The sequence below is a fragment of the Zingiber officinale genome, chromosome 1A (assembly GCF_018446385.1).
Source record: "Zingiber officinale cultivar Zhangliang chromosome 1A, Zo_v1.1, whole genome shotgun sequence".
Lineage (NCBI taxonomy): Eukaryota > Viridiplantae > Streptophyta > Magnoliopsida > Zingiberales > Zingiberaceae > Zingiber > Zingiber officinale.
Window position 1 is genome coordinate 153,113,553 of NC_055987.1, and position 107,709 is coordinate 153,221,261.

At 38.6% G+C, this 107,709-nt stretch overlaps 8 protein-coding genes across 20 annotated transcripts; 2 read left to right on the plus strand and 6 right to left on the minus strand.

The window, feature by feature from the left end:
- Positions 1 to 7,549: 7,549 nt before the first annotated feature.
- Positions 7,550 to 11,417, minus strand: LOC122011343 (beta-galactosidase 11-like). Its single transcript, XM_042567730.1, has 18 exons — positions 11,307 to 11,417; positions 11,111 to 11,223; positions 10,970 to 11,036; positions 10,798 to 10,890; positions 10,591 to 10,731; positions 10,414 to 10,508; positions 10,226 to 10,331; positions 10,060 to 10,144; positions 9,859 to 9,977; positions 9,574 to 9,741; positions 9,280 to 9,455; positions 9,077 to 9,186; positions 8,835 to 8,944; positions 8,637 to 8,744; positions 8,451 to 8,552; positions 8,243 to 8,388; positions 7,821 to 8,148; positions 7,550 to 7,733 (listed from the first exon to the last, which is right to left on the minus strand). Exons 1-18 carry the CDS (start codon positions 11,400 to 11,402, stop codon positions 7,578 to 7,580), a joined length of 2,319 nt encoding a protein of 772 aa, XP_042423664.1. The 5' UTR covers positions 11,403 to 11,417; the 3' UTR covers positions 7,550 to 7,577.
- Positions 11,418 to 37,127: 25,710 nt separating this feature from the next.
- LOC122038026 lies at positions 37,128 to 39,410 on the plus strand. Its single transcript, XM_042597568.1, has 2 exons — positions 37,128 to 37,350; positions 38,712 to 39,410. Exons 1-2 carry the CDS (start codon positions 37,281 to 37,283, stop codon positions 39,266 to 39,268), a joined length of 627 nt encoding a protein of 208 aa, XP_042453502.1. The 5' UTR covers positions 37,128 to 37,280; the 3' UTR covers positions 39,269 to 39,410.
- A 159-nt stretch (positions 39,411 to 39,569) lies between these two features.
- LOC122038025 (stress-related protein-like) lies at positions 39,570 to 40,954 on the minus strand. 2 transcript variants are annotated; one of them, XM_042597565.1, is made up of 3 exons: positions 40,795 to 40,954; positions 40,481 to 40,711; positions 39,570 to 40,072 (listed from the first exon to the last, which is right to left on the minus strand). In XM_042597565.1, exons 1-3 carry the CDS (start codon positions 40,840 to 40,842, stop codon positions 39,692 to 39,694), a joined length of 660 nt encoding a protein of 219 aa, XP_042453499.1. In that variant the 5' UTR covers positions 40,843 to 40,954; the 3' UTR covers positions 39,570 to 39,691. The 2 variants fall into 2 exon arrangements, with proteins under 2 accessions (XP_042453499.1, XP_042453500.1); XM_042597566.1 differs by having other exon boundaries at positions 40,481 to 40,705; positions 40,795 to 40,950.
- A 10,699-nt stretch (positions 40,955 to 51,653) lies between these two features.
- Positions 51,654 to 60,745, minus strand: LOC122038027 (mitochondrial substrate carrier family protein ucpB-like). Of its 3 annotated transcripts, XM_042597569.1 has the most exons (10): positions 60,532 to 60,739; positions 60,048 to 60,339; positions 58,602 to 58,718; positions 57,319 to 57,380; positions 56,984 to 57,220; positions 56,732 to 56,899; positions 56,529 to 56,578; positions 56,308 to 56,440; positions 55,941 to 55,978; positions 51,654 to 52,036 (listed from the first exon to the last, which is right to left on the minus strand). In XM_042597569.1, the coding sequence occupies exons 3-10, from the start codon at positions 58,714 to 58,716 to the stop codon at positions 51,937 to 51,939; spliced, it is 903 nt and encodes a 300-aa protein (XP_042453503.1). In that variant the 5' UTR covers positions 58,717 to 58,718; positions 60,048 to 60,339; positions 60,532 to 60,739; the 3' UTR covers positions 51,654 to 51,936. The 3 variants fall into 3 exon arrangements, 2 of the variants coding, with proteins under 2 accessions (XP_042453503.1, XP_042453504.1); XM_042597570.1 differs by lacking the exons at positions 60,048 to 60,339; positions 60,532 to 60,739 and adding an exon at positions 58,905 to 59,053; XR_006127785.1 differs by having other exon boundaries at positions 51,936 to 52,036; positions 56,513 to 56,578; positions 60,048 to 60,745.
- A 1,510-nt stretch (positions 60,746 to 62,255) lies between these two features.
- LOC122038028 (porphobilinogen deaminase, chloroplastic-like) lies at positions 62,256 to 76,299 on the minus strand. Of its 6 annotated transcripts, none has more exons than XR_006127787.1 (6): positions 75,839 to 76,299; positions 75,274 to 75,684; positions 74,189 to 74,235; positions 62,817 to 63,556; positions 62,610 to 62,716; positions 62,256 to 62,524 (listed from the first exon to the last, which is right to left on the minus strand). XR_006127787.1 is itself a non-coding variant. In XM_042597573.1 (6 exons), exons 3-6 carry the CDS (start codon positions 74,192 to 74,194, stop codon positions 62,414 to 62,416), a joined length of 402 nt encoding a protein of 133 aa, XP_042453507.1. In that variant the 5' UTR covers positions 74,195 to 74,235; positions 75,274 to 75,692; positions 75,839 to 76,290; the 3' UTR covers positions 62,256 to 62,413. The 6 variants fall into 6 exon arrangements, 3 of the variants coding, with proteins under 3 accessions (XP_042453507.1, XP_042453506.1, XP_042453505.1); XM_042597573.1 differs by having other exon boundaries at positions 62,817 to 62,994; positions 75,274 to 75,692; positions 75,839 to 76,290; XR_006127786.1 differs by lacking the exon at positions 74,189 to 74,235 and having other exon boundaries at positions 62,817 to 62,994; positions 75,274 to 75,692; positions 75,839 to 76,293.
- A 953-nt stretch (positions 76,300 to 77,252) lies between these two features.
- LOC122038030 (protein NOI4-like) lies at positions 77,253 to 79,990 on the minus strand. The gene is made up of 3 exons (XM_042597574.1): positions 79,844 to 79,990; positions 77,560 to 77,754; positions 77,253 to 77,466 (listed from the first exon to the last, which is right to left on the minus strand). The coding sequence occupies exons 1-3, from the start codon at positions 79,850 to 79,852 to the stop codon at positions 77,443 to 77,445; spliced, it is 228 nt and encodes a 75-aa protein (XP_042453508.1). The 5' UTR covers positions 79,853 to 79,990; the 3' UTR covers positions 77,253 to 77,442.
- Positions 79,991 to 81,866: 1,876 nt separating this feature from the next.
- Positions 81,867 to 84,775, plus strand: LOC122038032 (protein DELETION OF SUV3 SUPPRESSOR 1(I)-like). The gene is made up of 2 exons (XM_042597580.1): positions 81,867 to 82,065; positions 84,453 to 84,775. The coding sequence occupies exons 1-2, from the start codon at positions 81,972 to 81,974 to the stop codon at positions 84,584 to 84,586; spliced, it is 228 nt and encodes a 75-aa protein (XP_042453514.1). The 5' UTR covers positions 81,867 to 81,971; the 3' UTR covers positions 84,587 to 84,775.
- Positions 84,776 to 84,885: 110 nt separating this feature from the next.
- LOC122038031 (transcription factor ILR3-like) lies at positions 84,886 to 90,805 on the minus strand. Of its 5 annotated transcripts, XR_006127789.1 has the most exons (6): positions 90,559 to 90,783; positions 89,871 to 89,927; positions 88,846 to 88,893; positions 88,668 to 88,745; positions 88,401 to 88,563; positions 84,886 to 85,734 (listed from the first exon to the last, which is right to left on the minus strand). XR_006127789.1 is itself a non-coding variant. In XM_042597575.1 (5 exons), exons 1-5 carry the CDS (start codon positions 90,693 to 90,695, stop codon positions 85,076 to 85,078), a joined length of 714 nt encoding a protein of 237 aa, XP_042453509.1. In that variant the 5' UTR covers positions 90,696 to 90,805; the 3' UTR covers positions 84,982 to 85,075. The 5 variants fall into 5 exon arrangements, 4 of the variants coding, with proteins under 4 accessions (XP_042453509.1, XP_042453511.1, XP_042453510.1 ...); XM_042597575.1 differs by lacking the exon at positions 89,871 to 89,927 and having other exon boundaries at positions 84,982 to 85,348; positions 88,668 to 88,751; positions 88,837 to 88,893; positions 90,559 to 90,805; XM_042597577.1 differs by lacking the exon at positions 89,871 to 89,927 and having other exon boundaries at positions 84,982 to 85,348; positions 90,559 to 90,804.
- Between the last annotated feature and the right edge of the window lie 16,904 nt (positions 90,806 to 107,709).

Below are 107,709 nucleotides of genomic sequence, written 5' to 3' on the forward strand. Positions count from 1 at the left end.
GCAAAGATAGCAATTTCAAGTATTGAAATTAACAACAAAGTTTACTGACAATAAAGGATTAGCAGTTGTTCGTCAATTGTTAGGGCAGCGTTTAGACGTCGTCAAATCATCTCGGAGCAGCACACAAGAGAGTAGAACTTGTTCAATGTTAGTTATTTGAAGTGCTAGTCGAGGCTCCTTTTTATAGTAGAGTTGAGTATGATTCAGATCCACTGATCTCGGGATCAAGTTTGACTCGAAGCTTATTGATCGGCTGATCTAGCTGTTCAATCGACTGAACCTACTGAACCCGCCCTGCTTTTCGTCCAGTTACCGCTTTGGACGAGTCTTCGTTCGGTTGACCAATCCTGCCATTCGGTTGACCAATCCTGCTTTCCTCGCTGACTTATCAAGGCCGCAAACTTTAACCTGTAAAATGTTAGTTTTATGCAAAACAGAGTTGAAGAAATAAGCAAATAGTATACAATGTAACTTTGACAATCTTCGGACTGTTCAGTTCTGACTTTCGGATTTTTCAAAAATTGTAGGTCGAATCGATGTCTACTGTTCACTCTTCAGGAAATGCGTCATCACCTACTTCTCTCAGGAGAAATTACCTTTTGTCAGACCAGTCCTCTAAACTATTTGGACTTTTGCTTAGCGTCTAAGACTCTAGGACTTTCTGCTGAATGTTCGCTCCATGACCCGTCCAGACTTCCACCTAGTGTCTGCAACCCCCAGGATTTTCACTTAGAGTTCGACTCTAGGATTTCACCCAAAGTCCTCGACCCGCCAAGACTTCGTCTAATCCCTCAGACTATAATTTCATTGCTTAACCGCAGCGAGGACTTTCCACAACCTAGGGGTTACCTCCCTTAGGGTTTTCCACCTGCCTAGAATTCACTAAGACTTTTGTCTAAGAACCCTTAGGACTTTCTTGCAAGCTCATTCACACTTATTAGATAACAAGACATCTTAACTTTTGAACCCTTTGTCATAATCAAAACTTAGGTTCGATTGTCTGGTACTTTCTGCACCAACAATCTCCCCCTTTTTTTATTATGACAATTTGATTCAAAATTTAAATAAACCATATAGCAATATATAACAAAAAATGCAACACATAGGGAAAAAAATGCAACATTTAGCAAGTGTTAAGAGATTCATAAAGAAAAGAATTAACTTATTAACTCCGTTTTAACCTCTTAACTCTCTTTCCCCCTTAACTTTTGAATATTCTCTTCCTCTTTGACATATATATCAAAAATAATTTAGGAAGGATTATACATTTAATTTCAAAATCTAATATTTTAGCTTTTCAAGTATTTTGAAAAATACTTTGTCTTTAAACAAAACTCTTCTTTTTGAGATAGTAGAATTTTTATCTTGAAAGACTTTGAAAAAGGAGAGTGAAAAAAAATAATTCAAATAAGGAGTTTAACATAGCTAAAAACTTGTGGAAAAAGCTTTTGAACAATACTTATGATTTTCAGAAGAAACTTGACTAAAAATATAGTTTTGAAAATTAGTTTTTTAAAAATTTACAACCTTTAATTTAATTTAACAAGAAACTTAGCCTTTTTTTAAAGCCTTGAAAGAAATTTTTTAAAAATTTTTTAAAGGATACCTAAAGGTTTTGAGAAAGAACTTAATTTTTTCTTTAAAAAGAACTTTGTCAAGTACTTAGCCTTTTGAAAAAAATTATAAAAACTTAGTTAAAAATACTTTTTTAAAAACTTATTTTTCCAGATATTTAAACTCTCTTTTTCAAAAATATTTAAGGTTATTTTTCAAAAATAGTTAAACCAAAAACTTAACTTCATTTTGAAAAATACTTTAACATTTGAAACTAACTTAACTCCCTTTTTCTCCCCCTTGATTAATGCCAAAAAAATTAGGTAACTTATTTATGTTTGGGAATCCTAGAGTCCAAGCATAAAAAAAAATTAAGAACATATTTAAAATAATCAATTATTTTACCGATTTTCCATCTCACCCTTTCTAAGTTGTTAAATATGTTAAGCTTAAAAGTTTGTGTGAGATAGAGTTAGATATATTTTAAGTTGATTTCAAATTTTGAGAATTATTAAGCCTGAATTTAAAAATATTTAAGATTGAATTTATAAAAATTATTTTGAGTTTGAGTTTCAAAATAATTAAGTTTGAATTTTTTTAGAATATTTGTGTTTTGAGTAATTAAATTTTAAAACTTTTAATTAATATTTGAAAACAATTAAGGTTTTAAAAAATTAACATTTGAAAGTCAATAAAATTTTAAAATTAATTATTATTTGAAATTCATTTCTAATTTAAAAATTAATTAACATATAAAAATAATTAAATTTGAATAATTAAATTTGAAAAATAATTGAGTTTAAAGAATAATTGAATTTGAAGATTAATAAAAATTTAAAATTAATTAAAGTTTTAAAATTAATTAATTAAAAATTTAAAATTAGTTAATATTTTGAAATTAATTAAGATTTTGAAATTGATTGGTTTGAATTAGGTTCTACTAATTCTCAATTTAAACCTAAATTCATCTCACCTTTCTAGATTTTCAATCAGGGGACCTTATGAGTTTTGTGAGATAGTTAATTTAATCTTTAATTTAAATTCAAATCTAAGGATTGATTTATATTTGAGTTAGACTAAGATTTGGCAATTAGTCAATTAAATATTTATTTCAATAATTGACTTCCAGGCTGTGACGAGGCACTAGACTTTCTTGAATATTAAAACAACAACCACTTCTAGGCAAACCCTTTTAAAGAAATTAAATATTTAATTTTTTTTTAGAATCCTTGGTCTAACTAAATAAGTGTCTACTAAGCCTAAGTCTTTATCTATCCATTCTAAATTAAGCAATTAGTAATCATGAATGACATTTATCAGCATACACATGGTCATGGTAATTATGTATGGATCAACCCAGCCAAGCAATTATTGGTTAATTTTAGGTTACAAGTTTGAGTTAACTTTTTAAGTTGAGTTTTAAGATAAAGTTATTAATTTATGGTTTATTGATTAGTTTCATAATTAAAAGGTACTTTATTATAACTTGGTTTGTAGAGTTTAAGTTTTACCTTAGACTTGTAACCCAAGTCTAAATTTTGTGAATTGGTTAAGTTATTAATAATCTTTTCTAATTTATCAATTTTATCTTTTAAAATATTATTTTTTTACTAATTTTCTGGAAGTTAATTTTTTATTTTTATTAAATAATTTTGAGTTATACTTATTTAGATTTGAATCAACTTCATTCATTGCATTATTAGCATGCATATCTAATTTTTGATAGAAATCTAAACTAGAACAATCAGGATTAGTTAGAGTACCGACATGTGTTGCAAAAATTAAATTTTCATATAATGTAAATTTACTACTCTTGATTTCTCCCCCTAGATTCTTGGGTCTTCTTTCTGGGCATTGACTTTTGTAGTGACCCATCCGTTTGCACTTAAAGCATTTAATGTGCTCTTTCCCTTTCCGGACTCCTGGCATCGATTTCTCCTTCTCCTCCGGTTGTGCTGTACGAATCTTACGAGTAGGGCACTGATTTATATGGTGTCCTCTCTCCCTACACTTAAAATAAATTATGTGGAATTTAAAATTTAAATTTATAATTTTACCTTTAGATCCATGATAGGATTCTCCCCCTTGGCTGTTGCCATCTTGAATTCAGACTCAGATTCAGCTATATTTTCGTTGGCCACTAGTGCTATAAAATCGGTCTGACCCGATTTTTCTTAGTCTGATTCAAAGTTTGACTCTGGGGATTCATACTCAGATTCGAATTCAGGTTGGACTTGGTCTTCAGGTTTTGATGAAATCTCATAAAGCTCAATCCATTTTTTCTAAAGCTCCTTAGCGTTGTTGAACTTTCCAACCCGATCAAGCTCTTTATTTGTTAGTCCACATAAGAGAGTACATGTCGCTTTTGCATAACTTTGATATTTCTATTTGTTTGTGCATCCCACTTGTCATAGGCGATGGGCATACCATCTTTGGTGAGGAGTACGAATCCGATCTGGATTATAATCCATGTCTCAACTTGGGTCTTTAGTTGAAACTCCATCTAATCTTTCTAGTACCTGAAATCCTCGCAGTAGAAGAGGGGGGGAGAATCTCGCACACACAAAAATAATGAAACTTGTTCCAAGACTTAGTCTTCGATTAGTAGTGCGGTAGAAAAATAAAATAAGAGTATTTCACTAATTTTGAGAAAAATTAATAAAATAATAATAATAATAAATTATAAAAAAAATTATGACAAATTTGGTTAAATGCTATATTTCATCAACTTTGACTAATGATGAAAAATTGAAAATGGTTTTTTTTCAAAAAAAAATAGAGGGGAAAAAACGAAAGGTATAGAAAAATGATATACAATTTTTTTTTAAAAAAAAAAAACCCCCTGCTCGATTGATGGTTTCACCAATTCAAAGTGGCATCGCTCTAATACCAATTGTAGGATCAATGCGCGCTAGAGGGGAGGAATAGCGCTCATGGCTATTTTGCCTTTCTTTTCGGAAAGCACAGAATGAAACACAATGGAAGATAAAAACACAATCGCAACCACAAGTAGGATTTACTTGATTCGGAGCCTGTGATAACTCCTACTCAAAGGCCTGCGATCGTTGATCGCTTTCATTGGACAATCACTATAAGCTTGAGAATTCTTTATAGAGATAACAATTACAAGTATTGAAATTAATAACAAAGTTTACCGACAATAAAGGATTAGCAGTTGTTTGTCGATTGTCGGAGCATCATTTGGACGTCGTCGAATCGTTTCGCAACAATGCATAAGAGAGTAAAAGTTGTTCAGTTTCAGTTATTCGAAGTGTTGGTCGAGGGTCCTTTTTATAGTAGAGTCGAGTCTGATCCAGATCCACTAATCTCAGGATCAGGTTTGACTCGAAGCTTATTGGTCGACCGATCCAGCTGTTCAATCAACCAAACCTGCTGAACTCGCTTGGCTTTCAGTCCAGCTGCTGCTTCGGATGAGTTTTCGTTCGGTTGACTGATCCCACCGTTCGATCGACCAATCATGCTTTTCCTGTTGGCTTATCTGGTCCGATCAACCTGGTCTGATTGAGTCAACGCCTATCCATTGTTCGATCGACTAAACCTGAGGTTTGATCGACTGATCCCTTAGTCGAAACTTAGCTGGAAGCTTATCTGATCTCCAGGGTTCAGTCGACCGATCAAGGTCGCAAACTTCAATCTGCAAAATGTTAGTTTCCTGCAAAACAGAGTTAGAGAAATAGACAAATAGTATAAAATGTAACTTTGACAGTTCTCGGACTGTCTGATTCTGACTTTCAGATTTTTCGAAAATCTTAGGTCAAACAGACGTCTACTTTTCCCTCTTCGGGGAACACGTCCTCATCTATTTCTCTCAGGAGAAATTACTTTTTGTCAGATCGATCCTCTAAACCGTCTGGACTTTTGTTTAGCGTCTGAGACTCCAAAACTTTTTGCTGAACGTCCACCCCATAACCTGTCCAGACTTCCATCTGGTGTCTGCGATCTCCAAGATTTTCACCTAGAGTCCTTGACTCTAGGATTTCACCCAAAGTTCTCGACCCGTCAATACTTCGCATTGTCCCCCTGACTAGGACTTTGTTACCTAATCGCAGCTAGGACTTTCCACAACTAGGGTTACCTCCCTCTAGGATTTTCCACCTGCCTAGAATCTACTAGGACTTTTGCTTAAGAACTCTTAAGACTTTCTTACAAACTCATTTACACTTATTAGATAATAAGATATCTTACCTTTTGAACTCTTTACCATAATTAAAATTTATATTCAATCGTCTGATACTTCCTGTACCAATAACATCAATAACTAAGATATGATACTAGTTGTTACGGACGAAAACTATTTTATTATATTTTTAGAAATCAATAAATGGTTGGCTTTATATAGGCCTTAGATTGAATTTTTTAAAAAAAATCCATTTTAATAACGTGGTGCAAGTCAAACTAAATCCTAATTAATAGGATTTATTGTAGTTGGCAATTTCAACTATTATCCCAACAAGAAGCATTGCTCAATCAAAAAAGTGCACGTCACTAATAGATCAATTAAGTGAATCAGAGTTAGTTGATTCCAAAACAAAGATTTGGTGGCTATTGGATAAACGGTTCTATCCAAGTGTGCATTCTTATGATCCAGGAAATAAGAAGTATGATTCTTTTTTGATGTTAGAGATTATATAGATTACCGATTTTGAAAATAAGGTAAATGTGAGGATCTAGATATCTTTTTACTATTTTTTAGTAATTTTTAGATTTTTTTTTTAGTATTTAGTGTATTTATGGTGTTTTTGGTATTTTTATTTTTATTTTTATAATTTTTGATAATTTTTATCTTTTTTATATTTTTAAATTTTGTTTCGTTTAACAATTTTAGGATTATGAGTATTTTTTCTTTTTATTAGGATTCTTTTCCATTCTTTAGAAATAGAAATTATTACTATTTTTTTTTCTTTTCTTTACAAGATTGAAATTGAGATTTATATATTAGTATTTATTTTCTTTTTTTACAATATTAGAGTTGATATCTATATATTGGAATTTCCTTTTTTTAAGTCTTAGATTTATAGTTTATATAAGAGTTATGTTTAGTTGTTTTAAAATAATCCTCTATTAATAATAAAACTTTTTTTTTTTAGTAAAATCTAGAGAACAATGATTTTCTCTTTGTTTTTTTATAGGTTCTCTTCTTGCTTTATTTTCAATTATCTTTGCTCGTTGGCTCGTAGGATAATCACTACTTTGCCTAGCGTTAAAGCCTAACAACTACTAGTATTTTTTTTTTGGATTTAGTATTGGATGATTTTCCTCCTGTGCTACTACCTGATATTACTTTAAACTAACGAGTTCTTTTAAACTCGGGATGATTGATACAGGAGGATTTATTGATTTTTTTATTATTTTTAATAAATTATTAATAATTTTTTATAATTTTTGAATTTTTTTAATATTTTAGATATTTTTTTGATAATTTCTATCTTTTATATGTTTAGATTGAGTCTGTTTAGATATTTTAGGATTACGAGTATGTTAATAATTTTTTTTTCCTTTACAAATTAAGAATTTGGGTCTTAGGATTTTTTTTATTTATTTTTAAAGTTTGGAGTTTATATAAATAATTGTTTGAGTTGATATATGAGAGAGTTTTTGATTTAATAATAATTTTTTTGACAATGCCATTTTTTTTTAATTTCTAGATATTTCTTTTCGAATCAAAAGATTATAGAAAATTATTTCTGATATTCATACGCAAATAAAAGCATTCGATAACTCCTAGGATAATCATTATCCCATACGAGTCACATGATTAAATGTAAACGTTTCAGAACTTAAGATAATTCTATGTCTGTTTTAACAATTTTGTTGTGCGATAAATGGTCCACTGATCACACTCTTCCGACCAAAAGAAAAATGAATTCGATTACTGATACAACCAAAATAGGAGAAACCAATTATTACAAAATTTCTAAAATTTTCAGACAAAAGTTGGAAAAAAAACAATTCTAATTTTAATTTGAAGCAAAAACAAATACGAACGATCTTAAAAGGACAACTCATTGAGCCTTGGCAGCAGCGTGGCCGTGCCTCTGGCCACCTCTGGCGCACTTAGCGTGGACTGCAAGCGTGCCGGTTGACCCCGGACATGAGGCGTCCACCGAGTAGGCGGCAGCAGACACAGGCAAAACGCACGACGGTTTCCCCAAGCAGGCCTACACATGACATGACGACGGAATCAGTCTGATAATTCATCCAACAGCCAAAAACAAAATGCATGCCAGTACTCAAACGAACTGTACCTGCTCGACCACATTTTTGACGTTGGGCGAGTGGCAGTTACCGACCGTGAAGTTGCCGCAGATGCCACTGGGGTTTCCAAAGCTGGCAAAGACGATGGAACGGATGACCATCTTCTCCCTGCACTTCAAGTGAGCCTCTGGCTTGTTGCTGTTCTCCCCCGACGACGACCACGAATCCACCGGTGGGGGGTAGTTCTGGGAAACCAAAGTGCAAATGTTGTCTCTCTTCACTACCGTGATCTTGATGTCCTCCGGCTTCCCGCCCTGCTCCTCCAACACCACCATGAGGTTGTTTTGCGGCTTTAAGAAAGCCCGGGGAATGTGATACCTTGCATATCAACGAACGACAGAGTCACACAAGGCCGCATGTTTTGAAATTAAACAACGACAATAACAACCAAACAGATTAGATGTTTGCTAACATTGATTGAGAAGGTGTTCCGAGAGGGCTAAGGTAGTTAACCCAATAACGACCGATGCATTGGCCGTTGATCCACACCAAGCCTTTGCCCATAGAGCTCATGTCCAAAGAGACTGGGTCATTTCCAGAGGGACCATCAAAGTATTTCTGAAAGGGTTGTATCATGAGAGATTGATTATTTGAAAAGAAAAAGGGTACACTAAATTTACCTTGTACCAAGTGATTGGAATATCACTCGTAGCTTCTACCCACTTGACGCCATTCATTTTTTCTTCTTGGAAAATACCCAATTTCTCTCCGGTTAATCCCACCTGACAAACAAACAACTCACAACACAATCATTTTTTTAAAAAAAAAATGAATTGTTTAAGATTGTTAATGTGTGAATTAATCACCTGGTGCTTCCACATGCTCTGTGACAAGTCCAGAGTGCCGGCGTTGAGGCCTTGGATGGTGACAGTATGCAGGCCAGCAACTCTGTGTTCCAGGTAGGGTCCACTATCCTACAACGCATGTATTGCATGAATATTGAAGAATAAATAAGGAATTTATTTATTATTAGACGAGAGTAGTCAATTAAGAACATAATTTACCGGCATTCCCACTGTTAATCCCAAGATTGCGATGCGGTTGCCTCCGGGCCTCAAACTGATTTGCTTTTTGAAGACAAAACTCTTCTCAATTTTTGTTCCATGAGCAGATCCTGGAAACATTTGTGTTCAGTTTATCATCATTAAGTGATCTCTCTTTAATCAGTCACGCATCATGATGATTTGAAAGAAATAAACACTTTCTAGTCATAATTCTTAAAACCTTTGAAGTAAGAAGATCTTACCCATGTATTCTCCATTGACGAAGGTGTGTATGACATGGCCAAGACATGAAACTTGGATCACGGGATGAATGTCATGTCGGAAAGGCATGTCCTTATCGTCTAGCAAGAAGCTGCACTTGGGGGAACACAAGAAACAATTGTTACATCAGTTTAGCTTGACTTACATATCTTCAAATGTATATATATGTTTAAGACGAAATTACCTTGTTGTGTACCAAAGATAATCTGTGGTGTCCTTGGTCATGTTATACAGTTCCAAGGGCCCCTGAGATTTGATACCCTTAGCAGTAGGTATCGGTTCTTGGTACATCTCCCACTTCTTGTTGTTATTAGCATCCTTTGACAAATCAAATGTCCTGGCATTGTGCTGAGAGTTAATCTGCAGAAGCAGACAAAAGAGACAAAATCATCGGTCAAGCACGATGTTAAACAGCAAAGTCCTTGATGGTAGTCTGCCTCGAGTTGTTCCTTAGTTTATGATTTCACAGCCAAATTACCCGCTGATTGTTGTACACCACAGTCTTGCAATCTGGGAGGATGCTGATGGAGTGGCGAGGGAGGAAGTAATCGACACCCCTAAACTTCAAAGTTCCATCAAACTTTGTGTTGGTGTTTGTGAGGAAGGCGACACAAACTTTGTTCTCTGGTATCTCATACAACCTAGCCTGCCAAATCCAAGAGCTGATGATGTTACTTGAACATGTTTTTCTTTTCTTTTCGACAAAGCAATTCAAAGGTTAGCAAATTATCATCACAGAGCTGATGATGTTACTTAATTTTACCTCAAGGTCAGGGCTAAACTTCTGCAAAGAGTAAGTTCCCCCAAGCAACCCTTTACTGCATAGCTTCAGTGCGGCATGCAAGTCCCTCAGATGGCCCCATTTAGGCTCCTTCTGCAGGCCTGCATTGCCACAAAACCATAAAAGATCCATTTCATCCTGATCAGAAAACCTCAGAGTAGAATCTAAGATCCAACTGATTACCATATTCATCGAGAGGGCCTTCATCATAGTATCTAGTCATCACAAAAGATGCTCCTGTCCTCCCAAAATTAGTTCCTCCATGATACTAAACGAAAAACACAGCTGAATTGTGTGAGATTTAACAATCTTAATGCAACATCAACAAGCCATATGTCCGAGTGCATACCATGTAGTAGTTAACCAGTGAGCCATTCTTCGAGAAGAAGCGTGCCACCGAGTACGCGAGATCCTCTGCTGCTCTCTGAGAAGGTGGATCACCAAACACTCTATACCTGGATTGCCCGAAAAGGATAAAAAAAGACTGAATTTTTCTTAATGAACTGAAAGGGCTAATTCATGCAGATGTTAACTCACTGAGCAGTCCAGTTCTCCGTCCAAAGAGAAGGCTTGGTGGGACTGTTCGGCCCCATAAAAGTGTCTCCGCAGTTCCTTCCATTGCACGAATTGATCTAAAAAAGTTCCTCATTAATGAGATTCGTATTGAAAATCTCGAGCAAAATTAGAAGAAATCATCATCATCATCATCATTACCACTGAGCCGGGAGCATCGTTCTGCTTGCACATCACCCACGGAACGCCCACCTGGAGGCCGACGGCCATCTCGGCGGCCCACTTTATGTAGTCGACGGAGCCGGGGAAGGCTCGTGCTATGTTGTTGTACTCATTCTCGATCTGTCGGGTCACCGAATTAGTTGAACAACACCGAGAAAGCAGTTTGAAGACTGAATTAATTACTACCTGAGCAAGAACGATGGGACCTCCTTGAGAGGCAAATAACTTCTCGTCCTTCAGTTTTTGCACGGCCATCTTTACAAATCTCTCCATGTGTGTCTGCAACATAGACACTCATATTTTTATTTAACCTGTTTTCCACGATCGATGAGATTGAGAAGAAATGATAATTAATCACCTTGAAGGGTTCATTATCTGTCCTGAAGGTGATGTCAGGAACCTCCCTGAGCCAGTAGGGGAGCCCTCTGCGTGCAATAAGACAAATTAGACAATAATTTGATCATGAAAATTTAATAAAATTTGGCTATAATTAGTTTACCCATGATTCCATTCCCCTTGGACGAATGGCCCAAACCTCACTGTGACATACAACCCTGCAGATTGCACCAGCTTGATAAATTTGATCAAGTCACAATTACCCTCGTAATTAAACTGCTCCAGTCGAAGAAGACAAGCAATTAAAATCACATTGATTATCAATAAATAGCTAGTTAGAATGCAAATTAAATAATTACCTGGCCATACACAGGCTCATGGGCGTTCCAGAAGACATATGTCTCGATCATATTTAATCCTCCCTCCTTAGCCTTCGCGATGAGATCGTGCCACATCTAATAATAACACTACCCATTAATAAAGACTGGATAATGATAATCTAAAGTAATTAACACTAAGAATGGTAGCAAATTAAACCTGTGGTGTGCTTCGAGGATAATGAATTGATCCAGAGAAAAATAATTCTCTTTTTCCATCGATGAGTAAAGAACGACCATCATAAGTAACTTCTCCCTTTGAACTATTCGCGATGCTCGCGAGAAATATGAGAAAGAAAGCGATGAAAGCTTGAGATGGTTTAGCCTTAGATGAGACGAGCATGGCTCTTAGAGCTACTATTGTATGCATGGAGGAGATATGTGAACTAATTAAGATTGCCTTTTTTTCTTAAAGTCGAAACGAATTGACCATTTTAAAGAGAAAGAATAAAAGAGGAAGGTCAAAGCGCGATTACTTTCTTTCAATGACCGTGAAGGAAGGTGAGAGAAATAAGAGTAGCCGTTTACTTGTCACATTAACATTCATTTGAAGTTGGTTCAAGAATAATAAATTTAATAAAAAAAAGAATGATAAATTTAATTTCTCTACTTATTTATTTGTGATTTATAGATGTGAAGCATAATTTATAGTTGCTTAAAGTAAAGAATTAACTTCACTAGACATTATAGTTTTTTTGATTTGATCATCAATTGATTAGTTTTTTTTTGACATATTATATTATTTAAATGTTTAGAATAATGCTTATTTATATCAAAACGACATATAAATAACAGAGAAATGAAACACACAATTAAAATATTTGAGTAATTATGATTAATTTATGCTAATGATATTTAATTTATGAGAGTTTTATAAACTTAAAATGGTGTTAATGCAATATTATTTTTTTCAACCATAAATATTTTATTTCAACATTAATTTAAGGTAGATCCGCTATCTTAACGCCACCTTAGTGTCGGCCCCACAGATATAGAAAGAGGTAAATACAAATATACAAGACGCATAATATATAGGATAAATCCCGGATCGTTAGTTCTTGAGAATCAATCTCCGACCATTACATTAGAAATGTCATGCGTCCACTATCCCTGTGGGCATATTTAGACACTTTAAAGAATACATATATACTTGTTCCATATTAGATAAAACAAATCGAGCCCATTTATAGTAGTACATTAGACCTAAAATGATCAGTGTCCAAATGGAGCCCACAAGGGAACCCTTGGTTAGACCTGACCATGGCTTGGAATCGACGGTTCAAAACTGTTAGTTCAACAGTTCCTGATAGATTGACTCTTAACCTTAATTAACCGCCCAAGATCGTTACGATTCACAATTCGAAACTGTCGGTTCACGGTTCAGTTCATGATTCGTCACAGTTTGCCATAGTTCAAGATTATTATATTAAAAAATTTTAAATTTATTTTAAAAAAGGCTTACACATATTTAAATTGTCTACGTATCTCCTTAAAGTTTAGGGGAATTAAAGCTCACGTAGTTCTTTTACATTAGGAAGTGGTGTTGTTACTTACTTCCAATTCCCGTTTTTCTTATATTCATTTCTTCAATATCAAAATCTTCAATTTCGTCATTTGAAAGTTGCATTCCTTGAATTTTTTTCTTGGTTCTGGTCCAATCATTGAGTAATGCTTAGTAGTCCAATAAGTCGGAAGACAAAATTCATCGTTGTTCATCTAATATGTTGTCTTCGACATTGAGCATTGGCTCCATAGCAATAGTTGATACTAAACAAGCTAAATTTATTTGGTGATCAAGAAGAGGACATGAAAGCTTTAAATCTTATGTGATCATCACATTAGGATATCAAAATTTTTACTATCTGTTTAATTAAAATAAAATAAAAAAAATCATAAAATAATTCTCAAGTTAAATTTGAGGATCCTCGTGGACATTTTGTCCGTTTTTTAAATAAAAGTTATGTTTTTGTAAGTTTTAAATTACTACTAATAGTTTATTGTATTTTAGAAATAGTAGTTTATATTTCATATTTTACATAATATTAATTATAAATATTCTATGAATAAATTTTAACATTATATATAATATTAAATAGATCAAGAGAAGAAGAATTTTAAATGAAATTAAAATGTCATAATATAAAGTTAATATTTCTTGTAAAATTTCTAATTCAAATTTAGGATCTAAAGCAAATGCAATTAGAAAAAGTTTAGGAATAACATCCAAAAAAATTTTCTATTTAGTTTTCATATCTAATATGTAAGAAGATAGTTATTAATATATTCATTTAAAACAATAATATACTTGAAAAATTCTCTAAAACTAAATTAGCAGTGGATCATAAACACTAGAAAGTTATTCGGTTGTATCATTAAATACTTTTAAAATTTTACAAATTTTACTACAAATATTTCATTATTGTGAAAATAAATATATTAGTATTAATATTTTATGTAAAACAAATGAACATAATAATTTTTATATTGAAATGAATCTTATAATAATTGATATATTATGTTGAATTTTAATGTGTTGGTACATCATGTAGAAATATTTTAGATCTCATTTCATTAGTTTTACAAAATTTACCTCATTATTTCATTATATATAAACATGACAATAAATAAGAAATTGTAGTTCTAATTGATTTAATATGATTTTCTAAAATTTTCAATTCATCACAAAACATGACATACACAATGAATATAAAAAAATAAACTTCCAATAATAGGTTAATAAATAAATTTTAGATCTTGGCGGTATTAGAACTAACATTATCTAATGATATTGAAAATATTTTATAAGTTAATCCATATTCTTCTAAAATTAAACATAATAATTGTGTAATATTATGAACAGTATGTGATTTATCAAAAACTTTATAAGCCAACAATTTTTAGAAGTTCCAAGAGTTATCGATCCAATGGCAAGTCATGCATTATAAAAAAAGCAACAAATAGCGATGGAATTAGCGATGACCGTTAACATTTCTTTGCTAAATAGCGACAGAATATTAATGTTTGTCTCTATCAACGATGAAATACAAAATCACCGTCACTAACTCATCCCCAAGCTCGGAGGCACCTCCAACAGTTTGAGGTGCCTCCCCGCAGGTCAAAGGTGCCTCCCCTCAGCAAATTTGACGTAGCAATCTTCCAAAGCTCATATCTTTTGACTTCAAACTTAGAATCATGCTATGTCAATTGTCATACGTGTAGAATTCGAAGATCTACAACATAGAGTTAGAAAAATATATGCATGAATAGTTTATATATTAATTAGATCATGTCTTTCCATGACTAGGATCTAGTCTTGATCTCAACTTAGACTTCCAATATGGATTTAAGTTGGACTAGCGCCTACTATCCCAACCAGAACTAATCCTCACTGGATCTCTCTCTTCTAGTGACTTATCTCACTTACCATTAATAGTCACTTGACTTGCCTTTTGATCCACCAGGTCTTCCTGCCAGTTGTCACATCCGCAGACTCAACTGGACTTCAGCCAGCTGTCAGGTTTCGCAGACCCAACTGGAGTTCCTACCAAATATTAGGTCACTCCTTAACCTATCTTGATTTCATGTCAGTTATCAAGTTCTCAGACCTAACTAGGCTTCAGTCTGGTGTCAGGTCCATTAGACCTGTCAATTCCTATACACTTGGTAAAAGCATCAGATCACACAATAACTGACTGTAACCTTTTGTCATATATTAAAATCTAATTATTAGTGCAATAATCTCTTACTTTTTGATGTAATGACAATTTGAGTTAAAGTTAGAAAAATAAATACAAATAAGCATTAAGCATAAAAAGCATGATTACTTAGGTTAACTTTTCTAACCTAAGCATGATTAAGTAAGTTTTCTAACCTAACCCACTATTCTCCTCCTTTAGCATACATCAAAAAATTGCAAGGTATAAATGACAAGGAGTATGTAATCAACAATAATTTTGAAAACAAGTAGAACAAGATATGCTAAAAGTATTTGTTTCCAAAATGTTTGACAGAAGAATATTCCTTTTTAAACTTTGTTTTTCAAAACATGTAAAGGGATTTTGAAAATTATTTCAAAGAGTTTCAAATGGTTATCAAACATATATAGCTTTTAGATATTTGAGATCATTTCATAACATATATGTTCAACTAAATAGATATTAAAAAATAATGAATTTTCAAATGATTTTGCAAGTGATTTTTAGAGGAGTCCTATTAATTTGCAAATCAGTATTTTCTAAGTAGAAAAATTTGCAAACAAATTTGAAGCATATTTTTCACAAATTGGAGATAAACCTAGTTTTTCAAATAAAAAGTTTCAATAGTTTTTGAAAACCAATCTTTTAAAATAGGTTTTGACATATATTTTCAAACAGGTTGTTCAAATAAGTTTTAAAAAGATTCAGATAAATATTTTTGAGTAAGACTATCTTGAGAAATTTTTCAAACAAAATTTTCAAGAAAGAAATTTTAAACAAATTTTTAAAACCAAGTAAGAAATAATCTTTTTTAAATAATTATCCCTCCCTCTTAAGTTCACACTCCCCCTTAATTTGATAATAAGATTTGGATTAATAACTTGCTCAACATATTTTTAAAGTACTACCTCCCCCTTAATCTAACACTTACTGGTTACCCTTGTTAGTCATCTTTACTTAAGTGTTTAGAGGACTAGTGTGTCGCGTTTTGGTTGCTTGCTCTGTGATGATTTGTAGCAAATAGTCTTCACAACAAGCTCACAATACTAACAATAGGATTTACTTGGTGTCTACCTCAAGAAGAGGTGACTAATCTAAGGATCCACGTCACGCGACACACGCTCCACTAATCAAAACACTTCTTCTCTGTAACTACCGAAAGGTGGAGAAACCTTGTACAAACTCTCAATACAAGAAGAAAGAAAAGGGAAGCAAATACAAGTAAATTTTACAAGATTTACAACATGAAACTCTAACCCTAGCTTCTTCTTCTTATGTGGAACGCCTCTTAATCTTGGAAGTGCAACAACACTTTGCTCCAAGAAAGCTTCAAGAACTGGCGTGAATCTCTACGAGTGATCGCTGGAAGTGGAGTGGAAGAACTGCGAAGAAAGACGCTCGCCAACGGCTTTATCCTGTGCAACAGTCGCCTCCCAATCAATCAGCTGATCGATTGGGGAGGCTGAATTGATCAGTTGATCGATTCAGCATTCTTCTGTGCTCTTTGGAAAATGCCTGAATCGATCGACTAATCGATTCAGGTTTTCTCACGATCGCGCGAGAAAAACTAGCCCCCAATCGATCGACCAATCGATTGGAGGTGCCCAATTGATCGGTCGATCGATTGGGAAGCGTTCTGTGCCTATGAAAAAGGCTCCCAATCGATCGACCGATCGATTGGGTCGCTGCTTGTCATAGCATAATGTCAATCGATCGGCTGATCGATTGAACCACTATTTAATCAATTGGTTAATCTATTGGTCTCCCCTTTGTTGGAGTATATACTGAAAGCCTAAGCTTTGTAAACATTCATTATGAATAAAGAATCACATTTGGTCTAATTATCTACATTTGTTTGTAGTTGTTCATTTAATTTATATTGTAGATTACATAGTATGTGGTGTCACATACAGAAGATGATGTTATCAGTACCTTATAAATTATAAACAGTAGCTCACGACCAGAATGGAAAGGAACAAACCATTAGAAGGTCGTAGTGTAATTAGGTATTAGTTTATCTTGACTATATAATTACACTAGTACACTCAGAGTGTATTGAGTAGGACCATTTGAGGTCGTTCCTTTTATACTGACTTTATAAAGGAACAAAGACCTCAGTTATTATGGAAGTGTGTGCTCTTAATCCTAATATAATAACAAGCACATATGTTTGATATTTATTTCTTTAATTTATCAATGGGTGAGATTTAGTTCGATGAATCAATAAACCCGATAAATTGGGAAATGGTATCACTCATAGTGTGTGTTGTTGATTATAGAAGGAAACCGTGTCCTAGTGATACTAGGTTGATAATGTCCTCAAGAGGAGCTCATAAAGATTGTCATGTTAAACCCCGCAGTGGACTTAGTCCGACATGATAATAAGGTTGAGTGGTACTACTCTTGGACTTAGATATTAATTAAATGAGTTGTCGGTAACTCACTTAATTAGTGGACATTCGATATCTTAAAAACAGGGAGACTAACACACTCATAATAAGAAGGAGCCCAAAATGTAATTTGGGATTGGTGCGGTAGTTCAATGATAGTTCTCTAGTGGAATGAATTATCATTGATAAAATTAAGTTGTGTGTTGGGCACGGGATGCTTAATTTTATCGGAGACCAAAACCAATTCCTCCTCTCGGTCCCTATCGTAGCCTCTTATTTATAGAGTACTATACCCACATATACCCACCTTCTATACCCACCTAAAGGGGCCGGCCAAGCTAGCTTGGGAACCAAGCTAGGGCCGCCTAAGCTTGAGTTTAAGGTGGCCGAGCTTGAACCCAAGCTAGTAGGGCCGGCCATAATTAATTAAAAAGAAAATTTAATTTTAATGTTTATTATTATGTGGAAGATTTAATTTAAAGAGAATTAAAATTAAAATATCTCTCTTGTAAAAGATTTACAAAGATTAAAGAAAGAGATTAGATCTCTTTCCTTATTTATAGATTGGAGAGATGTTTTATTTTCTCTTTAAATTATTCACATGTTAATAAAATTAAAATTATAGATATTTCCTTTTATTAACCATGAAGAGATTTTAAAGAGAAATTTTATTTTTAAAATTTCCGGAAACAAATAAGGAAAGTTTTAATTGTTGATTGAAACTTGTCCAATTTGCTTCCTATTGATTTGGCCGGCCATCATTGTTTAATTGGGGAAATATTATTTTATTTTTCTCAATTAAATCATGTCAAGGAAATTAAGGAAAATTTATTGTAATTAAATTTCCTAATTTACCTAGGCCAAGGAATATAAAAGAAGGGGTGAGGGTGCCTTCACAAGACACAACATCTATTATTCCTCTCCTCTTTTATTCCTTGGTGTGGGCGGCCATCATCTCCTTCTCTGCCTCTTGTGGTGGGCGGACCTCTCCCTCGCCCTTGGAGTTCTTGTGGTGGGCGGATACTACTCGGAGAAGAAGAAGAAGAAGGAGAGAAAGCTAGCATCTCTTGGAGCTTGGTTAGTATTTTGGTTTTCTCCTTGGTAAAGCTTTTCTTTGTGGCCGAACCTTGCTTGGAGGAGAAGAAGGTGGTTGGTGGTTTCTCATCTTGGAAGATCGTTGCCCACACAACGTCCGAGGTTAGAAGTGGAATACGGTAGAAGATCAAGCGGTTTTTCTACAAGGTATAACTAGTAATTTCTATTTCCGCATCATGCTAGTTATTCATGGAAATAATACCAAATACAAGAGGCTTACGTTCTAGTATTTCGAATATGTTTTTTCGAAGTTGTGTTCTTTTGTTTCTTTCTTTTCCTTGTGATTTGATTGTTCTCTTTGGTTAACCTAAAGTTATTTTAGGAAATTAAATATTAGCTTTCTATTAAAGGTTTTGTCTAGTCGGTGGTGGTTGCTCCCATATCCAAGAAGGCCATGTGCCTCGCCACGTCAGTACTGGGAACCTTTTATGGAAATTAATATTTAATGGAATTAATAACTTAAGGAGACTTGGGTCGAACGTGTTAAGTTCCGCAGGAGATCCAAGTCAAAACCTAAAAGAACAAATAGATTAAGTTTTGGATCAAACGTGTTAAGTTCCGCATGCGATCCAAAATTTAATTTAAAAGAACACATGGTAGCTAGGAAAAGGTTCAGACCTTTGTACAAAATTTTTGTACAGTGGAACCTATAGGTTTTCCGAGTAGCAACCAACACCCTTGACTTGCCTAAACCAAGTCTAGGGTCCCTAAATCTAACATCCAGTCAACTGTGACCTGTTGGAACCTCATGCCTAGCATTCGGTCAACCTTGACCTGCTAGGACTCCTTCACCAAGTGTCTAGTCAATCTTTTTGATCCACTTGGATTATTCTCTTCGTGCCAAGTGTCCGGTCAACCTTAACACACTTGGACTTACCGTCTCGTGCCAAGTGTCCGGTCCTCCATGACCCACTTAAACTTCCACTAGATTTTTGATCACTCTTGACCCATTTGGATTTTCTCGTATCAAGGATTCGGTCAATCCTTTGACCTACTTGGACTTCCTAACACCAGGTGTCCGGTCAACCTCGACTCACCTAGATTTCCACGTGCTTGGCTTCACTCACCAGGACTTACCATCTGCCTGGCTTCACTCACCAGGCCTTTCACCTAGCTTCACTCACTAGAATTTTCACTTGGCTTCACTCACCAGGATTTTCCTCTGCTTGGCTTCACTCACCAGGACTTTCCATCTGCCTACCTTTACTCACCAGGACTTTCACCTAACTTTACTCACTAGGATTTTCACCTGACTTCACTTACCAAAATTTTCTTCTACCTGACTTCACTCACCAGGACTTCCAACGCATAACATCCAGTTAGGACTTTCCCAGTCAAGTATCCAGTCAGTCTTGACCTACTTGACTCTTCTTCACACCAATCTGGTCAAATCCTGACCCAAGGGATCAGACAATTGCACATGTAATCTCCATGTATTATACTCAGGCTTGAGTCAACTCAAGCTTAGTCAACTTGGTCAACTTTAACGCAGGGGATATTGCACCAACATAGTGTTGGGAATACTTATTTTCAAAAAAGTAATATTATTTGAAAACTATAAGTTATTGTACTTAATCAATCATAAATTAATTTCATTTAATATCATTTTTGGCTTAACTTGATTAAGTCTAGTTTAAGTTTTAATTAGACTTAACTTTAATGATAATTAAATTATTAATTAAAGATAAATTAAGTTAAATTAGGATTAATAAAGTTGAAGTTAATATTATTTTAGAGTTAATGAGGCTACAAGTATGATTAAGCTAAGGTTTATTAAAGATTGGTTAAATTGTGTTAAACGTTTAATTCATTTAAATTAAGATTAAGTTAAGTTTAAGTAAAAGTTTAATTAAGTTAAATTTTAATTATTTTATAATTTAAGGGTAATTCAATTGAGATCAGATCTCTTGGTACATTAAAAAGTGAACCAAGGGATAGTCCACTGCTAATTACGATCGGATCGTAATTGTGATCCAACCATAATTGGTTGTGATCCCTTCACGGGTTCATTGTCCCGATCGACCAAGGCAAAGTAAAGTCGAGTGGCGTTGGTTCAGGGGTTTCTCAACGGTTAATGGGCCGCGCATAGTCCGATCGGGCATTAAAGCACCAACTGTCCAATCAATCAGACTTGCAACCTCCTTCGACTAGACTTGAAGAGGAGGCTTGTAATGCAGCAATAAGGAAGAGCCTACCTAGCACGAGTCAATTGCTACGTGATAGGTCAAAGCCAAGGTGGTCAACGCCAGGGCTTAAGCAAGGCTCGGTCATGCTCGAGTAGGAAACAATTCATCGACCAATCGGAAGGATTATTGTCCGGTCAACCATATGAGTGAACCAGTTACTGGTCAACCAGGGCGGCAAGAGAGCAAGTTGAGCGAGCCAGGAGCTCGAGTCGAGCGAGCCATCCGTCCGGCTCGAGGTATGTCGTTGGCATTATACACCTTGATCCGGTGGTAAGAGCCCGGGACCCCCTAACGAAGGGTCAATGCCACGTGGAGGTCAAAGGGCCAGGTGGTCCGTCGAAGAAGGGTGAGCCGACCGGACGCATGAAAAAAGGGCAGGCCAATCGGCCTGCCCGTAAACGTTTGATAGTGAAAGACACCCTGACAGGGGTCGGGGTTCCGACGCTCAATGAAATAGTAAATAATGACCGAGCGGAAGGCCTAAGAGAAGGCAGGACATAATGGGCGCTCCGGCCGGCCGGCGCAGGGAATTAAAGCCGTCCGGACGACGCTCTTCGCTTTGGCCGTCCGGACGGACATCCCGGTCGGGCGGTGGATGAGGGATAGGAACATCTTCTAACAGCCGTCAAGTCCTATGGCTAGGTCATACTCTAAGTCCGACAACAAGGTGTTCTGTTGTCCCATCGGAGACGTGATTGAACTGTAGCAGTATGATGTCAGGTAAGCTCTCTGACAGGTACATACCGAGGTATGGGCTGCGGACACGTATGCGCCTCAGTGGACGTGCATTAGTTCTTTCACCGCTCTATATAAAGAGCCTCTTACTTCGCCGGAGGTACGCATTCTACAAGCTTTGGAGCCACCTTTTTGCTGTCCGCTTACCTGACTTGAGCGTCGGAGGGTCGCCGCCGGGAACCCCTTCCCGGCCCGAGTTCTGTGCAGGTTCGCCGAAGATTCGTGCGACTAGACGGAGGCCTACACCCTCGACTAGGAGCGCGCCACGTGCCCAGCGTCCTTTGGTTCGGCGATTCGGACAGGATCAATTTGGCGCCGTCTGTGGGAACGCTCCTGCATCCGAACGGGAACAATGGACGAGGCTGGACGACAACACATGGTGACGCTTTCGAATGAGGAACTCGACGCTCTGATCGAGATGAGGGCCGCCAAGCTCGTGGAGCAAAAACAGAAAGCCACAGCCGAGCGGCTGGAGCAACAAGCAACATCAGCGTCTGGTGGCCGAGCGGAAGCACCACCAGCGACAGTACCATTCCATCGGGCTCTCTTCCTCACTCCTGAAGCTGTAGCAACTAATCGAGAGCGGGGATCATCTTCGGATGAAATACCAAGACGAGACAACAGAAAAGGGAAAGCCCCCCGAGCGGACGCCTCTCCCGAGCGGATCAATCGCCAATTTTCGGAGGTCATTCTACAAGACCCTCTGCCCAAGCACTACGTGCCTCCGACGATCGGCGAGTACAATGGGACAACCGACCCGGATGATCATCTGGGTAAGTTCGATAACACAGCCACTCTCCATCAATACACAGATGGAGTAAAGTGCCGAGTTTTTCTCACCACTCTCTCGGGATCGGCTCAACGGTGGTTCCGGAGGCTGCCGGACGGATCCATCACAAGCTTCAAGGACTTCCGAACGGCCTTCCTCCATCATTTTGCAAGCAGTCGGCGCTATCAAAAAACGAGCGTGAGCCTGTTCGCCATCAAGCAAGAAGCCCGTGAATCGCTTCGAGCTTACATCCAGCGGTTCAACCAAGTGGCGATGGACATTCCAACGGCCACCTCGGAAACCATGATGAATGCCTTCACACAAGGCCTAGTGGATGGGGATTTCTTCCGATCGCTCATCCGAAAGCCGCCCCGAGACTATGATCACATGCTACACCGGGCGAACGAATACATCAACGTGGAAGAAGCGCAAGCGGCAAGGAAAAAGGAAACGCCAGCCGAGCGGGCTCCTCCGGCCGAGCGGAAACCACACGCCACACATCAGCCGCCCAGAGGACCAAGAGCCGAAGCAATCCGATCCCCCCATACCAGGCCCCACGTACAAGAGGTAGCCGCCGCCCGGCCCAAGCCAAAGAAGAAATGGACCCCGATGTTCTGCTCCTTCCACCGGACGGATACGCACAACACAAGGGATTGCCGAAGTCTTCCCTTCGTGGCTCATCCTGTGCCCCGGAATGCCGGACGACGGTCTCCCGCAGTCGACAAGCGACAGAGAACTCATGAAGCCGATCGGACGCGAGCTGGTAGGCCACAGCAACAAACTCCCGATCGGCGTCGTTCTCCAAGGCAGGAGAATCGCCGAGCGTCCAGAGAACGGTCCCGACCGTCCGCTCGGGAAGAGGAAAATAGAAGCAATATTTCCCGAGGCGAGATCAACGTTATTGCTGGCGGGCCAACCGGAGGAGACTCCAACCGAGCTAGAAAGGCAAGCGTCCGGCAGCTCCAGATTCATGCGGTCGGTTGTAGCCGAGAACGAGCATAAGGGCCCGAAATTAGTTTCGGGCCCAAGGACTTGGAAGGAGTTGAAGTACCCCACGACGATGCTCTGCTCATCAAAGCGGTAATAGCCAATTACACTATTCACCGCGTATTTGTTGACACAGGGAGCTCAGTCAACATCATATTCAAGAAGGCGTTCGATCAGCTGCAAATTGATCGAGCCGAGTGCCATGACAACCCCGCCTCACGGGTTTAATGAAGTTCAGGTCGGACGATTCGATGGCTACCTCGGGAGAAGAGCCAGAGGACAAGAACAACAAACTCGTGGTGGTCGACTCTCCTCTTCCTACAATGTCATTTTGGGATGACCGGCGCTCCGAGCGGTCGTCTCAACCTTCCATCGGAGGATCAAGTTCCCGTGGAGGACAAAGTGGGAGAAGCACGAGGAGATCAACTAGCAGCTCGGCGATGCTACATCGAGATGGTCCGAGAAGAAGCCGGAAGGCGCCCGGATCGAGGTAAATGCCATCACCGAAAAGCCACCCTCTTTAGTTTATGAAGAAAAGAGGAAGTGCAGATTCACCCAACCCGATCGGAGGCCACAACCTTTATAGCGTCCGATCTGGAAGAGAAGCGAAAGAAGAATTGATCTAATGCCTCAAGAAATCATGATGTCTTCGTCTGTCGACACATGAGCTGCCCGGAATTTGCCGAGCGTAGCATGAGTTGCATGTCCGACCGGACGCTCGACGAAGCAAAGAAAAGAGATTTCATCAATAGAATGACATGGAGAAGCTCGAGGCCGGCCATATCTGCGAGGTGCAGTTCAGCTGGTTGGCTAACGTTGTATTAGTCTCCAACCGGGCAACAAGTGGAGAGTGTGCATAGATTTTCGGGATCTCAACAAAGCTTGCAGAAGATCTTGCAGCAGCAAGAGGTGGACTCTACGGTCGGCTGCGAATTAATTTGTATGCTCGACGCCTACCAGGGCTATCACTAAGTGTCGCTCGCCCGAGAAGATCAGGAAAAAGTCAGCTTCGTGACGGCCGACGACACTTATTGCTATAATGTGATGCCGTTCAGATTGAAGAATGCGGGGGCCACATATCAGCGCCTGATGAATAAAGTATTCAGAGAGCAGATCGGGCGGAATCTAGAAGTTTATGTGGACGACATTCTCATAAAGTCCGTCCGAGCGGCCGATCTCTTCAATGACATGGAGGAAACCTTCCGAACGCTGCGCAAATATGGAGTCAAGCTAAATCCCCAGAAGTGCCTGTTCGGAGCAAAAGGAGGGCGCTTTCTGGGGTACATAGTGACCGAGCGGGAAATCGAAGCAAATCCCAGCAAGGTGAAAGCTCTACAAGATATGCCGTCTCCAAGAAATACACCGCTCTGTCCAGGTTCATCTCCAAAACCGCCGACCGGAGCCTCCCGTTTTTCAAGATCTTGCGCAAGGCTACAAAATTTCACTGGGACTAAGAATGCGACCGGGCGTTCGAAGATTTAAAGGCATACCTGAACTCTCTCTCGGTATTGGCCAAGCCGACTGCGGGCGAGCCACTGTACGTGTACTTGTCTTCAACCGAGCATGCAATCGGCTCGGCTTTAGTGAGGGCGAGTGGAGAAGGGCCTGTGTATTTCCTCAGTCGCATTTTAAAAGATGCTGAATCTCGCTACACTGGTCTCGAAAAGCTAGCCTTCGCTCTAGTCCTCGCAGCTCGGCGCCTTCGTCCATACTTTCTGGCGCATACCATCATTGTCAAAACCAATAGTCCGCTCGGGCACGTATTGCTAAACCCAGAGGCATCCGGACGGCTCATCAAATGGACGACGAAGTTAAGTGAATTTGATATCCAATACCAGCCCCGCTCGGCGATCAAAGCGAAATCCTTGGCCGATTTTGTGACTGAGGTGCAGAGGACAGAGCCGGAAGCTATGTGGAGAATATATGTGGATGGGTCGTCCACTCGGCTCGGAAGCGGGATTGGAATATTGTTACTCTCCCCTCAAGAAGAGAAGATGCATTTATCCGTCCGGCTGGATTATAAAGCTACCAACAATAAAGCAGAGTATGAGGCCCTCCAGGCTGCTCGGCATGTGGGAGCCGGTCGGGTAACACTTCACTCGGATTCGCAGTTGGCCGCTCAGCTGGTACCTTCGAAATCAATAGTGCTCGGCTCAAGCTCTACGCTGAAGCCTTGAGAAGCTCAAAGCTGATTTTAGAGAAGTTATTGTCCGGAAGATACCCCGAGCGGAAAATCAGCCGATGAGTTAGCCAAACTCGCGAGCTTAATAACGCCGGTCGACATTCAATTGTTGGTGGCGCACGTCGACCGGATGGAAGGCCTCAAATTTCCAAGCGACTGGCGGACACCCATCATAGAGTTCCTCCGCTCGGGAGCCACACCTTCCGATCGGAACGAAGCCCAGCTGTTAAGAAGGAGGGCCGGTCGGTTCACACTCATCGGCGATTAGCTTTACAAAAAGGCTTTCTCTCGCCCGTTGTTGAAATGCGTGAGCTCGGAGGACTCGGCTTACATCCTACAAGAAGTACATCAAGGGTCGTGCGGAGGGCATCCGGGCGGACGATCGTTGGCCAAGAAGATCCTCTTGGCCGGGTACTTTTGGCCGACTTTACAAGCAGACGCCGCTCGGACCGTGTCGACGTGCCTTTCATGTCAGAAGTACCATAACTTCAACCACCGACCGACAGAGGAAATGAAGGCATCTACAGTCTCGTGTTCGTTCGACCAGTGGGGAATAGATATCGTTGGTCCATTTCCTATAGCGACCGGACAGCGAAAATTTCTACTAGTGGCGGTAGATTATTTTTCCAAGTGGGTGGAGGTCGAGACGCTAGCCAGGATCACCGAACAGATGGTCAAAAAGTTTATATGGCAACACATCATTTGTCGGTTCGGCATCCCTCGCCGACTGATTTCCGACAACGGACGACAATTCACAGGGAAGGTGCTGGAGGATTGGTGCAAGAGCTACGGTATCGAGCAACACTTCACGTCCGTGGCTTATCCCCAAAGCAACGGTCAAGCCGAAGTAGCCAATCAGGAAATTCTTCGTATTCTGCGCGCTCGGCTCGACCATTTGGGAGGAAGTTGGCCGGATGAAGTGCCGGCCGTCTTGTGGGCCATCCGGACGACTCCGAAGGAAGGGACGGGTGTCACACCATTCCATTTGGTGTATGGTGGCGAGGCAGTTATTCCGGTTGAAGTCGGCATCGAGTCCGTCCGGATTCAGAGTTATGATGATGGCAACGCCGAACGGAGGAACATGGAGCTGGATTTGGTCGACGAGGAGCGAGCCAAGGCCTCCGTTCGGCTGATGGCTTACCGGCAGCGGATGAAGCAAAATTACAACCGCCGTGTAATCCCCAGATCATTCCAGGTCGGCGATCTTGTCTAGAAGAAAGTCAAGCCGGTCGGCGACGTCGGCAAACTAGAAGCTCCTTGGGCGGGTCCTTTCAAGGTTATTGAAAAACTCCGTTCGGGCGCTTACTACTTGGAGGATGAAGACGGGCGGCAGCTGGATCGACCGTGGAGTGCAAATCATCTCCAGCCTTATCGAGCGGGGTGAAAGGTGCACGAATGTAAATCATTTTTGTATATGTTAGTCGCCCGTGTCCTTGTAATGCAGGAATCAAAATTAATTCAAAGGATGGCCCATGGGTCCGCCGATCGGCAGTATTAAAATTAGCCTTGAAGGCCGTCGAGCTCCGACGTTAAATATCGAGAGACGAGCCGGCGTCTATAAACGTCCGAGCGGAAGACCGTCGAGCTCCGACGTTAAATATCGAGAGACGAGCCGGCGTCTATAAACGTCCGAGCGGAAGACCGTCGAGCTCCGACGTTAAATATCGAGAGACGAGCCGGCGTCTATAAACGTCCGAGCGGAAGGCCGTCGAGCTCCGACGTTAAATATCGAGAGACGAGCCGGCGTCTATAAACGTCCGAGCGGAAGGCCGTCGAGCTCCGACGTTAAATATCGAGAGACGAGCCGGCGTCTATAAACGTCCGAGCGGAAGGCCGTCGAGCTCCGACGTTAAATATCGAGACGAGCCGGCGTCTATAAGCCGGCGGAAGACCGTCGAGCTCCGACGCGTTAAATATCGAGAGACGAGCCGATGTCTATAAGCGTCCGGCGGAAGGCCGAGCTCCGGCGTTAAATATCGAGAGACGAGCCGGCGTCTATAAACGCGCCGGCGGAAGACCGTCGAGCTCCGACGTTAAATATCGAGAGCGGAGCGTCTATAAGCGTCCGAGCGGAAGGCCGCCGAGCTCCGACCTTAAATATCGAGAGACGAGCCGCTTATAAACGTCCGAGCGGAAGGCCGCGAGCTCCGACGTTAAATATCGAGACGAGCCGGCGTCTAAACGCTCGAGCGGAAGACCGCCGAGCTCAGGCGTTAAATATCGAGACGAGCCGACGTCTATAAACGCCCGAGCGGAAGGCCGTCGAGCTCCGACGTTAAATATCGAGAGACGAGCCGGTGTCTATAAACGTCCGAGTGGAAGACCGTCGAGCTCCGACGTTAAATATCGAGAAACGATCCGGCGTCTATAAACGTCCGAGCGGAAGGCCGTCGAGCTCCGACGTTAAATATCGAGAGACGAGCCGGCGTCTATAAACGTCCGAGCGGAAGGCCGTCGAGCTCCGATGTTAAATATCGAGAGACGAGCCGGCGTCTATAAACGTCCGAGCGGAAGACCGTCGAGCTCCGACGTTAAATATCGAGAGACGAGCCGGCGTCTATAAACGTCCGAGCGGATAGCCATTCACATGACACGATCAACGACAGCCTGGTCGTTAAGACCCACATACGGCTGAGCGGCTCGCTTATCCAATGTGTACGGAAAACCCCCTTGGGGGTAAGGCTCTAGGGGTAAGGCATAGAGCAAAAGTTGGTCAATAGAAGTTAAAAGATATTAGCGTGTAAACGCCGAGCGGCTTCGATAGAACGCCGAGCGGCTGCTCAGTCGCGTGATAAAAGACATTAAAAATAATCGACTTGTCGGGTAGAGCTTGGTGCCGAGCGTGGTGCCGAGCGGAAGAGTTTTAAAGAACACTTCAGTCGTGACGAGAGAAAAATTTCTTGCCAAAACAGAAGTTGAAGGAACAGAAGAGATTATCTATTATACACTGGGTGAACCAAAAATGTTGGGCCGAACGGCTGGAATACAAAAAAGTTCATACACAGAAAAAACGCTTATCACGCGTCAAAGTCAAAAAGAGTGTCGGGGATGGCGCCCATCACGGTCGCGAGGTCCTCGGGGGGGATGGCCAGCTCGGCGGGCAGGTGGCCCTTGGTCTTCAGGTAATCCACCGCCGCCTTGATCGCTTCTTCAAAAGTGAGGGATATCTTGTCGGTAAACTTCTCTCCGAAATCTTCCAAGCGGAGATACGCCTTCCTCACTTCGTCAGAACGGGCCGACTCCCCCTCTTGATATTCTTTGAGCGCGGCATGGGCAGCGTCGCTGGCGGCTTGGAGATCCTTCAAGTCTCCATCAAATCTTTGGAGATCGGCCGAGCGGCTCTCCTTCTCGGTAGCCAGCAGAGCATCCAGATCCTTGATGCGTTGCTCCAGCCCTCGGATCTCCACCTTCATCCGATCCATATCCTCGATGGCCTGGAGCTTCCGGGTGGTCGCCGTCTTGATCTTCTTATCTCGTTGCTTGATCATCGCCTCAAGCCGGACGACCTTGCTCGCCAGATCGGAAGTCCTTTTCCGTTCAGCTTCCAGTGATTTTTTGGCCTTCTCCAGAGCGGCCGTCGATTGTTGATTGTCCCCGGCGGCTTTAAGTTTTCTCAGTTCATCCTCCAGCTCGGCCAACCGATTGCTAATGGCAATATGCTCCACCCAGTTCTACGAGCAAAGGGGAATAGGTTAACAACTTAATTCAATTACACGAATAAAGAAGAAGAGCATACCCCGGTGACCTGTTGGAGGTTGCTGTCGCCGAGCTGCCCGGGAGTCATCGCTTTTATGCGCGCCGAGCGTCCTCCCAAGCTTTTGCAAGAGGGCCCGTCAAGGTAATCTGCTGCTCGGGGACCACTGGCCGATCAGCAGCAGCCATGTATGCCTCTGAGGGGAGGCGCAGAACGGTCTTAATTAAATTCGAGCCGCTCGGCTCGCTCTGAGAGGCATCGGCCTTACCGGTGGACGAGGAGGGAAGGTCGCCCAAACGCCTGATACGGCGCAGAGTTCTAGAAGGGCTGGATGGCGGCACCTTAGAGCTGGCCCTCGGAGAGCCATGTGGGGTCGGAGTACTCTCGAGGGAAACCGTCCCGGACAACATCAGAGCATCCGCGCCCCGCTTGGGCGGTGGCTCATCAAGTGGAGTAGAGGCAGACGCAGAGTCCGGTCGGCGGCGCTTCCGAGTGACTAGAGGAACATCGTCGGCCGAGCGGCCCTCCACCTCGGTTTGAGTAGGAGGTTCTGTGTCGCCCGCTACCTCCTCGTGGAAGGTAGTAACTGCCACAGCTTCAGGGGCATTCTGAGTCCCCTCACTTGCTTCGCCGGTCGGATCAGTTAGATCAAGGCCCCGCTCGGCGACCTCTTTGTTCGTCACCGCCTCAATCTGAGCGGCTTTCAACTTGAGCTTTTCAGTCGCCTTGGCGCGCCACATGACTTCAGCTGCAGAAGCAAAAAATAAATCAGCTAGAACAAAACAAACGAGAAGATAAGGGAACTTACTCATACTGCAGGGCAGATCGGCTGGGGTAGAGGACAAGCCAAATATATGCATTACTCCCGGAAGGAGCAGCTTGTCAATATGATAACGCTGACCAACCAGCCGTTCGGCTGCATGAAGGTAGGCTGCGTCGCCTCTAAACTTGCCGAGCTCCGGTTGCGCCGGCATCGCCGTCTGCCACTTGGTACGAAAAGTCGGCCGTTCGGGAAAACACATATAGAAAAAATGCTCATTCCAATGTTTGTTGGAGCTCGGCATGCCGTTAAAGAGGAAGAAACCTATCCTAGATTGAAAAACAAAAGTTCCCCACTCGGCCTGCTTGGGATAGTAGAAGTAGTGGAAAATTTTTGGGTCTAAGGGGATGTCGTTCAGTTTGAACAAAACTATTACTCCGCTCAGCAGCCTAATAGAGTTGGGAACTACCTGGCCGAGCGGAATGCAGAAGTAATTGCAGACTTGCAGGAAAAATTCATGGGGTGGGAAGCGTAGTCTGGCCAGAAATTGGTCTCGGAAAAAAAGAACTGTGCCGATCGGCGGTTCATGAGGCCGATCGGCTGGTGTGGCTAATACTATTTGGTGGTCGGAAGGAATGTCGTAAGTCCGAGTGAGACGCAACGCGTCCTCCTCGTCAAAACGACTTTCCATGGTCGGATACCAAAGACCCGGAGCACCACCGGTTGACTGCGAAGTACTAGTCATGATCGAAAGACAGGAATGCGGGACAAAAGGGGAAGGTTCAAGCAAGGAATGGAGGAAAACCGACTGAAGGAAACGATTAACAGCAAGAAGAAAACGTTGGGAACGAGAAAGAGGGTCTTACGAGCAAGAAAGATGATCGACGGGGGCCTGGGGTTGCCGAAGAGTTGAGGGGCGAGGTCGCCGGAGAAAAAAAACGGGCAGAGGAGCGCCGGAGGAGGAGGAAGCAACAATGCGGCGGAAACGGAGTCGTGGGCTTTATATCGCTGCCCGAGAGCAACCTCCACCGTCCGATCCAGGTCGTTGATAACGAGGTCATCATCCAGCCGTTCATTTCAAACGGCGGCTGTCCCATCGGAAGTGACGCCACCGTCATACGCTTACAAACGCACGATCGCCACGTGTCAGCGGGATATTGGTCGCATTTAATGAGCTCCCCTTACCGTGCGCAGCGCACGTGATGGGTAGTAGGGGAGAGCATCGGACAATGGATTCCAAGAAAACACAAGGCATGGGCAAGATACCGCCGAACGGATGAGCATCCTTATGCCTGGCCGAGCGGCCCAATGCAACAATCATTGCTCAGTCAGATCGGCAGTCCAGTCAGTCGGACTTCGCCTCCTTCGACTAGACTCGAGGGGGAGGCAAGTGATCCGGTGGTAAGAGCCCGGGACCCCCTAACGAGGGGTCAATGCCACGTGGAGGTCAAAGGGCCAGGTGGTCTGTCGAAGAAGGGTGAGCCGACCGGACGCATGAAAAAAGGGCAGGCCGATCGGCCTGCCCGTAAACGTTTGATAGTGAAAGACGCCCTGACAGGGGGTCGGGGTTCCGACGCTCAATGAAATAGTAAATAATGACCGAGCGGAAGGCCTAAGAGAAGACAGGACATAATGGGCGCTCCGGCCGACCGGCGCAGGGAATTAAAGCCATCCGGACGACGCTCTTCGCTTCGGCCGTCCGGACGGACATCCCGGCCGGGCGGTGGATGAGGGATAGGAACATCTTCTGACAGCCGTCAAGTCCTATGACTAGGCCATACTCTAAGTCTGACAACAAGGTGTTCTGTTGTCCCATCGGAGACGTGATTGAACTGTAGCAGTATGGTGTCAGGTAAGCTCTCTGACAAGTACATACCGAGGTATGGGTTGCGGATACGTATACGCCTCGGTGGGCGTGCATTAGTTCTTTCACCGCTCTATATAAAGAGCCTCTTACTTCGTCGAAGGTACGCATTCTATAAGCTTTGGAGCCACCTTTTTGTTGTCCGCTTACCTGACTTGAGCGTCGGAGGGTCGCCGCCGGGAACCCCTTCCCGGCCCGACTTCTGTGCAGGTTCGCCGGAGATTCGTGCGACCAGACGGAGGCCTACACCCTCGATTAGGAGCGCGCCACGTGCCCAGCGTCCTTTGGTTCGGCGATTCGGACAGGATCACACCTAATGAAGCGATACAATAATAAAAAAGGGAAAAAAAAAGATAATTAATAGGGGAAGGAGAAGACAAAAGAGAGCACTCAATCTATCATTAAATAAGAAGCGGTCAAGACAAAGATGTCTTCCATCAGTAATTAATATCATTAAATCAGGGAAGATGAAGGGTCACCGAGAAAGGTATAAAAGAGTATGCCAGGTACGAAGAAAGGCAAGATAGATCTCTGTCTCTAATGCTTTCACTCTTTTCTTCTTCTGTTTCTGACTTGAGCATCGGAGAGACAACACTAGATACCCTTTCCCTGGTTTTGGTTTTTATTTTGCAGAAAAGAGCAAGGTCTTCATCCCGTTAGTGAAACTGCCACCTCCTCGCTTTCCATTTCGCGCCTTCGGATATGATCAACTGTAATGAAGAAGGACACATCAAGGAGGACTGCTCAAAAATGCAGAAGAAGGACAACAAGAAGGGACCAAGTACAACAAAGCACAAAACCCTGAAGGCGACTTTGGATGAGTCATCATTAGAATCTGATCTGGAGGAGTATGCTGGACTTGCACTGATGGCAAGTCACCAGGAGGAGGAGAGCATAGATGAAGGGGGAGGCTCCTCAAAAGAAAGTTGCAGCGAGGAGGAAGAAATAGACTTCAGAGCGGATCTGGTAAGTGAGGTATGTGTACTACCGCCTGACCAGTTATACTCATGTATTAAATCTATGACTAGATCACTATGTAAGCTAAAATCAAAAAATAATAACTTAAAAAGAGAAGTTCTTGAATTAAAAATAATCTTAGCAAAAACTTGCCCAATAGAAATGCATGATAAGTTAAAGGAAGAAAATGAAACATTGAATGACCAAATTAAAAAATCTAGAAATTCCGTATGTCTTAATTAAGATGTCTAGAAAAATTATAGAAGTCTAAATTTGTATATTGAATATCATAAGGGATAAATTAGAAAAACATTATAAAAATATGTTCCAAAGAAATTTCTTATTAACCCTATAGGTAAAAATTTATTTTGGGTCTCAAAATCTTCTTTAGAATAAATAAAGGATTATGTATGTTTAAAAATATTAATTTACAAAACCAAAATTCGTATGCTTACGGTTAATAATTATTTTTGAAAAAAAATTTTGTTACTAGAGTAGAAAATCTCTTAGTATTAAATTTTTCATAATTTTCTTCAAATAAGATATTTTTTTTATTAAAAAACATAATTTAAAACTTAAAATTTTTTGGATAAGTATTTTGAAAAACCTAAGTTTTAAGAAAATTACAGTTATATTTTGAATACATAGAAAAATCAACCTGATTTTTGGACTAATAAAACTATTTTTAAAATATTTATTTTTGAAAAGAATCATAACTAATCAAAACATTTTTTTCATATAATCTTTCTATTAGAAATTCTTATTCAAATTTTTCTACTGATAGAATCATTGAATTTCTATTTGAAAATATATTTTTATAAATTTTTGATAAATAATGATTTTTTATATATTATTTACCAAAAATTTTATTTTTAAATCTTAAAAATCTTGAAACTTTATGTATGAAACTTTTAATTTTTTTTTTAACTGTGCATTCTTTTATCAATATTTGTAAAATATTTGAGTATTTATTTTAATGAATTTTTAAAATTTTACTTACAAAACCTATGTTTTTGTGTAAAATGATTTGTTTGTACTAAAATACTTGTAAATTTTTCTTGAAAATTTTTCTATTGAACCTTAAGACAAATTTTTAAAATTTAAACTCATTTTTTTTACAAATGTGGTTATTAAATTGTGGAAATTCAGATTTTTTTTATAAAAATTGAAATATGTTTCCTTACCCTTAGAAAAGTTTCAAATTCTTTATCTAACTTTATTTTTCCCAACTTTATTTTTAATGTGATCAAAAGGGGAGAATGAGAGTTGAGAGCTTAAGTCTAGGGGGAGATTATATTTGTACTTTTGTAGCTTGCAAAAGTTACAGTTTTAACTATGATTTTAACTATGACTTTTCTCTAACTCTAACTCGGGTTGATGCACATCAAAAATGGAAAGATTGTTAGTACCCTGAGGTAGTTTTGATATAGTCAATTGAGTTAAGTTAGGTCCTATGTATATTTAATGTCTTATGTCTAAGTGTGCAAGAACTTAGGAGCACTGGAAGTCGAGCGAAAGACACAACTAGTGAGAAGAACGACATAAAAGAGAGTCGACGATCTCGGTACATGCAAGGGACGAGGTGCTGTGGAAGAGTACACTAGTAGACAAGATGAAAGCGCGCGATATTTCTGAGGGACAAAAAGCTGGAGCGGAATCTTGCTCAAGCAGAAGGCCGGAAGATGGGTCCGGGTGAGCGGCCAATTCCGGATGTACGAAATCACTCAGGCAATCGGAGTAACGGAAAAGCAAACGGAGTGTTGTGGAGCTACTGGAGGCACCCTCAACAGCATTGAAGGCACCCTCGCGCCTTTTTTGTGGAAGGCGCCTTTAATCCCTTAAAGGCGCTTTCGCACCTTTGTGGAAGACACCTTTAAACCTTTAAAGGTGCCTTCGACTGGGCAACCGTTAGTGAAGATAGAGTTTATTTTCGCACAGATAAAATTTGTCACGCTGGAGGCACCTTCAAGCCTATTGAAGGCGCTTTCCAACCTCGGATAGAATTTTTTAGGGGCTGTAAAAAGACCCCTAGAATTAGGAAATATTCAATAATTCAAGTATTCACTTCCTAGTAACTTTCTGAGCATTTAATGAGTGTAAGAGGCTTCTCCGCCTTCACCAAAGGAGATCTTTAGTGCTTTCTTTTATCTTAGATTAACAACCACGTAGGTTGTAACTAGGGTTGTAAACAAGCCGAGCCGAGCCGAACTTAAAATGAACCAAGCTTTTGAAATGAGTATTCAAGCTTGGCTTGGTTTATTTTTTATAAGCTTGAGCTTGTTTGAAACTTGGCTTAAGGTTGGTTCATTTAGATGTTATCAAGCTCTCAATTCAAGCTTGGCTTGAGCTTGGCTTGAGCTTGGTTCGAGCTTGATTCATTTAGATGTTATCAAGCTCTCAATTCAAGCTTGTTTGATTGTTTGAAATTTTTAGTTGTTTGATTGATTATTGAACTTGATAATTTAAATTTATTTATTTATTTTATTTTATTGTTTATTTAGTATATTGAAAAGAGTTTTATTAATGAATATGGTTCGTGAACATTGTTCATGAACGTTGTTCACGAACATTGTTCATGAACGTTGTTCATGAACATTAATGAGCTAAACACATATGTGTTCAAGCTTGTTTGTTTAGCTTAACAAGATGTTCAAGCTTGTTTGTTTAATTAATTTTATATATATTGAACGAATATAAACAAGCTCTTACCAAGCCGAACACCAAGCTTGTTCACGAACGCTTGGTTCATTTACATCCCTAGTTGTAACCAAGTAACTTTCTTTACCTCTTTATTTTATTAGTTGTTAAATTTCTTTAAGTTAATTGTGCTACTAATCTTGTTTAAAAGATCGAGAAAGATCCATTTTAAATTTACAAGTAATTCACCCCTCTTGCCAGCCGCACAGGTCCTAACAATAATCACTCCAAATATCATAACATAAAGAAACTTTATTATTTAATTTATTAAATTCATCAATTAAATTATTTTTTCCTTATTTTACTAATTTTTAAATTGTACGAGGAAATATAATCTTAGGAACATGTTTAACACATGGATTAAAAGATTTTTTTACAAAAATCTTCAAATACATTTAGATCCAAAACTAAAAGAAAAATATTCTACGAAAATAAATTCAGCTAATAATTCTATAATTTATTATCAGAATATAAAATAAATTATAATCAGTACTACTTCTAGTTGAAGAAAATCTAGATTATTTGATTGAGAATGGTCAAATTCATATTCCATCAGATACTTCATTTCTACGTATCGTTTCAATGATCGATAACCGCCACTGTTTTGGAATTTGTATGAAGCATTTCAATGTTTACATTTTGCATGCAATTCTTTTGATGAAAAAGTGACATTCTCAAAATATTTAGTGAAAATAGAAGATTTTAAAGGAGAAATTTCCTGAACCTTAGAAGTAATTGCATTAGAAAATACAGAATTGAGAATGAAAGTAGAGAAAAATGTGTGTGGAAATAATGAAATAAACTCTCTATTTATAGAGTTTGGATAGTAACGGACATTAAATCATAGTCATTGATAAAAAAATGATCAAATGATTTTAACTATTGAAAAAAAAATCCATAAAATCATCCCCACTCCCCCATGGCAAACTGGCGATTTCAACACAAACATAAAAAAAAATAAAAATCTTGGAATTAGCCGTTCATCGATATTTGGCGGCCTGGAACCAATTGAGCCAGTTATGGTTCGGCCCAGTGACCTAGGTCAATAAGGAATCGACCCGTTGACTCAATTATGACCAGGGTCAGGTGCAAGCAGAACTCGATCTGAGGTCAGGTCTACCTTGGGTGCCTCAATTTTTTCTCTCTCTTTATTTTAGAGAATTGAGATAATGGTTAATTTTCTAAGAATTTTTTAATGAATCATGATTTTTTATTTTAAATTATAATTTTATTATGTTAAAGACATTATATCATCTCCAACCCACAACATCATATTTAATATAATTTTTATACCAAAATAATATAATTTGAGCATTAAATACTAATTCAACTTCAACTCACTCACACCATATCACACTAAAAAAGAATATTCTTTAGGATGTTATATTTTTCTTATTTATAATTTAATTATAATTAAAATATATTAAATAAATTAAAAATAATAATTTTAATAAAGTAAATATTTTCAAAAATGTATAATAAAATAAAAATATGCTACTAAATACACTTAATTTAAATTTATAATAAATAATTAATATTTCTATAAGTAAAATAAAGAAAATAATAATTATAAATTAATTATATTTGATTTTATTAATTATATAATAATATAATAAGATTAAAAATAAAAACCCTCTCCACACCAAATATAGTGTGGGAATAGTACAATACTAACTTGGTGCATGGATCGGAGAGGTGAATGTCAACCTAATTAATTAACCATTAATTAATTAATTTTGTTTGCCTTGACGTCATCACATTTGGATCGTCTTCTTCTCGTTCATCCTGCCAATTGCGGAGACCCAAAAGTCTCCTCATCTTTCTGCCGATGGGAAAAATTCGTTGGAAAATCATTCGTGCTCGCACTGCGTCCGTCCTCCAAATCGTCGCCGATCAAGGGAGACAAGATTGGAATTAGGGTTTGAACTCACTGCTGGTGAAGATAATGAACCTCCAAAAGAGCCGAGTTCGGCTCCTTCTCATTGTTGTCGGTTTAATAGCGCTCAGCATGACAGGTTCGCTTTCATTCGATCCCTTCTTTACCAATTTCTCTCGTTTGTCAGTTCCTCCCCACATAATCGTTGTTTAATCTACAAATCGGACGGCTTTTGTCGATCCCGTTTGGGTTGTCTCGCTTTGGTTTGATTCGGTCATCTCGCTTTGGAGATGATGGATTCTTAACCTAATTTGGCATGGCCAAAGACTTTGTTTCTGGAGCTGTGATTGACGACGTGTTTATGATTTGGGTTTCCAGAAGCTGAAAAAAAATGGAGTACCGGGGCGTTGAACAGAGGGTAGGAGGGGATCACTGAGGAGGGAAGAGCAATTAGGTAAGGCAAGGGAAATCATGAATGACGTTTTTTGGATTTCTTGGTTATTCCTTCCTTTTCCAACCTTACCGACCGTTGAAAGAACACTTTTGTTTTGCCTCCTCTGCCACTCAATGTATTTGGCTACTATACCTATTCAAGATGCTTGCTCAAATTTTGGAAGGGGAGGAATATATTTTGTATCTTGAAGGATGCTAACCAAAGCATTAGAGTAAGAAATTGAGTCTGTAAGTTGTTGGCTAATTGGCAATGAACACACTATTCTAGTGACTAAGTGATTATATATTGATACTTCGGATGAACTTGGGCCCCTAGGTTAAGGGCTTCTTTCTTTAATTGGCACGGTAGGCATTTGATTATGGAGACAACTTTTGAACAATTCAAACCCATTGCACTTATTACCTTTTGAATTAAGATACTGATATTGAAGTATTTCCTTCAAACTTCTGGTGATGAAAACAGCCAATGGATTTGTGCATTGTCAAATTATATCGTTTTGATTTCGCTGGTTATCCTTGTTCTCTTATTAATCGGTGTACACTACACTTGGTATCGTATGATTTTACCTAGGGTTGAAAATTAATGAAAACTTACAGCCCGATTTGTTGTAATGATAAAGATTTTACACGCCAAGAATGGTGTGTGGCGTGCTTGAAAATTCAATTTAGCTGCATGCATAGATAGCTATTGAATAAGATAGCTAATGGAAAATATCAATGAAAGGATTTATTACATACATATCGTTTGATAGACAAGTTTAAGAGTCACTAGAATGAATATTTTGTAAATATATCGATGCAATAAACCGATGTCTGATAATCGTGATACTATTGATGGAGCATTTAGGAAGATAATATTGAACAGAAGCCTAGATTGTGTATGTTCTTTATATAATACTGTGCTAGTTGATTAGAGTGTGTAATTCCAACAATGACAGAGAAAAGAAGAGATGAGAGGTTCAAATATGCTGAACCTATTATTCAATAAGAAGTAGATGAGTGTATTTTCTTTATTTCTTATGGCATCTTGTGTGGGCTTCCTTGCAGCTGAGAAATTTAGGGAATTTGTCGGCGAAGAAATTGCATCCAAAAGTGGGAAGTTCACATTCTTGAACTGTTTCGATATGGGTTCTGGAAGTCTCGCCTGCGTGGCCAAAGAGGGAGTTAAGCTTTACGTATACAACATCAGAAATGCACATGTGGAAAGGGCGAGGGAGCAAGCAACTCAGATAACTCTGACTGAGGCAGTCACAGGGGGGCTGCGTGCCGGTGTGGCCGCCAAGCAAGCACAGAAGGCAGGAAAAAAAGCAGCAAAGGAGGCATCCAGGAAGGCCGAGCGTATTACAGGTCCAATCATATCATCTGGGTGGGATTTATTTGAAGCCATATACTTTGGCGGAACCATGACGGAAGGATTCCTCAGAGGGACCGGCACTCTGATTGGGACCTATGCAGGAGGCTTCCATGGAGAGCAAAGACTCGGAAGATTTGGATACCTGATGGGAAGTCAAATAGGTAGTTGGGTTGGTGGAAGGATAGGCTTGATGCTGTATGATATTGTCTATGGTCTCGACTACTTGATTAATTTTGCCCGACCAGACTAAGGGAGCTTACCTTTCTGTGCTACTGGGGATTCTGGATCTGAAAAACTCTTTTTCTCTGTGATTTGTTTGTTGGCCCTCTTGATAATCACCAGAGATGTGATGTAATACAAATGTTTGAGATTTATGTTTTTTGGACTTAAAATGCTTGTTATGAGTTACTCGATAATAAAGATAATCCGTGTGTGTGTAAAAGAGAGAGAGCCACGATAAGTTATCAATAGCTTGTACGTAGAAGATATGCCATTAATAGTTATTTACCCCAGTTAAAGCCATAGTTAGACATAGAGTTGATACCATCAGAGACAACGTAACGAAACCCACATTTAAAAACAAGACCAGGAAAAAGAGAGAGAGACAGAGAGAAACAAGCCTTTTTTTTTTAATGGAAAGGACGCGGTGACGGGCAGTTCAACCGTGATGATGTCACTGCGCAACGGCATCTCCAGAGAAGACGCGGATGATACGCTCCGTTGGAACGAGGGGGAGATAGGCGGAGAAGGCGTAACCCTTCTCGGAGGAGTAAGAGACGCCTTGGTTGTACTTCTCGGTGAGTTGGGCAGCGGCGGGGAGGACGGCGTGGGCCGCCTGCGAGACAAGGGGCAGGCGGTTCAGCAACCGCCAGAGTGAGACTGCGATTTGCTCCGCAGCCGGCTCGTACTTGGTGTACACGGAGCGAGCGAGACCTGTCGCAGAATTTACTAGGCCGGTGCGCTGGACCTCGCCAGCGGCCGACCGGGCCACTGCTGAAGCTTCCTTGAACGAAGGGGGAATGCGGTGGTCCAACTTTTCAACCGATTCTCCAACCTACACAAGAAAGAGAGAACAATTTTATTGACTTCACAATATCTTGACTGTAGTTTTCTTGAATGTAGTTCAAATTTTGCTACAATGATATCTACTTGTCTTTGATCAAATACAGTAAATTTACATCTTCAGTTAGCGATCTCTCGAACTTTGCAATGAAAAGCAAGCAAAAGAGATTCATCAGTTTCAGAAAAGTGATACAGAAAATTTAAATAATTAAGGTTTAACCAGATTACTTCTCAAGATGTTAATAAAACTATTAACGAATAACATTTTAGCAACCAGAAATATAAAACAATCTAGATCGAAACCGAAGTAGAGTTGCCAGCCATGGATGCCGAATGCAGAACAAGAGTGAGAGAGAGAGAGAGAGAGAGATCGTAAATGGAGAAAAAAATAATGAATAACCTTTTGATCAACGAACTTGAGGAGATCGAAAGGGACGTCATGAAACTTGTCGTAAACAGGTCCAACAACCGCTTTCACTGTGCTCTCGACAGTCTGCACACCAGGCTTCAGAGGCCCCGAGCTCTCTTTGGCGAAAGCATAGACCCTCGCGATGAAGAGTACCGCCTGGATTGCCGCCACATGAAAGAACTCCAGATATCTCAGGCCATCATTGTTCACCGGCGCCTGATCCTTCAACCCACCCAACCCAGTTCGTTAGATCTCAAACAATCCGATAAAGAAAAGATCGAAGGAAAACACACCAATACACTCACATATGGCTCAGTTTGAGCGATTTCAGGGACGGATTCATCATCGGCCATCGTCGGAACAATCGGATCGGGAAGACGAGAGGAGAGGATCGACTAGGTTTTCTGGTTTGGGGGAAGAGAAGAGGCAGCAGCGGATTTAATAAAGACGCCTGGGTCGGGTCGGGTCGGGTCGGACGTAAATAATTCTTCTTCGTATTTTCTGCCTCTTCTAGATGCTTCCTATCAATTAAAATCACCGATTGGTGGGTACTGCAGCGGTCGGTAAGGCCCCACCATTTTATTAAGCAAACGCTTAAATACCCGTAAACTAATCCTCAGCCGTTCGTGCTCGAGCCTTCGATGATCTTGATGTTAACAGTCGGCGTCCAAAAAATCACCGAAGGTAATTTTTTTATTATTTAATTTGTTTACCAGATAAACTTTGAATATTATTATACATACTCTAAAAAAAATTTTCCATTTAAAATTTGTATTATTTCTCTAAACATTTTACTTGGAATGGGTCTACTTGATGCTTCTCTGTTTTCGCAAACTGTTTTATCGAAGTTGTTCTTGTGTCTCTTTATAAGTTTCAATCTTTAAAACTTTTATTTTTATTTTATTTCACTTTAAATGTGCAATTTATGAAAAAAAAATAGTCTTTCAACTTAATATAATCAATTTATGTTATCTTATACTGTAATTTAACATAGATTAGAGGTTTTGAATCTGATTTACAAATGAGGTTACATGTCAAAAACTATCATTTAAATTATAATTCTTTATTTTTTTTAACAATAATTCAATTATTTGATGGAGTCTTAGAAATAATAAATTTATAAATGGGATTACATTTTTATTATTCTGTTAAATGGCCGTATGACATGTTTTTGATATTTTTGTAAATTCATGTTTTCTAAATCCAATTTTTCGTTTCATAAAATTTATGAGATTCAATTTAATTGTGAAAAAGAACGAAGGAATTTTCAATTTAATTGTGAAAAAGAACGAAGGAATTTTCACCGAAGAAAAAAAAAGGGCAACACCGTAAATTTATGTAAACAAAACCCTAATCTTCAAAAATGGCGGTGTCATCTTGCTAGTGCTCGCCTCGACACGACTACGCTAACGTCGGGAAATTGGAACTAAACAACTGCACCGCTTCTCTGCCGCTGCTCACCACCGCATCGGCGAACCTCCTCCACCTCTCCAGCCTCGGCCATTCCCACTTCTCTCCGTCCTCCACTTGCACCGCCTCCCTCTCCTCCTCCTCCTCCTCCTCCTCCTCCTCCTCCTCCAACGCCTTCTCCTCCTCTCCCATGCCAGGGAAGCCTTCTGATTCGGACAGGAGCAACGTGAGACGCCCGTCCTGCCGTTCGACGCGAAAATTCCCGGCTTCCCTGTTGACTCGCACCTCCCTCACGATTAACCTTCCATCCTTCCTCTCTGCCCTCATTTCCCGCTTTTCCGGCATCTGAAGCCACCGGATCGGCGGCGGAAACTCCCTACTCTCCGTCCTCTGTTGCCGATCCAACCTCCTCCGCGTCCCCTGCTGCGGCTGCTCTTTCTCCCCCACTCTTGCCTCCTCCGGCACCATCTCACAGCTTTCTGAGCCAAGGATCTCCGTGCAACCCCCGAAACCGTCTCCCCGCAGCTCTCTCGAAGGCCGCGGGAGCCGGAGCAGGTCGTCTCGGACGTCTCCTGGCAAAGGAAGATGAGTTATTTCGGGAGACATGAATCTACATCCCGCGCCTCTCTTGTACGGCCCAGTCAAAACTTTCACTACAAGACAAAAATCAAGACCTCAAATTCAAATTACTTCCATCTCACCCTGCCACCTTCCACCGCCGGGGAAGGAACTGCTGCTGTTGCTGCTGCTCCGCCGCCGATCTCCCTCCCACTCACACAGGTACATCGATCCCCTTCTTCTCCCGTTGAAGACGAGTTAATCCCCCATTGTCTCGATGTATCCGTCGTCGCAATCAATCCTCACAAAAAAATACGAAATCAAACACTCAAATTTAAATTACTTCTCGAGTCCCTCTTACTCCGGAGAAGCAACTGCTGCCGCGCCGGCGCTCTCTCTCCTTCCCGACCGCGGGAAGAAGAGTTGGGTTCTTTATTGGGGCGGAGTGCGATATATATACAAGGGGACCGAAGAGACATCCTAGCCGTCCTTGTGCGCCGCGCAGATTAATAAAATTAACCCTGTCATTGCCAGTTGCGTGGATTAGGGTTAATTTAATATAATTTCATTAGTTCCCTAAATGGTAATTAATATAGTATAATCCTAATTTATACGTGTTTCAATGCGCTTGATTAGAGGAGATGAAGAATTGAAAAATTAAATAAAGAAAACTTCATCTTTTAGTGTACCAGTAAAAAAAAAATAAACAAATCAAATTAATTAAATTTTTAATAAAATCGGAAAATTTGAATTGATGAAATATTAATTAATTAATTTTTTTTACTGTATTAACTAAAATTTTTAACAATAATATGGATAGTGATTGAATTTATCCAATAAAGTTATCTTTTCTTGAGATTAGATTATTTTCATTCAATTATTGAGAGCAAGATCTGTTGAATAATACGGCCAAATTCTACCAAATAATATGTCCATGTTTATCTATTCAATATGCCAAGGATAATCTTTTCAGAGATAGAGAAGTAGTCTGAATTAAAATTATAAATTAAATCAGATTTATTTATTGAGTTGATCTGAGCTGATAATCTCAAGCTATTAAGTAGGAAAAAAAGATCTATTTAAGATGATAGATTTATTTGTTGAGTTTACCTAAGCTGATAATCTCAAGCTGTCAAACAGGGGAAGCAAAGCTACTTGAGATGGCTAAGCAGGCTGGAAAACTAGACTGCCTTGTATACCCGAGTGCAGACTTTAGATTGCCAAGTCCGAGTGAAGACTTATGACTCCCAACTCCTGAGTGCAGACTCCTAGAGCCGTCAATTTGGATTAGTCCATCGGGTTGGCTCGCCCCGCCAATTAATTTAGGCAAATTGGGTTGAAATTTTTCAACCCAAGCGCCCCACTATGGGTCGACCCGCCTAGGCTTGCGACTGGTACAGATCGGCCCACTACGAGCTTAGGTTGGCCCACAGTTTGAGAAACACTTATAAACCAAGTTTTATGTCAATTTATTATCTTTCTTTATTATAATTTTGAATAAAAATAGTATTTTTCATCAAACATTAGTACTCCTTATGTCTATTTATATTTAAAATACTTGTTTCTGAATATATTTGACTTATGAAATTTTTTCGAAGTAAAATGTTGAAGATATAAAAAATTTTAAATTTTTTATGGGCCCGTGGGTTGACTTGCCTAACCTGCAACCCGTCTTGGATTGAGTTGAGTTGGGGATTTCATAATCAGCTAAGATGACGAGTCGGCCCACCATGTCCAACCAAATGGCTGGCTTACCACGGGCCAACCCACCCCGTCATGGGTTGGTCGGTCTGATAGCTCTACAAACTCCTAATTGTCGAGTTTGAGTGCAGACTTCTGACTCCTTATTGTAAACTCCTGACTGCCAAGTCTGAGCGCCGACTTCTGACTTCGAGTGTAGACTCCTGAATTTGAGTGCAGGAAAAAAGATGTAGAGGCATGCTTTCAAGTAGTTTTCTTAAAATATATTCGTCCTTGTCTAGCTGTGCTTTGAGGTTATGACGGACGTCCGTTTCCTAAGATACAAAGGGAGAACCACGTACAAAACTAAGCACTGGTTGTTCGTGGCAAACTAAGAAACTACCTGATTGCTATCATGAGCAAACCACCGAGCGGAAATGCACAACGGAGAGACGATTTGAAGGAACAACGATGGAGGAAAATCTTTGCTATTAGCTCTCACTTTTGCGTCATCATCCTACTCAAGACTATGATCTTCTTATATAGGGGCACCGTCTCTCATCTGCATGGAACACTGAGTAAAAGTCATTCAATGCCCAAGGCTTAATGATAGTCATTGACCCTTAATTGTCGACCATTAATATTCAGGAAGTTACGAAATCACCATTAATGATAGTTAATGCTTAAGTAATAAGCAAAAAGAATCCATGTGGAAAATGTCGGTTGTACTACTTGGGCAAATTTTGCCCTAATTGGTCTGACATTATGTAAGTAGGTCGTGATCATACATGAGTCAACTTGGTTCAGTGCAATCCAAGCACTAGATTTGTACCCCTCCCCTTTCGCACTCACTCATGAAAGAGAGTCTCTCCCGATGTATTTATTTACATCATACATGTATGTACAATAATATAAACTAACACTAAGGCCATGAAACTCCCTATGTAAGACTAAAACTTATTCACAATGAAGTTCTTCCACCTCTTTTTTCCCATTAACAGTTCTAATGGATCATTCGAGCAATATAATCAAGTTCACCCGAGCAACAAAAGTCCTTGACGCTATAGTACACTGTAGTAACAACTCTGCTACAATACAGGTTATAGTAGAGAGAATGCAGTGCTTGGAAAATCATATTTATCTCCCGATCAATCAAATCAAAGTCTCCAGAACTATAGTAGCAGCATGCTATAGTAAATGCTATAGTAAAGAAGATACAATATTTGGGAAATCATATTTATCTCCCGAGTAATCAATTCTCACATGCTTCAGTATACTACAGTAAATGCGACAATGCCAACTTTACTATAGTATTTTGGAAATCAAATTAATCTCCCGAACATTCTTAGACACTACAGTAACAACATCACTACAATAAAAACTACAGTAACTATATAGATATAGCGTTATGGGATAGTCTTCTCTTGAGCAATCACATTCACAGTAAATGTTACAGTACCACTATGCTACCGTAATGTGAAGTTATAATGTTCTCGAGATCAATTTATTCTCCCGAGCAATATGACAAAGGTTCATTGAGCAATATAACCAAGTTCTATCAAATAATATAATTAAGTTATGTCAAGCAATATGGTTAAAGTCCACTGAGCATCGGAGATATCTTTTGTTGAGCATTAGAGATTCTGAAGTTTATAGTTAGAAATACTTGATGATCAATAAATGGAGAAGCAACTAGTGGATGTCAGAGGTGATTCCCTTGATGCCTTACTCATCTTGCATGGCAACCAATGAATGGAAAAACAATAATGAAGTGTCAGAAATCTCGTCTTTACTCACTGAGGTAGGAAGAAGTAAAAAAGTGCAAAAGCAGATGATGTGGAGATTCCCTTCGGATATCTATATAAGCACCAAAAGAGAGTTAGTCAGGGCGGTTGGTTCTCTTATTCTCACAAGCAGAGGCAGCTCCTTTCTATTAGTTTTCTTCTCCATCTTCTTCTTTAGTCTTCTTCTTCATTTTCGGATCGATGACTAACTTAAGCATCCAAGGGGTCATGCCGATGAGCCGACCCAAGCCCTAACTTGTGTCATATCTCAGGACATTGGATCTCACTGTAGGACCGTTGGGCCGGCTAGAAGGGTTGGTAAATAACCTGTCAATTAAAACAGACAACCCTTTCTCGAACGATTAAGCTAACACTTGTAAAATGAATTAAGCAGATAAATAAAAGCATAAAAGAAAAGACGAGGCACCAGATGTTTACTTGGTTACAACCGATGTGGTTGTTAATCCAAGGAAGAATAAGCTCAAAAACTCCTTCAGGCGGAGAAGCCTCTTACAGCGTTTAGGCGCAGAAAACAGAAGCTTAACTACAACTAAAGCATACAAGTGTTTGGAAATAGAATGATCGTGATTGTTGAAAAGCTTCTGGACCAATGCTATATTTATAGCCTTGGTCGGGGCGCCTGGAAGGGTTCCGAGCGCCCTGGGGGGGATAAAATTTATCCCCCAACGGTTGGATCGAGTCAAAGCTCGATCCTGTGAAAAAGTCACTTCCAGGCGCCCCGGACAGCTCCGGGCGCCCCGGACAGTTCCGGGCGCCTCGGAGCCAAAAGTCAACCCAGTTGACTTTTGGTCCGTGCTCTCTTCTCCGGTTCAGCTCGCCTCTGGTCCGGATCTTTCTGCTCCGGCTCCGCTTGCTTGGGTGATCTCTGACATCCGGAATAGGGCTCACCCGAACCCATCTTCCGGTCTTCTCGAGCAGCCTTCCGTTTCGGCTTCTCGTCCCTCGGAATCGCTGCATGTTTCCTTCTCGTCCACCAGCGTACTCACCGCAGTCTTCGTCCCTTGGTCGCACCCTGTGTCGACCTTCTCGCTAGCTGCGTCTCTTGCTCCCCCGAGCAATCTTCCGCTCCGGCTTTCGTCCCTCGGAACCACCGCACGCTTCCTTCTCGTCCACCGGGGTATTCTTCCGCAGCACCTCATCCCTCGGACTGTCGTCCTTCTCGCTAGCTGCGTCTTCCGCTCGAGTACCTGTGCTCCTAAGTTCCTGCACACTTAGACACAAGGTTAAATACAACGCAGGACCTAACTTAACTTGTTGTTCACACCAAAACAACCTTGGGGTTCCAACAATCTCCCCCTTTTTGGTGTGATCAACTCAAGTTAAGCTAGGGTTAAAAATAGATATGAAAAATTAAACAATGTTCAATTTTCAATAACGTGCAACATGATAGAAAAAATGAATTCTACCTCCCCCTAGACTTATACTTTCCCTCTTCTCCCCCGTTGATCACAATAAAAATGGGGTTTGAGAAAAAAATCTAAGGGTTTGACACTTAGAAAGATTATAGAAATCTATTTCAATGATTTTCCGAGAAAGCATATTTCCAAGTTAAGGAAAAAGATTTCTAAGTCAAAAAAAATTTCTAAGTTTTCACAAAAAAAAAACTTTCTAAGCTCAAAAATTTATGCAAGAAAATTTAGGAAGATTGATAACATTAAAAGAATTTTCTATGCATTTATTTATTTTAATACTTATATTAAAAAGTTTTAAATTTCCATTTCAATTTATTAGAACTTCTTAAATCACACTTTTTCAAATTTAAAGCCACAAATATTAAACGTGCAAAAAATTGTATCATGTTAATTTCTATAATTTTTTGAATTTCTACTTCACAAAAATATTTCAATGGCATAAACTTGATAAAAATTTTCGACAATCTAATTTGTAAAAATTCTTTCGGCAATGTGCAAAATTCGTTTGAAAGAATATTTTGTGATAAAAATTCTAATTTGCAGGAATTTATTAATAAAAGATTTCTTAATCCGAAACACTTTTTCGATGGCTCAATTTCTAAATCGCAAAACTCTTTCGAGAAAGTAATTTGTAATTCGAAAAAATATTCGAAGAAAGTTTTCGACAACACTTCTAATTTGCATAATTCTTTCGAATAAATGTTTTGCAATTTACAAAAGTTTTTCGATAAAATTTCTAACTTGCAAAATTCTTTAAATAATATTTTTGATTTGCAAGACAGGTTTGACAATTGATTTTCTAATTCGAAAAATTCTTTCGATGATTCAATTTCTAATTCGAAAGACTCCTTAGGCAATTTTTCGATTGAATCATTTAATTGATCAGAGGTTCGAGTCCATACCTTACTTACCTTGTCGGTCATTGGTTCTCTCCTTGTTGAATTGCTTTCTTCCGAAGTTTCTCCCCCTTCAACGATGCTCAGTGAAGAAGGGTTTTCTGTGTCCTCGAGATGTACTTCGGTTGTTGGGGCTGTTGCGGACTCTTCAGATGACGGATCAGTGTTGGAGTTAGCCTCGACTTGTTCTTCGTAGAGTTTTAAGAACTTTTCCCAAAGTTCTTTTGCGCTGTTGTATTCGCCAACTCTATCGAAATCTTCATTTGGTATTGCGGTTAGAATGTGAAACTCTGTCCGACCGTTTGCCATTGACTCGTCACGCTGCTTCTCGTTCCAGAGGCGTAGATCGAGTTCTACTCCATTCGTTGTCTTTGGTGCTTCATAACCTGTTTTCATTATTAGAGAAATATCAATATCAGAGTTAAGAAATACAGTCATTTGTTGCTTCCAAGAAGCAAGCTCCCCTTCGAATGCTGGTGGATAGTTGCTAGCTCCGGCCATTGTTTTGTTGTTTCAGACGACGGTTAGTCCTTCTGAGGCGTCTTGGCTCTGATACCACTTGTAGGACCGTTGGGCCGGCTAGAAGGGTTGGTAAATAACCTGTCAATTAAAAACAAACAACCCTTCCTCGAACGATTAAGCTAACACTTGTAAAATGAATTAAGCAGATAAATAAAAGCATAAAAGAAAAGACGAGGCACCAGATGTTTACTTGGTTACAACCGATGTGGTTGTTAATTCAAGGAAGAATAAACTCAAAAACTCCTTCAGGCGGAGAAGCCTCTTACAGCGTTTAGGCACAGAAAACAGAATCTTAACTACAACTAAAGCATACAAGTGTTTGGAAATAGAATGATCGTGATTGTTGAAAAGCTTCTAGACCAAGGCTATATTTATAGCCTTGGTCGGGGCGCCTGGAAGGGTTCCGGGCGCCCTAGGGGGGATAAAATTTATCCCCCAACGGTTGGATCGAGTCAAAGCTCGATCCTGTGAAAAAGTCACTTCCGGGCGCCCCGGAGCCAAAAGTCAACCCAGTTGACTTTTGGTCCGTGCTCTCTTCTCCGATTCAGCTCGCCTCTGGTCCAGGTCTTTCTGCTCCGGCTCCACTTGCTTGGATGATCTCTGACATCCGGAATAGGGCTCACCCGAACCCATCTTCCGGTCTTCTCGAGCAGCCTTCCGCTCCGGCTTCTCATCCCTCGGAATCGCTGCGTGTTTCCTTCTCGTCCACCAGCGTACTCATCCGCAGTCTTCGTCCCTCGGTCGCACCCTGTGCCGACCTTCTCGCTAGCTGCGTCTCTTGCTCCCCGAGCAATCTTTCGCTCCGACTTTCGTCCCTCGGAACCACCGCACGCTTCCTTCTCGTCCACCGGGGTACTCTTCCGCAGCACCTCGTCCCTCGAACTGCCGTCCTTCTCGCTAGCTGCGTCTTCCGCTCGAGTACCTGTGCTCCTAAATTCCTGCACACTTAGACACAAGGTTAAATACAACGCAGGACCTAACTTAACTTGTTGTTCACACCAAAACAACCTTGGGTTTCAACACTCACGAATGAAGGAGGTCGATCCATCTTTCAAGAGAGAAGGAGCCCGAGCGAGCGAAAAAGGAGACCATTACATTTCTATTCGATTTTTAAAAACATGTGCTTAGCACAGGCTAGCCATACTGGTCGTGCCACTTGACAGGGATGTGCCCCATGCTAAGGAGAAGTTCCAATTCTTGACATCGCTAGATTGTGTCACTTGACAACAATGGCGGAGCTAGCAAATGTATAGGATCCCCGAGCTAACTGAAAAAAAAGTAGCCTTCGGACTACTTTCTCACTTTTCTACTCGGGCTATCTTCATCTCGTTCTCAAATATTTTTTCTTTTTTCCCTGAAAAATTCGGCAACTTCAAGTCGGCGTCGGCGTCAACTCCCGAGCTACAACCCGAATAGGTCATAAGGTGGCTCCGCCTTGACACGACCATGGCAAGTTTGAGGACCAATTCGGCTGAAAATATCAATTTATTTGATTTAATCAAATTTTGATATTTAAAACTGATCATCAACCTATTTAGCTGAAATAATTAATATTTTAAAATAAATAAATATTTTTTAAATTAATCGAACTAAATTTTTGACTTTGATGAATATCGATTTAATCAAATTTTTAATCAACCCTACTTTTAAATGTCCATAATATGTGAACATAAATTCTACGTGTTGATTTACTTTTATCGTTCGATTCTCAGATATAATTATATCAATAATTGAAGTAAAGATTACATTTGAAGTCAGCTGGAAGTAAAGATAACATTTGAAGTGACGCAAATAAATATCCTATGCTAACTATAAAAAATAAAAAATAAAAGATTACATTTGAAGGTTGATGATTATTTTGGTTAATCCTTGAGCACTACGTTGGTCAAACTTAAAGGTCAAATGCCATGAACTTTAATTTGTTAGTATAAAATTCATTTCGAGTCAATTGATGATTTAAAATTGACTGATGTTAGTTTTTTTTTTGTTTTTTTTTTAATTTTTTATTTAAGTAATGGAGGAGCATAATCTAAATAGGGAGGTAAATGAATCAAATCATTTATGAAATATTCGAAGTTCGATTCGATAAAAGTTCGTTTGAACTCATTTAATAAGACTCGTTAAGATAAACAAATCAAGCTTAAGTTTCATAAATATTTTGCTCGTTAGCTCGTAAACATATTTGTTAAGTTCATGAATCAACTTTTAAATAAAAAAATAATAATTTTATATTAAATTTAGAGATTTTGCACTCTGGGTTATGAAACATATAAATAAATATATTAAATTTATTTATTTGAATAGAGTAAATATTTTCTCTAAATATATAATTTAATTTTTAATGAATATTTAAATTTATAATTTATATTTATTAAACTTATTTAAACTCGATAAAAGCTTGAATAAATTCGTGAACCATGAATATATTCGTTAAATAAAGTTCAAACTCGGTTCGATTATAAACGAGTCAAACTCAAATATTTAAGAGTTCGGCTCGGCTCGATTACCCCTCTAAATCCAAAGAACAAGACATGCAAATAATAAAATGGCAATATATATCAATGGAATAAAATTAATAATGGAATAAGATCTAAATATATTGTACTTTTTTAGTATTATAGGGAACCGCATAAAGTTTTAATTTACAAATAATTTATTTTTTATAATAAATTTAGCATATTAACTATTAAGTAATGCAACACATTACTTAATATATGGATTACTTGATTAAAAAATTACTTTTTATTATAACCAGCCATCGAATAAGTTATATAAATTGAGGACAACTAAAATCCTTGCTTCCATCCTCCATTTTTATGAGGGACAGATCTCTTGGTAAAAAAAAATCAGGAAATAAACTATAATTACTATGGTCGGATTGTAGTTATAATCCATCATGCATCTACACTTATTACAATTATCAGAAGATCCAATGCAATTTGGAGAAACTCCATACATTGCGCAACTCTCAAATTTATCTTTGATCAATAAATGCTAGACTGGTATAAAGAAGCCTGAAAGAAAACAAATCATAAGTTTACAAATTGAATGAAATCATTTGATGAAAGCCCTAGTTAGTTAATGATTCCCAATTGCCCAAAATTTCAAGTGGACGTAGAATCAGAATTGAATGCCAGTGATGGCGATTTCATGCATGACAAATATCATCCGATTGCCCTCATTCCCGCCAGTTCACGTAGCTTCTCATAAACAATGAACGTGATTGCAGTCTGCGGTCCTAATCGTGCAAAAGTTGCAAACCCCCTGAAAAAAAGAAGATAACTGCATGAACTTGGTTTATTTTGATAGCAGAAGCAGATACAACACAAATGCATCTTTTCGAGATTAAGAGAGACAGATAAGCATGCAAAAAAAAAAAAAAAAAAAAAAAGAGGAAGTAGAAAAAGGTCTGATCAAATGGAAGGGGGAAAAGAAAATTCTAAACTTATGGCTAGATTCACAAGGTTGGCACACTATGAATTTCAGTTATAAATATATAAAGACATTGCATTGTCGTCTTAGAAACGTAACATTTACATAAATACTACAATTTGCAAGTCATCAAACATACACCTTTTGCCACATGAATCCCAACCAAGGTTAATAAAATCAGGATCCAGGATGGAGGATCATAAGATCCATTGACATACAACTCCTTGGACAACTTGACTTTGCAAAAGGTTGTTTTCAAGACTCGAACCCGTGACCTTAAGTAACATGGCAGCAACTTGCTGTTGTACCAAGGCTCCCCTTCATTGAAGTTACTTAAGGGCTAAAATCCTAAAATAGAATCTCCTTGTTGCATCGGCAGCCATTCAGGCAATCGCTAACACCAAGATTTACTTGACATCTACCTCAAATGAGGTGACTAATCCAAGGATACAACACTCTCACACATCCACTATCAAAACACTCATTCTCGGAAACCCTCCGGAGGTGGAGAAACCTCGTACAAAACTCCAATACAACAAAAAGAAACAGAGAAGCTAATACAAACAAATCTTATAAGATTTATAATATTGAAACCCTAGCTTGCTCCTTCTTGCTTATCCATCACTTGATCAACTTGAAAATGCAACATCACTTCCCTCTAAGTCTTTAAGAAATCTAGTGGTGAGTTGGAGAGAATCAATGAAGAGAGTGGAAGCGGAGAAGTTACTGAAACAGTGCTCGTGTCCACTTTTTTCTTTGGCTCTTCGGACGCCTTAATCAATTAAGAATCTCCTTAATCGACTACCACGTCAACTACCTGCATAACAACTATTTTTCTGAAGCTTAATCGATTACGCATTCCTAAACGACTAGCCTGATTGATTAGGCATGCTTCTATTTGCGCGAGCACAACCCGTAAGTGATTAAGCCTCCCTGCTTAATTGCTTACCAAAGCTTTTGTGCATTTGTGAAATTCTAACTTAAGTGATCAAGCTGATCGCTTACCGATCTTAAGCGATTAGGGTAATTGATTATCCTAATCGATTACCAACCCCCTAACTTCTAAACCTAAGTCTAGGGTTCCTTCACCCAACCGTGACCTGTTGGGACTCCTCCTTACCTAGCATCTGGTCAACCTTAACCTGCTAGAATTTCTTCCCTAAGTGCCCAATTAACCCTTTGACCCACTTGGACTTTTCTCCTTGTGCCAAATGTCTGGTCAATCTTTTGACCCACTTAAATTTTTCTCCTCGTGCCAAGTATCCAGTCCTTCATGACCTATTTGGACTTCCAATCACTAGGTATCCGATCAACCATTGACCCACCTGGACTTTTCTCTTCGTGCCAAGTGTCCGGTCCTCCATGACCCACTTGGACTTCCAATCATCAGTGTCCGATCAACCATTGACCCACCTGGACTTTCAACTACTTGGCTTCACTTATCAGGACTTCCTCACTGCCTAGCTTCACTCACTAGGGTTTTTCACCTCGCTTCACTCACTAGGACTTTTCATCACCTCGCTTCACTCACTAGGATTTCCATCTGCCTAGGACTTTTCGCATGACTTCACTCACCAGGATTTTCCAACTGCCTAACTTCACTCACTAGGACTTTCATACCAAGCGTCCGGTCAACATTGACCCACTTGGATTTTCTACTTTTGCCAACCTTCTCATTGGTCTTGCCCTTACCTAACTTCTAGTTAGAACTTCCCAGTCAAGTATCTGGTCAAATTTGACATACTTGACTCTTCTTCACATCACCTCCAGTTAAAACTTTCCAGTCAAGTATCCGGTCAACCTTGACCTACTTAACTCTTCTTCACATCGAACTGGTCAATTTTGACCAATCTCCCCAAACGGACAATTGCACCTATAATCTCCATATATCGTCAAACATCAAAACTCAAACATCAAGACTCAAGTTTGAGCCAACTCAAGCTTAATCAAACTGGTCAACCTTGACCTAGGGAAATTGCACCAACACTTTCATTGTAAAACTTGCATCATTTTGAGTACAATATCATCTTTACTTTGCCCTTTTGGGATTTTCCATTGCCAGAACGAGGAGGTAAGGCCTCAACTTTCCCTCTTGATTTTTATCTCTCCTTCACCTTTCCATTGCAAGAGGTATATCGTGTATCCAAACTATTAGACAATCAAGAATGCTAAGTAGAATGAACAGTGCACTCATGATTCTATTTGATCCTTAATGTGATTATAATATAGATTCTGGATCATCTATGTATAGAATATACTGTGCTTTGGCTTATTTTTGGTTGTTGTATGTTTACTAGTTAAACTAGTTTTTGTGTGTTTTGAAGTTAAAACCTAGACGCATCTTCAATTGCTTGTATAATGAGCGATTTGGCAGTTATTTGATAGTTAACATAAATGTTAGAGACCAGGACTGCCATTCTTAGCCTTTGTTCATGCAAGAGAGTAGTTAAAAAAACATAATGGATGATTATTTAGTAGGACACAAGGTACCTTTGCAAGTGTCCAATTGTACTCGGACAACTATCAATCAAATGACAAAGAAAAGAGATTCACGGAAACAAGGTTGACAAATAAGTTTATTCTATCAAAGTATCATCCCATTCAATATGGCTGAAAATCTAAATTTTGCAAATAAATTTATCATCCAAGGATGTTATGGTATAAGGATCAAAATTGTCTTAGTATAATTACAATAGAGGCACTGATTAAAGAAATAAGTCAAAAAGAATAGCGAATAGATTAGAAGAGCATAAGGTGAAGTGAAACAGAATGTAATGTTTGTTCCATTTGCTCACTAGGAAGAAGAAATACTTGATTTGCTCTTTCTTGTGAAGATTCTAATGGGTTAGTATTCCTAACATTTTGGATGCATCTCACATTTCTCATACTGCAGAAAAATATTTTAAATGATGGATGGTATGTTGAAAAGGTTGGAGATGAAAATATTGTAATCACAAAAGGAAAATATTGTAATCACAAAAGAATGAATACCACAACCTTAATATATTGCTTTTCAATGTCAACACATTTCACCAAAGGGAAAGATCTTTTTAGGTTGGCCATAATTCACTTTGCAAGAATTTATTTGACATTGGGGGTGTCAGCCACAAGTCATTTTGAGTTAATAAAATACAAAACAAAATCTATCAAATACATAGTAAAAATAATAAATGATATACAAGTAGAAAAAAACAATATTTGAATGTGCGGCCAATTCCACCCATCATAAACTATGTTTAGCCCAAAACTAAAAGATAAAAAATCTAGAATTCAAACCAAATGAAATCTTGAATTTATAAAATATCTACATTAATTAATTCAAGGAATATAAAATAATCACTAAAATATATTAATATAGCATCCAACAATATACAAAAACCATATTAGATACTATGTGAAAAATAGAACAGTTTAAAATGAAGTGATGAAACTAACTTGCATGCTTGATTATGCTTCTTTCCATGTAACATTGTACTTCTAATATCAGCAACTTCAGTTTTATATGTGAAACCAAACACATAAAGCTATTGAAAGAATATCTTTTATGTGAGACCATCATAAACTTGGTTTGATAACACTTAATGACAAACTCATAAGAAAAAAAAATATTGCAGTTGAATTGGAAGAAATAGATTACTTTTATTGTTGAACAAACAAATTGCACAACATGCTCAAATGCAATACATATCATTTTTTAAAGAATTACAATATATTGGAAGTAGAAAGTGATACTCACCCTTTGTACAGTGCTCCAAATCCTTCAGTAACCACTACCTGAGAATGCACAAATATGAAAATAAAATTTGAAAAAAAAAAAACAAAAGAGGAAGATTCTAAAATTAGAAAACAATGCCACTTTAAATAGGAAAAAAAACAATTGTTTGAAAAGAAATTTGTGGTAGAGTTGCTCTCAATTTCAATAAGAAATGGCTCCCCACTCAAGAACACATAACGTAATCAGATGCAACTCTATGTGATCATCAAGGGACTAGAGTAACCAAGGCAAACGAGAAAAACATCTCAGTTCTAAACAAATAGAATTGAGACATATATATATTGTAAATGCTCATACCGTTGGAAAAATGCAAGTCCACGCACAATACCTGATAACCACAGTGAAGTGTATTTCTGTAAGTTCTGGCACCACTGGTTTCTCGCTGTAACATTAAACGAGTTTTAATCATGTCAACTGGTGCAGTTACAAGAGTTCCCACGGTTCCAGCTATGCAACTTGAGCTTCATGCAGGCATTGAGTTAGTTGTTTGTTAAAGCACTAGAAATTTATAGATCTTGACAGCTGAAACAAACCAGAAATTCATTATACATGAGATGTAGACCAAAACCTTCTTCAAGAGGAGACCACTTGAGTAGAGCCTGAAAAAAAAAAGCAAATTGAATAAGAAAATATGAATCAAGCTGCAGAAGGCATGGCAAGGAAACAATTTCAAACTATTAAATGATTTTACCAGCAATAAGCAACTAACATAAAATAATCAGCACATCTTTAAAAAAAAAAAAAGGTTGAACCTGCTTTGATTCATCATAAGTTGCCATCTGTGAAGCTGTCAGACAACTAGCTCTAGCCATTGCAGGACCAACTCCTTTCCAAAATGCCTTCAGACCCTCATGTGAAACAATTCTGTGGATCTCCCTAAGGGGTCCCATTTGCGAGCTAGAGTTCATTTGCAACCTTACCTTTGGAAAAATATGCTGCATTAGACGAGAGCCATATGCAAGTAAATACACACTAAATACTGAAGTAATCTGCAACTTCCTTACCTTCAAAACTTCCATTGGATTTGTTAATCCGGTAGCAATTGCTCCTGAGAATGCCCCAGATGCAATTTTCACTATGATGTTAGTTGAACCAATTAGGTGATCTAAAACATACTTTGAGGGTTCATATAAGCCTAATCGAAGACCTCCATAAATTAGAGACCTAGTTACCGCAGGTCCAAGTCCCAAATACAGTGATCTAGGTCCTTCATTTTTCACCATTTGAGAAAATATTGTTCCCTGTTGTCATCACATATCTTATTTTGAAGTTGTCTCTTGGTTCAGACAGAATGAACAAAGCTTCCTAGCAAAGATAAACAGAAGCAATAAGAGGATACCATCCCAACCAAAGGTCCTCTTTGACCAGCCAGCTGCATTTGGAGTCTAACTTTGACAACATCTGCAACCAATTCATAAGACCTTGTTAAAAAAGCAATCACGACCTTTTATTTAGGTTTTTCTTTACTTGGGTGAAAAAATGGAGGGGTGGTACATGATCGATTCATTCTCCATGAGCAATTTTGTTAATTCTCCATGATCATCACATATCTTAATTTTCCACCCAAGTAAATCTAGCTAAATCTTAGTGGAAGCCGAAAGACACACCGGCTAATGTCTATGTTGGCGTCTAGAACTAATGTCTAACAATTTTCAACCATGTACAATTTGTCAACTGCCCTCAAGTTTGTACAGTACTATTCCCATTATTATTTCCTGCCTAAATTCTAAACTGATCGGAGGTGTTGTAGCAGCTACAAATCCATAGCTGCTACAACATGTGTAACAGCTATGGTTTGTAGTTTCTACAACGTGAATGTTACGTGAGCCGGTCGAATCCGCATTGTAGCAACTACAATTTCATAGCTGCTACAACAATTGTAGCAAACTGTAACTGCTACAAAATGGTAAGTGAACAAGGTTGAATCCACGTTGTAGCAGCTATGAAACCATAGCTATTACAATGTGAATGTTAGGTGAGAAGGTTGAATTTGTGTTGTAGCAACTACGGTTTCGTAGTTGCTACAACATGAATGGTAAGTGAATAGGGTTGAATCCACATTATAATAGCTATGAAACTGTAGTTGCACAACATGAATATTTTTGAACAAGTATGCGTTATAGAAACTACGAAACTGTAGTTGCTACTACATGTGTAGCAACCACCAAACCATAGCTGCTAAAACGCACCCGACCGACTTAGGATTTAGACAGAAGATAATAATGTGAATAGTATTAAACACTACCAAAGGACAATTGGGTAATTATACACGGTTGAATAGTGTGGTGGGGCACATTTGATAAAAATCAAAGTGGAACAACGCTTTGATGATTTGGAAAAAAAAAAGGCGCCCCTTTGACTTTTGCCCAAATGAGTTTCTTCAAAATAAAAATAACAGCCCAAAGAAATAGAATAGAGAACGTTAATTCACAACGTATTATCCAAAAGATAACCTGTTTACAATGCTCTCTGTAACGACAATTTGCATGCAACTATGTAGGGTTCCTTAATTTCTTATCGAAGATAGCTAATTTATCAGATGTACGTACAACACTATCCAAAAATTAAACAACGAAAACAAAAAAGCGAATTTGTCAAACTAGACAGAAGACAATTGGGTACCAAAGGGATGCGTGACGGTTGTAGCAACGGCAACAGAAGCCCCGCTGGTAGAGAAGTGATTCGCGGCATAGGATAGCGTCAAATCAGACCTCTTCTTCTCGCCCCCTCCCATCATCTCTAAAATCAGTATAGTCAAAACAACAAATTTAGAAGAATAACCACAGAAGAATCTTCACGAAACGAATCTGGAAGAGGCGTCCGAAAGTTCTTTGGAGGGAGCAGCGATCAAGGAAGAAGAAGGCGGATTAAATCCAAAAAAAAAAGTGGAGAATTCGTGAAGAAAAATCAAGAATTTGAAATTACCATTAAAAGACGCCGTCCCCCGGGGAGGAGGGATGGACGGACGCGAGCGTTGCGCCGCTTCCCCTTCTACGTCTGGACGACTCTTCGAACGAGTGAAATTTAAAAAAAAAAAAAAAAAAAATCTAAGGTTTTAATATTATTAATATTTTTAAAAATATTTTAAAATGTCTATTGAACTAATAAAAAAAGGTTAAAAATTATAAAATTCATAATAATAATTTATTTATTAAAAAAACACTTTTATTATATGTTTTTTTTCAAAATTTTTAATTCTGCAATCCTTATCATCATTAGTTAGCAAGTATTTAATCTTAAATTTGATGCATCAAAAGTGATTGGTTGGATAAAAGAAAATTAAAAAAAAAATAATTAATCAAATTAGGTAACGTTGAATCTAGAATGTTCAATTTAATTCTATAAAAAATTTTAATTAATCATCACGATAAATCGAAAAGTACTCATGACAAGTAACTCAGAAGTCTCATATCCCTTGATTATGCGTCTCATTTAAAGAAAAAATTCTTACAAATACATTATAACTAAAATTGAATCGTAAATATCTGAATAACAATTTAACATCCTTCCAATGCATCATAACTCTCAGGACAAAAGAAAATTCATTAAGGAGAATATAAAAGAAGACTACATGCATCACTATTGAATGGAAGAAGAAAAAAAAACTTAATTTTAAAAGCGTCCGTGATTGAGATATCTCCATTAGACATTTGATGCGAGATTATGTTCCCCATTAAAAAAAACAGAAGCAACAAAGTAAAAAAGGAAAAAGAAAAAAAAAGTGTTTCTATACAATTTCTAACAGTACTTTTAGTAAGTGTTCAATATATTTCCTAATTAAGATGAACTTTGATTCCTTGTCTATATTAAATTTAACTTTTGATTGTCTGTAGATTGTTAGGTTTAGATTGTTAAATTTAAAATTCGTATAACAATTTATAACAATAATTGACCGAGTACGATGCACTATTGTTTTCCTATTCAATCATAGAGAAAAAGCATTCAACCAAGAAGAGATTGGAAAAGCCTTGGACTTTTCATCATATCACGACAAACAAAGTGCACATACGGAGGAAGTTAAACAATTAACAGGAAAGATACACCAATTAGTGAGACAACAGTAAATACCTTGTTGAGTTTCCTCTTTCCATAAGCATTCATCCAGACTTTTTAGCTTCTGTTGGCGAATTGAGGGATTGAAACTGCCAGATGATCTGATGAAGTCAAATCAAGGTATACTTCCTCCTCTTCTCTCTCTTGAATTTAAGGGGAAGTTTTAACTAGTTGACCAATCATTTTTAGATTTTCAGATAAAGGAAAACCACAGAAGTAAGTTGATTTCTTTCTTTAATTCATGAGCCGGCAAAAACTTGCACCATTACCTCCACAGCTCTACCTCTAAACACAATCTAACAGTTTTCTGGAGAATTCATTTCAAAGATTTAATACAGAAATAACAAGGAAAGGCAACAAGAAGGTTTTACAATAAGAACTTGAAACAATGACAACGCGAAGAGATAATTGATGCGGCAAAACACACAAAAGAACTTTTTTTTTCTCCACGATGAAATCTTTCAAGCATAAGACAAGTAGATGAAACTAACTACATGACCAGATCATGCTGGCAGCTTCAACCTCTCATTCCAACAACTATCGCAGATAAGAATTAAGCCAAAAACAATTGAGGAGAAAAGAGGAAGAGGAAAAGAGAGAATATATAGTGGCTAATAGTGATTCAGATGGTGAAGCCTAAAGAAGTCATGCACCGCGGTGGTTGTGATAAGGAGGCCCTCCCTCCCTGTCTCATCTATATAGTTGCAGATATATAAACATGCATATAAATGCATCTCTCAGCATCATTAATTGTGGTTTGGCTGGTGAGAGTTTTGGTCCCAACTGCTACATCTAACTAGTGACTGTGACTTTTGTGTCTCTTGTTGGTTAAATCACAAGTTAGGTTATAAATTGAATATAGTTTTATTGAAAAGGAACTAAACCAAATTGTACTAAATTACTGGATTTTCTTTTGACAACTACTCAGATATTGACAACTAATGGACCTATGTAAACCTGGGTGAAGTATAGTAGATTCCAAATTTTTCCTTCTTTTCATTCAATATGGTTGAGTCGACTCAATCTATCAAAATATCAATGCCTAGGCTGGTTCAAGCAAGGACAGGTCCATATTTCCGAAGAGTGGTGCAAGCAGATATGTGTAGGGTTGTCTCTTTCAAAGGATGGTTGCAATGTCATAGAGTTGACAGCCAATTGAGACTAGGACAAAGCTAGCCCTTAGAAAGAGGGACCATTGGTGTTTGCATTTGGCATTAACAGATAGATAAGAGGCATATGGCTGCCCCTTGCACTGTATCCAACTCATTCCATTTATGTTCATTTATGGTTTGATGGCTCATGGAGCTCAAATTGTGGGAACTAGAGTGGTTACCATTGGTTATAAATCTCATCCATCCGTTATCTCTATCTTAAGGAATAGCCAATTGTTAAACTGTTGAGAAAGTGACTTGGTGATAACTCGGAGAAGGAATGATTCATAGGTTAGCAAGAAAAGATAGTCTCATCAAAGTGAATGGTTATTTTGGATTGGTGAGCCTCTCTTTCTACTACTGTACTGATTAGGGAATCACATTAGAACAAGCATATCAACATGATTCAATAATCAAATGAAGTTCTGAGCTATTTGGTACTAACTGAGCTGGCAAAAATAAACAGTCAAACCTTATTTGGGCTGTCTGAGATAACAATGGGAACATAGATTGGATCAGGAGTGCAAATGGCAGATAAATCAAGAGCAAATTCAATTGATTTTCTTCCTGACATAGTCATTATTATATGAACAACAAAACATTTGTTGATTAAAATAGCTACAAAGGCTTCAATAAACGTACTCTTTTTACCATGTTATGCAGAGAAATAATTTTCCAGGAGACAACACAATTAAGCAAAAGAATACAGATGAGCAATGGACACCATCATTTGGATTATTAGTTGAGACAAGAACATCTTAATCCAATAGCATTCAATCAGCAAGCTGTAAAGAACATAATGAGCTGTGTGACCTGTGATTAGTATAATTTAGACCTACTATCTAACAAAGCAAAATAATAATAATAATCATGATGCAACATTTCCTTTTAAAAAGAAAAAATTTGCATGAAAAGAAAAGTCACAGTTTGCTCATTTCTTAATTCTGAAAACAACAAAAAATAACACTACAGATGTTGAAAAAAAGTCACAGTTTCTTGCAAATGTATTCCTAGTACTCATTATCATATATCAAAAGTGGATAACAGAAAAAAAAAATACAATAAACTAATATATTCTTAAAACACAAACCCTCTAATTGATTAAACCTATCCATGAACTGCATCCATCATCCACAAGTAAATACATACAGTCATGATCTACTTTATATCATGTAATCATGTATCAGGTAGATTTACTTGCTCACAATTTATTTTATCCCATTAATAATCTCATGCATCCATCTCAAACTTCTTTATTAGAAGAGGAGTAAGAGAATAGTTTAAGATGTCAGATGATACAGGAATTAGGAATACAGCTCCTGCGTGGTTTAATCTTGAGGCCTAAAAAAGAAAAGAATGGAAAGCAATGAGTTCCTGTCTAAATTATTCCTCCTGACTCTGTGAAGGTAAACTGAATAAAGGTTACCAATTGAAGAAACCCAGGCAAGCTCTTGAAAGTAACTCTGCCTATGTCTTTTCCCATTGCCACCATATCATCAAGAGCATATAAGCCTTTTTTCGAAGTCTCTAGTGCTGACATTTAACACAAAATAGAAAAGAAAAAGGCAATTATGGTGAATTCACAAAGTATGAAACAAATGCATTAATATATTTTCAAAAACACCAAATTAACCTCGTTTTCCATCAGATGAATTGATCAAACACCTTAGAACACAATATCCATCAGTATCACGATGAGCGTGGCCAGCAATTGGTGTACGACAAGACCAATCAAGTGTCTCAAGAAATGCCCTTTCACAAACATCAGCTAATTGAGTATAATGATGGTTCAACGAAGCTATACAGTTAGCCTGATTCACAATCAAAGAAATGTCAATGCCCATTGTATATCGCATGCACACAGAAAAAAAAAATAGATATGCCCATATTGATATAGAAGTAAGAATGCTATGTGTTTTGTGGAATTTGTAGTGTTATTATAACAATTACTTGAACATCTTGAGTCACAAAGTTACCATGTCATTAAAGGTAATGCTAAAAATTAGATATATAATTCCTGTGTCAAACTCACCCGCATGAGCAACCTTTTGTGTTTACTTCAAGGAGTTGGAACGAAATTTAAAGTCAAACCATAGAAAAGAATTAAGGATAACTATCCTAGTGGCATGAAGTTTGTGCATAGCAGAAACAGCAAAAACATGTAACGCCCCTAGTGTTCTTTTTTATAATTTATAAATTGCGGACACCACATATTCATGCATCCATAGTGGTTCTTGGTTCAAATAAAATTACATCACGACTTGAAGAAAATAAACATAGCTAAATGTGGAATTAATCTGGAGGGTCTTTGGGTTGTGCTGTCATTGTTCCGAGCTGGCCCGTCATCACCTCCTGCCTCGTCGGTTTCGTTGTCTGAAAAAAAAAAAATCAAAGTCGAGTCGAGAGACTCAGCATGTTCAAAATGGTGTTATGCATTAATTAGCGACTATAATCTAGTGTACTAAGGGAAACCATATACAAGGTAACTTAGGATCTCCCTACTAGCATACTATGAACGTAAGCATAGACATTGATATAAGCATGAGAGCATAACCATAAGCATGGTAAATGACCTAGTCATAATGATAGACTTGATCATGAGCATTCTTGCATGATATAAACATACACATAAAAATAGACTTTATCATGAGCATATACCTGGGCATACATGAGCATGGACATAGCATATCATGAACTTAACATATTTATAGCATGAACCTAATATATTCATAGTATATCATGGACTTAACGTATTCATAACATAACATGAACTTATACTTAGCATATCATGAAATTACATATTTGTAGCATGACATGAACTTATACATAGCATATCATGAACCTAACTTATTCATAGCCTAACATGGAACTGATATTGGGCTCCCTCTAGGACCTTGTCCCGTAAACGGGATTTCTCTGGGGCCTTAAAACGGGATCCCTCTGGGCCTTTTCCCTCACAGTATTCCCATCAAATCCTCATCATTTTGTCACGGTTGACTTACCCGATACTCAGTGTTGTTAGAGGTGCGAGGCGCACCGAGGCGCAAAAGGGCTCCTAGAGCCTGAGGCGCGAGGCGCGCCCGAGGCGCACACCTCTTGAACATGAGGTTAATTACTAAAGTACTAAACTATTGACACACTCATATAATGTGTCAAAAATGATAACCATTAATATTCCACACACGAATATCAAATATGACAAGCAAAATAACATCATGATAAAATTAATAAAAGTTTCAAACTTTCAAGTTTCAACTTTCTAATCTAAACTAACGAAGTTCATCAAAACAACTTAACAAGCGTAATAAGTCAAATTAATCATCAAGATCAAGATCATCCTCATTGTATTCTTCTTCTTCTTTATCTTCATCTTCTTCAAATTCAATTTCTTCTTCTTCTTCATCTCTAAGTCTTAGAGATGAGTGTCTTATAGAGGAAGATGTATTTTCTTTCTCGACTTGTTTAGGCCTAGCATGTGAAATAGAGGCTATGGATGCAATATTTTTTCCTCTAATACAATATTCAGGTTCTTCAGCTCCACTAGCCCTAGCAACGACATCCCATGACAAGTCATCACCTTCAAAAACCAACTCATCTTCTTCATTATCACTTTCTCCATCCATTCTACCCATCAACCATTCATTACTGTCATCAATATCTGTCAAAGAGATGGGGTCAATCTTATCACGTGCATCATACCGAAGTTTTAAGGCACGATTGTATTTCACAAATACCAAATCATTCAAGCGTTGCTGAGCTAGCCTATTCCTTTTTTTGCTGTGAATCTACAAAATGTCAAAAATCACAATAAGTATAATAAAATAGTAAAAAATATTTTCTACTTATAAAAGTAACATACTAATAGCATTATATATTTATATTTATTACATACCTACTCAAACACACTCCAATTGCGCTCACATCCGGAACCACTACAAGTGAGGCTAAGCACTTTAATAGCAAACTTTTGCAATTCTGGGGTATTTGCTCCGTAGCATTCCCACCATTCTGCTGGAGATAATGCTCTTCTGTATCTAATTGTCACATTCCTCCCAAGTAGCCCTTCTGCCTTTCGATATATAGAGAGTTGGGTAGTGATTTTATCTTGCTCAGCAGCGCTTGAAACCAATCTCTCCATAGTTTCAAACAAACCATTCACCACTTCTCCACATATATTTGAATCTATGTATGAATAAAAATATTCTAGATTCAAATAATATCCTGCAGCATGCAAAGGCCGATGAAGTTGGCATTTCCATCTCGTATCAATGATCTCAAACACTTCTTTGTATTTCTCTTCTTTCTCCTTAAAGGCCTCCATAATTGTTTCTTTTGCCCTATCCATAACTTCATAAATATAGCCCATTGCAGGTTTTCTTTCCCCATCAACCAGTCTCAGAACACGGACTAAAGGGCCATATATCTTTAAAATATGCACAACACTGCTCTAAAATCTAAGTGTCATGATGATTTTAGCTACCTTTTTCCCCGCTGCTTCTTTTGCCCATTTACTCTCTGTCCAATCCTTGAAATGAACATTTTTCTTAAATTTTGCTTCTGTAGGTGCATCCTTTCAAGAGTGAGAAAAGCAGTAGCAAATCTTGTGACACCCGCCCGACAAAGCTCTTTTTGTCTTGTGAATTGCCTCAACATATTTACCATGCCCGGGCAAACATAAATGTAAGCATTCACACTCATTGCCTTCTTCAATGTTGCTTTAAAATCAGGCAATTTCCCAATATCTTCTAAGATCAAGTCAACGCAGTGAGCAACACAAGGAGTTCAATACAAGTGTGGCCTTTTTGCTTCTAATAATTTTCCTATAAAAGAAGTTAGAAAACTAGATAAGTTTAACATGCATAAGAAAAAGCATATTGATAAGAAATAATTAAATAGATTCTTACCAGCAAGCACATTGTTACTTGTACTATCTATAACAACTTGAACAACATTTGCTTCTCCTACACGCTCCACAAATCGATTAAGCAACTGAAATATTTTCTCTCCAGTCTTTGCATAATTAGAAGCATCAACTGATTCGATGAAAACTGAACCTTTAGAAGAATTCACTAAAAAATTAATCAATGTCCTATGTCTTTTGTCTATCCACCCATCTGCCATCAAACTACAACTATACTTGGCCCATTCTGTTTCACACGACTTAATGTAATCATTTGTCACACTATCAACAACTTTTTTTAGAAAAGGAACCCGCACCTCATGATAACTAGGTCCTTTTAGACCTATACCATATTGGCCAACCAAGTCCAGCATCTTTTTGAAGCTTGAATAGTTAACGGCATTAAAAGGAATCGCCGCATCATACATCCACTCAGTTATGGCCATACAAGTTTTTTCCCTCAATTCTTTTTTGTATGCCTCATTTATCATAGTTTGTCTCTCTTTACCCTTTCTACTTTCAATATTTTTTTGCATATTAGGAGCAAAATACGTATCCATTGGACCTATTTGTCTTGGCCTTTTTTGCATATTCACTGATCTAGAACTTGTACTTGTACTTATAGGTGGCACAACTTTAGCTCCAACATCATCCATATCAATATCATCACCAAGAGGGTCTACATCCTCAAAGTCCAATGTTGCAAGTTTAGAAAGATTACTTTTCTCCATCTTTTTCTTCATGAAATTTTTAATTTCTTCACGTACATGAGACGGACATCTTTTGCAAGTCGTAGTATTTCGAAACCCTCCAACAAGATGTTGTCTTGCACGATAGATACCCCTTTGGTAACTTTTTGACAAAAGTTACAAATCAAATCATTTTTGTTATTCGGATTAACTTTTTGAAAATAATTCCATCCAGGATCTTTTGATATATATGTTGGAGTAACACTACTACCTTCCATGATAATTGAACAAGAAAATAGGTTGAAAAATCAAAAATCAAATAAAAAAATAAAATCAAATCAACACTGTCGGGAATAGAAAAGCACAGTACCAGTAAAAAGAGAACAAAAAGACAAATGAAAAATAGGACAACAGCTCGAACAGGACCAAACAACAAAAACGGACATCACAACAAGAACACTGCACCCGTAATAGAAAAACTAAAAAAAAACAAACAAAATAAAAAAATGAAAAAACAGAAAAAAAAAAAACAAATTAATAACTGGACAGCAGCTGCAGCACGAATGAACAGGATCAAAAATACAGCAAAACGAAGAGCACGGCAAGAACAGTGTACCAGACAGCGAGAACAGTGTACCAGGCAGTAATAGAAAAATGAAAAAACAAAAAGAAAAACAGGATGAAAAAATGAAAAAAACATGAAAAAAAAAATGAAAAACTTGATAGCACAATGATAAAACATGATAAAAAATACAGCAAAAAGCCAAAAACGGACAGCAAACAAGATTACTAGCTGCACAAATAGCAAAAACGGGAAGAAGAAAACAAAATAAGGCAACGGCGAGAACACGAAAGCAACTCAACGAGAAGAAAAAACAGAAAACGAAGAAGAAAAGAAGATACCAGAAGGTCCAGAACACAGAAAAGAAAAGAAGAAGAAACGAAGAAAAAGTGAAAACGAAGAAGAGAAAAAGAGAAGAAAAGAAATTACAGAAGAAGAAGAGAAGAAGAAGAAGATAACAGAAGAAAAACGAAAACGAAGAAGAGAGGAAGAATCAGTGAAGAACAGAAAAACGTAAAAAAAAAAAAAGGAAACAACACATACCTGGGCGAGTGGCGACGGCGCGACTCAGCAACGGCGGCGGCGAACGGTTCAAGTTTCTTCTTCTTCCTCGTTCTTGCGTTCTTTTCTTCTTCTTCGTGTGTTTCCTTCTTGCGTTTTTTTCTTCTCCTCGTGCCCTAAATCATGTTTTTTTGGTAAAGAATCTAGATATTGTTCACGATCGTGCTTGCGATCGCGCCCACGATCGCGCCTCATCGCATCATCGCGCCTCCGTTGAGGTGCAAAGGCGCGCCCAGGTGCGCGCCTGACGAACAGCGCCCGCCTCGCGTGGACAAAGGCTTTTTTCCTGACGCCTTGTGCGCCTGACGCCTCGGGCGCGCCTTTAACAACACAGCCAATATTGGGCTCCTTCTGGGGCATTTTCCCATAAACGGGCTTCCTCTGGGGCCTTTTCCAGTAAACGGACTCTCTCTAGGGTCTTTTCCCTCACGGTATCTTCATCTTTATCGTTATCGTTATTATTTTTTTACAGTCAACTTACTCGATATTGGGCTCCCTCTAGGGTCGTTTCCTGTAAACGGGTTTCCTTTGGGGCCTTTTCCCGTAAACGAGCTCCCTCTGAGGCCTTCTCCCTCACAGTATCTTCATTATCATTTTCAGGAACATGTTTAGGGTTATAGCTTATCGAATTTACTAAGTAGACTAATTAACATCAATTACTAATTAATTAGATTAATTAATTATTTCTTTAGACATATCCACAACCTTAATTATCGATCATTACTCATTAAATGTAATTATTACCTATCAACGTATTAATCAATCGATTACTTCAATCAAATACCCAAATAAATTTCATTAACTACTTGGTAATTAATACGTTAATACTATTTTACTAAAACTGGGATTAAAGTTCAGATTATCAATTAATCCATTATGAAATTGCTTAATCAATTCCATCAACTAAATCCTAGATTAATTAACTAACCTTAATTAATTACTTAATTAATTAACCTTAATTAATTACTTAATTAATCTCTCAATCATTCTTATTAATTGATTTATCTATTAAACTAATTTAATCAATTAAGCTAATTAAATTACTCAGTCAATTATTTAATTAATAATCTTAATTATGCAAACCCCCTCTAATTAATTTCCTGATTATATTTAATTAATCAACTATTGCTCTAATAATCAAACTACATTAATAAATCGGTTAATATTACTTGATCGACCCATTAAATCTGTATTCAATCAGATTAATCGTTAATGCAGTTAATCATATACTAATCAATCTCAATCAATTAATGAGTACCTATTAGATCACCAACCATTTCATCAATCTATGAATAATAAATTATAAATAATTTAATTCATTAAATCTCTAATCAAGATTAGATTATCATACCATAAATAAATTACATAGTAGACCTATTCATCTATTCGTTAATACATTAAACTTAACTAACACTTGGATTCAAATAAATAGAATAAACCTTACAGGTTAATTAAAGAAATAAATCTTAATTTTAATTAATTAAACAACATGGTACCTATCGAAAAGTCATTAGAACTTCGTCCAATCATTGCATGAACAAGAAAAGAAAAGCATATTCGTTACCAATAAAACATGAGTTGAATTTGTAGCATACAAAAGCATAGAACCAAAACTAACATAACATACTAAACCTAACAAACTATAAAATCCGAAACTTTAAAGAATTATTGAAACTAATTAAGAGCATTAACATAATAGGAACATGCACCATTCATTGAAGCCGAAACATGATATCATAATAAGGAAACAAACCTAATCTTACAAGCTACCCAATCCGAAACTTTAAAGAATTATAGAAACTAATAAAAAGCATTAACATAATAGAAACATGCACCCTTCATTGAAACCTAAACATGATATCATAAAAAGGAAAAACCCAAAACTACACAAGACTATAGAGGCTAATTAAAACAATAACATGGTTGAGAATATGCCTTAAGTACTTAGCTATTACTCCTTGTCTTCCCTTGAAACTCTAGCACCGGTGGAGAAACAAAGGGTGGGGAAATCTCCTTAGAGTCGGCAGCAAGAAGAAGAACAAGTGGTGTTCTAGGTGAGGGTTTTATATAAGATGGAGGCTTTAGGACTTTATCTAGATTTTTATCTACTAAACCTTTATCCCTATCCTTTATCCATATTCATAATTATCTGAATTTTATATATACATATTTGTATGTGATAATAGTGTAGTTCTTGGTTATTATCTACAACATATGCATTTTATAGATTATGTATATACAGACGAGTCACATATAAGTTCATATACTTTTATTTAATACTAGATAAATTTTATAAATGCTAAGCCCCATATATTATTTATAAAACTTAATGCTAAGTCTAAATAAAAACTTATTTACATGGTTTATATAATTCCATATATAATTTTATCTATTTAATTCTATTTATTCTTTGTAATTACACCTTATTTTATTTCCATATTATTTAGATATCCATTACATACATAGTAATATTTAATTCACATATTATAATTTATTATACGTCTATATTACATTTTACATATGATACTATAATTTACACATTATATATTTTATATCACACAAAATATGGAGTAGGCTAGAATTGTAGTGTCTGAAACCGCTTATTTCATTAAGGATATTTATTGGATTAAATTATAATTTAATTAGAATTCAGATTTATTTAATTAAGAGGATTTATTAGATTAATTACAATTCAAATTTATTTAATTAAAGTTATTTATTAGATTAATTATATTTAATTAGAATTCAGATTTAATTTAGAAATTTATTAATTTAAATATATAGATTTAGTTAGATTTAGTTAATTAATTAGCTTACATTTATGGAATTTAATTTGATCAATTTTATTAAGGAAATTGTTGGATATAAATATTAATTTTATACCCAAACATGTATTTTTATAGCCATACAAAATAATATTAATTAAATAAAAATAAGAAAATATATATATAAGATTAATATTATATATATATATATATATATATATATATATATATATATATATAACGTGTAACATGCAAAATATATATAATAACTAATAAACTACAATATTATTACATACAAATTATATATGTATATATAAAATTCAGATAATTATGATATGGATAAAGGAAAGAGACAAAATTTAGTATGAGGTTTTATAATATATATATATATATATATATATATATATATATATATAGGAATTAAAGGACTTAGCATTTAGGAATAAAATTTAGTATGTAGAAATTTGTAAAGATTATTTATCTAATCGATATAGAAATAAAATATTTTGTATGATATAAAATATATAATGTGTAAATTATAGTATCATATATAAAATATAATATAGACGTATAATAAATTATAATATGTGAATTAAATATTACTATGTATGTAATGGATATCTAATTAATATGGAAATAAAATAAGATGTAATTACAAAGAATAAATAAATTAAATAGATAAAACTATACGTCTATAGAATTTATTGTAATTAATCCAATAAATCCTCTTAATTAAATAAATTTGAATTCTAATTAAATTATAATTTAATCCAATAAATATCCTTAATGAAATAAGCGGTTTCGGATACTACAAAACAATAGTGTCTATTTACAAATATTGGCTTATATTGAGGAAGCCACAACCTTCAATATGCAAAAAAGGCTTGCAAAAGCAAAGTAACTAAAGTAAAAAAAAAGTAAAACAGCACAATTTACCATTTTATCATCAACGCCTCTACAAGCAATTCCAATAGCACCTTGAGCAATTGTTAGAAGCATATCTTCAATAGAGAGAAGAGGAGCCTTGGGCAGCGGTAAAGTTGTCGTCGTGTGACCTAAAGGTCACATGTTCGAGCCTCGGAAACAGCCTCTTGCGTACAATAGACCATTTCTCGGAACCCCACATTGGCGGAAGCTTCGTACATCAGACTGCCATTATATATCATCAATTGAGAACAGAGCTAGCTGCTTTAACCCTGCCAATGTTAACTGTTTGTGCAATTTTCCATGAGTCAAGGTTGACCAGGTTGACTAAACTTGAGCTGGCTCAAGCTTGAGTCTCAATATTTGAGTTTTGATATTTGACTGTGTATGGAGATTGCAGGTGCAATTGTTCATATAAAGATTGATGGTCAAAGTTTGACCAAAAGTCAAGTAAGTCAATGTTGACCGGATACTTGACTGGGAAGTCCTAATTGGAGGTTAGGCAAGGGCAAGTCCAAAGGGAAGGTTGGCAGAAGAGAAAAATCCAAGTGGTCAGTGTTGACCGGACACTTGGTGTGGAAAGTCTCAGTGAGTGAAGTCGGGCACACCTGGTGTTTGGAAATCCAAGTGGGTCATAGAGGACCGGACACTTGGCACGAGATTGTAAATCCAAGTGGGTACCGGACACTTGGCACGAGGAAAAAGTCCAAGTTGGTCAAAGGATTGACCGGACACTTGGTGACGAAGGTCCAGCAGGTCAAGGTTGACCGGATGCTAGGCACAAAGAAGTTCCAGCAGGTCAAGATTGACCAGATGTTGGGCAAGGGAACCCTAGACTTGTGTTTGGCGAGATAGGACTAAGTAATCGATCAGTTGATCGATTGGCCCGAAGTCCAATCGATCAGTTAATCGATTGGGAGAACTATCGTGACAAAGGCGACCCAATCGATCAGCCGATTGATTGGGTTACTCCAGCTGATCGATTGGGAGTTTATCGCAAACACACAGTGGGTTTCCCAATCGATCAGCGACACGCCAATCGATCAGGCAATCGATTGGGCTCAGTTTTCTCACGAGATTGCGAGGAAGCTGAGTCAATCAATTCCCGGTCTTCCGCGAGAACACAGAGGGGCTCTAAATCAATCAATTGATTGATTGAGTGTTGGTGCAGCGGAGACCGGAAAGAGGGGGGTGAATTGCCTGCAACTAAAATTATACCTTTCTCAAAGCTTTCCAACTCTTAAAATAAAGCAACAATTAATAACAAAACAGAAAGACAGAAAGGAAATAAAACTCAAAACTTTAACCTAGTTACAACCAAGAGGGTTATTAATCCAGGGCGATGAAAAGCGCAGTAAGAAAACTCCTTCTCTGAAGGCGGAGAAGCCTTTTACACTTTGAGATCACAGAGGTTGCTTAAACAGGAATTACAGAGTTACTTTTTCGTATCAATTCGTTGTCCTCTAAAGCTGCCCGAGACCCTCTTTATATAGGGGTTCTCGAGCTTATCAGATCACCTGATCCTTCGGGATCAGGTTTGACTCGAGAGGGATCGGTCGACCGATCCCCAGGTTCGGTCGACCGAACCTGCTGTATCTGCCCATTCTTCCGTCTAGGTACAGCCTCTGTGGATCGAGCTTAGGTTCGGTCGACCGATCCTTTTGTTCGATCGACCGATCGGCCAACGGTCTCCAGCTGAGTTGGCCCGATCAAACTGCTCGACTTGGTCTCTGGATAAACTTAGGTTCGGTCGACCGATCATGAGGTTCGGTCGACCGATCACTTCACCGCTGGCTTATGTGATGCTGACGTGTCACCAACGGCTGTCTTCGGTTAAAGAATGGTTCGGTCGACCGATCAATAGGTTCGGTCGACCGATCAATAGGTTCGGTCGACCGAACCGTTGACAAGTCAACTCCCAGTTGACTTGCTCCGGTTCGACTCCTTGGATGATTGCGACCATCCGGAATAGGGCTCACCCGAACCCAGTTCCCGGCCTTCTCCTCGAGCAGTCTTCCGTCCGGCTTCTCGTCCCTCGAACGCCGCGCACGTTCTTCTCGCTCCACCGGAGTACTCTTCCGTAGCTCTCTCGTCCTTCGGACGCACCGAGCCCGTCGGCTCCCTTCCCGTGTCATCCTTCTCGCCAGCGTCTTCCGCTCGACTTCCTGTGCTCCTAAGTTCCTGCACACTCAGACACAGGGTTCAGACAAAACGCAGGACCTAACCAACTTGGTTGATCACATCAAAACTACCACAGGGTCCAACATTGAGGACTCCCCAATTGATTAGGATATGACCATTGCGTAGATTGCGAGCTTTGGATGGTTGAGATCGATTGGATCTGACGTGGCAATCGATTGGGAGCAGGCCCAATCGATTGGGAGTCCTAGATCACGACAGAATAAAGTTGTTGGCGAGGTTCAAACGCACGGCTCATGCTCTTCTCTCCACTATTGTCGCTGGTTCTTGAAAGTTCTTGGACACAAGTGTTGCTGCACTTCCAAAATTCAAGAGATATCTACAAGCTATAAGAGATCATGTAAGAAGACATTTTCATCCCCGTTCCAGAATGTCCCAACCCTAACAAAGTTGCTTGAACTTCACCTTCATTAAGTTTCTTCAATCAGTTCTGGGCAGTCCAAGTTAACAACCTGTATATTTGTTTGATTGTATAAGCCTCTATGATGAATCACATATATGTGCTGAATAGTAGAAAAAAGACAAAGAAGGGAGAAAGGATAGCACCCTAGGCACTAAAGCAATTGGTATGCATGGGCTAAATAAGACCAGAATCCGTTCAGCAAATGGACATATACTATGTTGGGGACTGCAGATAAAGAGATAACGAAACAAGAAAAAGTTGATTGATATCACAAAAGAAAGAATATGGATGTCAGCTTAACACAATTATTTTAGGGTCTGACCATAAAGACCAGATGCATGGGCCAGTTCAATAATTTGTTATTCGGAGGCAGGTTTGTTAACATGATAATTACACAAGTTTGTTAACATGATTGGTAGTAAAGCAATGTCATGAGAAGCAGGTGGCAATGATGAGTTGTACCTTAGACCAATATCACACCAAGGCATTGCAGAGTTTAGGCATGTGTCTTACATGTTGAATAGCTACATGAATTCATGTTATGAATATGTGTCACATATACAATAATTGACATACAATGTGCATGCATATCATCACATTTATCATTTTTTCAGAAAAAAAAAAGCAAAAATAAATAAATATACCATCACAACCGTGTGTTTATATCCTCCAAGATTACGTATATAACTTAGTTTGAATACTTCTACTTTGTTATTACAAATGTTCTTGAATTTATACTTCCTTACAGAAATATGAATACAGTTGAAAATTCTCACCGCCATCTGTCCATGGAGGGCATTTATGCAATGACGAGTACTAACCTACTAGGAAGCTATCCGAAGAATGCCACGAAAGTGGAGCCATAAGCCACATAAACAAAGGCATTCATGTCAAAGAATGAATATGTGCCTTGCAATGCAAAATATAAGTTACATAACTGAAAAGCTATATAATTGTGGTGTTACTACCAAGCAAACATGTTCTCACTGATCAATTTACCGAGCTCTATGACTGCTTAGCAGAAAATAGAATATAAACTTCTATCTGAAGCAAAATGGAACTGCAGAGATTAATCTAAAAATTGTACCTCTAGTTATGGATATCTGTATAAAATTTGAGACTGTCTCCTGAGGGAGGCAGTTCCGATAACACTTCCAGCAGGTAGCTCGGAGAGAGTCCTTGCAGTTAAGCAAATGAGCACATCCGTTACATCTTCTCGAGGAAGGTTGCAAGGCAATATTGTACCATCTGGAAGATAAGTGGGAACATCCTTCATTGAGTGCACTGCAATATCAAATCTACCCACCAACTGTGCCTCATCTATATCTTTTGTGAATAAGCCATCGCCGCCAATGTCTTCAAGAGATTGATCAAGTATCTTGTCTCCTGTTGTCTTAATGATTACTATGTGAATAGCTCCTTCCTCAGCTAGCTCCGGGTGTGTTGAGATTAGTTTATCCCAGGACTCTTAGGCATGGGCAAGTGCTAATGTACTGTCCTACATGGCTACGACAACTAATATTAAATGTGCATCCACAACGCATGATAATCTAATAAAAGTCTGCTAAAAGAACCTCCTTTAAAGTAAGATCTGGCTTCGAGAATAATAGAAATCGAGTTTAAAAGAGCGGCAAAAATGAAAAATGGCATACCTCCCGCGGGTGCCAATTCACACAAGGGTGACCTGAGCCTTGGAGTACTCCTAATCCACAGTCATAGCTGATCTGACGACCACGGTCCGCCTCCCATAGGGTTTCGAAGCAGGGGAGGAGAGAAGGCTCTCCAGGCCACAAGATCGAAGAAGCAGCGCGAAACGAAGTCATTCCCATGTCGACCAGCCTATGCTAATTCCCCCAATTCCAGAAGAAAAGAAGGCGTGGAGAATGGACATAACTGGAGACGCTCGGAAGCCGCCATCAAGATTTGGGACTGGATTCCGGGGTTTTACGGATTCCGGGGACTGGAGAGGGGAATCGATAATGTTAGTGGATTTTCGCCGCTTTTGCTACAAAAGCGAAGGCTTATTCAAATGACTAATGTCGTTCCAGAGACAAAATTCTACACTGTAATTAGATTCTTAAATGTCAAATCGCTGCACCGAGCATTCATCTAGGAAGAATTAAATCATGAATGACATGTGACGAACGCGTCAAATTTTAACCTCAAAATTTCGTATGATAACATTCTATATTCTAACCATCACATTACTCTGACTAACTCGCTGCACCATAATCCTGAGCTACTGGTTAATGGATTTTCCAAACAACTTCGATTTATACACAAAAGTCAGCATATTCGCCACTTTAGTTCACCCTTTTTTTTAGTAAATTGTTCCCCCCAAAAAATGGAGAATTCTTTGGAGGGACTTTTTCGTAACAAGAAAAAATAGTAGGGAGTCAATTATTAAATTTACTATGCGCTTCATACTTTTTAATAGATCTTAGTATATACTTAAAATAAATAAACTTATCACTTGCTATTTAATAAATATGTTATACGTTTTGAAAATAGAATCGAAGTATATGTATTAATGGTATATATTTTAAAAATATATAAAGTATATGTTTTTTTTCAAAATGATAAATTGTATTTATTTGTCAATTATAAATTATTTGATACCCTACATAATATTCTGGATCACATCCATATTTATTTTTACATGACAACAAGAGCCCAAAAAAATTATAATTTAAAATAAAACTTAACGGAGAATATATAAAAGGCCAGTAATATGGGGAGAATTGGGTCTCTTATTAAAAAAAATCATAAAATAGTTTCACACCCTGAAGGACTTAATCAAAAATAGAAAATAAACCAAATTGCAAATTAATAAAAATAAAATAGGAAATAAAAAAAAACGACATATTAAATTAAATTAAATATCTATCAAAACTATCCTATTCAAAATAAAATTATTTTGCATCATAAACTGATAACAATTAATCAGCAAGATGATCAAGAAGATTTTCATGAGTGGAAAAGACTAACAATTAATCAGCAAGATATACCACAAAAGCTTGGTTTACTTGAGTGGAAAATCCAGATGGGAAACTGAATATAGAACACTTCACCAAACTCTTCTCTTTTCTGACAGTATATATAATACAACACACACGGACCAAGGAAAATAATAATTCATGTCAAATCTGTACGTTAAAACAAACTCTCTTTATCCCTGCAACCTCAAACTAAAAATCACCATGTAGACGTGGCTTCAGCATCTGTAAACCACAGCAGAATCATCACTCGACATCAATCAGCCACAGCAAAACCATTTGCGCTGCATGGAATTAAGATAGCGGTTATTGGAGTGATGCAGAGAGGGCAGTCAATTTCAGTCAGGATCATAAGAGAAATAGGGGAAGGATCGTACAGTTTTTGAAGGATACTGATAACCGGCATCATCCTGTTGTAAACTGCCTCCCTCGTTTCTTGATGGAGTTGCACCGGAGTTACCGCCTGTCTTCTTTTCGTCCCGAGCTTTGTTGAATATGACGGTGAAACCTTCAGCAGATGCGGGATTGTTCACATCCCACTCCCCGAACTTAGGAAGTGGCTGCCCCTTATCCTGACGTGGTAAAGAGAAATAAAACCAGGCTGATAACACAAATTACATGGAGATAAAGCAAGAAAAAAAACAAGGAATTCAACAAGCTCCAAAAAAAAAAGTTGTAGAACATCATTAAACGAATGCACACGAATTAACACTGTGAGGGAAAATTTACTCACGATTGACCATACAGTGAAAAAATAAAAACGAAAGTTAGGTTACTTGAGTGTTTTCCCCCCATTGAACTGTGCCAGCAGCAATGTTGCAGACAAACTACGAGCTATCAAATTTATTATTGTTATTTCGCAAGTTTTTCTTAGGTGTCTAATGACTAATAAGGATTTTGCAGTCCGTCTTTGTACTCGATAATATTTATTAAAAAAAATCACAAAACAAGTCTGCACAAATGCATACTGAGGAAAAGAACAAACCATATTGTTTTTTCCAGCATCAAGTGAAAGTTAGCCAAATGTTTGAATGTAGATAGATGCTATCAACATTAGTCGCGCTACCTTCTTAGTTTTCTTACACAAACATTACGTTAAGTGTGCTTGTTATTTTTATACGAAGAAGAATGGGAAAATTTTATATATTGGAATTTGTTTGCAAGAGCTTGGAATATTTTGCAAGACAGTTTAGGAAGTTTACAACCCAAAAGGGAGAAAGGTTGAAGGGGGTTTTTATGTAGAGGTATAGTAATTGATTTCTTCACTCTTGGTAACAATGCCCGCATACACCCGCTATTTAAAAGTGATCTCCACCAACTATGAAAAAACTATAGATTCAATTTCTTCTTGTTTTTTAGATGTTTTATTACAATATTTCCTAGATTTATTTTCTAGAAAGTGCTACATATAGTTTCTTTGGTAGATTTTTCTAGAAAGTATTTAACTCAACAGTTTCATATCTTTATCATATCACTTATGCCTAAGAATTCACAGAAGCTAACTTTTACCGCACCAGAAGAGACATCCAGGTGCAAGGGAGCACAATTCTGACAAAGATTGAGATTTCACGTGGAGTCAAGGAATTTTGTTGGCTTGTTGCTGATGCAACATAAGAAATTTTTGTGTGAATAGATGGAGATCTTATACAACATTGTGCAAAGATGAGTAACAAGGCATACGAGAAGGCAGAATAGCAGATTAATACCAAGAATAAAGACAAAACCATCAAAGACGAGCTAGTAAAGGGAAAAACGGGAGATGATTGATTCACCATGTATAGAACTATGGAAGTCAGATAGCTATCCCATGTCAGTTTAACTAAGCCCATATTGGTGTTTACGCTTAGCACCTCATACAAGTTATAATCTACATAATGGCATTTTGGGTACAGGTCATCCACAATATGATACTCGAGACAACAATTGAGGTTAAATTGTAAGCTCTCTATTGGTGAAAAGGCTCTCTAAAATCTATGCAACTGTTTGCCAGACCTGTTATTTTGGTGATGTTTATCTACATAAATCAGATAACTAAATTTGAAGCTACAAATTTCTCAAGAACAAGAAAAACCATCTAACCCGAGGTGGCACTTTTCAGATTCAAAGCAATTCCAGTATATTGAAAGAGACGGTTCATGGAACTTTTTAAATCTGTCTAAGTTCCCTCATTAAGAGTTCGGCTCCAATCAAAGACTACGAATTTAGTGGAAAAGTTTTTTATTACCCTAAAATTAGGATATCCTCCATGCTTAAGCCATCAGCAAATTCCAATTCGGGGAAATTGTCAGGTTAACAAGCAAGATTAGTAGTAGGCCTCCTTAATAACTCGTCTAAATGATATGATTTCCATATGCATCCAAGAAAAACAAAGCTCCCAAATCAGTCAAATGGAAAGCACATCTTCGGTCCCCAGTAAACGTCTTTCTCAACCCACAAAACGAATCCATAGCAAAGAATATCTACAGTGCAAATCACTTGACGATCTGACAATCGAACTACGACCCATAGAGAAAAGCAAGAGCGCGATCTCTGTAATCACCGATCGAACAAAAAAAGCAGTAAATTCAAGGTTTACTCGCCCAAAAAAGATTTTTTTTTTTCCGACAAATAAAACCGCCGAGCAAAGACGCATAAAATCTGGAAGCAAAGGAGATTGCTCACCGAATCCATGATCAAAGACAAGGGACGCCGCGATGCAGACGAGGAGAACCGGGAAGAACACGAAGCGATTCCCTCACCCTTCTCTTCTACGCCTCCAGAGCGATTATACGTGTAATAATTGATATTTTATTTCATCAATATAATTGATCTATCACAAACGGGGCCCACAAAGGCATCTCTGCTCTACCCAATTACCACGAACGTCGAAATATTCTTTTCTACCGTGGAAAGGCAGCGGCGCGGCTGTCGGCGGTTTACCCACCACACTTGCATCGCCGTTGGATCGAGTGCTCTCTGCTTTGTGATTCGCAAACCCAATAAAAAAAATATCGAAACGGCTTTTTTTATATTCACGGTGCTGATTCTACCATACCAGAGGGGTCCACTTCCCGTTCACATTGTCCGGTCGTCCGGTTAAGTCGTGGGTAGGGTTGTTTCGGTCGAACCTTGTTAGGGGAGAACAGTGGTTGACAGCACATCGTTCCACCTTGAAGTATGACAGCTCGTGTGAACGCTAGTGGAGTGGACTTTTGCTAAAGTCAATAGTCATTCTTGTGGGTAGTATTACCTCCGTTAATACTCATTAAGACTCTCTCTGAAATCATCATAATATATATATATATATATATATATATATATATATATATATATATATATATATATATATATATATAGAGAGTTTTGATCTCCTGCGCGCTCGCACAGTGCGCGACTGTGCGCGCGCGCAGGAGATCGGTCAGTTTTTAATTTTTTTTTAATTTTTTAAATATTTTAAATTTCAAAAATCAATTAAAAAATTTAACATTTCCTTATATAAATTTTTAATACCTTAATATATCCCCTTAACATAATACAATACTCAATAAATACTTAAATTAATTTTATTTTAATTTTTTTTTAAAACCAAATACTATAACCTAATTGGAAGGTTTACTTAAACTCCAGAGGTAAAATCTAAAAAAAAAAATAGTTTTAACACTATAACCAAATCCTGAACCCTAAAATAAACTCTTAAAAAAATATTTTTTTTTATTTTTTTTATTTTATAAATTAAAAAAAATAAAAAAAAAATTAAAAACCGTTGTTATCCTGCGCGGCGCGCACGGTCGCGCACCGTGGCGTCGCGCAGGATAACAAAATTCTATATATATGAGTTTTGATCTCCTGTGCGCTCGCACAGTGCGCGACTGTGCGCGCGCAGGAGATCGGTCAGTTTTTTATTTTTTTTTTAATTTTTTAAATATTTTAAATTTCAAAAATCAATTAAAAAAATTAACATTTCCTTATATAAATTTTTAATACCTTAATATATCCCCTTAACATATTACAATATTCAATAAATACTTAAATTAATTTTTTTTTAAAACCAAACACTATAACCTAATTGGAAGGCTTAAACCCCAGAGGTAAAATCTAAAAAAAAAAATAGTTTTAACACTATAACCAAAGCCTGAACCCTAAAATAAATTCTTAAAAAAATATTTTTTTTTATTTTTTTATTTTATAAATTAAAAAAAAATAAAAAAAAAATTAAAAACCGTTGTTATCCTGCGCGGCGCGCACGGTCGCGCACTATGACGTCGCGCAGGATAACAAAATTCTATATATATATATCAGTTTTTTATTTTTTTTTTAATTTTTTAAATATTTTAAATTTCAAAAATCAATTAAAAAATTTAACATTTCCTTATATAAATTTTTAATACCTTAATATATCCCCTTAACATATTACAATACTCAATAAATACTTAAATTAATTTTATTTTAATTTTTTTTTAAAACCAAACACTATAACCTAATTGGAAGGCTTAAACCCCAGAGATAAAATCTAAAAAAAAAAATAGTTTTAACACTATAACCAAAGCCTGAACCCTAAAATAAACTCTTAAAAAAATATTTTTTTTTTTATTTTTTTTATTTTATAAATTAAAAAAAAATTAAAAACCGTTGTTATCCTGGATCTAGAAGCGGCTCCACGTCCAGCGCATCCGAATCCGCTAAAATAACCACAGGTATTTTAAAGAAAGCCATTTTCCTCCGGCCGACTCTGTCGCTTCTCTCTAGGGTTTGTTTCCCAGTCCTTGCGCCTGTCGATTTCGTTTGTTTGAGTGTCCGATCGTTATTCTCAATGGCAACAGAAACCAAACCCGCTGCCTCTGAGGATCCTAAGGTCGATCTGTTCGACGACGACGATGAGTTCGAAGAATTCGAGATCGGCGAAGGTAACATGTTTATTTAGGGTTTTTGTATATATCTTTATTCCGTGGGCTTAAATAGCAATCTGCAAGGTGAAAACCAAACTTAGTCTTTCCTTATTTCCCAAAAGTGGCAATCTTGTTGTTCAAATCAGACTTATGATGTTCTCATCACATTTTTTTTAGTTTATTCGCCGATTAGATTGTCTTGGTCTGTGTAAATTTAGTAGGTAATTGCTTCCTTCACTAATCATTGTTTATCTAAGAGTTAGGGTTTATAGTATAAATTTATTTCTTAATATTTTTCTTGGTGAAGACATGTAGTGGATGAATTTTTGGCAATGGAGTATAAAACGAGAAAGCAAAGTAAACATTTTGAAATATGTTTACTTTGAGGCAGAAGTGGGAGAATAATGTTTAAATGAAATGAAAAGAAAATAAAAAAATGCATATATGTTGCTACTGCTTCAGTACATTACTTGGACAGATTCAAAATGAAAGATATAATATCACTTAATGTTTATTAAATGCTAAAATTTGATTTCCCTTAATATCCTTTATTGTTATTAGATGTTAAAATTTAGTTTGACTCTGACCCACCCATTTGGGCAACAATACTGAAATAGACTAGATGAATTGGATGGAATTTAATTGCTTCCTCTCTACTTCTTTGCAGGCAAATAAGTGAAATTGATACTTTTAAATCTTTTGTTTTCTTTTTATTACTTACCCAAGTAAACACGACATTTTGCAAATGGAAAATTTATTCACATTGTTTTGAACATATGAAGTAATTCTACATGGAAAATAACGGAGTGATGTGAGGCATATAGCTATGGAACAGTAGGCACAGTATTTTTAAATGACTTTATATAGTCATGGTTGATCTTGGTTCCTGCTCCTCCAGTTATTTAGATAGATTCATAATTAATTTTGAGAAAGTGACAACAGTAGTATTTACTGTCTCTGTCTATAGCAGGTTTCAAGCTTCTACAATCATTTTCACATATATTTTGATAGTGTGAAGGTAATATCATTCAGTGACTTGCTTAAAATAGCATGAGAGGCCCAGTGGTGCAGCACATAGATAAAGTAACTTGTTTTTTTGTGAAAAGACTAATAGTAATCATGTTTCTGCAATTTTTTCTACTCATTCTTTTTCAATTTGTTTCCTACTGTTTAATTCTGGTGGCACTTGTTATGGTTCAATTTACTTGGTGCGATGATAAGCAGGCGGACGGTTTTCCCAAGCAACGAGGCTTCGATTCCCACGCAGCGCAAATAAATGCCTGCGGCGCTTGAACCACTTGTGGTGCTGATCCATCCCCTATGGCCCATCTACGCTTCTTGGATTAAACCCCATGGCCGGTGGGAAAATCCTGTGGGTTCGGGCAGGCCAAGGGTAGAAATATTTGGACACCTGGGTTTATAGAAGAAACTTCTTTATGAACTAGAACATCTCAAGTGATAAAATTAGGATTAAAAACCTAGAGCATGATAGTTTCTGAAGTAGGGTTTCAATACTTTGATTTGCCAACATTATTGTTAAGTGATGAGATAAAATGAGAACGCGCAAAGTTAGAATTGTCCTCGCTTATTGATGCCCAGTCCACTACATGGCTTTTGATATTGATATTTTGCTTTCTTTCACCCGTGTCTAGCACTATTAGCTTCTTACAAGGGACTGGTTTGTCCCAAGCTACTCTCTTGGCAAGCCTTGTGACGTGATGCAGCTGGGGATTATACTTGATGTCCTTCCTTGCCTAACACCATTGCCATCTTTGAATATGTTTAGGAGATTTGTATTTAGCAGTTAACGTCACCTGTAAATTCTACATGCAGAATAAGTTCAGAAAGTTCGTTAGGAATTAAGTTGTGGATGTGGAACTGAGTGGATGCGTCTTGGAAACCATGGTTGATTGCCTGTATTCTTCTTGTTACTTCTAAATGGGATATTTATTTAGCTATTGTCTAGTTCTTTCCTGAGAATGACGAGAGCTTCGTGCACTGGACTGACCTTTTTTTTTTTTAGTTCCTTCCTGAGAATACAAAATTTGTTTATGTAGGGGATGCTTCCAGGCTTGTTTTACTCACCTCATCTGCTAAAATTTATCCCTAAAATTTTGACAAATGTCAAACTCTGAATTGCTTCATGTTTTTTTGTTCAATATGTTGTCTGCGAACAAGGTTTAGTTTTCTGATCCAGATGAAACAGTTTGTGATCTCTTCGTATCCGACTTGATGAAACAGTTCTTTCTTAAAAAAAAAATTTGAAAATGTACATTTTGAATTTGGGCTTGATTATTTAATAGTGGACGTGAATTTAGATATTAAAATGTAATGAAATGTGAACAATATTGTAGTTGTACAGCTAGGGTTATTGATATTAATCATGTGAATTGTACTCATTGCAGAATGGGATGATGAGAAAGAAGAAGGCAAAGAAGTCGTGCAACAGTGGGAGGATGATTGGGATGATGACGACGTGAATGATGACTTCTCTCTGCAACTTAAGAAAGAGCTCGAAAGCAACTCTAGCAAGAGTTGAATTTAAGTTGCCCCCACCCTGTTTTCTATTTTGATGCAAGTAACCATTGTTTGTTCCCACGTTAAAGTTTCAACTTGTGAAATCTAGACTTCTGGTAATTTCAGATTTGGATGTTTAATGTGTAAATCGGCCAGGTGCTTGATCCAAAACGCTTTCTGATTTGCAACAAAAGTTCAGTTTGGTACACTATTCCAACCCGAGTATATTTCTATATGAGAATAAACACATAGAATTGTCTCACTCCACAAATAAGCATCAACAGATAGAAAGGACTTGTGCCTAAATGCAGAGATAAATAATTTATTTATAGGTGATATCTATATCTTACGGGAAAGGCATAAAGCTGAAACATGCATGCCTATGAAGTTTTCGGCAACTTAAAGCTGAAACATGCATGCCCATGAAGTTTTCGGCAACTTAAATTGATGATGAAATCATCTGCAATTCTAACATATTTGGACTTTTTGTTTTTTTTAATCGTTCGTTTGCTTAGGCAACAGGTGGCCATTTATCAGCATCCAGTGATATATCGACATCGGCAGGGGGCATGAATTGCCACATTGGATAGCTAGGGTAACCAATGATCGGCATGATTAACTTGTGCCCAGCAGGTTGACCAGGAACTGTGAAGGGGGTAGGTATAACGGGCGGATGAGCAGCATAGATACTAGACCTTGTATTCAGAAGTTTGATTTGCTGCTCTAAGCTTTCTTTTTCTGCCTTCAGCTTCTGCTTCTCTTCACGGAGTTCATTCTTCTCGGCCTGAAGAACATTATTCAAATAACTGATAGATTGTTAATAGAACAATAGAATAGCATATAACAAATTTTGGCTGTAAGGACTAAGGAATGTCATTGCTACCATCCTATCAAAATGCATGAGGCCATCAGTACCAACCTTTCCAATAACAAAAACCATTAGAAAAAAACTTAAATGCAATCATTAAGTATGCCAAAACTGTATTTGCATGAGGCTGGGAAAGAAGTAATAAATCTTGAGAATCATTTAATGTGAAACGCAATAACCAGTAGTTTTCATGGCGAGAGATGCTTGGCTTCTGAGCTATCCGTCGCAAGTTCTTCCCGATTTATCTTGGTGACCGGTGAGAAATTTTGGACCGGACCGGTTACCTCAGGCTCGACGTTACCCTACATGGTTAATTATTTCTTTTAATTATGAATTTATAAGTGGAAACATTTTGGACTTTTCCTTCTGGTCCAGCTAATGAAGAAACTTCATTAGAGATTACCAGTGGAATACAATTGCGAAGAATAACAGATAGTTTTCTAACACGGGAATATATTGGTCTATCACCAAGCAGAATCATGTAAACAAAATCTCTAGGCCAACTTAATGAACTCAAAGTAAGAAACCACCTTGAATGCATAAATGATTGTTCATTCAACTTTCATCATCTTTGTCAAAATCAAATTCACAACATAGACACTAACTGCTATACAACTTGAAGTACCAAAGGAACCATGAGAGTCCACCATTGTATGAAAGAGATTATCATCAACTTGTGTTACTACCAACTATTAGGGTCAGCTTTACGAAATTTTATTCCTCCACCAAACTCTATGACAGAAATATCATTATTTATCCTTATAATCGTAATTCACTTTTTTAATATGTTAACTAAAATTTTATTTGTCTTCCATTAATGATGGAACCTGCTCAAGTCATGTTTTTGAAAACACCTTATCCAATTCCATTATTTGGGCCATCAAAAGTGGAAATTAAACTTGAATCTAAAAATATGAGCGAAATCTGCACTGAAATATTCTTTCAATCTGGTTCAATTCGATTTCAGGAATTTCAAATGTTTAAGTTTGCCCAACATATAATATACTGCTGGATAGGATATCTCTAACACAACTCCAATTGATTCAACTTGTTAAAGAAACTAATCAAACATCTTCCTCCAGCTTATCATGGCAGTCTATGTAGGATTCAATATCAATAGTGGCAATTAAACATGAGGTAAAGCTCATTGGGATTTAAGACAATATCTTATAATACAAGTTCAATCGATTGGTCACTTCCATGTCCACAATAAAGAAAAGTAAATAATGAAAATGAACTTAGGGGGCGTTTGGTTCTTTCCTAGGAATAGGAATCGGAATGGGAATCATTGTATTGTGGAATGGGAATGGGTATGAGCATGGACATCACTCTTAAAAGTAATGTTTGATTAGTTGTATATCTTCTATCGGAATAAATCAAAGTTTCCTTTTTTACCCTTAAAGGAAAATAAGAGAAAAAATTAAATGTGAGAGAAAGATGAATGTGAGAGAAAAATATGATGAAAGAGAATGATGAGAGAGAAAGTATTATGAGAGAGAAAGTGTGATAAGAAAGAATAAAGATAGAGAAAGTGTGATGAGAGAAAATGAAAAAAGAGAATGTGATTGGAGAGAGCATGATGAGAGAAAATATGATGCGAGAGAAAGTATGATAGGAGAGGATGAAGAAAGAGAAAATATAGTGAGAAAAAATGAGGAGAGAGAGAGTCATGAGAGAGATTGAGGAGAAAGAAAGTATGGTGAGAGAAAAGAGAACAGTGAATATGATGGGAGAGATTGAGGAGAGAGAAAGTGTGTTGAGGAAAAAAGGAGTAAGTGTGATGAGAGAGAAAGTATGATGAGAGAGAAAGTGTGTTGAGGAAAAAAGGAGGAAGTGTGATAAGAGATATTGAGGAGAGAGAAAGTGTGATGAGAAAAAAGAGTGTGATGGGAGAGATTGAGGAGAGAGAAAGTATGATGAAAGAGAAAGTGAGATGAGGAAAAAAAGAAGGAAGAGAGTGCGATGGAAGAGATTGAGGAAAGAGAAAGTATGATGAGAGAGAAAGTGTAATGAGAAAATAAAGAGGAAAGAGAGTGTGATATGAGAAATTAAGGAGAGAGAAAGTGTGATAAAATGATGAGAGAGAAAATATAATGAGAGAGAATAAGGAGAGATAAGTGATATGAAAGAAAAAATAAATAAATATATTTTGATATTTGATATTAATGGAGAAAATTTTAGTTTTAAGTCAAGGGTATTTTTGGAATAAGGGAATATTTTGATTGATGAAAATAGGGTAATGACTCATTGAAGGGGAGATACATGGGAATGAGTTATTACCCAATTTCAAGGATTCATTCCCTTATTTGTATTCCTATTCCTATAATCCAAACATTAACAATGGGAATCAATGATTCTCATTCCCATTCCCTACTCCTATTATCCTAAACCAAACGCCCCCTTAGTCTTTGTTATATTTGGGTATTTCTTAGAAAAAATGATTGTGCCATTATTGTAGTAAAGGAAGTCAGTGCACGATGGATCAAGATACTAGAATGAGTTTTAGAACTAAGTTTTGTACATCAATACATAAATATAGGAATGATGCAGTTTCTCTTAAAAAAATGGTTTGTCTGTGTATGTGTTAAACTAATCACAAATATATTTTTCTCATGATTCTTTCTTATTCTGTATGCCCTTTTCCAAGATCACTGTTGCCTTCTCAAAGGTCATCCTCCCCCATGGATGTGGTCTCTGATGTTCCTAACATACACCTCTATATTAGTCTTCAACATGCAATCAATTATACGATAACCGTGAAAAAGTATGTGAGAGTTCTAAAATATGCATCCATTTGACTATAATTATCTAGTTTTTAGATCTATGTACAGTTTCACTTATTCAATGCACATACAACTCATATTGGAAAATTATAGTCCCAAGTCCACCTGTATGATTGTATTAGATCACCACATAAGTGAACATCATAATTTTCAATCTGAACCACCAAAAAGATAGTCCAACTGACCTTAAATTCTTTTGTCTTCTCCTCAAGAGTTCCATTTAATTCTTTAAGCTTTTGTACCTCATTGCGGAGCTGAGTCAACATACAAGTAGCCTCACTTAGAATTGCCGATTTATCAGTTTTTGCCTGCTTTCCAGGTTCCAGAAGATAGGCCAATTCCATGAATCTAAAATCAAAACCAAAGTAAAAAAACCTCAAGCCATTTTGATCATTCATGGTAAGAACTGTGATCTTTGTTGGTTCACATTATAACTAAATAAGAAATAGTACCTGTCATTCAACTTGTCCCTCCTCATTTTTTCTCTACAAGCTTTGGTAGCAGGTTTAGCACAAGTTTCTGACCTAGCACTGCAACTAGAAAAGCTTCATAATCGTAGAAGTACCCACATGATGAAAAAAAATAAAATGAAACAAGATCTAATGAATAGGAAAAGTTTACGCAGTTAACCGCTTTCCATTAACTGGTTCTTTGATGCTACCAGAATTTGCAAATGAACTGTCAATTTTGGAATTGAAAGACCAAATGAGTTACAATTTAAGTAAACATAATGCAATAGATGGAATATCCAAATAACAACAACAAGAACAACCAAGTCATATTCCTCTAGGTGGGGTCGGCTATATAGATCCTTTTACGTCATTGAGCTCTATCTCCTACTATATCATCTATACTTAAATAAATTTTATCTTATTTTATTTTATTGTTACTAACCAAGTTTTTTTTGTCTTCCTTCCTTGTTTGATATGCGTATTTAGTATAGTTTCTTAATTGGAACATTTATTGATCGTCTAAGTACATGCCCGTACCATTTTAAACGTGTCTCTCGGAATTTTTCCTCAATAGATGTAACTCCAACTTTCTCTCTAATGTTCATTTCTTATTCTGTCCATTCTCGTATGCCTACACATCCACCATAACATCCTCATCTCTACGACTCTCATCTTTTACTCATGTGCTCGAATCATAACCCGATATTCAACTCTATATAACATAGCAGATATAATTGCGGTTTTATAGAATTTTTCATTAAGTTTTAGAGATACTTTACGATCACATAAAATATCTGACGCTCTCCTATATTTCAACCATCCTACTTGTATTTTATATAAGACATCTCTCTCTCCCTCCCTCCATCATTTTGTAAAAAAGATCCTAAATATCCAAATACATATGTAAATGTAAAAAGTCCGAGGATGATAAGGCAGAGAAGTAAATTCCAGCAAGGGGAAAACAAAAACAGAAGATTTGCAATTTAAGCAAAAAAAAATATGCAGTAAATGAAATATCTAAGTAGGTAAATATAAATAGTCTAAGTATAATATAAGCATAGATGCAAGTAAATCCTAGGAGAGGACTTGAAAATACATTAATAAAAATAGAAAGAAAGAAATAGAAAAGGATATAAAGTAATACAAGTTATTGAGAACTTGTAATATTCAAAGAAAAGCATAAATACAAATGGCATAAAATACCTGAATTAGCATTAGGAACCATAAGCATTTGGTAAACCCAGCTCCAGTAGATGTAGCCTACAGCCTTAAAAAACTTTATCCCAAAGACCAGATAACCACAAAAAAAGAAATATCAATGACTAAAAACATTTAACAATCAGATTAGTCTAGATCCTCGGACCCTAGATAGCAAAGTTTTTGATTGAGAGAACCAAGATGAAGTCTTATTTATCCTCTATATTTTTATCTTTTCTACTCCAACTAATATTACAAAGATTAAATATCTTATGATACAAGCAGTGTTACCCAACATATATCTCATGAAACAAGGCAAATCAACAATCAATGAATAGATATCACCAGCACTAGAACAAATGCAGCGAACCACTACAGTCGAACAGCCATCAAGCATGAAAATTCACAAGCAATGACTCATTGATCCCTTTAGTTTATATTTACCAAATGAACTTGCCCATATTAATCGATTTGAAAAGTCTTTCAAAGTCAGAAACCTACAGTTCTGGCTATAGTTATGAAGCATCCAAATCTCATCATTATGTATGACAGTGACACGAAACCTACGTTACAAGACAAACAAAACGTAAACGTCAGACCCGAAGAAAGAGACGTCAAAATCACAAATTTCGGACAAAGGAGTGTTTTGATTAGACAATAGAACGAAAGCCCTAAGCTTCGGTGGTGAAATCACCTGACGCTAGAGGAAGAGTTGAATCCCTGAGCAGTCCAATAAAAGCCACCGTTGGTCCCTGCAAAATCGCCCTCGGAAACGGGGATGTCGTCGATCAAGGACTCCAAGAACCAATTAGGGTTCTCCGTAGAGCCCATCGCCGGAAACCTAGGTCTCGCCGGCGGTGGTCAGCGGAGGATTCGGTGTAGGGAAATTAATCGGATTATTTTTTCACTCAAATCCTTTTCTTATTTTCGCTATCGGTAACGGTGGATATATTTGTAAATTGCAGATACTGAAGTTTTGTACCTCCCAATTTACCTGACTTATTGTGAAAAGAAAGTATGGAAAAACCGCGGGTCCCAACGGGTGATTGTATCAGACTGGGCGACAATGAAATTTTCATTTCCGCCCCATACATTTAAAACTTACCTCCCTACATTAATATAATTACTATACGGGTTGAAATTATTACCCAAAAATTGTCACAACGTTAACCCAATCATTATTCCTTCAAATAATAATAGTAATAAGATTGAGAATATAAGCCCGCGATTACCCTTTATTTTTAAGTATGGCGCACTTCAAATATTTTTCTCGAGGGATGGCAAGTCTGTGACTGTGAACATTGGCCTTCTCACTTTTGGATGGAAAAGCTTCCGGAATTAATGATTTTAAAAATTAAATACTTAAATTATAATAAATAAATAAATAATTTTATTATTATAATAAAAGTTTGAGAATATATAATACATATTTTACGACTTGAAAATTTGAAGAGATGAAAAAGTTTGATACTAAAAATAATCTAATAATATAATATTACTATGAAAATAATTTTGCCATTTTACTAATGAGCTCGTTCAGATTTTAAAAACTAAAAGGCACTATATACTTTAAAATGTACTAAAGCTGGTATTTCTTTTTCAAAATATTATATATATATATATATATAGACACACACGACTAGGGATTTGATCATGACCTTGTGATAGACTTGATCATGATTCCAAAGCTATGGTTCTTGAAAGTTTGTCTCTTAAAGTCGAGGTAAATATCTCACTTATGTGCTAGTCACTATTCCAAAGATTAGTAGTCAGTCGTGATTTACCTCCTCCGTGTTAGTCTTAAGACGGGTTAGCAAGGGCGAGCGTATTCACCTTGTGTCATAATTGAAAGGTTATCTCTTAATCTTAATCATTCAAGAGCATTATGATTTATGGTTCAAAAATCACTAGGTACAATTTGATTCAAGGTTTGAGATGGTTCATGGTTCATAATAGAAAAAAATCTCAAAAAAAGTGATGGAAAGGAAGTCCATAGAACGGGAAGATAAAATCCATCCCGCCAAAGAATAAAGATGAATAAAAATTCGATAGCGCCAAAGAAAAAAAAACTGTTAGTAACAATCAACTATTAGAGATGACAATTTTCTTAGAATCGGATAAAAAATTTAATATTCATCCCGAACGAAAGAAAGTATAGAGAAATTTTTTGAACCATATTAAATAGGATAATCAAGTAAGAATATCTAAGTAATCGAGTATGAACATGGATCTAGTAGAATCCTATATAAACTTGACCTAAATACCCAATTATATATATATTTTTTGATTTTTGAAAATAAGAATACATTGTGACATCAAATCTTGATTTATTCAATTTAATCAAATTAAATTTTCTTTAAATTAAATTCTAATCAAATTATCTGAAATAGTCAAATGGAACTTTTAAATTCAATAGATTTTGTTAGTTAATTCAGTTTAATTGAATTTTTACTTACTCTCAATCGGAAATATATGATCTTCTAAAGGATATAGAGATGGATATATCCAATGAATATGAGGATAAAAATAAAAATTTAATACTCTATGGAAATGTAGGCAAAAGATGTATATAAACAAGACAGGAGCTAAGAAAATAAAATTAGATTCAAATCCACACATAAGTGGATTTCGATACAAAATGAGTCTCACAAGGAATTACTTATGAGTTACGGTAGGAATGAATGGTGGGATAAAAGTTAAACATGTCATTCGACCTAACTTATGCATTCCTTCTTGGTTAAGCTAAGGACCTTTTGTTGCATAATGCTCTTCATGGGTCCATGTTATATATATTTTCTCATCCTGGCATCCTTTTTTTCCTTTTATTTTCATAAAATTAACTTTTTCTCTAGTCATTCTTGTTGGGTCACTCCAGGAACTAAAGGGGACGAATATCTTATCTCGCTCGGTTACATGCTTCGTAGATGTTGTTACAGCGGAAAACTCGAAACAAACTCTTCCAATGCTAATAAGATGAATTTACTTGCTATCCACCTTAAACGATGTGACTAACCCAAGGATCCGATCCTTTTTTGTTAGAGTAGGTGCCCTACAAGGTCAATTGTTAGCTAGGGCTTTATTGACTCTTATAAATAAACAACCTTTATTTTAATACAATTCAATTCAGTTTGGCATTACTTTATCTTTATACCCATGCGATATGCATAGATAAAGTCCTTGAATATACTATAGTGAAATGTGGTGGTACATATGATGGTCATCATGAAATATATCAATATTCACTGTATATTCTAAATTTGTTCATAGTCAATTGGGTCGCCTAATAAATAAGGATAAAAAACTGCTTGAGCTAGAGACCAACATCTGTGATGTAGTGTATCATGTTTCATTAGTAAGGACATAGAAATGTTTAAACATACAGATGGATGATCACATGATGAGTTCATCGAATATCCCTCACACAGACTTTCCAAGTGGTTATCATTTATCAAGTGGATAAGTCTTTGGTTGTGGTTGTACACTAGTAGTCTTTATGACTCGGAACAACATTGAGACTCTATATGCTGGGGCTACACTTTGACTCATTTACCGACTCTATTAGGGTCATCAGGTGGTGAGATTGGGTGTAGTAACGAAAAATATAAGAGTCTGTGTATTGTAGTCGGGGATTCACCGCACACCTACAGGTGTGGATATCCTATGTAATATATTGTTTTATAGTGAATGAAGTCTTTGATCAGAGCTGTAAGATGTACTTTAGGAAAAGAGTTTCCTAATTACACTTGCGATATCACTATAAGATATATCACATGATTGTCGAATCAACATACAATCCTCGATATACCAATAGTTGTAGATTCGATCAGGATATATGAGATGAAGGGACCGGACTGTACGTTAAGCATAATCGACTGGTTCTTGTAAGCACTATTCAATTATACCTAGGGAATCATGGGGTGATGCTGCTAGACGCTCTTATCATGATTCGTTGGGTGACTAATCCCCAATGTTGGGGACCCTTCCCTGGCTCGGCATTAACGTTACTTGTTTTGCAGAGTGGAGCGAGGTCTACATCCGATCAGCGAAGCTGCCACATCTCCAGCTTTCCACCTTCCCGCTTTTGGATATGATCATTTTAGCGTTGTCTATGAGAATGTAGCCTACATCCGAACGAGAAGATGGAGGACGCTAGATGATTCAACACGATGTCATTGACACAAGAGGAGCTCGACATGCTGGTACAAGGCAGAGCGGCAAAGATAGTGGAACAGCAATAACAACAGATGATGGTCGAACGCCAAGGGCAAGCGCCCATAGCATCAGCGACTAGTCGATCGGCTAAACACGGTGACTGAGCGGACCGAATATCTGCTCGGGGTAATAGCAAGAAGCCAACTGCCACATATGGGGAAGCACCCAATGCCCCTATCCCCTTCCACCGAGCGTTGTTCAGGACCCCATCAGAGGAACAGGGTTGAGCGGACAAGGATTGGGGGTCTTCTTCAGACGATGCACCCGTTCAGGACGCTAGGAAAGGGAATGCACCCAGGGATAATGATTTGCCCGAGTGGATCAATCAACAATTTTCACAGGGGATTATGGACGATCCTCTGCCAAGGTACTACACGTCGCTAGCGATCGAAGAGTATAACGGAACTACCGACCCGGATGACTATTTGCTCAAATTCAAAAATGCGGCCACACTTCATCAGTACACTGATGGAATGAAGTGTCGAGTCTTTCTCACCACTCTCTCCGGGTTATCACAACGCTGGTTCAAGAGGTTGTTGGAAGGATCAATTCACAGCTTCAAGGACTTCCAAGCGGCGTTCCTACACCACTTCGGTAGCAGCCGTCGCTATCAAAAGACGAGCGTGAATTTGTTCTCGCTGAAGCAGAGGCCCAAGGAAGCATTGAAGGCCTACATACAGTGTTTCAATCAGGTGGTCATGGACATTCCAGGAGTCTCCTCAGACGTACTATAAACGCCTTCACCCAGGGGCTCACTGAGGGTGAATTCTTCCGATCGCTCATTCAAAAGCCGCCTAGGGACTTCAACTACCTGCAAAAGAAGGTTGCCGAGTACATCAACATACAAGAAGCCTAGGTGGAGAGGAGGAGGGAGATGCCCGCTGAGCCCACTGGAGCATTTGAGCGGCGGCAACCCAGTAGCCATCGACCCCCTAAGAGGCCTTGATCGGGAGGAGCCCAGCCACACCATGAGCCCAGGACGCATGTCGTGCAACATTTGGCAGTCGGCCGCCCAAAGGCTGCAAAAGCCAAAATATGGGTATTGTTGTTTTGTTCCTTCCATCAGTCGACAACATACAACACCCGGAACTGCTACGACCTAACATTGATAGCTAGTAGGTCGGCCCCAAGGGGGTATCACCGTCAATCACAATCTCCTCATCGACGACATATGCACCGATCAATTGGGCGAAGAGAAGAAGAAAGGACGATGGCCGAGCCTCGACGCCATCAACCCTAGTGAAGGAACAACCCAAGTCCCCGCCTGAGCATCCACCGAGCGGGGCAGGCCTTCGGCTCGAGAGGAGGAGAACAGGAGCAACGACGCTCAGGGAGAAATAGGAATGATTATTAGTGGGCAGGCCAGTGGGGATTCCAACTAGGTGAGGAAGTCGCACACTCGGCAACTCGAGATTCTTGACATGGGGTGTAGTAAGGAGAGGGCTGAAGGGCCCAAGATCAGCTTCGGCCCGAGAGACCTAGAGGGAGTGGAGACCCCTCATGATGACACACTGATAATCCGAGCGGTAGCCGCTAACTACGTTATTCACCGAACTTTTGTTGGCACGGGGAGCTTAGTGAATATCATATTCAAGAAGACGTTTGATCAACTATAAATTGATCGGAGCAATTTGTTGCCCATGACGACTCCACTCTATGGATTCATAAGCAACGAAGTGTTCCCGATCGGCCAAATCTGCCTGGCCTTCTTGTTCGAGGAGGAGCCGCTGAAGAGGACGAGAACCATAAATTTCATTGTGGTGGACGTACCGTCAGCTTACAACGTTATACTGGGTTGACCAACACTCAACGAGTTTCGAGCGGTGTTATCCACCTTCTGCCATAAGATCAAATTCCCAATGGATGACATGTGGATGAAGTCAAAGGTGATTGGTTGGCCGCTCGGCGATGCTACTCGAGATGGTCAAATCTGAAGCAAGGGTGTTATGCAACCGCAAGTGCACGATTTCGTTGTTAGTAATAAAAAGATTATCGATCTCACAGAGACTATTGATTAAACACTAGTTAACTTTGCACGGTGAATTATCTAGACAAACGTAATATTGGTTAGAAAAGAAAGTAAGAGAAAGAGAAGAGAAAAGACATGGTGGGTCTTGAGAGGGGTTGAGCTAAGAGGATGTGACAGATGGTTTAAGGTACGATTCTAGGATTTCGATTTCCTTGTGATGCTAGGCAATGTTATATAGATTTGCTTAGTTCCTATCCTCTATGTTCATGCTCTTGTAGGAAGTTAGATGTATTACCGACTCTCCCTTATGGTGGATAAGTCGGTATGATCTCCTACTCCATGTCCTATACTACTAAATGGAAGTTATTCCTATGAAGTTTGTTAGCAGGACAGTCTGCCACCAACGTCCCTCGGTCATACAATACAGAAACATATTAACACACAATAATATAGAAATAGAAATAGTGATTATGCTCGATCCCCTACTTCCTTGTGGAGATTTGCTTTTCCTTTCAAGGTGATACACTAGACGTCCGTTAGCGGGGCAGCCTATCACTAGCACCCCTCGGTCATACAATCTAAGGTATCCCTCCTACGAGATTTATAATTTTACACAATCATTTGATAAAACATGTAAAAGATATATATAAGCTTCACACACACATTTCATCAAACATGAACAAGGCATTAACAAGTCATTGAATAGAAAGATGACAAATCCACATAGTTTTACATCTCTATCACATCACAAATACTCCCTAATCCTAGAAAGGAGATCTACTCCATTGCAAAGGAAGAACAACCCAAAACATAAAGTAAAACATACTTACAACCCTAGATGAGAGAAGAAGGGGAAGAAGAGATGCTTGCCGATGTTTCTGATATCTTTGGGATGCCTCCTTGCTCCGGAGATGGACGAATCATCAAGGGATGGAGGTGAATGAAGATCTAGGATTTTTCCCTAAGGGAAGAACCCTTCTCCAAGGAGAGGGATGAAATCCTAAACCCCAGATGAGTCAAAAAATGAGGTTCTTGATCCTTTTATACCTCCTCCAAACTGCCCAGAAAAACTAGGATTACAGGGTTTGATAAACCAAGCTTTTCACCTATTAAACCAGGTTTTCTCGTGATTCACCCTGAACCAAAGTTGTATCTCTTGAAATTATCTACAATCTGATAATTTGATTGAGCTCTGGTTCTAACTGAACTGAAAGTTATAGTGGTTCAAAGTTTGGTCTGTAGTTTGGGCGGAGGTCCAGATGAACCCACGGTTGGGAAGCACGGTCATGCCATTTAGCACTGGTAGATAATGTTATCTCTCTATTGGATCTGAAGCAAAGTTATAGATCTTGAAGTTAGCTACGTTTCAGTATAAAGAATAGTCCAAAACTCTAACCAAGCGCAAAGTTATGGACATTTTATGATCGATCTGCAATCTGCCCAAAATTCAGCAGAGCTTTATTTTGACGTGGCACGACCCCGTGGCACGGCCGTGTGGCATCTACACGACCAGCTTCTTCTTGGCCTCGGCCCTGGTCACACGGTCGTGTGGATTCACATGGACTTACCCGACTTTCTCTCGGGTTGAGTCACATGGTCGTGTGACTCACAGGGTCGTGACCTTCTTCTTCACTGTTGGCCTTACACGGTCGTGTGTCACATGGTCATGGGCTTCTTCTCCTCTGGAATGTTGGCACGGGGAGATTCACACAGCTGTGTGGGTCACACGACGGTTGCTTGATTTGCCTCTGGTGGGGACACGACCGTGTGGGTCACACAATCTAAGCTTGTTTTCTTCCGAAGTTGCTCCCGTGTGCGTTTTTACTCCATTTTCTCTCCAATATGTGTCCTATCACTCAAAATATACAAAGAGCAGATCTCCAAACAGAATATAATGGAAGTGTGATATTATAATGAAATATGATGCAATAAACATATATTATGCTAATGAAATACAAGTAGATATGCGTTAAAATATACATAAAAGTGTATATAATCTACGCACATCAAAGGGTCGCTTGGAAGAACCCGCGTTTGGAGGTGAACGCTATCACAGAGAAACCTCCTACGCTGGACTATGATGAGATGGAGGAGATGCAAATTCACCCAAGCTGGTCGGCGGTGACGAAGGTCAAAGGCGACTACCTTCGTCGCTGCCGACCTGTAAAGTGAGAAGAAGGCAGAGTTGGTCCCCTGCCTCAGACAAAATCATAACGTGTTCGCCTGATCGACATATGATCTCCCTAGGATTTCTCTGAGCGTGGCTCAGCACGAGCTTCATGTCCGACCGGACGCTAGACCCGTGAAGCAAAAAAAGAGGGACTTCAGTGCGGAGCAGAACCTAATCATCCGGGCAGAGATAAAAAAATTACTGGAGGTCGGACACATTCGGGAAGTCTAATTCCTAAGATGGCTCATGAATGTTATGCTGGTCTCTAAGTCAGGCAACAAATGGAGGGTCTACATCGACTTCCGCGACTTGAATAAGGCATGTCCGTATGATTTTCTATCTGTTGCCAAGGATCGATCAGATGGTGGACTTTACGGCAAGATACGAGCTGATCTACATGCTCGACGCGTACCAAGGATACCACCAAGTGCAGCTTGCCCGAGAAGATCAGGAGAATGTCAGCTTCATCACGACCGATGGAACATATTGCTACAACATGATGTCGTTTGGATTGAAGAACGTCTGCGCCACCTACTAGAGGCTGATGAATAAAGTGCTCCTCAATAGATTGACTGTAATATGGAGGTATATGTCGATGATATATTAATAAAATCCCTCAAAGTTGTTGATTTTTGTGTAGATATTGAAGAAACATGCCAAACCTTAAGGGCACATGGGATAAAGCTAAACCCGATCAAATGCCTCTTCAGCGAAAAGAGTAGCCGCTTCCTCGGATACATCATCAATGAATGGGGCATCGAGGCAAATCCGAGGAAGGTGAAGGCGCTACAAGATATACCTCCGCCCCGCAGCTTGAAGGAGACCCAACGGCTGAATGGACGGATCACCACACTATCAAGGTTCATCTCTAAGTTATCCGACCGGAGGTATCCATTCTTCAAGGTGCTGTGCCGAGCAACGAAATTTCAATGGAATGCAGAATGTGACAAGGCGCTGGAAGAACTTAAGGAATATCTCAACTCCTTACTTGTATTGGCCAAGCCGAGCGCCGGTGAGCTGCTCTGGATCTACCTATTATCCACCGAGTATGCGGTTGGCTCGACATTGGTAAAGCAGAACGACCACGAACAACAACCTATGTATTTTTTTAGTCATATATTGAAAGACGCAGAGTCCCGCTACACTTGTCTTGAAAAATTATCATATACATTGGTGTCAGCCGCTCGGAGACTTCATTCATATTTCTTGGCTCACCCGATCATCGTAATGACCAACAATGCCCTCGGAAGAGTCTTCCTAAATCCAGAGACGTCCGGACGACTGATCAAGTGGACGACCGAGCTCAATGAGTTCGACATTCAGTACTAGCCTCGAATGGCAATTAAAGCCCAAGCCTTGGTTAATTTCATCATAGAGGTACAAAATACCAAGTCAGATGTAACTTGGAAAATACACGTCAATGGCTTGTCTACTCGGCAAGGCAGCAGGATCTGTATTCTATTGATTTCACCCCGGGAGGACCGAATGCAACTCTCCGTTCGGCTTAATTATCGGGCGACGAATAATGAAGCTGAATACGAAGCCTTGATAGCCGGCCTACAAGCAGCTCAGCACGTCAGAGCTACAAAAATCATCATCCACTTGGACTCCCAGTTAGCCGCTTAGCAGCTATCGGGGGCGTTCGAAATCAGCAGCTCCCGACTCAAGCTCTATGCAGAAGCCTTCAAGAAGCTGAAAGTGAATTTCCAAGAAGTCATTATACAGAAAATCTCTATGACAGACAACCAGGCAGCAGACAAGCTGGTTAAGTTAGCTAGTGTTGGTTAGTTCTAAGAAAACGTACCGGTTCCACTATACAAAAATTTTTGTATAAGTGTCGAACCTTTCCTTAAATAACCTATTGTGTTCTTTAGAAGTTAAATTAGGAATCGCAGACGGAACTTAACATCATTGATTCCAAATTTAACTTATCTGTTCTTAATGGTTTAGATTTAAATCGCAAGCGGAACTTAACACTATTGATTCAAATCTACCTAAGTTATTAATTCCATAAATATTAATTTTCAAAATTGGCTTCCAGGACTGCATGGCAAGGCACATGGCCTTCTTGGATATGGGAGCAACCACCACCGCCTAGGCAAAGCCTTTTAAGAAAAGCTAATATTTATTTCCTTAAATAACTCTAGGTTAACCAAAAAGAACAATCGAATCACAAATTCAAAAAAGAAGAAAACACAAAATCGAAAAATAAATTCGATAAACTAGATCTAATTGTCTCTTGTATTTAGAATTCTTACAAAGAAAATAACCAGTATGATGCGGAAGAAAACTACTAGTTATACCTTGTCTTTGTAAGCAAATAACCTCGAGGTCTTCTGCCGTATTCCTCGCCTCGCCTTGGACGTCGTGTGAGCCACGATCCTCCAAGATGAACACCACCCAAAAAAGTACTTCCTCTTCCTCTAGAATTCGGCCACCACCACCACCAAGGAGAAGAGAGCAAAGGGAAAGGGAGAAGGGAAAGAGTCAGCCACCAAAAGATCTCCAAGCAAGAGAATAAGAGTTGTGTCTCATGAAGCCCCCTCACCCCTTCTTTTATATTACTTGCCCAAGGCAAATAAGGAAAAACCTTTTACAAAAAATAAAATCATCCAAGAGTTTTTCCTTTTCCCTTTTATTTTTCCTTTTCTTTCCTCTTGATTGAATCAATCACCAATCAATGGTTGTGATCAATCCTATTTGGTTTAGGATTAAGCTTGGCCGACCCCTTGCTTGGGCACCAAGCAAGGTGGCCGCCACCATATTTAGAAAAGGAATAATAATTTTTTTATAAAATTTTACAAGAAGAAAAACTCTTATAAAATTGTATATGCTCTCTTTCCTAGAGTTAAAAAAGGAAAGTTTTAAAAATTAAAATCATGTTTTAAAATTTAAAACTTCTCTAACAAAATTTCCTTTTTTAACATGATGATAGAAAAATTTTAATTTTAAAACTTATCTACCTTTTTTTTCTTAAACCATGAGGATGGTTAAAAAAGGAAAGTTTTAAAACTTTTAAAACTCTTTATTAAAACATGTGGCCTAATTCAAATAAGGATAGTTTTAAAAATTAAAATCTCTCTTTTAAAACTTATAGTTTTCTACAAAGAGAAGATTTTAAAAATTCAAAACACCCCTCCTATTTGAATTAATCTTGGTCGGCCCCTATATGCTTGGTCACCAAGCAATAGGGTCGGCCTCTATAAAGAGGATGTGGCCAGCCCTTGCTTGGTCACCAATCATTGGACTGGCCCACTTCTTGGACACCAAGAAGAGCCTTATATTTGGATGGACTTGAGGCTATAATGAGGCTACGACAGGGACCTAGAGAAGAAATTGGTTTTGGCCTTCCGATGAGCTTGAGTATCCCGTGCTCGCCCCGGACACACAACTCAAGTTCATCAATAATAACTCATTCCACTAGAGAGTTATTACCATACTACCGCACCAATCCCAAATTACATTATGGGCTCCTTCTTATCATGAGTGTGTTAGTCTCCCTGTGTTTAAGATTACGAATTTTCACTAATTAAGTAAGTTACTGACAACTCACTTAATTAATATCTAGCTCCAAGAGTAGTACCACTCAACTTTATTGTCATGTTGGACTAGGTCCACTTGCAGGGTTTAACATGATAATCCTTATGAGCTCCTCTTGGGGGCATTCTCAACCTAGATAACTAGGACACAGATTCCTTCTATAATCAACAACACACACTATAAGTAATATCATTTCCCAACTTATCGGGCATATTGATTTATCGAGCTAAACCTCACCCTTTGATAAGTCAAAGAAATAAATATTAAATATATGTGCTTGTTATTATATTAGGATTAAGAGCACACACTTCCATAATAACTAAGGTCTAGTTCTTTTCCTAAGTCAATACAAAAAGAACATACCTAAATAGTCCTACTCAATACACTTAAAGTGTATCAGTGTAATTTATTAGTCAAGATAAACTAATACTTAATTACACTACGACTATTCTGATGGTTTGTTCCTTTCCATTTTAGTCGTGAGCAACTTGTTTATAATTTATAGAGAACCGACAACATGATCTTCTGAGTGTAACACCACACTCCATGTTGTCTACTATATGAATTAATTGAACAATCACATTTAACAAATAAATGCAGATATTGACCAATGTGATTATTTTATTTCAACAAATAAATGTTTACAAAAACTAGACTTTTAGTATACACTCTAACAGCTAGTTTATTATCCTCGATCGTGATAAACCAATCGATCGAGCAGATTTCATTAGTGGCCCACATCGATCGAATGGAAGGAATAAGTTTTCTGAATGACTGGAGGACCCCGTTGATTGAATTCTTCCGATTAGGAAGTACACCGTCCTATCAAGGAGCAACTCGTTTATTAAAAAGAGGGTCAGACGATTTATGTTGATCGGGGACCAACTTTATACATGAGCTTTCTAGAAGCCATAGCTCAAATGTGTTGGATCAGAAGATACAGAATACATCTTGTGTCAGTTCACAGAGTACATCTTCCAAGAGGTACATCAAGGCTCCTGCGGAAGTCATCCGGGTGGCCACTAACTGGCCCGGAAAATCCTTCCAGCCGGATATTTTTGGCCCACACTTCAAGAGGATGCCGCTTGGACTATGGCTATTTGCCTGTCCTACCAAAAATATCATAATATCTCATACCAACTGGCCAAGAAAATAAAGGCATCCACTCTTCTTACCCGTTCGACCAATGGGGCATGGACATCGTTAGGTTGTTTCCAATGGTGACCGCTCAGCGAAGATTCCTACTTGTTGCCATGAATTATTTTTCAAAATAGGTGGAAGCCGAGCCGTTAGTAAAAATAACAGAGCAGATGATCATCAAATTCATATGGCAGAACATCTTGTGCCAATTCGGCATCCCCCGCCGACTCATCCCAAACAACGGTAGGCAGTTCGTCGGTCGAAGGCTTAAGGAGTGATGTGAAGGTTATGACATTCAGCAAGCCTTCACCTCAATGGCTTACCCCCAGAGCAACGGCTAAGCGGAAGTCACCAATTAGAAGATCCTCAGGGGTCTATGAGCTCGACTCGACCACGCAGGAGGCAGCTGGGTCGACGAGCTCCCCAGCATCCTGTGGGCCCTTCGCATGACTCCAAAGGAGGCGACCGACGCAACACCATTTCATCCGGTGTATGGTAGTGAAGCGTTAGTCCTTGTGGAAGTTAGAGTAGAATCTGATCGGGTGTAGCTCTATGATGAGGGGAACGCCGAGCAAAGACTTATGGAGCTCGAATTGGTGGAAGATGCATGGGATAAGGTTGTTGTTCGGCTAATGGCGTATCAGCAGCAGATGAAGCAGAACTGCAACCGGAGGGTGACCCTAAGGTCCTTTCAAGTCGGTGATCTGGTGTGGAAGAGAATAAAGTCGGTCGACGACATCACCAAACTAAAAGCCCTATGGGTGAGACCCTACAAGGTCATGCAAAAACTTTGCTTAGGAGCCTACTATCTGGAGGACGAGGACAGAAGACAACTCGAGCACCGTGGAGTGCAAATCATCTCTAACCTTATAGGGTCGGGTGAGAGGTGCATGAATAAATATAAATGCACCTATATAAGTGCATGTATGGCTTCTAGACGCAGGATAAATATGAATAAAATCGCAACTATTCCAGACTTTTGAGCCAATCAGCCAAGTTAAAAGTTGAGCGGCGACTATAAACCCTAGTCTTCATCGACCGTCAAGCGGCGACGTTAAACCCTCGTCTACGCAAATTAACCATTAAGCGGCGACATTAAACCCTCATCTACGTAAATCAACCGTCAAGCAGCGACGTTAAATCCTCGTTTACAAAAATCAACCGTCGAACAGTGATGTTAAACCCTCGTCTACGTAAATCAATCGTCGAGCGGCAACGTTAAACCCTTGTCTACGCAAATCAACAGTCGAGCGACGACCTTAAACCCTTGTCATCATCAGCGGTCGAGCGGCCACCTTAAACCCTTGTAGTCATCAGCGGTCGAGCGGCGACCTTAAATCCTCATCTTCATCAACGGTTGACCGGTGACCTTAAACTCTTGTCGTCATCAGTGGTCGAGTGGCAACCTTAAACTCTTGTCGTCATCAATGGTCGAGCGGCCACCTTAGACCCTCATTTATGTCAACGATCGAGTGATGACCTTAAACCCTCATCTTCATCGATGGTCAAGAGGTGACCTTAAACTCGTGTCTACGCATTTCAACGGTTGAGCAGCGACCTTAAACTCATGTTTACGTGCATTAACAGTCGAGCGATGACTCTAAACCTGAGGTCACGACGAGAAACGACTGATCGACCGCTCTAAAGCTAAGTCTTCTACTAATAAAGATGATCGACGAATATGACATCACTGATCGGTACTCCATGGGGCTACACTTAAGAAACTTTTCGCAAAAATGGTAAATGGTTCGTAGTCCTATTCGAGTAGAGCGGAGATCAATGCATAAAAGGAAAAGCAAGTTGAACAGGCGATTTTCCATTAACACGTAGAAAAATTCTAAGGAGCAATACAAGAAGAGGCTCGTGGAGCAATACAAAAAAAAGGGGGTCGACACCGCAGGAATTAGCTCACTCGAGGTAATCCAGCACATCGTCGGACAGTGACTCAGTCATCTTGTCTCGGCTGATGACCTTGTTTGTCAAAGTGGTCGGGATATAACCTCCGCCCTTTAGTTGGTCGAGCGTCCCATCGATGGCAAGGTTGAAGAGACGGAGCACACGGTCGGTGAGCTGTTCATTGAAGGCATCCAAGCAGAGGTAGTCTCTCTTCATGAGCTTGAACCAACTGGACTCTGCACCTTGATAAACTTCGAGGGTCGCTTGGGATGCTTCCAAGTCCGCCTTCAATTTGGCCAGCTCCTCATCCCTTGCATCGAGTTGGGCCCTCACTGTAGATAGCTCGGCTAACCGACCCTCCCGCTCAACATTCAAGGAGGCCTCCACTTCATTCAGATTTTGTCCAACACCCAAAACTCCTTGTTTTTGATTTCTAAATCCTCGATGGCTTGGAGGTTCCTGGTGTTGGCTGAGTAGATCTTTGCTTCGAAGTAGGAAGCCTACTTGTTGAGCCTCGTCAACTGTGTTGCCTACTCGGCACTCTTCCCCTTCTCTACCTCTAGCAACTTGGAGCTCCTCTGTAGATCGGCCTTTAATTGGGCCACCTCAGCATTGATCTGCTCTAAGCACGCCTGTGAGGTAGAAGATTGACCGTTCGGAGCACGCAATTGTTGGACTTCATGCTCCAAATAGGCGAGCTTGTGGCACATGACCATGCTCTCCACACATAACTGCAGCAACAGGTAAAATTGTGAGTTCTGAATGGATGAAAAGTAAATGCAAAAGCAGCGCACTTACTGCAGTGGACATCTGGGTATGACTGTTGACGAGCTTCCCTAGAGAGATGACCACCGCACGGGCTTGGGCATCGATCCATATCTGTGTGAGCGACCCTTGAATCCTTATTTGGTGCTCCGGGGTGAGGGACATTGGGTTGTCTGCACGCGATACTCATTGATCGACAAATTAATGATCGCAGTTATTTGCCTCTGGCTGCTTGGGCTAGAGGGGTTTGAAGTCGCCCTGCCAGAAGAACGGGATGTCGGAACCAGTCAGATGCGGGACACTTGGGTCGACGGCAAGGATGGTGGCATGAAGGCCACCGGTGGCACGCAGATTGTCCCCTAAGGCAGCACGGATAAGGAGGGTGTCTGATCGGAGGACATGGAAGCTGGAAGTTCAGTGGCTCCCTGCTCAGGAGGAGGAATGTAGGTCTCACCCTGCTCAGAGGAGGGTCGAGAGGTAGTCGGTGTTGGGGTCTGCAGGGCTGAAGTTGCAAAACGCGATGACGCTTCTGCGCGGCGTCTCTTGCGTTGTCGCAGACGTTCGCAGGACGTAGCCGACTCCGAAGCGACCGTGATCGAAACCATCGATGGTCGTTCGAGCAGAAGGCCCGCTATTACGGTCGCTGCGTCGCTTGCTGTTGTCTGACTCCTCCCAATGCTCGCGTTCCCTCTTCTTCGCCAAGCAGATCCTTGTTAGAGCCGACCGGCTACAGACCGCGACCCTCCAGCTAGGCCACGGCTGCAATGTTGATCTCTGCGTCCGCGAGATTGCACTTGCCGACCAGACATGCTCGCAACATGATTCGAGTTGCACAAAAGAAGGAAAAATCAGTTAGATTTAAAGATCGGGAAAAGAAGGAGTATACTTAGTCTGGACAGAAGCTTTTTGTGGATCGGACTCAGGTCAAACACGTAGAGGATTCTCTCCAGTAGCAACTTATGGATGTGGTACTTCTGACCGGCCAAGCTTGAGGTTGCCTGGAGATAGTCCGATTGGCCTTTGTACTTCCCGAGCGAGGGTGGATTCATCACTTCTAATTGTGATCTAGTCGAGAAATCTAGTCGCTCGGGAAAGCGAATGAAGAAGTAGTGGTCCTTCCAATGCTTATTGGAGGACGACATTTTATCGAAGAAGACTAAACCCACTCGCCTCGGAATAGGAAGGTCCCTGACTCGAACAACTTAGGATAATAAAAATAATAGAAAAGTCAAGGAGTCAAATGAATGTTGTGCAGGTGGAACATGACGACGACCTTGTACAACAACCGAAAGGATTTCGGCACTAATTGGTTAAGGGAAATACAAAAATATTTACAGACTGCGGAAAAGAAAGGGTGGACAGGGAATCGTAGACCAACTATAAATTAGTCCTTAAAGAAAGATAGAAAACTCGGTGGAGGTGTGTGTGGCCGATCATACGTGGAATGAATGGTAATTTCATGGTCGGAAGGAAACTGATAAATGAATTTTAAGGTTTCAATATCGTCCCCGTCGAACCTGGACTCGGTGGAAGTATATCAGAGCACAGGGGCAGGGATAGGAGGTTGCGAGAAGTTGGCCATTGAAAAAAGAGACGAGGAAGAACAACACGTAGATTCGAACAAGAAAATAGAGAGGAAGCTTACAAGAAAAATCGCCAAAGAAGAAAGAAGCAACTAGGCGTCGTGGGGAGACCTCGAAGACGAAGACGTGAGGGAAGAAGAAAATGTCGATGCACAAGGGGTTTATAAAGTCTCGCGACCGATCATCCTAAGCTATCCGATCCAGGATTGCGAAAAACTAAGAGAAGATCCAACCATTAAATTCGAAAAGGCACCTGTTGCATCGCAAGCGGATATCCATCTGTCACGTCAAACATGCAGCGGTTGAAAGGAGGACACGTAGCGCTCAGTCACCAGGAGTCATTAATGAGGCTTAATTAAAAGGTATGGTCGCGTGCTCGACCATAATGATAAAAAATTTGCACGATCTTCAAGAAATCTAGATGATGTCAGGACGTTCAGCCGAGGAGGTGCCAACACTACAAGAAAAAAGCCAAACAACAATGATTTTTCACCGTTGTCGTAGCCCCTTTCGGACTGTTGTTAAAGGCCGTGTTGTTAAAAGGGGTGCCAAAAGACAACAGTTTTTAAC

Coding starts and splice junctions, on each gene's coding strand:
- LOC122038031 (XM_042597575.1), bottom strand. CDS start 90,695: ATGGGCTCTACGGAGAACCCTAATTGGTTCTTGGAGTCCTTGATCGAC. Junction 88,894..90,558: donor AACTCTTCCTCTAGCGTCAG/GTGATTTCACCA, acceptor CAAAATTGACAG/TTCATTTGCAAATTCTGGTA. Junction 88,564..88,667: donor AGGGACAAGTTGAATGACAG/GTACTATTTCTT, acceptor TTTTGATTTTAG/ATTCATGGAATTGGCCTATC.
- LOC122038025 (XM_042597565.1), bottom strand. CDS start 40,842: ATGGCCGATGATGAATCCGTCCCTGAAATCGCTCAAACTGAGCCATAT. Junction 40,712..40,794: donor TCGCTCAAACTGAGCCATAT/GTGAGTGTATTG, acceptor GGTGGGTTGAAG/GATCAGGCGCCGGTGAACAA. Junction 40,073..40,480: donor TCAAGTTCGTTGATCAAAAG/GTTATTCATTAT, acceptor TTTCTTGTGTAG/GTTGGAGAATCGGTTGAAAA.
- LOC122011343 (XM_042567730.1), bottom strand. CDS start 11,402: ATGTGGCACGATCTCATCGCGAAGGCTAAGGAGGGAGGATTAAATATG. Junction 11,037..11,110: donor CAAGGGGAATGGAATCATGG/GTAAACTAATTA, acceptor TATTGCACGCAG/AGGGCTCCCCTACTGGCTCA. Junction 10,145..10,225: donor CACTGGTTAACTACTACATG/GTATGCACTCGG, acceptor TTTTTCGTTTAG/TATCATGGAGGAACTAATTT.
- LOC122038026 (XM_042597568.1), top strand. CDS start 37,281: ATGAACCTCCAAAAGAGCCGAGTTCGGCTCCTTCTCATTGTTGTCGGT. Junction 37,351..38,711: donor AATAGCGCTCAGCATGACAG/GTTCGCTTTCAT, acceptor GCTTCCTTGCAG/CTGAGAAATTTAGGGAATTT.
- LOC122038030 (XM_042597574.1), bottom strand. Junction 77,467..77,559: donor ATCAGTATCCTTCAAAAACT/GTACGATCCTTC, acceptor AATTCCATGCAG/CGCAAATGGTTTTGCTGTGG.
- LOC122038027 (XM_042597569.1), bottom strand. CDS start 58,716: ATGATGGGAGGGGGCGAGAAGAAGAGGTCTGATTTGACGCTATCCTAT. Junction 56,579..56,731: donor CTTATGATGAATCAAAGCAG/GTTCAACCTTTT, acceptor TTTTTTTTTCAG/GCTCTACTCAAGTGGTCTCC. Junction 55,979..56,307: donor CACTTCACTGTGGTTATCAG/GTATTGTGCGTG, acceptor GTGCATTCTCAG/GTAGTGGTTACTGAAGGATT.
- LOC122038028 (XM_042597571.1), bottom strand. CDS start 71,659: ATGCTTCTAACAATTGCTCAAGGTGCTATTGGAATTGCTTGTAGAGGC. Junction 62,995..71,596: donor GAGGCGTTGATGATAAAATG/GTAAATTGTGCT, acceptor ATTGTGAATCAG/GCTAACTGTATAGCTTCGTT. Junction 62,717..62,816: donor TTCATCTGATGGAAAACGAG/GTTAATTTGGTG, acceptor GTTAAATGTCAG/CACTAGAGACTTCGAAAAAA.
- LOC122038032 (XM_042597580.1), top strand. CDS start 81,972: ATGGCAACAGAAACCAAACCCGCTGCCTCTGAGGATCCTAAGGTCGAT. Junction 82,066..84,452: donor AGAATTCGAGATCGGCGAAG/GTAACATGTTTA, acceptor TACTCATTGCAG/AATGGGATGATGAGAAAGAA.